Source organism: Chanodichthys erythropterus, chromosome 17, assembly GCF_024489055.1.
Source record: "Chanodichthys erythropterus isolate Z2021 chromosome 17, ASM2448905v1, whole genome shotgun sequence".
NCBI classification, from domain to species: Eukaryota; Metazoa; Chordata; class Actinopteri; order Cypriniformes; family Xenocyprididae; genus Chanodichthys; species Chanodichthys erythropterus.
In genome coordinates, this window is record NC_090237.1 from 36,257,474 (window position 1) to 36,401,652 (window position 144,179).

Sequence of the window (144,179 nt, forward strand, 5' to 3'; positions counted from 1 at the left end):
GTTCACAAACTATGGCTATTTTATTTCTCAAAGGTGCCCTAGAATCAAAAATTTAATTTACCTTGGCATAGTTGAATAACAAGAGTTCAGTACATGGAAATGATATACAGTGAGTTCAAGGCATTACACAAGGGAAGAACGTCTGGATCTGCACAGCTGAATCATCAGACTAGGTAAGCAAGCAAGTACAATAGTAATATGCAGTGATAATAACTGACATGATTCATGATATCATGATATTTTTAGTGATATTTGTAAATTGTCTTTCTAAATGTTTCGTTAGCATGTTGCTAATGTACTGTTAAATGTGGTTAAAGTTACCATTGTTTCTTACTGTATTCACGGAGACAAGACTGTCATTATTTTCATTATTAAACACTTGCAGTCTGTATAATTCATAAACAAAACTTAATTCTTTATAAATCTCTCCAACAGTGTGTAATGTTAGCTTTAGCCACGGAGCACTATCAAACTCATTCAGAATCAAATGTAAACATCTAAATAAATACTTTACTCACATAATTCGAAGCATGCATGCAGCATGCATGACGAACATCTTGTAAAGATCCATTTGAGGGTTATATTAGCTGTGTGAACTTTGTAAATGCACTGTATTATAGTCGAGAGCTCGGGGGGCATGGAGCGCGCGATTTAAAGGGGCCGCAGCCTGAATCGGCGCATAGTTAATGATGCCCCAAAATAGGCAGTTAAAAAAATTAATTAAAAAAAAAATCTATGGGGTATTTTGAGCTGAAACTTCACAGACACATTCAGGGGACACCTTAGACTTATCTTACATCTTGTAAAAACTGGTTCTAGGGCACCTTCAAGGTAAAGGTTGGGTATACTTACAGTAGTTGTATAATTAGTTAATTATTAATACGTTAATTAATTTGAGTTATTAATTTGTTATGTGGTGATAATAAGAATCATGAAACCGATAAAGTTTTCTGTAATTTATAACAATTTGTGACCAGTCACGGAAAGTAGGGACACAAGTCGGTTCTGGGGTATTTTTATTCTAAAAGTGTAGCATTCCAACGATGTGTAACACATGGAAATCTGATAATATTTGGAGAAGTTGTGGCCATTTGAAGGTAGGCACTCAAAAAAGCTCAAAGGGCAGAAAATGACCTAAAGATTTTGCAGTTCTCACCTGTTCTCACCTGCTGGGAGTGACAATAGGGCTCATTTACATCTCATTTAGATAAGCCATACGCCCTGTAAAACTGCATGGTTGCATAGCAACGACAGACGCAACGGGAAAATCGGACCGTATACTATTAATAATAAAGGATAATGTGCATTGTAAGTGTCAGTAATTTAACTTTTTTGACATTAGAACTTTTTGAACAGGATTCTGTGATAACTGTATAGTACTGGTTTAGACCTCAGTTAGTGGTTAGACCTGGTTTGAGTCAAAGGATTAAAAAAACCCTGTGCATTAAACTCTTCAATACTTTTACTTTTGACTTATAACGCACATTTTACGGCTACAGATACTTTATACTTTTACTTACGTAGGAATTTAATCTGATACAGGAATTTAATCTTTGTTAAGAAGTAGTAACTGGCTAAAATTATTAGCGTCACATTCATTTCAAGAATAGTAAGGTTTACTAGCCTGGGTGCCAGCCCGAACCCCGCCCACAACATTTTTTGGACGGGAAGTTCGGTCTGGACTCGATCCATTGTGGAGTAATTATGCTCGGCTCCCAGAAGGCCGAGCCAATCAAATTGCCAGGGCGGGCTTTAATCGATGATGGACAGGCTATCTGCGGTTACGTAACCACCCACGTCATCAAAGAGCGCTTGGGTTGAATTGGTTTTCACCAACAATGACTGCAGCTGGAGAAGTAAGATGTTTAGATTCCGCTATCACGTCTGTAATAAAAGAAATCGACAGCGCATTAATTTTAAAAGATGAACAAAGAACCGCAATCAAGGCATTTGTCGATGGGAAAGATGTGTTTGCCGTCCTTCCAACGGGATTCGGCAAAAGTTTAAGTACAAGTTCAACATTTGTCACTTATTGCGTTGCTCTGATTGGTTGTAGGTCTATCCAATTGAGTGCAGAGTTTTTTTTTTTTTACTGGTTCGGTTAAGAAACGCGCCATAATTCAAGTGCAATGGAGCAGTATCAGACTCACATTCTGCCTAGAATATGAGTATGACGAAGTCAGGCTAAAGGTTTACATGAGCTAAGTCATTCACACCAGTCAATTCAAGCAGTTGAAGCGTTATTCAAATTAACATGCTAACATTACCATCTAAAAGCCCATTATAGTAATGGGGGTTTTTGGCAAGTGATACAATGCTAACGATTACAATTAAAACGACAGTCCTGAGCTAGCTAATAGCAATAGACACATGAGATAACGTGTAGCCTACGTGTTCTTAGAATGAACACAAAACAACAAACTTTGATGTTTATGGAAACTCACCCCATAAGAAACAGAAAAGATCTTGTTGCCTCCAATGAAATAAGTTGTTCGGGCACACTTTCTCTTTGTCGGGGTCTTCTTTGTGGATGTAACCATCTCCGAAGTTTGCACTATGCCTCTGTTTGCCTCTAAATGTCCAATAATTCACATGTCCTGCCACTCTTTTTCCGCAGCTAAAGAATCCAGCCGTATGTTGTACTACACAACATTTTCGGTCTAACGGCCACGGTTCAGCTCGTCTGCGATATTCTTTGCGGCGTCCATCTTCATTAAATTTTGATATCAGCTAGAGCCGGCCAGAGCGCTGCATAAATAAGTAGCCACGCTTCCCTTGGAGGGTGGCGGCAATAACAAAAGAAACAAAAGCCGGCGTATCCGATTCCAGTATGGAAATACAAATGACGCGCCCCTACTGCGAGACAGAATCTCTGAAAAACAAGCCGATTTCAACCTCAAAATGTACGCTTTTAAATAAACCAATACTGCTATCTAAAACACGGAGATGCTTCTTCATGATTTCAACTAACAGATTCTGCAAAAAAAAAAAAAAAATCACCAACTTTGAAAAAAAAAAAACGCTTCTTTCTCAGTTTGCTCAATAGTTGTGCTGCCTGCCGACTTGTGTCCCTGGTTTCTGTGACGGGTCACTTTTGGTCTAGAAACAAGGCTAATTAATATTTGGTTGGTCAAACAAAGGAAAATAAATAGACTGCTCTATTTAAAAACACAAATGACAAATGTTTGCGCTTGGTTTGAAAAGTCAACAGGAATCTCTAAGGCTTAATATCTACCCCTACAATGAAAAATAAATTATTTGACCAAAAATGTTCAAGTCCCCAACCACAGCCCTAGACCATAACCTTGAAATTTGATTGGTTAATTGTTCGAGCACAGGCATGGATTTTGATCCCGGAAATCATGGCAAGCAATATTAGCAAGCAGCTTCCTCCCAACAGTTTGTTATAAGACTCTGAGAAGATGCCCCTCAGAGATGAAAGGCCGTACTGCAGTTGACCTTCTCTTGTCTCTCTCTCTGATCAAGATTACGACGCCATCCAGAAGGTGGAGGGGACCCTCACAGATTCATCTCCACCCACTGCTTTCCCTGGTCCAGCTCACGCCGTGCCTGAGGAAGCCTTTAATCACCAGAGGGCACATACCGCAGGGCCGGGCCAAAAGTGACAGCAGAGGGCTAAACAACAGTTGTTGTTGCAGGAGCGATGAAAGCGAGAGGCCTAAATAAATTAACGGAAGAGGAGAGGGTTGTTGAAGCGATTCGTGGTCTGTAATAAACCATGCAGGCTAGAGGGCTGAGGGTTGGCTGTAGATCTGCGAGGTAAGTGGATGCGCCTCAGATTTACAGGACGGGGAAGTTCATTGCACATGCAGCGCGTGTAGTGGTGCAGTGAACGGTGGAGGGGAGAGAAGCATAAATCAGAGGCAAGGCGTGGAGGCCGAGGACGGAGGAGAGTGCAGTCACCTATCTTACATAAACACCACACTACCCTCTCAGAACACACAGAGAGAAGACAATATACTGGGGGTTCTCAACCTGTTTTGGTGTACAGCACATTAATTTCTTATGGCCCAGCAAGCATTACAGAATTCAAGGAATATTCTGGGTTCAATGCAAGTAAAGCTTAATCATCGGCTTCTGGGACTAACGTTGATTACAGACCATGAGTCACTTCAACAACCCTCTCCTCTTCCATTAATTTATTTAGGCCTCTCGCTTTCATCGCCCCTGCAACAAAAACTGTTGTTTCGCCCTCTGTTGTCACTTCTGGCCCGGCCCTGCGGCATGTGCCCTCTAGTGATTAAAGCCTTCCTCAGCCACAGCGTGAGCTCGACCAGGGAAAGCAGTGGGTGGAGATGAATCTTTAAGGGTCCCCTCCACCTTCTGGATGCTGTCATATTTCCACTCTTCCCTACTTTTTTGAGTAGGGAAAATTTTTGAGTGTATAAAGCGCTATATAATAAAGGTGACTTGATTTGAATGACTTGGGGCCTCTGATCCATACAATGAATTTAAATATGGACGGATGCTACTGTTTCTGCCAAAAACAAAAACAAAGGCATCATAAAAGCAGCTCATATTTGTGTGTTACATTCCACATATTCTGAAGCCATACACTTAACTTTGTGTGTTATTAGCAGAAAATCCACAGCTCTCAAATCTCATTTGCAATTGACATATACAAACATGAAGATGCATGGCGACAGGTTTGATGTCGATGGCAAATTCGATTTTTTTAGATCTTCTTTGAATGATGACTTTTTGGTCGTATAGGTTCCTCACAAAGCTATTGTATGATTTCAGAAAACTTGGAATAAAGCAACTTCTTATGGATAGACCACAACTATTACAACTAATGTTTGTTTTTATAAGTTAGTCAAGTAGCCAACTCTTGATTCTGCTTTGTTTTCAACATTTTATGAATTATATAAATAATTAAAAAGCACCTTTTATACTGAAAGTGAATATTGGATTTCTGTCTGATGCATGGTTGACGATTCCTCTCAGCTCATAATGAAATTTTTCAGAGCGATATTGTGTGATTTGATCAGTAGCACTGAGTGACACTTGACAGCACAGCAAAATTGATGAAACCAAATTAAGCAAACTAATAAAAAATTAAGGCCAAAAGTAACAACAAAAATGACACTTGAACAAAGTAGTTAAACTCTGTAACTCTATATTTCACGTGACAAATTAATTTTATGTGTGTCAAATGAATCTTTAATAATACAAATATTTCATGCTGTCTCAATTAATATGAGGCCATAAAAAATGAATTATAATACAATTTGAAAACGCCGATTTATGAGGTTGAGCATGTCACACCACAAGACATTTCCAGACATTTTCATTTGCTAATTACACTGTTTTCAACAATTAGACTCTCATATGCCATCATTCAAACAAATAAATAAAGTTTTAACTTATTTTATGCTTATTAATGCTGAAAATGTCTCTTAATAAGCAGGAGTAGGATGTTTAATTTCCATTAATTAATTCCATTAATGAATTATGTGAGTCACTCCACAGGCCTATTTCTAACCACACTGTTCAGTCTGATACGTTACTATACATGAACTCACTTTAGTTTTTGGCCTGTTTGACAGAAGTGGAAATGACATGAGTCTCATTCAAACTCATTCGCCTGCAGTATGTTAACCACTATGCCACAGCTCTATATTTGTCTTTTCAAAATGTCACCCAGCATCCATATCATTATTCATTGCAGAGGTTAATGAATTTCGGGCCAGAAACAGCTCTTTTTATACCTTGGAATAGCAGTGAATTGCAGTGATGGAACCAAACACAAAAGCTGATACTCGATATGAAAAAACAAACAAACAAAAAAACACCAGCATCTCTATGTATCATTTGAAGCATCTGCTAAGATGAATAGCACTGTGATTTGACGTGCTCCCCATTTCTGGTAACTTATCGTGGTATAAAATGACCATAAATCTCTTCTGATAAGTGAGCGTTAAAGAGAGAGAGACTGATAAATGGGAACAATGGCTTTGCTAAGAGCCTCTCAGAATGTCTCTGATATTATCAGCTATTTAAAACTCATCTGCCCAACAATTCCATGTTTATCCAAGGTCACACCAGCAGGGACTTCCACTGTGGATTTGCCAAAGTTTGCCTAGATTGGAAACCAGATATGAATGAACAAAACTGTATTCTGATTTGTTTTTTTGAGCTACGTCAGTGAAATTATGCTACTATTCAAAAGGTTGGCTCTGCAAAAAACAGTCAGAAAACAGTCCTTCGCGACTTCTATGAAGTAGACAGGTGCATGTTGTCATTTCTTTTTAAGAAAGTATGACTTAACAAATGTTTTCCAGACAGTCTCTGATTAGAAGAGTCTTTAGTCAGTCTGTAGCCGCAAAGTTAAACGTTAGCCTTGATGAACAATTGCAGAAGGTTGCCGTCATCAAGACGAACAGTTTTAATTAGAAAACCCAGCTGTCTATAACAGCTGTTTCTCTGGGAATGCTTTATACCAGTTCTCAAACTTTTTATGACTCAGCATGACTGTTCAAAATAATAAAATGAGATATTTTATTCAATGTTTATGTTATTCAAATTATTAATGCCCATGTTTAATTTGCTGCCTCACTGCTTAGTAGTTTGCAATTGCAGCTCTGTGTAGCTTTGTTTTGAATCTCTATCTTGCTATCGCTACTCTTTGTTGCTTGAATTCTAAATAAAACTTAACACAATATATCCAATATTATCTATCATGTTAATCTGACACCTCTAGCTTTTAATGTAAATTGGTATTGCTAGCACAACATGATAGCATTTCGCTAACCTGTTAGCTTGTCATTCGTGCTTACCACTTCTTTTCTCTCTTGTGCTTCAGCTTTTACGAGCCCATCAAACAACTGTTGTAAGTCGGAAACATTCAACAAACGAGGTGGGCCATGGTGTCTCCTCCTGTTATTGTCATTTGCACGGTCTACCTGACTGCTACATGTTTAGCGTAGCCTTCTCTGTCAGCAGTGAGGGTTTCTCGTGTGATAAATGCAGGGAAATAGTAAGGCTGACAGAGAAGATTTCAAAATTAAAGACACACATCCCAACTTTAATCAAGGATAGTAATTATGCAAGGTTCAGTATTCAGTTCTGGTTGCAGAGCCCCCGCAGCAGGGCGACATTAAAATCAAAATAAAACATTAAAAAGTAGGGGAGAGCGGGGCACAACCTAACAATTTTTGACTTTCTCAGTTTGTGTAAATGTACTTCAGGTTCAGAGAATTTCTTTTGTTCCACATTAATTTCACACATGTCTGGTACAAATATGTGGCTTTGTTTCATTAATACAGTGTATACTTTTTTCTTTATTTACCCCGAAAGAAGGGAAGGGAAATGTGACAACATGCCCCATAGGTGGGGCACGTTGTAACATGGCCATATGACAACTAAATATGTTATCTGATTTAATTAAACAAATATACAAACTTAAATATTTTGTCAATAAAAGACAATTTTCATTTTTTTCATATAAAATAATGTCTTTTTTTAGAAATTCAAATTTCAATAATTTTGTGGTTTGACAGTGAACACTCTCACAGAACACGAGATAAATAGATGAGCCAGTACAAATTCTGTAAATTTCTTGAAATAATATTTTCTGAATGTTCATGTTCTTCCTCTCAGTCTTTATTCACATTTTTTCCATGGTTTCTCAACAGACATTCATAAAAGTTGAGTATGCTATAGTTGTATCGTAACTGTATAGAATAGTTCTAATAGTGGGGCACATTGTAACGCAGTGTTACAACGAACCGTATCTGCGCAACTGGAATTTAAACCTGGTTAATGTCTTCTGATAGTTAGTGAAGCATTAAAGACCTACCCAAACAAAATAGTTTAATTCAGGGGAATCATAAGGCCAATCCTGACTGAAGAGAGGAGGAGCTGGGGATGGAGGAGGGTAATTAGCTCCTGAGAATGCAATAGCTGCTGATAATGCTGAAGAGCTTATATATGGGTGCTGTAATTGGCGTCGTATTCCTATAGGTAGGCGTGAGTCACCTGGGAGTCAGCTGATGCGAGCTTGACTGACGTGACCTGCCAGAACTGACGCTAACGCTGGATTTCAATGATATCTTTTAAATATTTCCGAATTTTTTTCTCTATTTATTGTTGATATGACAACTAGTAAATATGCTACGTTTCTTCATGCTAGCGTGTGTGAAAGTATTTAAACCATGCATGTTACAACTAACCCCACCTTAGTTTGTGCCCTGCACTCCCCTACATCAAGTGAGTTTAAACATCACTACATTATAATTAATGTGCAATAAGAAAAAAATGGATATTCAATTTCATATTTGCTGAAGATTACCTTCACAGATCAAGTAAGTAGGTGATGATGGTCACCGTTCTTAATCTCATACTCAGAGATTTCAGTTAACTCAATGCTAATAAAAAATAACATTATTCTGAATAGATTGTACTTGGATGTTTTGATTTCATTAAAAGTTGTACTTGGCTCAAAAAACTCTAAGTCCAAAGGTAAATGGTTCTGTGCCATGCAAAGCTACAACCATTCAATTCTTTGGCAGTGAAAACACGAAGGATGTTTCCTTTTAACTTCAAGATGCCACTGTAAACAAGCATTGATTTAAAAAAATCCTTAAAATTGAACTTTGAAATTGAAATTCTCTACCTGAAATGTACCTAAGGGCTCGGGAAAGCTTAGAGCAAACAGACACAGTCCAAAACACAAATCTCTGCCAGTTTGACAGTTTTCAGCCTGTTTTAAAGACTGATACAGACCGAGAAACCAGATAAAATCCTAAAAGACAATTTGTTAAACTGTAAATATGCTTCTGTCCTCACATATTGACGAGATAAAATTAGCTTTGTGCTAATGGATAGATTCACTCTGGGTTTTAGTACGTGCTCTAAATTAATTATAGCCTCCAAAATCACTTACAACTCATACCTCCAGCAAGCCTCTGGGAATAACTAACCTAACAAAGACTTTGTTTCAGTTTCTAAATTGCCTAAGCATAAATTGAGGAGAAAAAATAGAACTTTCTTTGTCCTGATTAGGTGAGCGTCATTCTGAAATTTAGGACGGGGCCATTGAGCTACTAAGATTGACCTATATCAGGTGTTCTCGTGTGCATCATGACAAAATACACTTTTAGTACGTACATGCTGAGACTGTGAAATGTTTTAACCTTCCTGGAATACTAACTAGTAGTCTGAACATGCATTATTAGTGGTATCTCCTAAGCATCACAATGATTAATAATTTTGGGCCATAATATAATATTGTTTCGAAAAATTGCTCAGAGACTTTAGGGTTGAAGATTAAAATGCACCTTTATTGGTACAATCCAGAACCGTAATCCAAAATGAAGGCAATTGGTCAAACACAGGCAATCAGTCCAAATAAGCGAACACACAAACAAGCCAGTGAACAAGGGCAAAAGAGTAATACAAAAACAGGCAAGAAATCCAAAAAACCAAGAGATATGAAACCAGGGAGAGCACTCAGAATTGCAGTGTAACTACTAACAAAACCTTGCAGTGAATGACCAGTGATGCCAATTGCTTTCAGTTGAAAGTAGCTAAAACTAGTTGCTAAATGTTGCTGATAATGTCATACTGGCAGGTCCACTGATCTGTATTAATATAAATATAGATCAATGGGCGAGTCACGGAACCTAGGTTTGTCCAAGTAGTTGCTAGATTTGTTGCTAGGCTTTTGAAAAAAAAGTCTCAAAAGGGGTTGGGGAAGTCTCTAAGGGTGCGTTCACACTTGTAATGTTTGGTTCGATTAAAACCAACCCTGGTGCGATTGCTCAGTTAGTGCGTTTTTTTTTTAAATATGTGAACGCTGCCATCCAAACCCTGGTGCGCACCAAACAAGTGGACCAAGACCGCTGAAAAGATGGGTCTTGGTCCGCTTCCAAACGAACTCTGGTGCAGTTTGAATGATATATGAACGCAAAACGGACCAAAAACAGGAAGACAAGACCCTAAAAAGGACCGAATCCTCACACATGTCAGTTTTTCAGACGCGCGTCTTCATGCAGCAGATCGTTTGTGTGTGTGACGGATGATATATAAATAATCCACAGCAAAATAAGCAATACGTCATAAGATCTGACCAATCACGTTGTGAATGTATCCCTATGCCTTAAGGTTCAGTGATAAAATTGCCAATCTGAACACTAATCGGACCAGGACTAAATGACAGAGTGAACAGGGTTTATATTAGGCTTGTTCACGATGCATCGGCACTGCTCAGACTGGTCAGCATATGACATCAAAGTACTGCGAGAACGTTTGGAGAGGATACGATTCGTTATGCTTTTGAATCGTTCTCACAGTGCATTGATGGCATACACCAATCGGTCTGCGCAGCGCCGATGCATCTCGAACAAGCCTATAGAGGGTATGCACGTGACATCACCGTTGACCGTTATGACTGCGGTCAAGCCCGCTAAATGGCAAAAGACTCCACGAACCTCGACTCAGTCAACAGTTCCCCTCTCTCTCACACACTCCTGCTTCTCACGGCGTTTTGTCCTGTCTCCGCGCCAATCACTGGAATGAGAAACAGGTGTTCGTGATTTGTATTCAACCCACTCACTTACCACGCGTCTCCCGCTATTCTCTCCGGTTGCAGACCTCGCTGAACCACGCCCCCCTCGCCACAAAGTGATTACGTGGATTTAAACCTACCTATATTGTAGTTATATAAAATATTCACAGGCACATATAAATGTCAGGAAACACGACTCCTGGCTGCATTTCAATATCCATGGATTAGGTTTATTTGACAAGTTGTAAGGAACACTTTCGAGTCCAACCTTTAGTGTAATTCATTAGTTTTACTCGCGTTTTCGCAGTTTCCCCTATTAAATCCAGTCATGCAGCAGGTTCTTTTGCCACTCAGTCCAGCTGAGGGAGCGCGTTTTCGGCAGGAAAGTGACGTCGATGCATACCCTCTATAGGCTGGGCTAAACAAGTCAATGAGGAACAGCTGAAGACAATCATGGTTGATTAGTCTGGGCAGTGGGTTATGGGTAATGTAGTCCGAGATGGTGTGGCAATAATCCGGGTTGGAATACCCTTTGGTGGAAATCAAGGGCACTCCAGCTGGTGATCGTGACACATATAATATCTAAAAATTATATTGTTAATACATACTTCCTGACAGGCTGGAAACCTGGGTTGGGCTTTCTGGGATGGTCTTTAAATGGTTCAGGTCATACTTAGAAGGGAGAGGCTATTATGTTAGTATCGGTGACCATAAGTCTGAGTGGACATCCATGACATGCGGAGTCCCTCAAGGTTCAATACTCGCACCCCTCCTGTTCAACCTATATATGCTGCCACTGAGCCAAATAATGAGAAAGAACCAAATTGCATATCACAGCTATGCAGATGACACCCAGATTTACCTAGCCCTATCACCCAACGACTACAGCCCCATTGACTCCCTGTGCCATTGCATTGATGAACTTAAAAATTGGATGTGCCTAAACTTCCTTCAGTAAAACAAAGACATGTAGACATGAACATGTACCTTCACTCTAGGGGTCAAACAACTAAAAATCAAGTCAGGAATCTTGGTGTGATTTTGGAGTCAGACCTGAGTTTCAGTAGCCATGTAAAGACAATAACTAAATCAGCATATTATCATCTCAAAAAAATTGCAAGAATTAGATGCTTTGTCTCCAGTCAAGACTTAGAGAAACTTGTTCATGCTTTCATCACCTGCAGGGTGGATTATTGTAATGGGCTCCTCACTGGTCTTCCCCAAAAGACCATAAGACAGCTGCAGCTCGTACAGAACGCTGCTGCCAGGATTCTGAGCAGAACCCGAAAACATGAACACATCACACCAGTCCTCAGGTCCTTGCACTGGCTTCCAGTTGCATTTAGAATTGATTTTAAAGTACTGTTACTTGTTTATAAATCACCCAATGGCCTAGGACCTCAATACATTGCAGATATGCTCATAGAATATAAACCTAGCAGATCACTCAGATCATCAGGATCAACTCACTTAGAAATACCAAGGGTTCACTCAAAGCAAGGAGAGTTTGCTTTTAGCTGTTACGCCAGCCGCAGCTGGAACCAGCTTCCAGAAGAGATCAGGTGTGCTCCAACAGTAGCCACATTCAAATCCAGACTCAAAACACATCTTTTTACCTATGCATTTGCTGATTGAGCACTGTGCTATGTCCGAACTGTTTGCATTTTATTTTATATGTATTATCTTTTTATTCTTTTAATTCTTTTTTCCTGTTTTTATTTCATTTTTAGTGTATTTTATATCTTTTATGTATCATCTTGTTATTTCTGACTTTTAATGCATTTTAAATATTGCTGTCTGGTTGAAAGAGCTGGGAGAATTAGGAAGAAAGCATTTGTGATTAGGTTAAAATTTGGTAAATTTCGATAAGGGGGACAAACTATGGGGAAATTTGAGCTGTGGTGCATGGTTAAGATATCTCTGGATTACACTCAGGACACTTTCCAAAGGGGAAATTTGAACTGCGTTGCATAGATAAGATATCTCCGGAAGGGGGATTAGGGCTGTGTGGCTCAGTTTGAGGTGTCTTGGCAAAAGGGCAGATTGAAACTTTGTTTATCAGTTTGAAGTGCCTTAACAGGTAGCAGTCCTGTCGTGTGAGGAAGATCCATTTAGATCTGCTCTGATGGATAGATCCGTTTAGATCCACTCTGATGGACAACAACAACAACAACAACAAACTCCCTAAGACTTCCTAGCTCTTCCATCCATATAGCAAAATTCTCTGTTTTACTCTTATTTCTATTCCTTATGTTCTATTTTTATTATTCTTTTTTATGTAAAGCACTTTGAATTACCATTGTGTATGAAATGTGCTATACAAATAAAATTGCTTTGCCTTGCCTAAAGGAGTGAAATGCATTTTCAGATCTTTATATTATGCTTCTTGAGATTAGCTAATGAATTTACCTTGAGATGACATTTTTGTAAAAGGATATTTGTCCATCCGCAATTCACTCAGTGTCAAAAACAAGTTGTCTATTGCCAGTAGTATAGAGATGTTGGAAACAGCTCACACAGCAATCACTTTCAAACCAAGTAAAAATTTTGTTGTTCAACACAGAGAATTCGCATGACCAACTTGAACATGAGCCAATTCTGTGTAGGGAATTTTTTCACCCCCGTTTGTTTTAGATTTTCTCCCACAAAACTTCACGAGCAACAATAAATGTGTCCGCATCTTAGGGTAGCCTTTTTTTATTTATAATTTATTATTATATAAAATACCTAAGTTATCTCACCCTAACTGGCCATATAGCTCAACAGACTTAATGCCAAATCACTGTCTCCCAACCGCCTTCACTTACACCCACACATATAAACTCTAGACAAATTCTAATGTGTCACTATTCAGCAGTCATACGGCTGTGAGGAAACTGCCGTGATCAATCTAGATGGGTAATTACAGTCCAATGTTGAGGGACCACTGTCAGAGAATGAGCAGGGTGCCTCTGTTTACTCTGTCAGAACACTGGCATTTACTGTAATTACAGCTTGCCCTTAGAAAACACTATGCAAAACATTACACTTCAAGCTCACAGTTTGTAGGAGGAAGACTGAGCTAAGTTTTGTGGATATCTCATAATTAATTAGTTAAAATTGGCCTTCTGATCTACCTTGTAGGCCACTGCTGTGGATTATTTATATATTTTGCATTACATTATAAACCGCATTACCTAGCACCAAAGCTGTAACTTTAGAAACTTTAGTGTACCTAAGTGTACTTTAGTTTACCTGAAACTTTAGCTGTACTTTAGTTTACCTGAAAACTTTAGCTGTAACTTTAGACTTGAGAAAGTGCTCTCATTTTCACTCAAAGAACAAGAGTAGAATTTAATTACTTCCACATGCACAACATTTGTGCTTCTGAAGCCACTTGCCAAAACAATATCTTTTAAAAGGTCAAAATCCAAATTGGCTGTCTCAAGAGCAGTGCTTAATGTGAGCTGGATCCTGTTCTGGAAAATGACAGATTTTGGATTTTTTGCGTTCCGGTGTAGTGCCGAATTCTGTGAGCCATGAATTATGTGACCCTGGTAGGCACTGTATTGAGGACAGGGTTAGGATTGGGTTTAGGAGTAGGACAGATTAGCTCAATACAGCACCTACTAGAGTCACAGAATTCGGCACAACCCTGGTATTTGTTTTTAAATGATCCGGCATTGACAAATGCTTTACATGGTGACAGTGCGTGTGCATGTGTGAGATACAGCGTGTGCGGGTTTATGAAGATGTATTTGGAGGTTATGCTCTGCTATTGGCCCTCAACATATATTTTTTTTTACCAATCAGCTTTCTTAAATTCAAAATCACTTATTGTTTTGTGTGCGGAAAGTTTGGAGAGTGACAAATATTCTATTAAAAATAAGTTTATATTACCAAAAATGTGAAAAAGACAGTCAAGCATATTTTCATTTTTCATATCCATGAGTAAAGCTGATGGTGTTTGTGATCAAAAGAGTGTATTTCCCAAAGCCAACTATGGTGGAAAGTTCCATTGTTACAAACACGATTCAACGTAATTAGCAGCCATATTTGGTTAATGATGCTTTTAGCAGGAGACACGAGCAATGTGAGTTAGATGCAAAACAATGTGATGGAAGTGGCAAAAACGTATATCACTGATCATCTGAATAATATTTGGTCTCAGCATAGCTATATACGTGTCAGAATAATAAAATAGGCTGTAGTGCAGAAGCTTGTGAATGATGCTCTCATTTAGTTGTGCTACCACTGTTTAGTGACGTCATTGTACTGTATGTTCCGGGAAAACTGAAGTTGTGTGGTCAGTGTCGGTCACAGAACCTTTTAATTGTTATTTTGGGTCTGATTATTCATTTACAAATTAAGCACTTTTCAAGAGTTATTGAGGGATAAACATGTTTTTGAGCCCCCCACTGATATTGAAATTCTAAGGGTTGAGAGAGATGTTGTCTGCGACAGTTTGCTCCATGGCACATTATAGACTGCTGACAGCAGGGGGTTTTGGCACTGAGAAACAAGATTTTCTGAAGTGTGGCTGAAGCCCTTATGGAGGAAGCTGCACAGAGTCTGACACATTAACTTGACACTGAAATACCAAACAACTAAGTAGGTCAAACTAAAAAAAGAAAAAGAAAATCACAGCACATTTAGTCCAAGTAAAAAAAACATGTAGAATTGACCTAGCAGTTACTCATAATAGAAGACACAAGTGTAAATTTAGGTAGTGTCATGTCACAATCCCATCTCCCCTCTGTTTCACCATACCTTCTTCTCATATTTCAATAAAAAATAAAAAAAAAACTGCAAAAAATAAAATAAATAAATAAATAAACACCACAAAAAAAAGGTTGCAAATATATTTATTATTTATTTACAGCTTAATAAATACATTAAATATAAATTATTTAAATAATAATACAGTAATAATAATAATGTCCAATTAATCTACTTTTGTCACTCTCATGTCTGTTAAGTTTCTAGTCATGTCTCTGTTTTGCCGGTGTTCTAGTTCATTATTAGGGTATGTTTACACAACAACTGTCACAGTTATATTCAGTTTGACTATTGACTTTTAGTTTGCATTCACTAGTTTCTGGCCTAGTCCACACACACACTGGTATTTTTATAAACATATTCTTTCCTTCTTTGTTTAAAAAAAAATTAAAAAATCACGTCCACATGAAAACTAAAAAAAAATGAAGCACTGTCAAGAACATGCTAAACCAACAGGTGGCAATAAAACCCTAACCGTTTCAGTGACTGGATACTGCGTTTGAGTGTGGACGAACGGCCTAACCGTATACAAAAAGCTGCGGTTTTGAAAATACCCGTGTTCATGTGGCCTCTGTCTCCTTATGTTCATTTTCACACCACACCTTGGTTGTCATGGTTTCTGTCATTATGAGTTTGTTTGTATCAGCTGCGTGTCATTAATTACCTTGTTTGAGTTCCTATTTAAGTTGTACCCTCACGTTCATTCTCCGTCTGGTCACATTAACGTTTATGTGTGTTGCCACCATCTGTTTGCCTTTTGGATATTTATTATTAAACTCGTGTTGGAACTTTATTATTCTGTTTTCATCTGCCTGTGACAGCCATGACAACAACGATGTACTAAATACGGAAGAGTTTTTCCTTTGCGTTTTAGAAAATGATCCCCGTTCACACGGATTTGTGAAAACGACTAAAAATGCTATATTATGCATGCCAGGCCAGTAGTTGACTATGTCACTTTGTAAAGAAACACTTCACGCCTATAAACTGAACACATGTGCATGATGTCACCCTTTTCACAAATTCAAGTTTATTTTTTAATTTTTTTGTAAATTTTTTTTTTTTTTTTTACACTGAGACAATAATGGTATCATTTTCAAAAACTTGGTCTTTCAAACCCATTTTCAAAAGTTTGCCTTTTCAGGCCCCCAAAACACCATTGTCATGTAAATGAACTACCAAAACCCAAGTTTTATGTTTTTAGTTGAAAACATTAGTGTGTAAACGGCCCCTCAGTTGTCATTGTTTCTAATTGGTGTTCGTCTGTTCCCTGTTCCGTTAATGATCTTCTTCTGTGTATTTAAGCCCTCTGTTCCTTCTGTTTATTGTCTTGTGTTGAAGTTAACATTATGTTAGTAGTCTTATGTATCTTTGTTTGTCATTCTGCATCACACATCTCATCTTTCAGACTATACACACAGCCATCCGTGGCCATGATTGGATTATTAGAGTAAAAGGTATTTTAACAATGGATATACCTGCTGGTCTCCTGCTAGAGCAGGGGGATCGCTCCCTCGAGGATCACATGAGAGACTTTCTGGATCTTCTAGACTTGGAAAAACAGCACAACAATGTGAGTGTCATATTGCTTTTATACACCAATTCAGTATGAAGTATGTGAATTAACTTACATTTTAGTTACAGTGTTGCCAGTTACTTTGTTTTTGCTTTGCTAAAATATATTCTAATTCTGTACAAAGCCATTGCAGAACCGTTGCAACACAGTGGTGTTTTGTTGAATGAATGATTCAATGACTCACTCATAAAAACAAGAAGAGTGATCCAAACAGTGAAAAGTCCCACTGCTGTTGGGGTCCTTTATCAGCACTCTTGGAACATCTCAGATTTGAAGACCAGTACTGTTGTATAAAGTGCATAACTTCATGGGCAATTAAATATTACATCAAATTGAACCACATAGAAAGCAAGGTTTTATCAGAAAGTTATAAAACAGTTAAAAAACTTTTTATATATCACATCTCCCTCCAACCAAGTTCTAAGAAAAGCTTTTTGGTACACCATATATTACTTTTTTTATTCTGTTTTTTATAATTCCACTCCAACTTGTACCACAGCTGGAAGTACTTTATCCTGTGCTGCTGATATCAAAGCACTTTGAGAGCATCAATGCCTTGCACTTAACAAGACACCTCTAAGCCTCTAATGTACCTAGCATAGCTGCTACTGTATATACCAGGAGGAGAAGGACTTCGTAAGAGGCCTCAGTTCCAGCAGCTTGTAAGAGTCGCTGTGTGACGCCTCACTTAACTGGTTCACTGGGGGGATTTTCCCTATGGTTCATAGATGGCATGGAGGGAAGTTTATTACACTGCCATGAAAATGCAGCTGGGCTTCTAGAGTTAGCCACAGGATTTTTCACACAGAGCCCACAAACACGATGAGAGTCATTTACGGTGTGGCATGTGCCCATTATTTTTTTTTGCCACGGACGATTTTGTCCATATCACTTTATGAAATAGCTCACAGCAGGGATTTATCTAATACAGAGGAAGCATCTCATGTTGTTGGGCAGAAGTTTTCATTTCATTCATGATGAGCGGCAATAATGAGTGGCAATGCAGAGCCGATTTCTTAAATCTTTTTTTTTTATCTTTAATGTTTTGTTGTTCTGGAAAACAATCTCTCACACACACTTTGTCAAACATTGTGACTTTAATTGCAATCTTGTTTTATGTAATTGTGATTTATATCTCACAATGTGCCTTTGTTTCTTTTAATTGCAAATTTTTTTCTCATTATTATGAGTATATTTCTCGTAGTTTGCCTACTTCCCCACTATAGGTCAAAACAGTTTGTTAAATGAGTAGTGTTCACAGTATTCATAAAACGGTAGGAAAAAAGTACCCTGAGGACATACTACTTCATGAAATTTCAAAGTCCGCAACTTATAGACAGTTTAGTATCCAATGAGGCCATGGGAGAGGAGTTGTGAATGGCAGTGAAGCATTAAAATTACACCATAGGTTAAATGACAATGCCCAGATTTCATTCATACTACGTGGAACATATGTTTTGTTACTTTTCATATGAACGTAACATGATTTCTTATTTTGAACTTATAAAACCATACAGAGATGGAAGAAAAAAAAAGATTTCAATGCTTTTGAGTTCCCTTTCAAAAACTTCGTTCCCTAAGAAACTTTGCTTCACTCGCAAAGAACTCCAAAAGGTTTGCAAGCGCACACAGAGTTTCTAGGGTCAGTCAGTGGCCCACTAGAAGCGGAGTTTGACACGTGCTTTAGGAGCTCCGTAGAAGCAGGATTCAAGAGAATCAGTCTTCTAAAAATAATCTTTCATAACAGGCCTGTTGTGCTTTCTTACAGCTCCACAACTTTGCTGTCAGATTCTATGACTAGAAGTTTTGGGCCTTCAAACAACATATTATATAATTCTGAACTTTATAGAAGGTTTAAAGCACAATTTACTGCCGTGTGGAAGCTCATAAATAAGTGACTTTACCCTGAATTTATATTTATTATTTGCAATTATCTTTTTATTTAACTACTGACCCGTTTGTCATATTGCTCAGCACTGTGAAAAAATATCACATTGCTGATCACATATTTTGTTAAATTATATATTTCAGGCACAGTTGGCTAATAAACTGCTTTGCTATTCATTGGACTATTGCAAACCATTCCACATGGTTTCCCACCACTGATCCGTTGTCACTTTAGTTCATGTTTGAACCCCAGTGCCAGGAAGTTGCAATATAGAAGTGTCTTTACAAGACTACCAGACTAATCTTTCAAAAGCATGAAAATCGATGCCCTCCTTGTCCCCTCTCTACATGAATTATGCACAGTCTCACACTTTGCTTGGCGAGGGCAGAGGACTGATCTAATATGCCTTGACCCGCTAATGTTAGAGCAGCGAAAGTTCAAGGCTTTGCCAACATGGCATTAAATATGTGTTTAGGAGAAATGGAGGCTCAAAGTAGTGCATTAACCTGTCGTATAGGTACGAAAACAGAGATTTTTTTTTTTTTTTTATGTTTTCACAATTTTGGACAGAACACATTCTGATTTTGATACATTGATCTCAGCCAAAGACAACCCACAACAAAAAAAAATGATTTTAATAGCATAAACAATAATCAACTGCTCTTATCCTACAATAAAATAATCACCATAGAAGAAATTCACTTTCAAAGTGCTCAACAGAAAGTTGTAAATGAAATAAGTTATTGAAGTGCAAGAAAATACAACCCCAATTCCAAAAAAGTTGGAACGATGTGTAAAATGTAAATAAAAACAAAATGCAATGATTTGCAAATCTCATAAACCCAAATATTATTCACAATAGAACATAGAAAACATGCCAAAGGTATAATCTGAATGGTGCTGAACTGGCCTGTTTGCAGACCGGACCTTTTCACCAATTAAAAACATTTGGCTAGAATTCAGTATCAGACATGAATGGGACAACATTCCTCTCCCAAAACTCCAACAACTGATCTCCTCAGTTCCCAGACGTATACGGACTGTTGTTACAAGAAAAGAAGGTGCTACACAGTGGTAAACATGATCTGTCTTGACTGACAATGTCCAAAGACTTGACTTGACACAGGACCATGAACTAAATATATATATATATATATATAAGATATGAAAACATAAATGTGATTCCAAACATGACATGCAAAAGATTGTTGAGCTTCACAAAATAGAAAGTGGCTGTAAGAAAATACCTAAAACATTGAAAATCCCCATTTCCACTATCAGGGCAATAATTAAGAAGCTCCAATCAACTAAAGATGTTACAAATCTGCTTGGAAGAGGACGTGTGTCTAAATCACCCTAATGTGAAGTGAGTTTGAGTGGACAAAGACTCTCCAAGGATCACAGCAGGAGAATTGCAGAGATTAGTTTAGTCTTGAGTCTCAGAAAGCCTAAAAATAATTATCAAACAGTACCTACATCCCCATGTCCCAAGATGTTCGGGAGGGTTTCAAGAAAAATCCTCTGCTCTCATCCAGAAACAATCTCCAGCATATTCAGTTGTCAGACAAGACTGGATCTTCAAACGGGACCAGCTACTATGGTCAGATAAAACTAAAAAAAAGAGCTTTTTGGCAGCAAACCCACCAGATGGGTTTGGTGCACACATGAATACAAAGTTCCCCATGTCCACGGTTAAATACTGCTGGATCTTTAATGTTGTAGGGCCTATTTTTCTGCTGGAGGTCCTGGACATCTTGTTCAGATACATGGCATCATAGATTCTATCAAATACCAACAGATAAAAATTCAAAACCTGACCGCTTCTGCTAGAAATCCAATAATGGTCCGTGGCTGGATCTTCCATCAGGACAATGATCCAAAACAAACATCAAAACCAACACAAAAATGGGTCACTGAGCACAAAATGAAGCTTCTGCCATGACCATCCCAGTTCCCTGACCTGAACCCTAAAGAAAATGAGTGGAGCGAACTGAAGAGAAGAAGCACCAACATGGAGCTGGAATCTGAAGGATCTGGAGAGATTCTGTGTGGGAGAATGGTCTCTGATCTCTTGTCAGGTGTTCTCCAAAGTCATCAGGCATTATAGAAGACTCAGAGCTGTTATCTTGGCAAAAGGAGGTTGCAAAAAGTTTTGAATAAAAGGGTGCCAATAATTGTGGCCAACATGTTTTGGAGAAAAACATTTATTTCATAATGTAAGTTTCCCCCACTTTTGGTTATTTTCCTTAAATGAAAGGTTATAATTTTGTGAATTTTTTGAATGAAAGATCCAAAGGATAAACAATGCAGATTTATTTTCACAGCTGCTTTTGCACATAATTACTAAGGGTGTCAATAATTGTGGAGGGCACTGTATGTGTGGGCGAGCACTTTTTTTTTTAAAATCCAAATTCATCAACACTCAGGCGACGGCTGGAACTCAAGAACTTGCTCACAAATCACCGGCCCCCAGATAGAGCAGAGGAGGCATCATGAAATGTTCAATTTTATGAACCTCTACTTTCAAGGAATACCACATTGACTGCATTTCCATTCATTTGTTTTTTCTAGTTACTTCTTTGTTTATAAAGGGGTGAAAGGCAAAGGGACCCATGAATGTGCTGGTCTGACAGAAATCATCCATGTAGAACCACCTCCAACACCCAACCATTAAAATTATACCTGCATCTTATCAAAAATGCATTTCTACATAAACTGCTGATTGCTAATTACAAGTCAAAGTGACCGAATATGTCACTGATTTGTCATATCAATGGTCTAATTAAAGAGGCATAATAAGGTGTCAAGTTTCCTCACAGGGCATAGCCAACCATTTGAAAATCAGACAAAAAAGAATCATGGTTAATGTAGTTTTTCCATCAGGAATTATGCTATTAAACATGATTATTAAAAAAAAAACAATGTTTTATGAAATAACGTGCTGATGGCTTCAACAGAAGCATATACCACAGATTAACAACCTCGCAGGTCAAAGTAAGTCTGTTTTTAAAAGTTTATAAGGTAAGTTATTATTAAAAATAAATTCCCTTATGGAGAATATTAATGGCATTTTTATTTCGGAATCCGACAGTTGCAATCTATGGCATCGACAGTAAAGACTAGCTTTTTGCAAGATAAAAATCTATTAAAACTGGGTGTTTTTGATTTGTTGTCGAAGATCTGTATTGAGAAACATCAGTAAATAATATTAAATTGTCTGGACCTCATATAGCACAGAGAAGTCATCTTTGTCATCTTTTCAGTGATATTTTAGTATCATTGATATACTATTATAGTTTATTCATATTTTGAATTGTTTTTTATTTTTTATATTTTACATGTTATTTTTGTTAAAGTAACTTTGTTATGTGTTTTTATACAGTTTTGATTAAGTTTTAGTTTTATTCATTGAATTCACATTGTGTAATGAATGACGATAAACTATAAATAAGGAATACAGCATTGTGAGATTCTTCCACTCCGATCATTCTAACCCAAATACTTGTTTTTAGGACATAACAAATTTGGGCCAGTGCATTGCCTGCAGCACAAGTCTTTCTTGCTTTACTCTGTTAAAAGCAGAACGTCCAGGACTTGTGCTTTTGAGTGTCCTTTATAAGATAAGCACATTACAGCACTCCAAAGAAAAGCAGAAGGTTATCAGTCTCAAAGACAAAGGGTTCATTTTAGTCCAAGTGGATGTTGGTGAATTAAGTAAGGTCACAAGGAACATGGCTGTTCCCAGTGGCTTCCTTCAAAATTTAATTAGTAAAAATCGGACATTCTTTTAGGCTTTAGGTTAGATTAATTCTACTTTATGAATTTTTCTTTTGTCTGCATTCAACCAGGAGATTAATGTGCATTAGCCTTTTGCTGAATACCCGCTGTTTACGTCTGAGCTCTAGCATACCTTAATCATTTTCTTTTGAAAGGAAGAGAAAAGCCAGTGAGTGGTTTTCTAAAAAAGGCACACCATAGCAGTGCACCACTAATGATAATGCTGGACTATCCTCAGGCTCAAGATAAAGGCAAAGTTTCTTGGATTTGTGTTGAGCTAAAACAGATTATTTCAAAAGCATGAGCTACTGCCAGCTTATCTCAACAGATCTGGGGTGTCAAAGGAACGGCCTATTTTTAAAGTTTGTACGTGTCTCTCAGGAAATAATTACATGGACAGATACAAGAACAAATATTTAATGTAAAAACTGATTTTTTCACATTTGTTTCTCAATAATAAGGTGACTTTTTCTCGCTTAAATGAATTCGACACCCTTGGTGTAGCTGTTAGATGATAATACAAACTGCTTCATGTTGATTCATCCAAGCTCATTCAAAAACATGAATATTGCCTTCAGCAGGTTCTGAACTAGATAACCTTCAATTGGGTTGAGGATTAGAATAATGCTCTGATAGAAGGTTTTGTTCTGTTTTTGTATGGACTAAACCCAGCTGATCTACTGATTGCCAAGATCCAAAATAGTGACGTTGTTGGTAAATGTGAGTTTTGACTGTTTGTTAGACACTGGTTAAAGTTGGCATGAAATGAAAGCTATCAGGCTGAAGGAAATGCATAGTTGTGTGGGGTGGGGGTAAATTAAGCACAATCTGCTGTGACATCACAATCATATTGCATTGTGTTCTATGGAATTGCCTGAAGTGTACATATTGAGTAGACTCGCTCCCTCAGTCAAAATCAAGGGGTCAAGGGTCTGTCCAAATAAACTTCCCTCACTTACTAGACGAAGTTGAACGCACTTTAAAATGAGGGCAGGGGAAGTGCTTAGGGAAGTTTGCGAGTGTATATTTAAAAATGGAGTTAAATGCAGCCTAGGATGCAGGAAAAGAAACACTCTCACTTCAGTTATACACTGCAGAAAAAACTCATAAAAATGGTCAAATGACTGGCAGCTATGGCTGCCAAACAAAAAACATAAAATTAAAGTAAAATATCTTAATTTAAACCAGGAAAAATCTGTAAAATAACACTGTTTTTCACTAAAACTTTTAATGAAGATGTCTTTTAATCTGTAAAATTATTTATAATTATTATTATTATTATTATTATTATTTTTTTTTAAAGATTTACAAAAATAGCCAGGGGATTATTAGGATAAATAGAAAAAAAAATAGTTAGGAAATGTAAAAATAAACATAAAAAGTGAAAAAAACAAAAACAACTTTTTACATGTATTAACAAATTTTACAACTTAATCTCTAATACTTAATTTCTAATTAAACTAATATTGTTTTCAGGTATTGTTGAACTTCTGCCATTAAAAAAATGGATGCTTATTTCCTCCACATTTATGTATAATAAATTTAGGTAGACACTTCAACAACATGTCAAGTCATATGCAAGAACCCATATTTGATGTTTTTTGACAAATGACCATTCTTGAGTTGGGCTACATATGTTAATATGTTAGTACATATGTTAATAAATGATTTGATTTCAAATATTAATAATAAATAAAATAACTTAGATTTAAGCTATTGGGCCCTATTTTACATTAGCCCCTCACTGCAGAACAATCGAGATCCAGGGGGCGGAGTTGGGTAGGTTAAAGAATATGTAAATTGGGAGGAGTTGGATCCAGATCAAGGGGGTTGAGATGGGTAGGTTTAGATCCAGGTGGCGAAGACGGGTAGAGCCTCGTTTACACTGCACGCGTCTGCAGTGCGTTACGGCTGCGATGCGGCTACCGGAGCTAATACGTAGCCACTCTAGTCAATGCTCGTGTTTACACCAGCCGCGCCGTAGTGCATTGTAGAAGCGGCTCAGAAGCGGCTCGCCGCTTCGCTAAAGATAAGCACCTCGTGTCCAAGATGCACAACTCAAATACAAAATAAAGTTAAAATAATCACCCTGTGTAAACTCCCGCTCATATTTCACATCTCTAGGATGCCAGAAACTGACAAGAGATTCGAAGTTGAAAAACTTGAAAACTTGTTTTTGTTGTCCATAACTGGACTTTTAAGTGTATTAACTTCATCTGCAGGCTACAGCAAAATAAAGTATGGCATATCAATAAACACAGTTAAACCCCACAAAATCTAACAATTTAGCCATTTAAACAGGGATGGGCAACTCCGGTCCTGGAGGGCCACTGCCCAGCAGAGTTTAGCTCCAACCCTAATCAAACACACCTGAACCAGCTAATCAAGGTCTTTAGGATTAGTAGAAAGTTATAGGCAAGTGAGTTTTTATCAGGGATCGAGATAAACTCTGCAGGACACTGGCCATCCAGGACCGGAGTTGCCCATCCCTGCATTAAAAACACGAAAAATCAACCAAAAACAACGGTGGATGAGCAAATCTAGTGGTCTTGCAAATCCAGCCACTTTGCTTCTGAAATGCTTCTGGTGTGAGTTGACACCGCGCAGAGGACTGAACAAAACCTTGCCGGAGCTGTAACATGCTGCAAACGCGTGCAGTGTAAACGAGGCTTAGGTTTAGGGATATGTAAAGTGGGAGGAGTTGGATATAGATCCAACCCCACCCCCTGGATCTTGTGTTCTGCAATGAGGACCATCTCCTAGTTTAAGGACAGGAAAAATGGTCGGCGAGCCTGGTGCATGGTCTAAAAGGGCTGTCTCTATTCTCTTAATGAGCAATAAACCAATCAGAGTCTCATCTCCCATTCCCTTTAAAAGCCAGTTGCACTCGCATCATGGCGGATTTGCTATTTGCTTAGAGGAATTTGCAAGCGCAAAAACTGAATGTTTTTCAAATGAGGAAATGGATCTGCTTGTGCGCGAGTTAAAACGCCAATAGGGCACATAGTGTTTATTTTAACATTTAAAAATGTGGCTAAAAACCTTAAATGTCAAAAATATTCCTTAATATGCCTTATATTCCTGAATCATTATTAATTTACAACAAGAAAGCAAATAGTTCATTATGTTACCAGCAGCATATTTTCACTCTTTACAGTGTGAGAACCACCATAAATAAAAGCTAGCTGACATGTTTCATGATTCAGCTCTACCCAATTCTCTCCCTCACCTGCTAAATCATAATGGGATTTGGACAGATGTACAGGAACAGGAAATGAGATTACCTGACCCAATTCTTCCCTCATGACTGCTGTTACATGACTGTGCTAACCACTGTGCTATTAATGCTGAACGTTTGATGCAAGTATATTCCCAGCACCCAGTCACAGGAACAGATAATAGGGCATGCAGAACAAACAATAAAGCTGTTCAGCAAAACTCCTTTTAAAAGGACCAACATGATTCATTGGTGAGCTGTGGAGATTCTGACAATGCCTTGAGCACTTTATGGAAGCTAGTGCAAGTCAGTTCAAGCAAGAGAAACAGTTAAACCTTCTGAAAGAGAACAATTGACTGAGATGGAGAAGAAGATGAGATCCCGGTGAAAAGACAGGCAATAAACAGAACAGGAAAAAGAAGTTAGAAGAGGAAATGGAAGCCATCCACAAAACAATAGAGAGAGCATAAAAAGGGTGGAAAGGGCTGATAATAATGGGTGATAAGAACAGGAGAACTAAAGAAGAGAGCTGGCTGAGATGAGATAGCAGGATGCATTCTGCCTGTCAGGTTACAGATGGATGCGAGAGGAAACTCTCAATGGTGGGGCTCACAGCTGCTAGCGTTTATTGATCTGCAGAGAGCTGCGAGCTGCCAAATCCATCCGATATGTTTGACAACTCTGACATATCACTGTCGTGTCGAATGCTACGTTCAGTGCAGAGGTGATTCTAGGATTTCAGTTTTAAAGGGCTCAGCTCCCTAACTGAGTTGATGGCTAATATCTTGGAATGGCTTATTAGGATGGCGTATTAAGGAATATTCTTGCCTTATGTGTGAGAGGTCCAGTTTTAAACTTGTCCACTGACAACCTTTTCAAATAAGTTGTCAAAAGCTGATGTTAAAGTGTTTGATTATGCCTTTTTAGGGCCCGAGCACCGATGGTGTGAGGACCCTATTGTAATTGCTCAGTCAATTCTTCTTCTTCTCCGAAATGAATCGCATTTTTGAGGGCCTAAACATGCTCAAACTCATGAAACTTTGCACACGCATCAGAAGTGGTGAAAGTTTACATCTGATATGGGTTTCAGAATTAGGTCTAGCAAAATTGCACGATAGCGCAATTAAGCACCCTTTGCACCACGTTTCACATACAAATATGAAATTTGGTAGACATTTTTAACAGCCCAATACCTACAAAAAAGTCCCGAGGTGCAAAAGCTGTAAACCCAACAGGAAGTGAGATACATTTTTTGCAGTTTCTGCCCTTTCCTGACATTGTACTTTAACAAACTCCTTCTAGAGATTTAATCCAATCAACGTCATATTTGTTCAGTCTAATCTAAAGGCCTTTGCGATGTTAAATTGTGAAGATCTAGAGTTATCGCTGAAGGGCGTGTCCGTGGCAGCCTGACAAACTTCGATGTTTCGCCATAAAACAGGAAGTTGTTGTAACTCAAGCATACAATGTCCGATCTGCCCCAAACTTCACATGTTTGATTAGAGCCCTGGTCTGAAGACATCTACATGGCAATATTCAGTTACTGTCATAGCGCCACCTCCGGCCAACAGGAAATGACCTGTTTTACATTGTGATTAACTCCTCATAGACATTTAACCAGAACCACATCATACATAGTCAGTCTAATCTTAAGGCCTTAGCGATGTTAAATCCCGAAGATCTTGAGTTTTCACTGAAGGGCGTGTCCGTGGCAGCCTGGCAAAATCTGATGTTTCACCATGAAACAGGAAGTTGTAACTCAGGCATACAATGTCTGATCTGCCCCAAACTTCACATGTGTGATGAGAGTCCTGGCCTAAAGACATCTATATGCTGGCAACAGGAAATGGCATGCTTTGCACTGTAATTCACACCCAGAAACACATTTCAGTATGCCACGAAGTACCAAACATGCTAGAAACATGATAAACTATGCAACACTTGGCTAAGTGCTGATGTATGCAATTAACGCCACGAAACAAGAAGTTGTTGTAACCCAGGCATACAATGTCCGATCTGCTCCAAACTTCATATGTTTGGTAATAGTCCTGGCCTGAAGACATCTACATGGCAATATTCAGTTACAGTCAAAGTGCAACCTGTTGGCAGCAGGAAGTGTGGCACTTTGAAATAACTTTGCCAAAATTCTCTTGTATTTACTCGCTTGCATGCATTTAGCCCACTGTTCACTGTTTTCCTACGGCCAACGGGTGGCGGTGAGCCTGGGTGCGAGGGCCCTTTCATCGCTGCTTGCAGCTTTAAATGGATATTACCTTTCATGTCGTGTACAATATAGCTTTTTGTGAATGTAAAAGGTCTCTAAAGTTTAAAGATTAAATTGCACAATAAATGGAGTTATTGTATCTTAAAAGAAGGAATGAACTTCCTGAAACTACCCGCGGACAATGAAAACAAAGACTGTAGTTGTAGCTGAGACTGAAAGAGTTTTTTTTTTTTTGTCGACATGTCGAGAAGACACTGTTTTCAGTGCTGCAAATCCACTTTGCATGCCCTTCCAAAGGATGAGGACTCTGTCTGGAATTGATGCAGCAAAACCCACACCATTGTTACTGTTTGTATCTGTCACAGTTCCCTCGTCTCCAGGACTCCATTTCCCATGATCCTCCTGTTCTCCACACCTGCACTCACTTCCCTCGTCATCTCCCCATCATCACAGATTATCGTCACCTGGACTCCCTCGTCAGCACTCCCCATATAATGGACTCACTCCCTTCACTCCCGGTCGGATTTTGATGTTGCTTATGCTATGTTATGTTGTGGTTTGAATACTCCTGTGTGTTATCTCCTACGTTTCTACATTAAATACCTTAACTTTGGATATCCGTTTACGTCGTGTCTCTACAACTACAGCATACCGTAACAGTATCACTGTTTATTCAAGTGCTGAAGAAGCTGACTGAATTTTAAAAGGATAGTTCACCCAAAAATGAAAATTTGATGTTTATCTGCTTACCCCCAGGGCATCCAAGATGTAAGTGACTTTGTTTATTCACTAGAACACAAATGATGTTTTTTAACTCCAACCGTTGCAGTCTGTCAGCCATATAATGTGGGTCAATGGGAATTTCTTTTATAAGAGTAAATAAAACTTGCTTAGACAAATCCAAATTAAACCCTGCGGCTCGTGACGACACATTGATGTCCTAAGACACGAAACGATCGGTTTGTGCAAGAAACCGAACAGTATTTCTATAATTTTTTTACCTCGAATACACCACTATTTCCAACTGCATTCAGCACTCGTTTAGTTAGGTCTGCTCGCGCTCTGACAACGGCAGTGATGTCTCGCGCTTATACTTCAATGAGTGCTAGACATTACTTCCGTCGTCAGAGCGCGATCAGACCTCACTAAACGTGTGCTAAATGCAGTTGGACATAGTGGTGTATTAGAGGTAAAAAATTATATACTGTTCGGTTTCTCACAGAAACCGATTGTTTCGTGTCTTAGGACATCAATGTGTCGTCACGAGCCGCAGGGTTTAATTTGGATTTGTCTGTGCATGTTTTATTTATTCTCATAAAAAAAGTTCCCATTGACCCACATTATACAGCTGACAGACGGCAACGGTTCCAGTTAAAAATCATCTTGTGTTCTACTGAAGAAACAAAGTACATACATCTTGGATGCACTGGGGGTAAGCAGATAAACATCAAATTTTCATTTTTGGGTGAACTATCCCTTTAATTCAGATATGCTAATGAGCTTTACGTTTCCCGCATATGCTGTAAGCAGTAGACCAATCACAACGGCCAATTGACAAGCCATTGAATAATTCCTTCAACAATTTCATACAAACCAATTAATTCTGTAATGTAACACGGCTGCATCTAAGTCACATTCTCTTTGAGTCAGTGCTTCTTTTTAATAAGTAATTGCTTCACAACCTTCACAAAAGTATGTTCTATACAGTATGAATGTAATCCGGACCTACTATATCCGTCATGTTTTCACTTAACCTACCAGTGTAAGTTGCATCGCTTCACTGCCATTCACAAATCCTCTCCTGTGGCCTCATGGGATAGTAAAGTGTCCATCAGATGTACACTCCAGAATTGCTGGAAGTAGTAAGCCACCTGGGTACTTTCTGCCTACTGTTTTATGAATACTGTAAATTCGAACATGTATTATTTTCGCCCATGATTATAGTGGGTGAAGTATGTGATTTTGGATGCAGCCCATGTCTTGATGAGTGAGTCAATCATTCATTCAAAGGATTGCTGTGGGTTGCTCAGAGATGTGCATGGATTAACTGGGATGTGGATTTGCTTGGAACTATTTTCATTGGCGGAGTAAAAATAGCAACTGGCAGTGCTGTATGTATAAGTCCTCAATTAAGTTTGTGTATTGAACTGCTGTATTAAAGCAATATCACATTTGCATTCGTGCTGCTGGTCTGAATATCAGCACGGCTGTAAATACCCACTGCACTTAGCCTTGCTTAAATATCAAGCTAAATTTTGCAGACAAAAAAGGTCTTTTGTCTTGTATGTATAATGGACAATTGTATGAAGCAAAGTATGAAGCTGTTGGTAAATGCGGCAAATCTGTGTGACCAACTTGAATGCATTGGAAAATCTTTCACCTTCACATAAAATGATTGTGTGAATTCCTATTGAAATGACTGGATTTCACTGCTGGAAATTTGCAGAATGCCTTACCTTAAGGGTGTTGTTTTAGTTGTATTTTATTTTGTGGTATTACCTGAAGTTAGAGAGTCTGTGTAAGTCATTTTGGAGAACACACATTTTTGCTGAACATTGCCTCTCCATGTCTCTATAAGTACGCCACTGACTAGAGGAAATGGTTTCTTAATGTAACTAACTTTAACATTGTTTAATGACTAGTAAAGGAAGAATTGAGACTGATGGCGTCCTGCAGCCACTGCAAATCTGAAAAGAGATTATGTCCTTACAGATCTTTGTGGGTGCAGACAACTGAGTATGGACAGTCAATGTTAAATAAAAGATTTTCTGAAAGGTAAAAGACCCAAGGTTGGAGGCACGATACAATGAGAAATGATTGTATAGCATGACGTCAGAGATGCTAAGAGTACCAGAGAGTCAAGAAGGTCAAGTGGCTTCATTTCTTCAAGGCCTTGATGTGGCTCTGTGTGACGAGCTTTTGTCATCCAGTCAGTGTCGGCTGATGAACTGGCCTTGGAGGAACTTTCAAGAATAAATTGCTCGTGCCACAGATCTTGTGACAGTCTTGGCAGTCTTCTTACCACATTGACCCACTAAATCCATCGTAATGAGTGATATCTATTTGTCGAAGGTCTGTTAAAAAAAAACAGCTGTTCACCAGCTTATGTTGAGTTTTGGATGCTAGTATGGATAATACTATATGGGGATAATACAGAAGGTGCAGGAGTGTCTGGAAATAGTACTTTTGCATTTCTAAATACAAAAAGAATGGGATATTTCACCTTTAACTTAATCAATCAGCAAGACTTGAATTACACAGCCTCACCAATACTCTCAAAAGAAGAGACAAGAATTGATGACAGAATTGTATGCCTTGTTTGAAATGTACAAAATCATGTGTACTACATTTTCTATATTGTGTTTTATGTTTATATAATATAATATAATATAATATAATATAATATACTGTGTATAATATATATATAGTTTTATTGTAGCACCAGCATGAGGAGTCAAATATGCTGGAATGGGCCTCACTCTGTAACTAAAGACTAAAGACTTTTCGGCGATAAGGAGGATGCTATACTACTCTATAGGTACTTAAAGGTGCTAAAGAGGATGTTTTGTTTTATACATTTTTGCAATATTACTTGAAACTGTCTTTTCTAACTGATAAAAGACTATTTATTAGGTGCACTGAAAGTAATAATATTAATATACATCATCTGTGCACGAGGTTGGGCCTTAAAAACATCAGCCAACCGTTTACGCGATCATCGCGTAAACGAATTGCTCTCTGGCTTGTCAATCACTGCCGTTACGTTCCTTGTGAAATACTTGCGCGGATTGGCTCTCTGGTTTGTCAATCACTGCCATGACGTTCATTGTGAGAGACGAGCGCAGCTGCGCGCTCCAGTAACTTTCCACACTCTACAGGCGCCGCATGCAATGTTTTTGTCCGGAGACAGGAGTAACAACTGCAGATTATGAGTTACCTGCGGTGAGTCCGACATAATAAATCCACTAACACGACACAGCGAATGCCGGTGGTAAACACTCGTGTTCCAATACTCGTGCATGAGTTTTGGGAGGCGTTCCTTTGAAATCAAAAACTCAGTAACAGTCTTTGGATTCTCAGTCGATGAAAAAAATCCTCTCTATCACCTTTAAGAGTAACAGGAGATTGGCAGAAACTGTGTATGCTCTATATTTAACAAATCATATACAAAAGATCTGTATTACAGAATAAAGAAGTTTATTGCACATAAATCATATAATACATCTTGTTTAAATGTCAGAGATATTTGAATGTAACTCTATCGCTCCCTTGAGTACGGAGGTTTGGTACCATCAGACCGACCCAAGAACATTCACCAAGTATGTTCAACTGGACTTCATGTTGGCAGTGCATTGGCCAAGCGCTTGCATCTGCATTCGCAATCTTGTGTAAAACATCTTTAAGCATTTATACTAGAAACAACATGGGTATGCCAGTCCAAAAGCTAGACCAGCACCAAACTCACACTAACCAGAAGTTCATGGTATAAGCTGAAACTTTCAGAAGAGGTGTTTTAGTGCAATGTCTCTGTACATGTGCAGATAAATAAGATAAAACATCTTCACTACATAAAACCACCAGTAAAAGAACTCTAAACTGCATTCACTCAGGTTTTGAAAGAGTCGCACTGAGAATATTTCAGCTGCTTTGTACTACAAAATGCTCACTGAAACTATTCATCCGGAATGGATCTCTGAATGGTGAAGACCAGCTACGCTCAAATACTTTCACGGCTGACTGAGAGTATTGCTTGAACCTGAAGGACAGACTTAAATGCTTGCATTTAATGAAGGATATTTCATTCAGTCTTTTTGATTTGATTCCATTTATTCAGTGTCACTTGTCAATAACATAAAATGAGTAGAAAAGAATCCATGAGTGCAAGTCAAGTGTGATTAGACTCTGATGAACGGATTTGATGAGACGGTAGACGACAGTTGTTCAGTTTCTCACAAGCTTAAACAAAAGCCATTTGAAATTGTGTGTGTCCATTTGTTATAAATAGTAAGATTTTTTAAAACTAATGTACAGCACAAGCTTTCCCCTCCCTTTCAAAAAGCCTTGCTAAGAGTTCACACAATACTCTGAGGACGACCTTAAGGAGAATTTCATGTTCCTAGCTCTGCACTTTTCAGCTCAAGTCAATAGCTCTCCTTGCTGTTTCCCATCCAGCCTAATTAAAATATAATCTTCTCTGCAGTGGGCTGCTACAAGGAATAGGCAAGGGACGGAGATGGTGGTTTCTATAAATAACAACTGAAATTAGCGTTATTGTAGGAGATTGCTCTTTCAGAGGACAATAAAAAAGACCTGGCTGACTGTAAGGCACGGGGGCCGTGGTGATAGAACTAAGCTAATTTACTTGTAAAATCACAGTTATGGGTAGAGTGAAACAGTTTCTGTCAAGTCGCTGCTGCTTCGCTCTCTTGGGCAGTGCACAACTTTTGGAATATTTATAGAGGACTGAGCAAAGAAGTTTAAGTGTCCAAGACAGGCAATTTTATGTGCTGGTGTTATAGTTTAGCCAAAGTAGTTTTAATACCTAAAACTAGAATTTATGATATAATAAAATGTATCATAGACTATATATACAGTACATTTCATATATTTTAATAATATTTTACAATAATAATGTTTTATTGTGAAATGGTTTATAAATGCAGCCTTGGTGAGCTAAGTGACTTCTTTCAAAAAACATTATACAAATTAAATCATTCCAAACTTTTGACTAGTAGTGTGTAGCCTTTTGTGAAAACGGTGCCGTATTCAGTCTATAGGCACATAGAGTTTCTTTACAAAGTGACACTGCCAACTACTGGCCTACAGCAGAATACAGCGTTTTTTTTTTTTGTCATTTTTGCAGATCTGTGTCATCTGGGATTGTTCTGACAACGTTGTCATGTGTACGCTAAAAAAGCAAAGGAAAAACTTTTCAGTTTTTAGTATATCGTTGTCGTGTAAACGTACCCTTAGTTTCCCTTTCAACTGAAGTAATAATTAAATAAAGAAAAAAAAGAGCCCAGATGAATAATATAACTGTGTTAAATGTACTTGCAACTGGTTATTGAAGTGAAGTGAAGTGATGTGACATGTGGCCAAGTATGGTGACCCATAGTCAGAATTTGTGCTCTGCATTTAACCCATCCAACACACACACGCCGTGAACACACACCTGGAGCAGTGGGCAGTGCGGCGCCCGGGGCGCAGTTGGGGGTACGGTGCCTTGCTCAAGGGTCTCACCTCAGTCGTGGTATTAAAGGTGGGGAGAGCGCTGGAAATTCACTCCCCTCACCAACAATCCCTGCCGGACCTGAGACTCGAACCCATGACCTTTGTGTTATAAGTCCCTATCCATTAGACTCTCTATCCATTAGGCCACGACTGCCCCCCAAGGGTATTAGGGTTAGTTCACCCAAAATCTAAATTTCTGTCATTTATTACTCACCCTCATGTTGTTCCACACCCGTAAGACCTTCGTTAATCTTCAGAATATAAATAAGATATTTTTGATGAAATCCGAGGGCAGTGGCATAGAAAGTCAGCCCCGGGCCCATATGCAAAAATGGTTTTACAGGCCCCCCTTGGTTTTGTGCGAGGGCTATGTAAAACATGGTAAAAAAAGTTCAAGGAATGACAATAACAGCACGACAGTACCCCATATGCGCTCCTCCATTATTATGATTTTGCAATGCAGATCTATTTAAAAAATGTCAAAAGAATGGCTTTTCAACACAGGCGAAGTTTGAATTTGACCGATTTGACTCTGGCTTTGAAATTTCTGAATGATCATTGCATAATTTCAGATGCGATGAATCCGAACATTATTACAGTTATGAATTGATTATTCTGTCACAGACTTTATGAATGCACATGTTTTATTCCTAATAAATTAACTAGGTTTCTTTTCTAAATATGTTTCCATCACGTTTTATGTGCATTTTATTTTGTATAAAAAGCATCCACCCCAGCGAGTGTATGAGTTACATGTATTCACATCTTGTGTAGTATCTTAAAATGTGCAGACGTAGCCTATTTTTTTTTTTTTAGAACACCAATATGACTCATTTAAAATTCTGTACTACTTACATTAATGCATGCATGAGTTTCAGAAACCCACTTTAAAAATGAAGGTCAGATACAATAGATCATTTTCTGGTCCATTTATTCAGCTTCTTAATGATTTTTAGTAGGCCTGCATTTAACATAGATAGGCTATAGCAAGTGTGGCGACCAGGGCGGGCGAGAGCCATGAGGAAACGGCGCGAGGCCGGTGGCGCGAGTGTTAATGAGCTTCACCTGGGAGGCGCACCGGCCTTGAGTCCCTCACGGAGGAGCTCCGGGAGCATAAAAGGAGGAGCGACTACCGTGGAGGACGAGAGAGGACCAGGCCTGGATATTATTTTATGTTTTATTGTGTTTGTGTGGCCGGCAGACGTCCGCGAGGGTCTGCCGGCATTACTTTCGTTTTTGTTCTTTGTTTATTTTGGATTAAAGTTACGTTGAATGTTCGCCGGTTCCCGCCTCCTTCTTCCCATATTTACGAACTGTGTTACATTGGTGCCGAAACCCGGGAGGAAGGAGGGACATGCTGTCGGAGAGCCCTCGCTGCTGAGGGGGATCGCGGTGCTGCGGAGTTCGGGCAGCGCGGGAGTGAAGACCGCGAGAGGCTGCCCGAGGCGGTGGTACTGGAGCCTAGTGAAAGGTGGGACGGAGAGCTCGAGGCCGTGCCCCTGGGACGAGGTGGGGTGGCTTCCGTCCAAGAGGGAGCGGAGGAGTCGCCGCCGTTCGCCGTGGGCCGGAGCCTGCTGCCGTCCGCCATAAAGGGGAGGAGCAGGGAACGGGGGACTCGCTGCCGGCTGCCCTCAGTCGGAGGAGCCATCGCCGGCCGCCAGGAGGCGGTCGAGGATCGGGCCGTCCACCGAGCGTCCAGTGCCACCGCATGGCACCGCGAAGAAGTGCCTCTCGGCAGGCTGAGGACCAAGCGGCAGTGTGTCGGGGAACCAGACCAAGATTTTTTTTTTTTCTTTTTCCTCTCTCCCCTCTCTCGTCCTGTCGCTCCCCTTGCTTCCGTCTCCTTTCTCTCGTCTCGTCTGTCCTTACCCCCAGGTGCTGCGGCCGCCGAGACAGGCCCCGGGGGGGAGTAGAGCGCAGACTCGGGAGTACCCCCCGGCCTGCGAGGGGCGATGGGGGTATGTGGCGACCAGGGCGGGCGAGAGCCGTGAGGGAACGGCGCGAGTGTTAATGAGCTTCACCTGGGAGGCGCACCGGCCTTGAGTCCCTCACGGAGGAGCTCCGGGAGCATAAAAGGAGGAGCGACTACCGTGGAGGACGAGAGAGGACCAGGCCTGGATATTATTTTATGTTTTATTGTGTTTGTGTGGCCGGCAGACGTCCGCGAGGGTCTGCCGGCATTACTTTCGTTTTTGTTCTTTGTTTATTTTGGATTAAAGTTACGTTGAATGTTCGCCGGTTCCCGCCTCCTTCTTCCCATATTTACGAACTGTGTTACAGCAAGTTATTGACAACATTATTTCAATTATACTAATTTTTCTGAACATATGTACACGGGTTCTGTCTCGCACACAGCCTTTGAAAGTATTTGGCTGTGGAAAGACTCGTTCGGCGTGTGCACTGCGAACTATCTAGTGGACTTTTGTTTTCAAGCACAAAAATGCACAAAAATTGTAGTAGAGTGCACACACAGTCTATGTCATTACAAAAATCGGGTTGTACGCGGACATGGAGTGCAGACGTCTATGAACCCTCCTTTTGGCGAAAGGCAATGCGGACGGTGCGCGGACGCCCAAAGTATACTTTGGGGTTAAAGCTGTAATTGCGGGCCCCCAATCCGCCTAGGCCCATACGCACGTGCCTACCCTGCACACCCAGACGCTATGCCACTGTCTGAGGGTATCTGATCCACACATAGGCAGCAACATCATTGCACCTTTTGACGCCCAGAAAGATAGTTAAAAACATGGTTAAAATAGTCAGCGTGACTACAGTTGTTCAACCTTAATGTTATGAAGTGACAAGAATACTATTTGTGTGCAAAAACAACACAAAAATGACGTAAACAAGGAAGCCTGCACTGAGTTCACTAGGTATGACAACGGTTCAAATTGTTATCTTTTTTGATTTTGCGTACAAAAAGTATTCTCATCACTTCATAACATTAAGGTTGACCCACTGCACGTACATTGACTATTTTGTTACTATTATGTTTTACCATGTTTTAACTATCTTTCTGGATGTCAAAAGGTGCAATGATGTTGCTGCCTATGTGTAGATCAGATAGCCTCAGATTTCATCAAAAATATCTTAATATGTATTCTGAAAATGAACAAAGTTCTTATGGGTGTGGAATGGCATGAGGGTGAATAATTGACTGTTAGCCGGGAGTTTGATTGACAAGCGATCTAACCAATCATAACTCCGAATCCACCATTTTATCCGACAAAGCAGTCAGGAGTTAGAAGATTAACCTTGGTGGACTTGAATTTGAAAAATGGTGTGTACTGACATCTTTCCGCGTTTGAAACAACATTCCCTCTTATATTCATTCATGTTTATTTGATGCTCTAAATGAACTAGTAGGAAGAGATGATCGGTTCACGAGTCACGAGGCGCTACAGTGATCTGTCACGACACATTGAAGAGCCACAAAACGGTTTTTATTGTTTGAATTTCTTAAAAAATTACACAATTTGAAAGCTGGGACTTTGTTTAATATCATAAGTTACTTGCTCTGTCTTGTCTGTCGACGTGTTGTCAGTTTCCTCTTTGCTCTGCGATGTATTTTTCACTGTGTGTGGCGTGACAGCGACATGGCTTGTCGGACAGAGCAACTGTAACAAAGGAGGGCGGGTCTTTGCGAAGGGTCAATTAATGACAGAATTTTCATTTTTGAGTGAACTTACCCTTTAAGTTCACTACATTAGGGAAACTTTTATGATTCAAGAATTTTCAAGTATAAGACATGTAATTCCAAGTCCACTTGAACAAATAAGCACATTTAATACAGAAGTTTTTAAAGCAGTTCCTTTGCATGCTTTTTTAAAGTAAGTTAATTCAACCAATAAGATTTTTACAGTGTGTTAAAATTTATTATCCTCTTAAAGCAGTTTCATGGGCACTTCTCACTTTGACAACATGAGAGTATTGTCCTCTAAAAGAGCCTCCAGAGTGCTGAGTCATGATCATGTCACAAGGACAGCGGCCCATTTTACTATTGACTTCACTCTCGTATCACAGATTACAAAAAATAAAATATATATATATATTTATTTTCATTTATTAGAGTTTCAGCTTCCCACTCCATTCATTGTTTTGGCTTGTATTTGTGCATATATTTAGCACTGTATTGGTTTTCTCACAAATTTGGATTGGGTTATGACCTTTTTATTGGTATTCTTAACCTGTTAGTTGATTTTTTTTTTTTTTTCCAATCAATAAATAATAATGATATCAAAGTATAACACCTCATGTTTTCATGCTATAATCGACACCATTCTTCAATCTAAAGTTGTTCAGACAACTCTGATAAACAAGACAACATTTAGGGAAATATTTTTTGGTTTAATACATGTTTTTATGTAAACTCAAGTATTTTATAAATCTTATATCTTCCAAAAGGCCTGATATGATGATATGCTGTAGAAAATGTAATTGCTTTCTCACAGTGAAACAGCATAAGATATTAAGCCATTGGCAAATAGTTAACTTTTGTTAGATTTAAGTTTAAAACAAGAAATAAAGCAATTTACCCAAGGGATAAATGAAAAATATATATTTGCTTGTCAAATAAATGCTGCTTGCTTCAAGAAAGTTTAAATAGTTTTACTGAAAAGGAAAAGGATTTTTGCAGTGAAGTATTGCTTCATAAAGTCTTAATTATATTATTAGCAGCCTACTCTTACCAGCTGAGCTCCAGTGATGTATCTGCCTTGAGTTATCATCAAGGGTATCGTGATAAGAGTGATTGTGGTATAATGGTTTGCATCATTACTTTAATATCATTTCATTATGGCATTATGCTTTATGATAGGATACAGAGTCCAGCTAATTCTGTTCTTTTCTAATAATGTGTCTGTATGTATCCCTTTTGCTGCATCTTTTCAGTCCAAATGAATAAAAAGCTATGAGAATATTCATGCACTCAGGCAGGTGTGCCTTATTTTTGTGGAGATGATTGACACATTATGTATTCAGAGTCAAAATGTCTCACAATATGTTCTCTTTAAAATGGATCCATCTAATTGACAGTGTTTTAATCGCTTGTTCCTGTAAAACATCCCACAATTCTTCAGAAATGAAGGTAAGCTCATTTTAGAAACGACCATATACTGAATATATGTACAGAACTTTCTGAGGAGATGGATGGAATAACATCACACTCTCACTGCTCTAAAAAACATTATTTTAAAAAAGTAATTTTCTCTTATTTTTCATAAAAAAAAGAAACATAATTTCCAAAGATAAAATAGATATGGATAGGGAAATGGAAATGCAAGTGAAAAAATATCCACAGTAGCATCATGACACATTTCGATTTTCAGACAGCAATTTTATGCTGATTATACTGAGCTTTTCCCCCCAAAATCACCTGCTTGCTGCAATCCTTCAGATTTATGAAGCTTTACTTTACACATTTGTTTCAAATGTGTATATAATCACACCGTAGGCGATGGTGGGGTAGCATGTAGCGGTAGTTAGTGTCTCTAAGAAACATGACTTTTCTCTGTGGCGAGAAGCAGGGCAGAGCTGTGGGAGCGGAGCGAGTGAAACCTGCTTGCCACACCGGTCTCGAGTCCCACAGACAAGCTGCGGAAGGATAACATTAGCAGCATCCCAATTCAGAGGCTGCATCCTTCAAAGGCTGTATTCAAAGGCTGAATACATCACAGCGTCACGACAAAGGCTGTCCCAGTTCGAAGGCTCCTTCAAATGCAACCTCTAAATGCGTCCTTTGTTTCCCAGGCAATAAAGGATACAACCAGAGATGGACTTATTATTGGGAGATACGAGGGTCCTTTGCTCTACCATTGGAGAGAGCGTAAAGCTAACTTGGATCATGTGTGCTTTGATAACCAATCACATTATAGCCTTGACGTCATTGAATTTCGTTCAGAGGTGTGTGACAGCAAAGTTCCTTTCAAGGAAAGTCTGTTAACTTGGTGGCCATATTTGTAACGCCTCCGGGCAGCTATTTCGTGCATCCAAGACCAAGTCCTATCTATTTGAATAGGGGAATCCTGAAAACGCAAAAAATGCTTGCCGAACTCACAATTTGACATGAACTGTCCTATAAATGTTGTTTCTTATGCTCAGATAGCGTTAAAACAATTATGCTAGATGAGCCAATGGGCATGTGCAGTCATAAGCGCGAATCTCAAGTTTCTGTGGGAACCGGAGCTTCCAACGGCAGCTGCAGTAACGCAATGACTTTATCAATCAGCGATTGGCTCTTTTACTCAGAACGGGTGGGACGTATTCTGCCATATTGTACGTTGCAGTTTCTCCCCTTCACAAGTAATAGGAGTGAACCATTTTTCTATATCTATAATCTTTGGCAGCAGTTAGTCACTGTTTGCGGATATTATAGAAATGAATGAGAACTGCTGTAAACGGAATCATACCTGTCACACAATTGTCCGTGTCTTCTCCTAAAACAGCTTTTTCTGGTGTAAACTCTAAAAATCAATCGATCCAAAACGAATGTTTAAGAGCAAATATGTTGAAGATTAACCGATGGGCTATAGATTCATTCAATGAAAAGCCATTTTCCCACAGTTTATTCAGCGTAGTGAAGCCTCTCCTCCATTGACATCCATTAAAAAAAGGCCTCTGTTTTTTTTTGTGTTTTTTTTGTGCTAGTGGCTTTGATACAACAGAGTTATCCTTCTTGGCCTAGCCTAGCCCAGAATTAATTGCACGCCGGTGACATTTTTTTTTTTTTCTTTTTTTGAGTGAAATTACCTGATTACATTTCTGGGTTTCAAATTACTTGAATATCTAATGATACAATTGTAAAAAATAAAAAGCTTTAAAGCAGTTCAAATGTTGACATATCTTACGAAGATGTGATTTTATATAGTTTATACTCTTTATTATGTATATAAATAGATTAAGGTGAACATATTTAGACAGGTTGTGAACCCTCTTTTGTTTTCAGACAGTTGAATATAATTTTCAAAAAAGTACAATGTAACACAGTTCGTATGTATGGGAAGGAGGAGGCGGGAACTGGAGAACGTTCAACAAAACTTTAATTCAAAATAAACAAATACAAAACGAAAGTAATACCAGCAGACTTCCGCGAGGGTCTGCCGGCATTACTTTCGTTTTGTATTTGTTCACACAAACATAATAAAACATAAAATAAAGTCCAGGCCTGGTCCTCTATCGTCCTTCACTGTCATTGCTCCTCCTTTTATGCTCCCAGGCTCCTCCGTGAAAGACTCAAGGCCGGTGCACCTCACAGGTGGAGCTCATTAAGTCTCACATTACCGGCCTCGCACCGTTCCCTCACGGCTCTCGCCCGCCCTGCTCGCTACATACCCCCATCGTCCCTCGCAGGCCGGGGGATACTCCCAAGACTGCGCTCTACTCCCCCCCGGAGCCTGTCTTGGCGGCCGCAGCACCGGAGGGTAAAGACAGACGAGAGAAAGGAGACGGAAGCAAGGGGAGCAACAGAACGAGAGAGGGGAGAGAGGAAAAAGAGAAAAAAAAAATTCTTGGTCCGGTTCCTGGACATATTGCCGCTCGGTCCTCAGCCAGCCGAGAGGCTCTTCCTCGCGGTGCCATGCAATGGCACTGGGCGCTCGGTGGACGGCCTGATCCTCGACCGCCTCCTGGTGGCCGGCAATGGCTCCTCCAGCTGAGAGCAGCTGGCAGCGAGTCCGCCGTCCCCTGCTCCTCCCCTTCATGGCGGACGGTAGCAGGCTCCGGCCCACGGCGGACAACGGCAACTCCTCCGTTCCCTCCTGGATGGCAGCCACCCCACCTCATCCCAGGAGCATGGCATCGGGGTCTCAGTCCCACCTGTCACAAGGCTCCAACACCACCACCTCGGCCAGCCTCTCGTGATCTTCACTCCCGCGCTGCCCGAACTCCGCAGCACCGCGATCCCCCTCAGCAGCGAGGGCTCTCCGACAGCATGTCCCTCCTTCCTCACGAGTTTCGGCACCAATGTAACACAGTTCGTAAGTATGGGAAGGAGGAGGCAGGAACCGGCAAACGTTCAACAAAACTTTAATTCAAAATAAACAAATACAAAATTAAAGTAATGCCGGCAGACCCTCGCGGACGTCTGACGGCCACACAAACATAATAAAACATAAAATAAAACACTGTCGTCGCTCCTCCTTTTATGCTCCCGGAGCACCTCCTTGAGAGACTCAAGGATCACGGCTCTCGCCCGCCCTGCTCCCCACATACAAACATTACTGCCACACGTCAGCAGCAGCTGTCACAGTTGCTAGGCGACAAGAGCAATCCTCCATAGGCTAAACCGTCCCATTTAACAACGCTCGGTCAGAACATTGTGGACTTTCGAAGGATGCAGCCTCTGAACTGGGACACCGCTATTGTTACATTCTCATCTGACTATATATTTAGAAAGAGTCCATATACAGTTGCCTATGAATGAGAGACGTACATAAGAAAAGAAATAAGCATTTTTAAGCTTATAATAAGCAAAAACACTTTTCTTTTGCATTTCAAATGAACATTTCTCTCTAGAATGGAATTGTACATTTTTATGTACTCATTTATGTTCATTTATATTTGAAATGTAAATCTTTCACATATTTCCCAAGGTTTTAACTTCAATGTGACACATTTTAGAAGATACATCACTTTTTTGAAACTTTCTTCTATTTTCAGCTAGTAGATCCTGTCATATTATAAGGCCCCCTATTTCTTCTCTTGGCTGTACTTACACAGGCACAGTTGCCTGGTAGAAATTGTCCCCCCTCCCCACTCCCCCGCTGCACTAAGCGTTCCGGGCCAGAGTACACTTAAGTCATTTATGATGCAACTTTTTGTATTGAAGAAAACAGGCCTTTCGCTAATAGACAGTCTAATAGATTTATCATTTATGTCGTGCAGTGATTTTTCACTTGATTGTGCCGCACTTATAAGAAGATTGTTATGGAGGCATCTGACGTTGATGACGAAACTTGCAGCTTTTCTCGTAAACTACATTGCTTTTCATCAATAAGGTGAGAACCAGACCCGTTAAGAACCTAAATATACTCAAATTAATTACAGTAATTGAAAAGTGTACTGTCCAAGTAGTAGTAGAAGATGTTTGCCGTCATAATGATGACAGTATCACGCACAAGAGTAGTAGATGTGACCGCGCCTGAGCCCAACTGAAACGAGCTCTGGCCCACCTCTTCCAAGCGGGGCAAGGGCGATTAAAGGAACCGCGCCCGTGCACGGCATGGAGTGATCACACTAGTCAAACGAACCAGATTTTGGAAGGTCAAATGTGCTCTGGCACGGTTCAGATCGCCTAGTGTGAGAACACCCTAATATCGACACCATCTTTGGAAAATTCTCAAAAAATAAATAAATAAATAAATAAAAATAAATAAATAAAAAAAATCACACTGAGCCATGCTTCTCATATTTATTGTTGGGTTGATGGATAACACTGTTCCTTAGACAAGCATTTGTTATGCCTATCTAACTTAACAGCCTCCATGGACTTCATTATAAAAAATTTACAGTGAAGAGAGAAGGTTGGATTTGAGTTCCAAACGATGCAATGATCTGTATTCAGTATTCAGCAACTTAAGGCATCATAGTCTCACTCCCAACTGTTCTGAAATGTAAGATATTCTCTAAGAAATGTTGCTAGTCAATAAAGTATTATGTTTTAGCTAGGTAACATGTTAATGTTATAAAATAAATAAATAAAAAATCAATTAGGTGTGACTTTTCTGTGCTCTTCACAATGAAGATAAGTATTTGGCACACAGATTTGCTACAACTACAACCCAATGTTTTGTATCTCTTTTATCTGACACACTTAGGGTATATTTACGACAACAATGTACTAAAAATGGAACTATTCAAGTAATTTTCCTTAGTTTTTTTGAGTACAGACAACAATGTTTTCACAAGGATTAAAAACACCGTATTATGCCAGTAATTGGCGATGTTGCTTTGTAAAAAAACACTATGCACCTATAAACTGAAGATCTAAAATGCATGCGCATGATATCATTGTTTTCAAAAAATTTTGTTTTTGTAGTTACAGTATCAGCACAGTATTGGTACGGAGATGATAACGGCATCATTTTTTTTTAAAGGTAACACTTTATTTTAGAATGTTTTAACTAGTTCCAAAGAAAAAAAAAACTTGCACTTGGAAACCTGTTTTCAAAAGTTTTGGTTTTAAAGCCCACAAAATGCTGTTGTTATGTAAAGATGAACAGCCAAAATGCATTAAAAGTTCATAGAGCATTCTCTTTACAAGTTGAGGGTCTGAATCATGTGTGTTAAATAAGGGAGACATACAGTATGTGCAGAGCTGTGGGTCCCCAGGACGAAGATTAAAACCACTGACTCACTGCGATTATTCATGAATATCATATGTATTTTACAGAGAACATACATCGATTTCGATATGTTTGGGAACCAAATACTTTTCATTAGATACAGCAGGGATGCTTTCTAAAAATGCATTTACTTTTGGACCTGAGGACCTTACACTACACTCCCTCTTACGTTTCTGGTGTCCAAATAACATACCCAAGGCTGTGAGGCTGTAAGGCTGTATGTCTTCCCACTCACCGCACACACACTCACCCACCAAGCTAACCTTAAAACCACACCACAAATTAATGAAAGAAAGCCTTCTTTATTTTGTGTATATCCTTATGGTGATTGTCACACTCCAGCTATTTCAGGCTTGGCGATCTCTCAAGGTACTGAAGATTAAAGCAGAGCGATGCGGTACAACAGAAGTTTCGCTCTTAGCTAAACACTAATGAGTCTTTTTCAAACTTTACTTTAGGTTAGGTCTCGGCTCAGTGCTGTTCCTGTACTTCTATTATAAACATCTACAGGCCAAGCTGGCACAGACTGACCTCGGGCAAGTGCAAGATGATGAAACTAGAAGATTTCAGACAACCTGAGCTGATGAGAAAACGAAACATTGTGCGTTTGTAACTACAGCAGTAACGAGGGAACACTGTCCTGCTGTTAAGGCTCTGAAACAAATTAGAGACACTAACAAGAACAAAATTCTGTGTTATTCTTTGTAATGAAGATCACTGATATATGGAGAGGTTAAATAGCCACAAACTAAACTAAACTCTTGTGTGAATGTGACAGAGAATTTAGAAGGAGCAGATGGCATCTTGGAAATACACACTGGAATCGTTTGAGAAACTGGGACACTTGCCATGGTCAAGTACTAACATTGCTCCTAAATTTAGGTGGATATTTTCAGACACACTACTGTACTATGCTTTAGACCACAGAGATCACCACTGGAAAACCTACTTTCAGAGCAAACTTTCAGAGCCACCATGCTAAGCAGCTGTGGGTGGTTGTCAGGGTATTCTTGCGGAAAAAGATCCCATCCTCAAGTCTCAGTAATATTGTGATCAATTTTGCATCTGTTTTATGTCCTGTCATGCAAAAATCACAGGTCTGATTTGAGTTATATCATTCAAATGTTTAGTTCAGTCATGAAAGTCTAGATGCTGCAGACTGATCGGTCTTTTACATTCAATTTGCTTGCAATCACATATTTTACTACATGGCACAAGATGATTAGTCTCTGCTGGTTTTGCAGCAAGTGAGATCGCTTAATCAACATTTAAATAGTCTGATTCAGTGTTCACTGTAAGCTAGTCCTGCAGCTTGCAATCAGATTTCCTCTGAACTCCTCCACCTCCCCCAGCTCCACCTGCCTAAATCTGCTACGGAATTCATGAATTTCTATTCACATAGCAGCAGCATACCTTACATGCTCACAACAGTATGTCTGTGTATAATGGCAGTAGCAATTCTATACTTGGGCTGCCAAGACCAAACATACATTAACAATGTCGTATCCATGAACATGCTAAAACTATTCCGAGAGTTGTCCAGACTGCTATATCCGTAGTGCAAATGGTGTGGGATAAGTTACAGTATGCAATGAGATTTAAGACTTAAGGTTAGAATATTTACATATGTATGAAGTATGTACACATGTCCTGGTGTAAGTAGTATATGACATGCAGCTGCTGACATTTATAGCTCAGTGTCTGTAAAATAGCAGAACAAACTGGCAATGGTTTAAATATTTGTTTTTGCAAGCTGTTTGTGAGTGACCAAATGTCAGTGAAAACCATGCCAACCAAAACACTATCCTAGCCAAATAACCAAAGCACATCTGTTTCCTGACTGTGATTTATGAATAATTCTGTATTCAGGATATTCAGAAAACATAAACTAATGTATGTGCCAATGAAATAACTTGAACATACTGTTATTAACCTGTGCAAAGTTGCAAACTGAGAATTTAAAGGGGACCTATTATGACCCATTTTACAAGATGTAAAATAAGTCTCTGATGTCCCCAGAGTGTCCTCCATGTTAAAAATGCCACTTTTTGGGGTTCAGCAAAAGTGTGCCATTTCAGTGTGGGCCCTTTAAATGCAAATGAGCTGCTGCGCTCTGCCAAAGAGGGCGGAGCTTCAAGAGCTAATTCTCCGGGTGTCAGGAGGAGTCAGTCAGGACGCACTATAATGTCAGAAACTGCAAATATATGCTGCATGGAGATAGGACAGGTATAGTTTAGTTCAATTACGGTTACAACTTATATTGTCTTCTTCCACTATATTAGTACAAGCCTGTTGTACCGGACCCCGTCCGAATGATGGCCAAAACTTTACAGATGAGTTTTATGATGTTTATTGTACTTCACACAAAAGATGAAGCGTCCGTTTTCACTCTAGAAAATCACTGTCACAGAGCTTAAAGGTGATAGAGACGATTTTTTTCGTCGACTGAGAATCCAAAGACTGTTACTGAGTTTTTGATTTCAAAGGAACGCCTCCCAAAACTCGTGCACGAGTATTGGAACACGAGTGTTTACCACCGGCATTCACTGTGTCGTGTTAGTGGATTCATTATGTCGGACTCACCACAGGTAACTCAAAATCTGCAGTTGTTACTCCTGTCTCCGGACAAAAACATCGCATGCGGCGCTTGTGGAGTGTGGAAAGTTACTGGAGCGCGCAGCTGCGCTCGTCTCTCACAAGGAACGTCATGGCAGTGATTAACAAGCCAGAGGGCGATCATTGCATAAACGATTGGCTGATGTTTTTAAGGCCCTACCTCGTGCACAGATGATGTATATTAATATTATTCCTTTCAGTGCACCTAATAAATAGTCTTTTATCAGTTAGTAAAGACAGTTTCAAGTAATATTGCAAAAATGTATAAAACAAAACATCCTCTTTAGCACCTTTAATAAAACACAGTGCAAGTGTGCAGTAACAACTTTTTAGCACAACCTCTGTTTTGTGTTGTCCCTTTGTATTGACATCCGTTCACAAAGTCCGGTGTGAAATGACTCACAGAGACATAAACAAATTTCGGTAGAGTTGATTTTTTTAGAAAACAAACTTAATCCACCCTATCTTCAGCAGCTCAGATTTAGGGAGTACATGGAGAGAGATATGCGGATTAATCCAGCTACAGAACACCTTAAATGCTTGGGAGACGTTCTCGTCAGTGCAGCAATGGCGGACTGTGTAAACTCACTGTAAACGCGCTCAGGGCGGTTCTATGTTAAAATGACAGTGTCTGTCAACATTCGTGGGAGGGGCCTGTGGCTAATGTGACATCACATTGCCAGGGATCTGGAAACGGCTTGTTCCGAGACACTGCTTATGATTTATGGGGATTAAAAAAAAGGAGTGGGTGGATTTTTATTATTATAGAGTGGTTGTGTACACACACTGCCAACACACATTTATAGCCAAACACCATGCAAAAGTGAATTTTGCATAATAAGCAAAAGGAGTCATTTACCTTACCTTGGAAATGACACATTGCAGTTTTAAGGTAATGGTGAAAGGATAAGACATGCATCACTAAACCAGCTTATCAATTAATGTATTAGCAGAATTTCAGAGTTTTTGACCAAATTTATGCGTATAAATACGTGTTGTTGTTGTTTGTTTTAAGATTTATTTTTGGTGTCTTTGCCTTTATCGGGATAGGACAGTATACACTAGACAGGAATCAAAGTGGGAGAGAGAGAGGGGAATGGGATCGGGAAAGGTCTGCGAGCCGGGACACAAACTCAGGTTGCCTGAAGCATAACCGCCACAGGTCTGAGCGCTGCCCAATTTTGTTAAGTAGTATTGTATTATATTTATTATTTATATTTTGTTCATATTTTATATATATATATATATATATATATATATATATATATATATAACAAAACATTTCCAACAGGTTCTGTCTAGTCTTGTCTAGTCTCAAGGAAACATGTTTTTTCTTTTTCTTTTTTTCCCCAAGTGCATTGTGCACCGGATAGACAAGGGCTTAAACATGGTGCATGAATTCAATGTAGCTTTTTTAAGAGTCAAATTAACAAACAGCAGATGGCAAGATGGGTAAGTTTGGTTAAAAGTCAGGAGGAACAATCCCATCTGTTTCTGTAACAGCAGAATGTAGTTGTGTGTAATGATGTGTGTCTGTTTGAGAACTGTGTGTGTCATTTAAAGTGAAGAAAGTGGGAATATGTCCCTATGGAGGGTCACAGCTAGCAATTTAACAAGTGGGCAGTGCTTAACCTTTAGAAATGTTGATCAGCCTCAGGAGGTCAAACTAAATATGAAATGAGCCATTTTATTTTCTATCCATTTTGATAATTGCAAATTTGGAAGTAAATACTGTTTAAATTCCTGGTTTTTGTATTTTTCAGATAAACATTAAATAAATATAAACAGTATATAAATACACATTTTCATGTGATACAGTGGCCATTGTCCATCCAAAAGACGATGCGTGACACAAAATGAATGATTAAAATACTTTTTAATGACACCAAGAACAATAAACACTACACACATTAAACATAAATGTTATCACAGGACACAGAACTAAGAAATCCGAAGGCTTAAATACACTGAGAATAATGACTAACAAAACAGGGAACAGGTGTGTAACTAACCAGAAACCAACAAACTACGAACCAGAAATAGTGAAAGGGAAAACCATGAATTAGAAACAAAACACGACAAGGAAACTATGAAACTAAAGACATGATCGTGATATTACATCCCTTCACTGGAATGCGCATCCTTGCGCCGCAAAGTCTAACAGAGGAGAGAGGGGGTTCCAGAGTAGGATGTGGAGCTGGAGAGAGATGTGACTGAGGAGGGGCTGGCAGAGGGAAACACCACGGTCGAGATGATGGAGGGAGAAGCCAAAAATAAGACAAAGGGAGGAGCCAGAGGATGACCCAGAGCAGAGCTAAGATGAAGGCCCACCACAGAACCAGTGGAGGGAGGAGCCGTGATGGAACTAGGAACCCGACCAACTGTGGTGGAGGTGTGAAAGGTAGAGACCCAGGTGGAACTGAGGAGATGAAGACCCAGGGTGACACAGAAATCCTGGAACAGTCCGAGGCGCAGCTGCAGATGCAGAAGTTTGAAGCAGAGCATGAGCGATGATAGACCCTGGTGGAGCCAGAGGGAGCACTGAACCAAGGCTGAGCTGATGGGTCGGAGGGCTGAGGTGGAGCTCAGATGCCCGAGGTGGAGCTAAAGGATCGACACTCCAGGGCGGAGCTCTAGACAAAGCAGTTGCTCGGAGACACTGAAGGAGGAGCCAAGGGAACAAAGGGATCCAGCGGAGGTAGGGCCAAGGAACAGAATGGCTTTGGCAGAGGAGGAAGGAGTGGGAAGCTGGGCGGGACCATTGGCGATGAAGGTGACTTAAGGCTGGGCGGGACCAGCTGCAACTGGAGACCTTGAAACATTTCATCATCCAGCTCATAACATAGTAGTAATTCAGCAGGAACCCAGCTCATAGCATGAAACTCAGCAATGGGAGTGTGGGCGGGGCTCCAATCCATCCCATTAAACTCCACTAAAATACCCTTTATGACACGCTGTTTGCCGGCTCACACACTCCGCGATGTGTTCGGGTTCCAGGAAGAAATGGGCCTCTGGAAAATGCTCTAGCTCTTGCTTCATGATGGGCTCTGGCTCTGTGGTGGAGTTGGGGCTGGTGATGTCCTCCTCCGCAAGGCACCCGGTGAGTGGGGATCCAAAATATGTAGAGTACCCACTCCACATATTGTTCAAAGCCCCCTCGATCACCTTTCCTGTGCAGGCGTGCCTCCGATCGCTCATTTTCTAGATTTTCTGTTCTTTTAGGGTAATGTGTGAGGCACGCCAGATCTAAAAAGTCCCTCGTATGGTCCTCGAGGGAGCGATCTACTTGCTTCGACAGGTGGAGGCGACAGCTGGTAAATCAATTTATTTATAATGCATTCTGTTATGGTTGCTGTGTTGTTTTAAATCCAAAAGAAGATGCGTAACACGGGGAAAACCATGAACTATAAACTAAACAGAACTTGAAATTAAACAAGACATAACCATGATAGCATAATGTTTAAAATATGAATAAAAATGGAAGTTTACAAGGCTGTAAAATTAGCCTAAATTCAGTTGTCACTCATGTTTTTCCTTCTAAAATCTTGGTTGAGCTTAATAAATTCAATAGAATTAAAAAAAAAAAAACAGATACATGTCACACTGAGTGGTAAGCAACACATACAAATAGGGAGGTACTAGAATAAGTCTTTAATATATATTACACAGGAGATTGCTAGACATACAAAACTCAGAAATGCAAGAGAATAAATACACCACACAGTTCATAAAAGCGAGAACCTGTAAGGAACAAATTAAACTCAGGGCAATACATACATTGGACAAACAAAGGCAACTAAACTACACACAGGTCATAAGTAACCATGGAAACAAACAGACACACAATCAGTGACCTAAGATACAGATAAGCTTGAATATAGGTAACAAAGGAAACAGGAACAGAACACAGGAAAACAATGTGATACAAACTAAAAGTCCATGGAAATAGAACATAAACCTGACAATAAACAGGATTATGATTATTTACTTTCTTGCTAAGCTGTAGTACAAAGTGTACAAATGATGTTAATTCTTGCTTGTAACTATTACAAGGGATAGTACTTTTTTGTAATGTGAAAATAATTAGTAATAGGTTTGCATTAGTTACTGCAAAATTGCTGTATGACTTTAATTTACATTTAAGACATGGTATCTGAACTGGTTTGAACAAGTGATGCCAAAAAACAGATGTGACAACCTGTAAATTGTGGTAAAGCACTGTTTGTCACCTACAGTACAACAGTATAGTCCCACTTCAGTAAGGATGAATTCGACAGTAAAGCTCAAATAATAACTGCTATAATAAAAAGCTTCACATTTCAGGTCTATCTTTTCCTTCCCAAGAAAAGAAAATCTGATTTGTAGTCTCATCATGTGCTATTCACAGCTAAAGTACCAAACACTCAGTGGTCTTAGTCATCCTCATCCCGAACTAACCTGTGCAGAGTCAACCAGCTCTTGTCTGCCAGAGGCCAGAAGCGTACAATTGCCCCCACCATGATTCTGATTATCTCTCATCTGAGCTTGGTGCAGATGTCAACTCTCATGAGAATACTAATGGCTACTGGAACATTTCAGAGTGGAAATCTGATTTATCTTCCTTGTCTAACAATGTAAGTCAACTTTAACTTTAACTTTAAGCAGTTGTCCATCAAAAAATGAAAGTTCTGCCATCATTTACTCAGTATGAGTTTTTATTTTTTTCTGTGGAACACAGTAGATGTTCAGCAGACTGGTGGACAGCACATTCCAGCACAGTTTATGGTCTCTGTCTGTAACAGAGACAAAGGGATAAAGGTACCCTTTCAACTGACACTTCTTGTTCTGAGTCTGTCCTGTAAAGGTATAGACAGAAACAGATCAAAAAAGTTCCAGCCTGCAAGGGTGAGACTGTAACTGATACAACCACATTTTGAGCCTCCAATCTGTGAGGAAAGAGACATTAAAAAACATGACTACAGAACGTCCCGAGTCTCCATGCCAGACAAATGCGTATTGACCGAGTTCTAAGTGTCAAGGTTCAACTTCAAGGTTCCTTCGTCTGAATGATCCAGATTGTTAAGGACCTTCTACACCTACATCATGGCCTCACCTGCATGTTCCAGATTGTAGGATCTCTTTTGGTGTTCCAGGAGATCAACATCACACAGAGTTTCTTGTTCAAGTCTCCGGTTTGCAGCACAACCAGTGGAAGACATCACCGTCATCAGACTCAACCACGTGGAACCTGTAAAACCCAAATATAGAAAAAAAAGAGAAAAACATTTTTTGAACACTCAGATATTGTTTTAGGAGGCCTCCCAAAGATTCTTCAATTCTTTTACTCTTTAGTAAGTTTTTAGGGAAACGTTGTAATATTGCAACGTTGGGCCTAGCTGGGAGCAGAATTTCTGTATTTGTGCTCACTTTGTCTGAACAGATATACAGAGCATTTAAGCATTCATTTGCAGGGTTGATTGCTTACATAGCCCCAAAACAGTATATATCATGAGTAATAATCACACAACAATCATATTTTTATGAATAAGCATTTATTAATAAAAATATTGGAAAAATGTGTATTTATAAAACTTTTTCTTCTATCAATTTCAATGTGATTTGAATGAAGTCTGTGTTTTGAATAATACATATAGGTCTTATATTGTAGTAGATAAACTGAAAGAATACAGGATGGTAGACTACGGTCAAGGGTAGAGATCTAAGTATATTATCCATCAAAGTATTATAATTTCAGTGCAAATGCTAATCAAAATTCCACTACTATATTCAAACAGTACTGTCTGGATGGCCTATTATGCTCTCTACTTATCATACTGAAGGAACACATGCATACCGCCAGAGCACTTACAGGTACATGTTCAAGACCATTCACACCTGTCCCTGAAAAATGCAACAGGTATCCCCCAAAAACATTCAGAGCTCCTAATGCTATAAACTGCTACTAAGGCAACACTCAAAAAAAAAAAAAAAAAAATGTCAGGATCAGTTAGAAGTTAAAAAACAAATAAACTACATAGATACAGGGAATTTCACTGCTCTGGATGATGGAGTTTTAAATCCCACATACAGTTTATTCCTGTGTTTAATTATGGTCTAAACTAAACTAAGTACAAATTTAACAGAAAAGCACATTTAGAACTTAGTTACAATGAATCTAACAGTTTAAATTTCAATTCGTGACCATGTGAGAAGTGCAGTGTCCTTATATAATGTGTAGGAGCACAGGCTATTTTGACCACTCTAGCCCAACGTTGTAGAATTACAACATGGACTTAACAATCTCTAAATCAAATTTGATTAATGTTTTCCAAAATAACTAAATATAAGATATAAAAAAATAAAAAGATAATAAAAAATATGTAATGAATTTTACTTACTTGAATCTTGACAAATCCAGTCATGTAAAAAAAGGAGATGAGCTTGATGCGAAGTTTGCAGGTAGAGTAACTTCATGGCCAGATGACCAGACCTATAAATACTTCTTATATCCAATAGCATTGTGAGGACAAACAATAGAACCCATTAACTATGTAAATGTGGTCTTGAGAGGAAAAAAAACTAACAAAAAAAACATTTGCAAGCCTTTTTTTTTTAATTGTTGAAAGTGATGTTGTAATTCTGCAACAGCGGGCTTTACAGGGTTAACCAAACCTCTTTCCAGAGACCTTGGCATTTTTGTATATTATCATCAGTATATGATTTTCTAATTTACATTAGAGGTAATATAGCTGATGCTAGCTATAATCTTCCATTTATTTTTAATGCATAATAATGTTCTTCACCTTATTACTTTCAGAGAAACAACAGTTTATCTTTCCATTAGATAACGTAACTCTGATGTACTTATAACCACACCTTAAGTGATGTGTGATCTAAAAATCACATTGTCAGCAGTCATGTGAGTACAAATCACTACATTACTTAGCCTCCTTGGATGGACGAACGTAAAATCACTTACAGCAGAAGGACCAAGCTATTATTTGGCATAAGCTTCAGGTTTCCCAAAGCCATACAATCCACTCAAAAACATTCCAGTTAGAACCAAAAATGTTTAAATAAAAAGTCCATTGAAGTAAAGCTTTGCCTGTTTGTATGTATAAAAGCTGATTTACCCTATTTCAAATTGATGAATGTATTCTAGCCCCTGAAAACTCTCAGCCGAACATCAAACGTCCACATTTGCATGAAACATATTCCAATTATGTCATTTCATTAAAAATGAAAGGACTGATCTAAAAAGTTAAACTTGCCATTGGGAATCATTCTAGTTCTGGGATTAGCCAAAGCCAGGATCGCTTTAGATCCAAAACTAGTTTACACAGCTACAAAACACTGGCTTATTTCCTTCACAGCAGCACTAAAAGACCCAGATAAACTGCCTGACTAGTGCAGTTTTCTTTCTTGTGTTTCCTATTGAGACTGGAAGAAAGGGTGGGTCAGTGGATCTTTTGAATGGGGTTTTGGTTAAATGCCTAAAATAAGGTCTGTGGATATTTTCACGTTTTTTTCTACGACATAAAATCCATTAGTGATATCACCTTGCAATGTTTAAAGCTTTTACTACGTTTTGAAAAAGGTGTCTCTAACAAGTGACTAAGTGGGACTACAGAGGCTGTTGAGGACATCATCACAATGAACAGGTAAACTCATCTACTGACTAGTCTGCTTTCACAACATTGTTGTTTTTATAATCGTGCCCTTGCAAACTATTTTAACTCAAACTTTACTGGAAAATGTTTTTAAATAAAGCCTGAAAGAGCTGTTGGAAGCTTAGTGATGTTGAAATCATGCGACCATGGTGTAGCTCATTTATAGCCTATGATTTACCTCTGGTGATTATATTTAGACTTCAAAATTCATAAAAGTTGAGTTCCTTTTCTGCAGATTATTTTGATGAACAAAAGAATCATAAACTTGTGTTGGTCACAGAGCTTGTATGTGCAGTAGTACAAAAGCCAATGGAAAAATCCTACTGGACTCAGGATGATGTGAACTTCCAGGTTGGCCTATTGCTACTTTGAAGCAGAAAGTATGACGATTTATGTTAAAGGATTAGTTCACTTTCAAATAAAATTTTCCTGATAATTTACTCACCCCCATGTAATTTTTCTACTTACGGAAAAAGAAAAAAAAAAAAAAAACTGGCAAATAGGGAAGGCGTAGGACATACAGTGTAAGCTTTTTGATGAATACGGAAAGCGGAAGCACGTGCAAGGTGATAATTTGTGTTTATAAAGCATATACAGTTACCGATCGTTTCTCTAGATAAGACCCTTTTTCCTCGTCTGGTATCGTTTAAAGCTCTTTGAAGCTGCATTGAAAGTATAATTTTGACCTTCAACTGTTTGGTGCCCATTGAAGTCCACTATAAGGAGAATAATCCTGGAATGTTTTCATCAAAAACCTTAATTTCTTTTCGACTGAAGAAAGAAAGACATGAACATCTTGGATGACATGGGGGTGAATAAATTATCAGGAAATTTTTATGTGAAAGTGAACTAATCCTTTAAAAAAATTATTTTTTTAAAAATAATAATATTGAAAAGTTCAAAATAGACTAGCAAATAAAACACATCAACTACCACATATTAATGAAAAAGATATTGGTAACACTTTACAATAACAGTACATGAATAACCATGAACTAATACCTAAATTAATAGTTACTTCAACATGAACTCAAGATTAGTTAAGATATGAACTAATGAAGAGTGATCCTTAACTACGACAGGAGTCATAAGGATTCATGCATGAAAACAGCAGCCTTAACTAAGCGTTAATACATGTTTGATAATTAATGCATTAATTAACATTTAGGGTAAACTAAATCAAACAGTCTCTATAAGAAGGAATAATACATATTTGGACTTTGAAATAAATTTAAACAATTTATTATTGTCAGAATTTAAACTACTGACATCAGCAGCTTCATTATAAACATCACTGAAAGGCACATGATTAGTTTGCCATTATTTTCACTTATCCTCCTTATCAAACATATAAAATACTAAATACACTATTTATCTTAAAAGGTCTTAATCTGTTTTGTGATATTCTTTCCTATCAAACTAAACTTACTGTGACTTACAACAGTTCCTGAGGAATCGGTTCCCAAAAAAATAACCAAACAGGAAACATGAACTAAGGTCAGGGAGCGTTTGCTGGGATCAGATTCAGAAGTTCACTCTCCATCCAGACGCAGGCCGTGATCATACTGTACCTCCATTCTCTGACTTTTTGAAAAGTCACACAACATCACTTAACTGGGCTGAATACTCATATAGTTGTGTTAGTACAAGTGTATTTGATAGTAAGTTAATGATAATCATGAGCTGAATTTGGTAAGTAGTTAACAGTGAATTAATTATGATTGTGCCCCGTCAAGTAAAGTCATGACATAAGTATACATTAACCAACCATTAGTTGATGTTAGTATATGCTTAGTTAATAATGAGTTAATTATGATTGTGCCCCCTCAAGTAAAGTCATGACATGATGCACATGTCACACATCATTAACAAATATATGAATAAACACTATAGAGTGCCATCCTTATTCCTTTACACCCCGGTACAAAAAAACTAAAATAAAAAGTATTTGTATTTTATTTTTATTTATATAATTAAACATACATGGACTTTAAAACAAGCCATAAACATACCTGTAAAGACACACATAAGGCACATTTACATGTAAAATCGCGCGCGTCCACAAGCTAATGCTAATCAAAGCATATACATTTAAATGACAAAAATACAAATAACGTACAGTTAATAACTGCACATAACCTCCTGAAAACCCCAATAAAACATACATGTAAATATGTCTTTAATTATTAATTCGGCTTACCAAAGCAGTCAACATTTATTAGTTTAAAATGCCAGCAACACAACAAACGCGCCAAGAGAAGAGAACACCTAGCATACGCCACTAATGAGTGTCCCGCCAGAAACAAACCCTACATACTTTAGTTCCGGGAATAAACTATGACTATTTAGCTATGACTAAATGTAAATGAACTATAAAAATCAGAAAACAGTTTAGATCAAATTAAATTTATTAGTGGTAGTTAGTCTATTTTCCACATTTGATTAGACAGATCTATGTAATTAATGGCTAAATAATCATGTGCCATTGCAATTATTTGTCACAAAGCTGCAGATGGCAGATTATGATATTACAGTGTAAATTATGACAGTATTAAATCACGTTTAATTCAAATTCAGAGTACTTCTTGTTTACTCTTATGGAGGCTGATTTATTTAGTTTACCCCTAAATGTTAATTAATGCATTAATTATCAAACATGTATTAATGCGTAGTTAAGGCTGCTGTTTTCATGCATGAATCCTTATGACTCCTGTCGTAGTTAAGGATCACTCTTCATTAGTTCATATCTTAACTAATCATGAGTTCATGTTGAAGTAACTATTAATTTAGGTATTAGTTCATGGTTATTCATGTACTGTTATTGTAAAGTGTTACCAAGATATTTTGTGTTTCAAGATTAAGTTAAAGGGTTTTATCCTCATAAGGGACAGTAAAGATGTGAAATCCTGTTAAAATTATTGTGTCCCCTCATCCTAAAGCCCAGAGTCTCACATCTCTATCAAATTGACAGACTTCAAAGCACTTTAAGTCCTGGGACTATAATCACATTGTGAAGCCTTTGTATAATTATGAGGGCCTGAAATAGAGGACGAAAGGAAATGAATAAAAGTGCTGGTACTGTAGAACGGACTTGAATCTGCTGCTGTGGTTACATGAGAGAAAATAATGAGGTTTCTCTGAGGGTGAGGATGGGGGGGGGGGGGGGACTACCAGAAAAGCTTGTTAACTTCCTTGTTTGTCGTAATGTACCAGTCAGAGGCTAGTGTTGAATGAAAAAGCACTGTAGATTGTAGTACCAGACGAAGTGGTCCGTGTTTTGTACTGACATGTTTTTTGTCCACTGTTGCCTTCTTGTATGCACAAGAACACACACATTTTGGGTTTGTACTGTACAAACTACTCTACAATTGCATTGCATCATTTAGTATGATTTATAAAATGTTTTTTGGGGATCAACAATTTCTGGTATTACTATCCTTGATACTATCCATTTAGTCTCCACAGGCCATTTTTAGATGTGCTCCACAGGAGAGAAATTCATACAGGTTTAGAACAACATGAGGATGAGTAGCCTACATGATGAAAGAATTTTCATTTTTGGGTGAACTATTACTTTAACACTCAAACAAATAAAATGCATAACAACAAAAGAAATGAAGAAGCTGCTCAACACCATATTAAACTCACCCCCACACTATTTTTCCACTTCACTTTGGTAATAACTCTCAAACTCCTCCGCTATTCATATTATATCAGACATGTTTTTCTTAATAGAAGGAGGAATCCAAGGATAGAGTGTGATAAGTTAAGCAAATTAGCATATATATTACACTATGAGTCAGCAAGTGACAGAGATGGCATTAAACACTGGTCAATTATATAATTTCAGCCCTTACCAGTGAGTAGAATCTCAATGTGTGTGTGTGTGTGTTTTTTTTAAGAATATTTTTCAAGTCCACCTGCATTTCAGTTCAAATTCACTCCCTGGTGCCATGACTGCCAGATGGTTCAGTTAGCAAAAGGTGCCCAATACTTTTAGTACTTCCTGTGTTGACAGCTGCTTCTGTGATTTGTCTGGGATGCTTTTTTTCTTTTCATTTTTTTGTCATATCATGCTGTCACTCTAATGAAATGTGTTTTTGGGGCTGCTAAGGCAGGCGTCATGTTGACACGCTGCTCAGACTAGCAGGTGCAGCCCTAGATGATTTATGGTGCATCAATCTACTGACAAACATGTGCTCAGAGTACTAAAGAAACAATTATCCAGCCTGAATATGGCTAATTTGCTGCAGAAGTGCAATTTTGCTCCTGTCAGTTTGACTAGGTGACATGGAAACACTTTTGTCCATTAATAGGGGTGATGGAGGTCATAACGCTGAACTGTTTCTGTATGTTTTACAACTACAGGTCCGATTACACCATGATTTATTTTGGGCTTAATCAGAATGTAATTCCAACGGCTGGATAGCAGATTTTTTATTTTTTGTGTTGATAATGTGTAAATGTGAGAATGTGTATATATCATGACAAATAGTAAACATCTCTTAAAGGTCACCTATTATGCTAAATCCACTTTTACAAGGTGTTTGGATATAAATGTGTGTTGGCAGTGTGTGAACACAACCACCCCATAATGATAAAAATCCACCCACTCCTTTATATATATATAAAAAAAAATCCCCATTAAAGGGATAGTTCACCCAAAAATGAAAATTTGATGTTTATCTGCTTACCCCCGGCGCATCCAAGATGTAGGTACTTTGTTTCTTCAGTAGAACACAAATGATGATTTTCAACTCCAACCGTTGCGGTCTGTCAGTCAAATAATGTGGGTCAATGGAAACACCATCTATAAGAGTAAATAAAACATGCACAGACAAATCCAAATGAAACTCTGCGGCTCGTGACGACACTTTGATGTCCTAAGACACGAAACGATCGGTTTGTGTGAGAGAAAACCTACGTCTTGGATGCCCTGGGGATAAGCAGATAAACATCAAATTTTCATTTTTGAACTATCCCTTCAATTGGGGATTTTTATTTTATTTTATTTTTTTAAAGAGTGGGTGGATTTTTTATCATTGTGGGGTGCAGATCTAGAAAATTATTTATAGGGTGGCAAAGGGGTGGCATGAGGTCTATGAGGGGTGGCAACACCAAAGCAAGCGCCCATGCATAGTTTTTGGAGATTTATGGCCTGACATACACAATTGTGTTCACAAACATTGCATTACCAAAATAAATAACAAGATTTCAATATCCATCATGGCACCAAGTAAAGGAACTATATGAAAAACATCAACAGATTTAAAATGAATCTGACCTTGTATCACTAAAGGAGATGAGCAGTTTTATTAATATTACACACATTACTTTGATGGCATAAATCACATGTTTTAGTGCAAGTTAAAGAACAACAAAAACTTGTTTTTTTGCAAACAATTTTTGAGTTTCTGTTATTAACAGAGGTGGGAATGTCTGTGTGTGTTCACCCAGAACAGCCTATCAACTTCATACTCTAGCAACACCCCAGCAATTGCAGCAAGAGCCCAGCAACCACCTAGCAACACTTTAGCAATCACCCAGAACATCTATATTCTGGCCTAACTGACCAAACTATTTATGTTTTTAAAGACTTTAAATTGGTTTTAAATTGTCTTTCAAACTTTTTAATCTAGTTGAAATGAAACAATTTAATATTTTCTCACAACTATAAACACAATCTCAAAACTATGCACCAACTTGTACAAACCTCAAACTTCCAGGGCAAAATAAAATGTTTTGGTCAAAAACTTATTCTTGTCTGACAAAATCAAACTTTGGCCTCAGATGACACACACAACTTAACAAATACACACTACTGCACTGCCCAGTGAACACTAGTGAGATCAATTCATGTAACACTGTAACAACAATACCGCTTACTGGGATTCAGGAATTATTTTGCAGCTCACTGTCTACTACACTATACAAAAATAAATTTACAGATACAGTAAAATACAGCAGTGATTTTTTTTCTTTCTTTTTTTCATTTTACTATTGTAAATTGATCTGGCAGTAGATATGTATGAACTTGGTATGCACCACAATATAGTATACTGTCAATTACAGTAAAACTAAACTCAGCATCCTCTGCACATTTGGACAAATTTTATTACAGTATATAAGGTACTATAGCAGTGTATTGGTCTTCTGACACAAGACATTCATTTCTCAGTTCTGCAAAATACAGTATAACAAATGGCTACAGAGAAAGGGTGTACAACGTGCTACAGTTTACTGTACATAGTGAAATTCCCCTCATCTAAAGTGCTGGTACTGTGTTAGTTTAAAACCCCTGTAAATGTTTCATTCAGCTCTCTCTCAGATTTTGACTGGTGTGTCATCAGTTTTGCTACCTAATGTAGACCTGCGTGAAGTTGGCCCCCCACCCAACGCAAAACATCGGCAAAATAGTCTCAATCGTTTGTGCTCTGTTTGTGCTGGTTTGTGCCGTAAAATTTTCTGTTTGTGCTGCTTTGGTTTTTTAGATATTAAAAGAATATTTATAGGTCATTCTGAGGTCACCCAGCCCCCCCACATGTTCCGAATTCACCCCAAAATAGTCTCAAATGTTGTGCTTCGTTTGTGCTGGTTTGTGCCGGTAAAAGTTTCGTTTGTGCTGCTTTCGATTTTAAAATATTAGACTTTGAATTATAGGCGATGACGTCACCAGCCCCCCAACAAGCTCCAAATTCACCCCAAATAGTTTCAATCATTTGTGCTTCGTTTGTGCTGGTGAAATTTTCGTTTGGACTGCTTCGGTTTTTAATATATTAAAAGAATTGGCTATTCATTCTCACTCAGCCCCCATATGCTCATATTTGCCCATAATAGTCTCAAACGTTTGTGCTTCGTTTGTGCTGCTTCCATTTTTTATTTTAGATATGTTTATTAAAATAATACTTATAAAATCTCAGGTCACTCAGCCCCCCACATGCTCCAAATTCACCACAAACAGTCGCAATCGTTTGTGCCGATAAGTTTCATTTGTGCTCCCTCGCTTTATAAATATTAGACATTGATTACATTGAATTGAATGACACTGAACGGCTGCAAATGCAAATCGCATAAGAGCATATTATAGTGACTATTAGGCTATATACCAAAGCATATAAATAGGAGCAATGTGATTTCAAATTAAGTCTCTGTTTGCTTTCTTTCTTTTCAGTGACAAGCGCGTGTCAGAAACGGAAAGTTAAATGGCGTTTCAGGGCGCCACTCATGCGAAACAAATATTAAAGAATAATCATATTTTTACCCATGAATAAAATTATTAAAAACCTAGCTTTATTTTTCAGTTTTCAGTTTTTTACACACACAAACACAAACACACAAACACAAAATCAAACTCTTTCTTATTTCTTTTTAAGTAAAAAATCAAATCAGCATATACCATGGCGCACGTATGACGGACCCTGACCCCAATTAAACATCCAATATTGTTATTTCATTATTTCTTTACAAAACCAAAACGAAAAAAACAAAAAAAACAAATATAGAATAATCATCAATTAATTATGTAATCATGATCAATTATCCTTCAGGAAACACAATATTATATAAACCTTTCAACAACGTTGTAGGCCTACTTGTATTTGTATTTGTATTTATTATTAAAGCACGTTTCAATACAACCGAAGTTGTCCAAAGGGCATTAAAATCATTAAAATGGAGAAAATACAAGGCACAATTAATATAAAGCATACAAAACATAAAACACATACACATCTAGGAATCAATCACTCATCAGAGAGCACAATACTTCTCTTGTCCGCGGAGGCGCCTGCGCAATCCCTTCCATTGTTTTCTGATATTTTAGATTTTACTAATGAAACACAAATTATGTTATTATTTAACAAAACAAAAAAACTGCTTGTAATAACGAGTGAAACATCATAACGAGTTGCATCATTAGGTTTTACTTAGGCCTTTTAAGAATAAAATAAATACAAATAAATAAAAATTTCCTCAATGTTGTTTTAGACCACATAAAGCCAAAATGAGTATTTTAGGGGCCACCCACACATTCGAAACGAATTTTAAAGCATAAACTAATTTGTTTAACCCATAAACCAAAAATACAACAACAAAAAAACTCTTAAAGCTCATTTTCTTTGTGTTATTGGCCTATAGGCTTAATTATTATTATTATTATTATTATTATTATTATTATTTTGTCTTTGTTTATTTCCTAGTAAAATCAAATTAAACGAATGTCTTTATTTGTTTTTTCGATTTGGTTTAGTTAGACAGTTAAATAAGTCGTTTTTTCTCGACATAGGGTAATTAATTGAAGGAATTACACGGACTGATGCAGCTTTTTTGATGCAACAACTTTCCGTTTCTGACACGCGCTTGTCACTGAAAAGAAAGAAAGCAAACAGAGACTTAATTTGAAATCACATTGCTCCTATTTATATGCTTTGGTATATACCCTAATAGTCACTATAATATGCTCTTATGCGATTTGCATTTGCAGCCGTTCAGTGTCATTCAATTCAATGCAATCAATGTCTAATATTTATAAAGCGAGGGAGCACAAATGAAACTTTTATCGGCACAAACGATTGCGACTGTTTGTGGTGAATTTGGAGCATGTGGGGGGCTGAGTGACCTGAGATTTTATAAGTATTATTTTAATAAACATATCTAAAATAAAAAATGGAAGCAGCACAAACGAACGTTTGAGACTATTTTGGGGTGAATTTGGAGCATGTGGGGGGCTGAGTGACCTCAGAATGACCTATAAATATTCTTTTAATATCTAAAAAACCAAAGCAGCACAAACAAAATTTTTTACGGCACAAACCAGCACAAACAGAGCACAAACGATTGAGACTATTTTGCCGATGTTTTGCGTTGGGTGGGGGGGCAACTTCACGCAGGTCTTATAATGTGTTAGCAATCGAGAAAAGTTAAAATACATTTAGATTCTTACCTAACTAGTTTCTGTGATCGGGATCATCTTATTGATTTCATGTTACCGTTTCGTCGGATGGCAAAAAGACCTTTATCCATGATGAAAGTGGAGCGGGCAGTCGGTGAATCAGCTCGCAAAAAATTACGAAAATTCGAGGACTTCTGAGTTAGCCGAGAAGCAGTCATTTTCCGATTCACGAACAAATGGAAAACAATTCGTAAGCGAACTTGACTGCGCTGTGTTTTTGACTCCCAAAGAACCGGTTCATAAGAGTCATTTGTTAATGAAGCTGACTACACGGGGCGCGCTGAGTGCGCGTGCAACCGTCATGCAGCTTATTGAAAGACGTGTTTTCTTGCCATTATTTTGCAATACGCTGTCTTTTTTATGTCATCACATTGAAGCGCCGCTGCTGAAAAGCAGTAGTACTTGAAACACTGCTAACATTTATATTTTATTCTCTGATAATTTTGGGGTAGCAAAGCTTTTTCTTAGGGTGGCAGTTGCCACCCAGTGCCACCCCGGTAGATCCGCCCCTGGTGGGGTGGTTGTGTTGGAGCTATCCCTTTAAACCAAAGCAGTCTCATTAGACAAGCTGTCTTGATTCTCTGAGTAAAGTGATGTCACATTCCTCATGCCCCGCCCACGGCTACTGACTGACAGTCCTGTATTACCTGTCCACAATTTCCTCCGCGAGCAGCCGTAGTGACAACAATGGTAAATAATTAAGATGTTTTGTTGTTGGATGTAAGAGTAAACATAACAGTCTTCATTTACTCCTGACATCTGAGCCGCTGAATGCAGTGGATTAGTTGTATTTTTGAAGGGAATGAGCCACATATCTAATATACACATACGATTTCTGTAACGTTGCCTGCTATTTACGTTCACAGACATAAGAGTGTTTATGTGAACTGTGTGTGTTTGACAGAACCTTGTATGACACAAACAAAAACAAAAAATGTGACTCACGAGACTTGACGTCTGACAGCTGTCAAAGTGTGTGTGCTTCAGATGAGTGCGCTCAGAAAACGATCCATTAGAAGTTTAAACTGATATAGCTTCAAAACACGTGGAAATAATAAACTTTAACGATGAAAGAAAAACTATACTATCCGGGAGAATGATCGCAATATAGATGATAATCAAAACCAAGCAGATGTCTTGTTTGTATTTGGCAGAGAATCCGGTAGAGGCAGGAACTGTGATTGTAGAGAGTTGGCGGGGCACAGCAGCTCATTTGCATTTAAAGGCACATGCATGAAAACAGCCTGTTCTTGACTGTAGTCAGAAACAACATGGATTTATAAATCTGTGAGGTATTTTAAGCTGAAACTTCACCGACACATTCTTGGGACACCTGAGACTTGAATTACATCTTGTAAAATTGGCATAATACGTGACACAGTGACATGAGATGAGAGTTTTACATGTTAATGAATATGACAGTGTTAATGTTTTTCATTTTGGTGGACTAGATCAGCTGCTGCAGCAGAGTATAGACTTGCTACTGCTAATAGATTCACAAACACGTTGCTGTGAGCATGTAAGATATGCTGCAGCATCATGAATAGAATCAGAAACATGAATCCCACAGCAGAAACAGACAGGTGGAGCTGGGGGAGGTGGAGGGGTTCAGAGGAAATACAGGGCCAGCTTACAGCATTACTAATATACACAAGATTTTGTATTTTAACACTCAAGAAAGACCTTGAAATGATTTAGCGCATTTTAAATACAGTTGTAAAGGAAGTGAAACACAGGTGAACCAGATAAACAGACTGAAATTTTGTTAAGGGATATTTGATGGATTACAGTTGGTCTTTATAAGGTTTGTCCAGATATCTGAAGTGTTGACACAAGTGATCAGCACTAAATACAGGTGGAAACAGGTCTAAATGTTTTGTAATTGGATAACTGAAACCACACACAGAGGTAGTGAGAAGAACCTGGCTACAGTCTACACAATACTTGCAGTCTTGAGAGGAGTTGAAAATAGAGCCGTCAAGACAGACAAAAGACTATAAAAGATGACAAGCCAATAAGAGTTGTAATGGACTGGAGTAGCCACACCCCATAACAACTCTTATTGGCTCATCATCTTTCCTCTGAGTTGACAGCTCTGTTTTCAACTGCAAGTAACAAATGAGGCACAGTCAAAGCTGAATAGTCACAATCACAATCACAGACGACCACATTGCATTTGTAGCAGAAATGTTATCTATCATGTACCAAAGTGAAGCACCATCTATCACCACCCACTCACCTAAATGTGAAGTCAATGGACCTTTTTAATGAAACTTTCGTAAACATACGAGCAAATTCAGAGTAATTTGCATGTAAAATTGACCTTTACGGAAACTCTCCTCCGGATTCACAAACACTTCGTATACAACTGATTTGGTAGTTAAACGTGTATTAATGAATTTAAAACACTGGTAAATAGGGCGCATGTGCGCGCTCATTCATAATTAGCATAAACCCCGCCCATGAGTTACAACTATGCAAATTGCATGTCCAGAAATGCTGTGAAATCTTCCGGACTTCCTTCTCAGGTTTGGCACAAGTATATTGCGTAAATTCGAAAGAGACTAATTGACCATATGCTTAGCAATAAATATTCAATTATTGTGTGTCCACAAAGGCATTTTTAGCTAAAAAAAGTTTGGTGCTCTTCTGAAAACAGCCAGCTGGTGGTGCTTGAAAGCACTTTGCAAGAGCAGTGTTTTTCAAGCAGAGATATTTTGGTTGTTATGATACAGAATATCCATGGCAGTAAGTAGTAGAACTAGTATCTCATTTTGAAGAATATTACTGAATATAAAATGCAGTAACCAGCAATATTAACTTCTCCATTATTATTCAGTGGTTGTACAAGTAGGATGATTGGTCAATATAGTATTTGTCCCGTCCCTCCTTCACTGTGATTGGACGGCTGGGTAAAAAGTGACAGTGACGAGCCCTGTTTTCAAAAGTTGAACGTTCAAATGTTTTATGCACCATTTACTCGTGGTAGGGAGCAGGTGTAAATTTCTTTCTTAACAACTAACGTTTTGAAAATACAAACATTTTTGGATTCGCAAACGGCTTAACGAATGATTTACATGAAAATTCTTTCTTCTTGTGTTTCACAAATGAGGCCCATTGCTTAGCGAAATCCAGTCCTTCCAATAGGAATCCATGCAATCTGGAATTTTGTGTAAGGGCAAAAGGCAAATTTTGCTCATGTTCAAGTTGGTCACACGATTCACAATCTGACATGTGATGCAGCCTGGAATCATAATCACACCATGTTCATTCATTTTTGGCCAGAGGAGAACTGGCCTGCTGACTTTTTTTTCTCTCCATTACTGTCACAGGTGGAGTTTTGGTTCCTTGCCACTGTCGCCTCTGGCTTGCTTAGTTGCGGACACTTAATTATTGATTTGACTGCACTGAGACTACTGGACGAGATCTGCACCAAGCTGGGTGAGTACATCACTGTTTTCTGCAGACCCTGCTTGTAGCTGAATTGAACTCATTTCATAGTTGATGAACTCTACACAGTTTTTTTTTTTTTTTTTTTAAATTAAGTGAATCAACACTGAACTGACTTCAGCTGAATAATGAGACTATTGTATTTTTAGAGCTGCTTTACAGCAGAATGGAATTCGTTTTACATTTATTGTTCATTACTATAAAGCTGCTGTGAAACAATATTCATTCTATAAAGCAGTATATATATATATATATAAGGTGACTTTACCAACAGAAAGCTGCTTGGTTTCAAAGTGTCTTCTTTGTGAGCTTTATCTCTACACAGTATTGACAATGGATCGGTTTTTCCCTATGTGACTGCACCTTAACACGTGATGACGTGTGTTGGGATGAAGTGCACTTTAAAAAAAAAAGTAACTTTGTGTTAATCTAACAAATCTACGGAAGAGGATTAGGGCCAAGCAATAATAAAAAAATGAAACCATCTCGAGATTAAAGTTGTTAAATTTCGAGAAAAATCTCGTTAAATTTCGAGAAAAAAGTCGAGATAAAATGTTGAGAATAAACTAATTAAACTACGAGAAAAGTCAAGATAAAATGTTGAGAATAAAGTCATTAAATTACGAGAAAAAGTTGTTAAATTACGAGAAAAAAGTCGAGATAAAATGTTGAATAAACTCATTAAATTATGAGAATAAAGTCATTAAATTATGAGAAAAAAGTTGTTAAATTATGAGAACAAATTCGTAATTTAGCGAAATTTGTTCCCGTAATTTAACAACTTTATTCTCAACATTTTATCTCAACTTTTTTCTTGAAATGTAACGACATTTTTCTCATAATTTAACAAATATTTTCTCGTAATTTAATGACTTTATTCTCAACATTTTATCTCAACTTTTTTCTTGAAATGTAACGACATTTTTCTCATAATTTAACAAATATTTTCTCGTAATTTAATGACTTTATTCTCAACATTTTATCTCCACTTTTTTCTCGAAATTTAACAACTTTAATCTCGAGATGTTTTTTTTTTTTATTATTGCTTGGCCCTAATCCTCTTCCGTACAAATCACAGTCACCATCCGTATAGTTTTTATTCGCCTTTTCAATTTCCTTAACTTAGGTTCATGTCCAATCGCATTTGTGTGCACATTTTTTCACTCCAGAAAAAAGTGACGAAATAACGTTGGGTAACATAGGACATTTTATGTTACAAACAAAACTCACACAATGAGAGGAGGGTCAAGATGAAATCCTAACACAAGTGGTCACAGAAGAAACATTTGACCACTTGTGATTAGATCACCAAAAACGCACGAGTCATTTCAGGTCTCTCGATTTAATTTGCTTCTAGAAGTGTATGCTTTAAGTTCTGAGCTCTTTTACTTTGTAGAAAGTGTCTAAATTGATTGGTCTCTCTCTTTTCTGCTCACAGGCTCTGCAGATGTTTGCTGACACAGATGATTTGATTACAGTATGTTATAACATGTAGTGACAGGCATCCAAAATCCATATGCAGCCTGAGCATCAAATACGCCACTCTGTCATGCATTGGCTTTCTAGGTTCTTAACTTTGTGTCATAGCCACCTGGCTCTTGACAGATTTTCATAGTCAAATTTAGATATTCCTGCAAAATCTCTCAATACAGCACATCAGAGCTGGAAAGACAGTAGGATAACTAAACAGAAGTGTGTTCAGGTAATAAATTGCTTGATGCATTTAGTTAAATTAGATTACATTTCACCAGGCTGCATAAGACTTGACAGTCATGACCGTTATAGATATGCAGTTTTACCTTATCCACCTAGTTTTCCTTTTCCAAAAAGTATTATGTTAAAGTCAGCATGAATGGGAAGATGCCACCAACTTTATTCCAATATTGTGACGTGTGTAACATTTGGAGAAAGCAGACCGAGGTGAGGATCTAAGCGCAGTCAGAATGTTTAAAGGTGCCCTAAAACCCCTTTTCACAAGATTTAATATAAGTCTAAGGTGTCCCCTGAATGTGTCTGTGAAGTTTCAGCTCAAAATACCCCATAGATTTTTTATTATTAAATTTTTTAACTGCATATTTTGGGGCATCATTAAAAATGTGCCGATTCAGTGCGTGCCCCCTTTAAATGCTCATTCTCCCCGCCCCCGAGCTCGCGACTCTATAATACATTGTATAAACAAAGTTCACACAGCTAATATGACCCTCAAAATGGATCTTTGAAAAGTGTTCGTCATGCAGCCTATCATATCATGTAAGTATGGTATTTATTTGGATGTTTACATTTGATTCTGAATGAGTTTGATAGTGCTCCGTGGCTAAAGCTAACATTACACACTGTTTGAGAGATTTATAAAGAATGAAGTTGTTTATGAATTATACAGACTGCACATGTTTAAAAATGAAAATAGCGACAGCTCTCGTCTCCGTGAATACAGTAAGAAACGATGGTAACTTTAACCACATTTAACAGTACATTAGCAATATGCTAAAGAAAAATTTAGAAAGACAATTTACAAATATCACTTACATAATATCACTTACATCACTTACATAAGAAGTAGGAAACAATGGTGTTTGAGACTCACTGTATGTCTTTTCCATGTACTGAACTCTTGTTATTTAACTATGCCAAGATAAATTAAATTTTCCATTTTAGGGCACCTTTAATAAACAAACAGAAACCTATTCGAAATACCAGAAGCATGTAAATACTAGTAACACCAACTGACAAAGCACAAAAGAAACACAAGGGTTATATACATAGGGGGTAAAAAGCTAAAAAAAGATAACAATTTAATGAGAACCTGGGGAGTCCAATCAACAGGGGAGACTACAAAGGACTACAAACATGGCACACAAGACAGGAAATATAACAAAAGTCCCAAAACAAGCACAGGGATGTGACAATGTTTCAAAGTGAAAAAAGCCTAGGGTGAAACTTGATTTTATCCATTTGTTGTTAAGTGGATTGTAAAAAGTGAGCGTTGTATAAGGAGAAGAATAAAAGCAGATGTCAACACGATTAGCCTATAGGTCAGAGCTAGTTACTACATTTCAATTAAAGATTGAAGTAAAAAAAACCTCCAGTTGCATTACCCATTAATATTACTCGTTCTCAACTACATAATGAACATATTTGAAAGAATTTGAATGGTTTGGACTGAACATGGACTGTATGTACCAGAATTTCCACTCAGCTAAAATAATGTTAGCAGCTTATGTGACTTCAGCAGGATTTTAGAATGTTTCTTCCGTTAATTGTGATATTTTCTTTGTTCTCTACCCAGCCTTGATGGTTTCCTGCTGTACCTTGTTAGTGAGACTGGGGATGTTGTAACCCTTTTTGCTTTAACATCTGTAACTCTCTCTCTCTTTCTTGCACTATTCATCTCAAAAGACTTTTGAATCTGCTACAAAAAGTTGTTTAAAAACTACAGAGTATATTAATGTCAAGTACAAAAGCTCTCACTCCTTGGGTAACTTTTTATTAAATGCTGTACAATCATAAGTCATTCATAAGTATTTATTTTTGGCTCTATAAAGTTGAAGCTCCTTTGAGTGAATGTGAAGTATCTTGAGGCGAACAATTAGTTATTCTCACACTGCTGCTAGTTTGTTTTCATCTAATGAGACTTCAATAGATGACGGCCCTGGTTGGGGGATGGGTCATGTAAGAAACCAAGTACAAATTCAACTGTTTTATCTAAACAGTTATAGTAATCCTGACTGAGATGGCACCTGTTATATGCTTCATTTAATCCTGCCCTGGTCAATGGCAGTTCTAGAAATTCAGATTTCCATTTTCCATAATCAATTCCATTTACTACACTGAATCACAATGTGCTTGCATTAGTATTCATAAGCACACATATATTTCATACATTTATATAGAATGTAGAGTAACATTTTATATTAACTTTCATTAATAAATCATTAACAAACATTGTTTAACAAATCATTAGTTATATTCTCATATCCTTATTATTAAACATTATTAAACATTACACAATGATTAACAGATCATTATTTAATGTAAGTTGAAATGCTTACAAATATCATTAAACTTAGATTCATATATTTCCTAATGCACTTTTTTACATTTACAAATGTAACATAGTTTAATTAGTAATTTTAAGCACTTCACACTTCATGTTACCATATTATTCATTAACTCAGTTAATGACAGTCTGTAAAGGGCATACATTTGGTCTTTGTTTGTTGTGTACCTTTCAGTTTGATTATACTTCTCCACCCTCAAACCTACTCATACCACCAAACCTGTCCCTTACCTTACCCGTATCACACTTCAGTTCTGTCAGGACCACTATTGTCAAATATGATTGATAACTGCATAGAGTTTGTATTGGCAGTATGGTTCTGTTCTGGGCAAGAACTCCCTGTGCATCCATGCAGCCTAGCATGGATAAGAGCAGGGAGAGCAGCAATTCATTCCTAAATATGTAAGATCGCTGTGGAAATACAAACCGGAAGACAAAAGACAAGGAGTGCAGCGCTGAAAAGGGGCGGAGTCTATATATGGATGCTGTGATAGGCGTCGTATTCCTATAGGTAGACGTGTCACCTGGGAGTCAGCTGATGCAAGCTTGACTGATGTGACCTTCCAGAACTGATGCTATGCTTGATCAGCAGCAAAAGTGTTTTGCAGTAGAACAGGAACAAATAAGTACACAATAAGCACAATTATTAGTAATAGTTAAAGACACCTAATATAAAGCAGGATCAGTCATTCTTATATTGTTCAATTTTCTGTTGAACATCCAGACCACTCATAGCTACCAAACACCTTTTTGCATTTGTACAATTGTAAATGAAACTTGCATGATCAAATTCATTTAAATTTTAATGCCATTTGTAAGCATTTTAATTTACATGAAATAATGATTAGTTAATCAGTCAACATGTAATGTTTAATAAGTTCATTTGTAAGCATTAAAAAGCACATTATCTATGTGAATACATATATAAACTAATGGTCTGTTAAGCATTATATAATGTTTGTTAATCATTTATTAATAAAAGTTAATATAAAGTGTTACCATCTGAGGGTTGTCCCCCCTAATCCACCCTCCCACACACACACTTAAAAATATCATTAAAAATCACACTGTGCATTGTAAATAATATAATGCTATATACTTAAAATAATTGTGTTAGTAGTAAAACAATACAAATGCAAACAGGACAAAAAAAAAAAAAAAAAAGCATTTTAAGTTTAGAAACATTTTGAGTCCCCTTCTCTTGCCTCACAGTGCTTTGGTCCACTGCCTGCTATCCCCCTTTACCTCCCTTACACACAACTCTGGTGGGAGAGAAGTTCTTTAGTAGTTGTGGAGCTCCAGTATGTAGATCCAAGTCACTGAGCTTTCAGATCAGTTTGAAATAATTTGAGGTTTCGGCCCAGATCAGCCATCACTGAACCTCAAGTTAACAATCCTCCTGCTTATGCTGGTGAGCCTACCAGCTGTCGCTCCTTAATCATTCAATGTTTTCTCTTCAGCATATATCGTTTCACTGCTGTCTGGTTGAGCTCGTGACTGGGGTGCTGCTGTTTGGGAGTCCCAATCCCGGAGCTGCTTTGATTTACAACTCTTCAAAGCTGAAATTATCAAAGTTTTTGATCAGTCTGTGTTTGGAAAAGAGGCTTCAAGGCTGCTGGCAGCTTTTCGACAAGGCAAAAGATGGATGGCAGATTATGCTATTGAATTTAGAAAACTCACAGCCACCAGTCAGAGGAATCCCGAGACGCTGGCAGCACGGTTCCAGGACGGGCTCATTGATGACATCAAAGATGTTTAATTTGAACATCTGGATGATCTCATTGACATTCGTCTCAATTCCAGAATGGAGACATGTCGGTTCCAGATCAGTTTTCCAGGCATCGGGCAGAACTTTTCGATTCTTTCGCTCCCCAGGTACCTGAACCATCTGACGGTGTAGAGCCCATGCAGGTTGGCAGAACGTATCTTTCTGCTAAGGAAAAACAACAACGCTTGTCTGAGGGTCTTTATTGTGGTGGCCTTAATCATCTGGCTGCATCCTTTTCAGTAAAAGCCAGCACTCATCAGCACTTGGAAGGTGATCATTTGTTTATATGAAGCATATACATTTACATTTTTTTTCGAAAATGACCGATCATTCCGCTAAATAAGACCCTTATTCCTCGTCTGGTATCGTTTAAAGCCCTTTGAAGCTGCACTGAAATAATCATTTTGACCTTCAACCATTATAAGCTTTAGCAGTAATTATAAACAAAACCTTATACATATTTTCCAACATCTTGTGCTTTTATTTATTCCATTCTCTTTTGCTGAATAATGCTTTATATTCTTAGAATTTCATTACGTTTTTCATGAATATTATTTAAATTGCAAATGTAGACAGTTAAAAACAAATATAATACTGTTTATCATGTATCATTAAACATTGACATAAAACCAAAAACATTGCAGTTCATGAAAATTCAACATTACGCAATCTTATGAGAGGAAGGTTATAACATGAACCCCCATAATCCTTGAAACTCCACCTTTTTCTGTACAAAACTTCTAAAAGCAGTTTTTTTTTAGTGGTGAGGCACAGGTACACATCACATTTGGTGCTCTTCACCCTAGCAATACACTTAAGGTGCTTTCACACCTGCCTCATTTAGTTCGGTTGAATCGTACCAGAGTTTGTTTGCCCCTTTGGTGCGGTTCGTTTGGGCAGGTGGGAAAGCAGCAATCGCACTTGGGTGCGCATCAAAAGCGGACCAAACAAGCGTACCGAGACCTGCTTGAAGAGGTGGTCTCGGTACGCTTTCAAACGAACTCTGGAGCGGTTCGCTTGAGATGTGAAAGCAATCGACCCAGTTAACGGACCAACGAACCAAATTATATCATTTCATAACGGAAAATATGATATAAAAATCAGTAATGTCTGATTCTGTGAGTGAGCACATTATTTACAATATCTGAAAGCCAACGATCGCCTCTAGTGTGTAATAAGACTTCTCCGTGCGAGAATGCTGTCCCGACGAAGTCTCAATTCCCGCTCTGCTTCATTATAAAATTCAGATGGTCTCTCTCGACAGACACACGGACAACAGGAAAGAGCGCGGGTTTGAATTTGCCGCAGCAAATATGAATTAACTGCGGGAGAGAGCTACATTTATAAAGTGTTTGTGTGGGTCTCGACAGTTACAAATAAAGCCACAATAAACTCATGGAGCCAACTTGTCAATCATTATTTTGATGGATGACGCAGAAAAAATTCTGACCAATAAGAGGACAGTTTTACTCCCATGTGACTTACCTTAACGCATTTTGGTACGCTTTGAAATTTTGCCATGTGAAAGCGAACCGAACCAAGAAAAAAAAGCAACATTGTAACAAATTTAGTCCCTGTTTCGGAACAAAACAAGCGATCCATAGGTGTGAAAACACCCTTACAGCCACTTGCACTTGCCTTTTTGAGACACTATGGTAGGCCAGTGGTTGGTCTGGGCCAGTAGTACTGGCTGTGGTTGCAGGTCTCTGATGTTGATTTAATCCATAATATAAATGCCATGGCAGTCCTTAACATACGACTAATCAACATTATATCACTAGCTTTAATGTTTTTATTGTTACAGCTTAACACACTGCAGCTGGCCTTTGCTAGCTAGCTAACCTTACAATAAAATTACAAAATTACAATAATGTCATTCTATTATTGCACAGTGTTGCCATATGGCAACACTACAGAAGAGGATTAGGGCCAAGTGATAATAAAAAAAAATAAAACCATCTCGAGATTAAAGTTGTTAAATTTAGAGAAAAAAAACTCATTAAATTTCGAGAAAAATGTTGAAATAAAATGTTGAGAATAAACTTGTTAAATTACGAGAAAAAGCTTGTTAAATTTCAAGAAAAAAAGTCTAGATAAAATGTTGAGAATAAAGTCATTAAATTACGAGAAAAAAATTTAGATTACGAGAACAAATTCGTTAAATTATGAGAAAAAAGTCGTTAAATTTTGAGAAAAAAAGTTGTTCGTAATTTAACGAATTTGTTCTCGTAATTTAATGACTTTTTTCTCATAATTTAGTTTGTTCTAAACATTTTATCTCAACTTTTTTCTCGAAATTTAACGAGGTTTTTCTCTAAATGTAACAACTTTAATCTCGAGATGGGTTTATTTTTTTATTATTGCTTGGCCCTAATCCTCTTCTGTACAACACAGACCAGTGTTGTAGTCGAGTCACCAACTGTCGAGTCCGAGTCGAGTCTCGAGTCCCAGTGTTCGAGTCCGAGTCCAAGTCCGAGTCACCAAAGAAGAGTCCGAGTCGAGTCCAAGTCGAGTCACCATTACCAGAGTTCGAGTCCAAGTCGAGTCTCGAGTCCCGTATTCGAGTCTGAGTCGAGTCTCGAGCTCCCAGTGCCTACATGTCTCCACTCTGGGACCTTCAAAGAACTGATCAAATGTATTAAAGAGGTTCTACATTAAACAAAAATGACAGAAATGTGCATTTTACAGGGCACTGTATTTTAAAAATACTTAAAACGTAAAAATCAATACGATATGCCGGGAGAGAGGAGTGTGAGTGAGTGAGTGAGTGAGTGAGTGTGTGTGTGTGTGTGTGTGTGAGTGAGAGAGAGAGAGAGAGAGAGAGAGTGTGAGTGAGGGAGTGAGTGACCGAGTGATTTAGTGTGAGTGCGTTTGTATGTGTTCAAGTGAATGTGTGTGTGTGACGGCATGCGACTGGTCAGAAAGCAACATGTAACGTTAGTCTGACATGTTTCTTGTCCACGACACCACAGGATTTTAGGAGTCAAAATTGCGTCATCCATCTGACACAGTGACTATCGCAACAGACAAAAAAAAAAAAATAATGTAATCTGATCTGACACAGTGACTAGTAAGTTATCAACAGACAAAAAAATTGTGTAATCTGAACCAGACATTAAACATTGTCGACGTCTGATGCCAAATTGTCAAACATCGCCCAACCCTAGCTTCTTCTGTTTATTATCATATATGCATTAGTCAATAATAGTTTTTTTAAAAGCTAACGTTAGCCAATGGAAAGCATTTTACTTACTTTTCTGGGTACATCCGTGACAGGTGTCTGTTAAAGTTTGAAGTTGTCCCAGTCTTTTCCTCAATTGTGCGATTACACACACAACATTTAGCGCTGCTCTTTCCAGCATTAGATGCAAAATTCGTGTAGGCGAATTTCACGATCCGGGGCACATCTTTCTGCATTTTCCAAATTTGAACATTTAGCCCGCAAATCATGCACGAGCGTAAAGTGAGTGACGTCAGTGAGTGTGTTGTCAAGAGAGTGAGCGATAGCAGTGTCTGTGAGGGGAAAAAAATAGATCCCGGGCGGTCTTGGGCATGAAAACTTATATAATATTATATATAAACTTATATAATTTTTTATAACATATTTAGTCAAAAACAACGTTGTGAATGCTCAAGTCCGAGTCCAAGTACGAGTCATCAGTCCGCGAGTCCAAGTCGAGTCACGAGTCCAAAGAATAGTGACTCGAGTCGGACTCGAGTACTCCATCACTGACACAGACATTTTATTGATCATTGATATTAACTTTTTTGATTGGTGAATATGTCATCATAACTTACCTGAGATGATTTTTTTGTGAATGTGACATGGGCGGGTCCTTGTTTGTTACTGACGTTTTAGTTTGCTTTCAGCAGCTACTGACAAGACATGTTATGTGACTTAACCAAAGCACGTCATTGGCTAAACTAAGGTCTTCTCTTACCAACAAAAAACGAGAATGTTCTTTGAGTGTATTGTCAGGAGGGACAGAGGACCCAAAAGCGATGGCAGGTAACAGAAACAGTTTATTAGTAATTATAAGAGAACACAGCCAGTCTGCCGAGCACCGGCTTTCAGTGTGAACGCAGCTGGAGATAACTTAAATAGTTCACATCAAACAGAATGAAGAAACGGGTCCCAGGCCTGACAGGGGGCACACGGCAAAGAAGTTCCACAGTCCCGAGCCAGTAGACACAGCACCACCGACAGCAGATGGCAAGGCGACCTCAGGCAGCAGAAAGACTGGGCAGAGAACAGAGAAAGAGAAACGGGGAGAAAATCAAACCTGACTCATGACATATATTTTATCTATTTGTTACATTTTGTAAAATGGACTGATGCATTAAGATGACAGAGATTAAGATCCCTGTGGTAACTGATTTTGGAGCAAGTCACATTGGAAACTTCAATAAATGATCTTTTTGGACTGAGGAAAGAGATTTGAGTTCTGAAAAATACAGCATTTTACACAATTTGACCTCTTTAATAAAGCTCCATTTGTCCAAATTTGTGAGCATCCCACACATGCAGTCATTTTAAAAGCTCAGTTAGGATTTTCTGCTATGAAGGTCTTCATTAAACTGTGGGTGTGTTAATGCACAGTTCTTACCATTTGTGTGCACGTAGCCAATTATAGGTTATATTAACTATGAAAGCAATAATCTGAACAGATGGAATGGGCATGAGCATAAATCATTTCAGCACCTACTGTGCTGTTTACCAAACACGACATGTAATGTCAGTGGCTTTTGAATCTCAGGTCACGTTACATGCAGTTTGATGTACATGGTGATGTTTATCAACACTACTGTATGTAATTTTTATGGATCTTGGGTGGATTTTACAGAGCCAGACGCAACCTAAAGTGCAGACAAACATTCCTCTTGATGTTTAAAGAACCGTTTCATTATCCTTTACAGGACCTAAATGTCAGCATTCCAAGTAATATAATTTATATTACATTTATGCATTTAGCACATGCTTTAATCCAAAGTGGCTTGCATTGCATTAAAGGTATACATTTGATCACCTCTTGCAAGAGGTGCTGAAGTGCCCCGACTGATGGCTCTGGATTGGGTTTGGTGGATGGGACAATAGTAGAGCATCCATTCATTAACTCCCTGTAGATACTTCATGAACCCTGAACCAATGGGCTTCTTTTTCCAGACACCTCAGGCTGGGAGCTAATTAAAAACCTGGCTGATAGTATCTTCTGCATTTTTAAAGATTGCTGTAGATGTATGATACCCACCTGCTGCTCAGTCCCCCCTCCTGTACTGGTAATTAGGGCCAAAGCCAAAGGCTGAAGGCCCTATTGTTTTCCTTTAGGAAAATTATTATTTTTTGACTATTCAGGCATTTTTAGGACCCTTAACGTGCTCAAAAACTCTTGAAACTTTGCACACACATCAGAATCGTCGGTCATCAGGGCTGGACAGTGGCTGGTACCCGGGTGTGGCAGGGGGCTCAACAGCGCCCCCTTGAATTGTGTCTAAAAACTTGGTCCATATATCAAACACGCTTGCACGTATTTGTATGAAACTCGGTACACGTATAGACCTCATCAGGCCTTACAACTTTCATGCTCTAAGTTGTACGCCAGCTCAACAGAAAGTCAGTTATTATGGGTTGTTTGGAAAATGCATGTTCTGGAATTTGATATACTCCTCCTAGGCGATTAATCCGATCACCACCAAACTCGGTCAGCATGAAGTCAAGACATTGATGATGAAAAATTGTGAGCAGATTTTTGATATCGCGAAAGGTTTGGCCGTGGCGAGGCAACAAATTTATGGTGAGAAAAGGCGAGTGAGTGAGTGAGTGTGTGTGTATGTGTGTGTGTGTGTGAGAGAGAGAGAGAGAGAGAGAGAGAGAGAGAGAGAGAGAGAGAGAGAGTTTTACAGCCTTGATCAGTTATTTAACGCTTTTATTGCAGAGTTTAATCCCCACCCTAATCAAACAAGTGTATTTTTAGGCCACTGACAACATAGTATTATACTATTAGTTTGATAATTAGGTTAATTAAAATATAAAAACACACTGCAAATGATAACTTCACACTCATTTGAAATTGAACTATGACACTATATCACTAATAGTACAGGACTAGTTTTCTAATTAAAATTATTTTAAAATTAATTATTTATTGATATAATTCAAATTTATTAAAATAAAATCTTTAAGTAAATTTCACATGATTATAAAAGTGTCTGTTTAAAATAAACTTGCATTAGTCAGCAGAAAAATCTAGACCTTACTATTACCTGAGACTGACATTAAAATTGTCTTTGCAGGTTCTGTGATTTAGCTCTATTTATTAATTTTTGAATTTTATATTTTCATCTTATAACACACATATTAAAATGAAATGAAAGCATGCTTTTGGTGCATAAGATTGGTGCACAAACAACAGCTTAGAGAGGTCAAAAACACATGAAGAGAAGTGTTAGGATTATACGACACCAGCAATCACAAACACGCACATTAAGGCTGGATTAGATTTCTCAGAGCACTGTGGAGTTTGCACAAATAACAGTATATAATTTGCTCTAGTATTTTTATAGGAGTCAGATTAGGATGATATTCTGCACTCATTTGAAATTGACTTATGACATTCTATGACATAAAAGTCATCTCAATTTAAATTATCTCATGGATGTGGCTGTTGTGGTTTGTGATCATAGGAGCATCAGCTGCTGCAGTAAATGTGGTTTGAAATTGACATAGTCCTTTTATATTTAACCAATTTAAATGCCCATTGCCCACCATGCACAGTTGCTCTGAAGCCACCGGGGTGGTGGTGCCACCAGGCTTTGGCCCGTCTTTGCTGCTTGCAGCTATATTATTAGCTTGTTCTTTTAAGGCAGAAAGAATCACCAAACATAATGCAAACTGAATGCAATGTTTCCAGACACTTGACTGCATGATATTTGCAATTAAAAGAAAATGTATTATAGTTTAAATTTAAATTAAATGAAATTAGTTGAACTGACAAAGAGTACTTAAAATGCATATCTATATAATTTCATAATTCTATTACTACGTCTGTAATATGGTTAAAGATTATGGCTGAATGTACTGACAAGCATTTATAGTAAACTAACATATATTTTAATGTCATTTCTATTGAAACATATGTTGTGTATTTAAATATATTTGTTATTACATATTTGGACATTTAGTACATTTAAATAGTACATTTAAATACATATCAACTTTAAATCTAATATGAGATAACACACTACAGTTAAAATTATAATCAAGCACTTTACACATGCTTTAGTATGTTAGTCAACACCTATCAAAATAGGTGTACTTATGTAAAGCATGACAAAATTATTAAACCATAATGATTTAAAATATGCTTTAAAGTAATAATAAATTTGGCAATTCAAAAGTGCACATTTAAAAGTGTGTTAAGAAAGTGCGTTTCATTAATATTAATTTATATGCGATTTCAGTTTATTTTAAATCTATATATTTTCAAGATTTTAATGTACACTTCAAATGCACATTACAATTAAGCATCAATATAAGCACACTTCTTTATCACAAGGGTAGTTCAATCAAAAATCCTGCCATTATTTACTCTCCCTCATGTCGTTGTATGGCTTTCTTGTATGTATAAACATTAAGGTCCCTAACACACACGTGGCACAATGTGGCGTCAGGTGCGACACAAGTGTTTTTTTGCTAGTTTCAGTCCGACGCAGTTATCATTTTCACGTACTGCGCCACATTGTTTAAATAGTAAATGCATTTGTGCCCGTTTGTGCTGTTCTGAAAACGAGGTGTGTTCAGGCGCATTGTTGGCGTGTTGCTACTTTGAGGCAACTGAAATGACTGCGCCATTGACTTTAGACCAGGTTTCAATTGGTCAATGGTGCATTTATTCATTTTATTTTAATTAGGATAAAAATGCTTTCGTGGAATCCGGCTTTCCCCGTAGATGATCCGTTTCCTCACTAGAGAAGCGTTCAGTTTGCTTGCAAATTCTGCCATGTACATAGCGAATTCGGCATGGCGCGAGTGCAACTGGCTTTTAAAGGGAGTCGGAGATGAGACTCTGATGTTATGCCCAAAACACACCCATTACTTATTAAGAGAATAGAGAAAACCCTTTTAGTCCTTAAACTAGCAAAAGTCGATTCGGACATGCCGAAAATGCAATTTCAAATGCAATTTACACCAAGTGCACTTGCGCGTGTACTTTAGACCATGTGCTTAGATCATTAAAATAGGGCCCTAAAACATTTTTAACATTGAGCAGAGGTTATATTAGAATGTATGACAGTTAACATTGATTTCCAGAGAGATCCTGGACAGGATTTTGCCTTCTGAAATGCCGCCTCTGCAAGTTTTCTACCCTGCCTTACTTTTCCCATACCTCATAAGAAGCCTGTTGTTTATTTCCCACACATTCATTTTACAGCTCACTCTGACACATCACCTGGAGGGGAATAAAGTGATAACCTGAGTTACATTCCCAAAGTTTAAATGCAAAACAGTGAATATTCACACACAAGTACTTGTTTTCTAACATATACATGTATGTATATAATATTTAATTACAGAAAAATTCATGAAGCATGCTCACGCTGTCTTAGGGCGCTATCATACCTGGTGCAATGTGACGCCAGGCACAAATGTTTTTTGCCTGACGCAGTTATCATTTCAGCGCCCACCTTGTTTAAACAGCAAATGCACTTGTGCCCATCTGTTCGCAGGTGCATTGCTGGCGTATTGCTATTTTGAGGCAACTGAAAACGACTGCACCATTGACCAACAAAAATCTGGTCTAAAGTCAATGGTGCAGTATTTATTTATTTTATTTATTTTTCATTATTTAAAGGGGGTGATAGTAATTTGCGCCTATATGCAGGTGCACAACGTGCGTACATACACTCTGCTTGTTACACACACAGGGATGCGCAGCAGCACACAAACATGCCAAATATTAAAAATAAAAAAGATTACAATGTAAAACATTATTATTGTGTACATGAAGATAAAAATGGAGCTTTGGTGGAATCCAGCTTGTCCTGTAGATGGTCTGCTCACACACAACCGGATTCGTTTCCTCTCTGGAAAAGAGTTTAGTCTTTCCACTTGCAAATTCCACCATGTAAATAGCAATCCGCCATGGTACAAGTGCACCTGGCTTTTAAAGGGAATGGGAGATGACACTCTGATTGGTTTATTGCATGTTACACCCAAAACACACCCATGACTCATTAAGAGACTATATACAACCCTTTTTGACCACCGACCATTTTTTACCATCGTTAAACTAGCAAAAGTGGATTCGGACACGTCCAAACTTCACCTGCGCCATGTGCTTCAGACCATGCGCTTAGATCGTTAAAATAGTCTCTCAGTCTCTGGCTCACTGATTTTCATACACACAAACACCCTCAGATGAGCTTTTCTCTGATGCAGTGCTTTGTGGACAGCTAATATTAATGGCCTTTTAAGTGAAAATGTAATTCAACATTATGTTATTCACCAATTCATATTCAAAAGACAACTTCGATTCAATCCTGGCAGGAAACACGTAAAATTTGCACCATAAGCAAAGCAGTGATAAATAAGAATACAATTAGAGTTCCAGAGTTTCTGCCTAAATTAATGTGTCTTACTGATGTATGTGATATAAACAAGGTCAAATGTGTGGATATATCCTTGTGAAAAAGAAGTAAATTTAGCATAGTTTTAAAAAGAGTGCAGTAGCCTACTTATTTACTTTAAAAGAATATACTTCATTGTGAACTGATATATAATATATATACATTATATATATATATATATATATATATATATATATATATATATATATATATATATATATATATATATATATATATATATATAAAAAATATTTTGTAGATACATAACATATTTCTCTTAAATATATACATTAATTTGTGTGTATTTATATATACATAATAATTACACACAGTACACCCACATTGGAATTTATATATATATATATATATATATATATATATATATATATATATATATATATATATATATATATATATATATATATATATATAAAAATAGAAATAAATACATATACTTGTAAATATTTCTCAAAGGCAAACTCAAACTTTTATTTTGTATGCGATTAATCGCGTAAATGCATTTGTCATTAACAAACATCTTTATAAACCCTTTACAAAGGGAACCTTGATGTAAAGTGTTACTAAATGATTAATGAAATAAATTATCAGACAGTTGTTTTCTTGTTCACAAAAGCTTGCATGTTAGGTGAGTAAGTATTCCTTCACCATTGCCTGGGACACATCAGGATGCATTAGTGTTTACACTACAGTTGCAAGGTCCCTAGCATTTCCAAAAGCAAGGTACAACATTCTTAATCCCCATCATTTCAGCTCAACATCACAGCAGAATCATATATGGTTGAAACTCAGAAAGAGCATGATCATATTTCACTCTAAAATCAAGAGAGAAAAAAATACCATATTTAGAAACTTTTGGTATGCTGGAAGGATGCCGTTGTCCAGGATGCATTAGTGTTTCAAATGCAATTTACACAAACACTACAATTCAAAAGTAGGGTCAGTGCTTTTTTTTTTTTTTTTTTTTTTAAGAAATTAATACTTTTATTCAGCAAGGATGCATTAAATTGATCAAAAGTGACAGCAAACACATTTATAATGCAAAAAAAAAAAAAGTTTCCACACAAGCAGCACATTCAAATACAAAACAGCTAGTTTAAATTTTAATAATATTTCATAATTTTACTGTTTTTAATGTATTGTTTTGATCAAATAAATGCAGCCTTGGTGACTTGGTGAGCAAAGATGGCCATTGTCATGGTTTTGTGACCAAATTTTCTTACATCATGTCATGTGTTTGCTGCTATGACCAACGTAAAATGCATCATGAAATGGTGTTTTGATCAACGCGACATGGCGCTAAAACTTAACACTACTTACCTCAAGCTCCATTTTGCTGGCCTCTTTTCCCTAGCCATGACCATGTCCATATTCTCCTCTTTCGCTTCCTCCTCTTTTTTTCACATTTGTTTTCATTAAAACCACAACTGCCAAAGCGTGCTTCATCTTGCTCTATTTGTTTACCAGTAGCGCATACTGACGATGTTTCATTCTTCTGTACTAACTTGCGTCGTAGCCTACGATCCAATAGGTTTCATCATTGTACAGTCTACTGTACATGTCGTACCCAAGTTTGTTCGTATACATGTCGTACAGTGTGATTTGTAATGATCTGATTGGATTGCTGAAATCGCACAGTCTGTAACCCTTCCTGTTCAGGTTTGTCAGTTCCATTCAAATCATAAATAATAATAATAATATTTTAGTTTATATTTTCTGATGCAGTTTTTATTAAATTTAAGTATCTTGTTTTAATTATGTTTAGATATTTTACTGGAAAATCTTTCTTTTTTTTTTTTTTTTTTCTTTTTTTTTTAAATGTGGTTAAATGTGATTTTGTGAGGGGTTTATGTGTTTTTGTTGATTTAAGTTTACTAAAGTGTTTGTGAGTAGGTGTTCTTCAGTGAGGTAAAGAGCAGGCCACTGGTGACTAATGGGAAGTGGGTGCCAGAACTTCCTCTTATGTCAGTCCACACATACAAGAGCCCCATCAGTATGATGACTAAGATCGGACCCCTCCAGCTGAGGAGCTTCAAGCACCTCCTCAGAATCCTCTCTTGCTGTGTTCTAATCAACAGTGGTCTCCGCATTTCAAAGTGGAAAAAAAGCCTGCCTTGGTAAAAATATGTGCAGGTTTCATCTGAATGAGTCACTCTGTCAACCGCCGCAACCCCTGTGAACAAAAACAATATTTACAGATTTAATTTCTTTCAAATTCTTAAAGTCGAGAACTGCACGTTTTAACAGTGCACTGGAGGTGAAGACTATCAGTGAATATACAGTAGTGACTTGTATAAGAGAAAAAAAGAACGCTTAGTTGTATTGAACATATATTTATAAATATATTTGTTTATAAATGTGCCTTAGAAAAAAAAAACATTACTGGTGTGCATCTTGAGACAAAACAATGGCACTGATATGTCAGTACAAGTTGCTTTCAGTTAAAACAGCTTAAACGTGCATTTTAGTCTGGGTCTAGTCTTAAGAGTTGTCTGTGAAGCAAGGGGTTAAAGTTACTTAAAGTTATCTTTTAAATGTACTAAATTGCATCTTTATCATTACAAATGTATAAATACATATGTAACTCTGGACCACAAAACCAGTCATAAATGGTATATTTGTAGCAATAGCCAACAATGCATTTTATGGGTCAAAGTTATTGATTTTTCTTTTATGCCAAAAAAATCATTAGGATATAAAGTAAAGATCATGTTCCATGAAGATATTTAATTTCCTACTGGAAATATATCAATATATTTTTTGTGAGTGGATATGCATTGTTAAGGACTTCATTTGAGCAACTTTAAAGGAGATTTTCTCTGTATTTTGATATTTTTGCACCCTCAGATTCCAGATTTTCAAATAGTTGTATTTCAATGGTACATCAATGGTAGGTTTATTTATTCAGATAATGTGTAAATCTCAATTTCAAAAATGGACCCTTATGACTGGCTTTGTGTTCCAGGGTCACAAAGATTTTTGGATTAAAATATCCGAAAAACACTAAAATATATTTTTTTGACTTGTGTAGGCTACATACATTATCTGAAATATTTCAAATAATGTTTAAATCCAGAGAAATCAGTTTTAACCAGTGTATCAGCCTGTCATTGGGTCTTTTGTGTTACCATTTAAGAACAAAAGTCATCCAGCTTATATTTGTCACAGTTCCCTCGTCTCCAGGACACCATTTCCCATGATCCTCCTGTTTCTTCACCTGCACTCACTTCCCTCGTCATCTCCCCATCATCACGGATCACCTGCACCTGGACTCTAGTATCTGCACTCCCTTTATAATGCACTCACTCCCTGCACTCCTTGTCCGTTCTATGTTGTGTAAAGTGTATGTGTGGTACTCCTTGCCTGTTGTTCATTAAATATATTGTATGATTGTGGAAATCCGGATCTGCCTCATCTCTATACCAGCAGCACGTAACAGAAGAACGGACCAATACCGACTGGATTTCCACAAATTAATAATGGGGTTATTTCTGGTTCCCGTGGCTCCTGCTCCCCCTCAGCCTCTTACAACTCCATCTGCGGCCGACCGGCTCATCAGGCTCTTCCAGGTTGGTCGTTCACACTGCAAAAAATGCTGTTCTTACTTAGAATTTTTGTCTTGTTTCTAGTCAAAATATCTTAAAGTTCTTAAATCAAGAAGCATTTTCTTGACAAGTACAAATTATTTTCTTGTATTCAGGAAAAATCAAAATTAAGTACTTTTTTCCTTAAAACAAGCAAAATAATCTGCCAATGGGGTAAGAAAAATAATCTTAGTCCAAACTGAAAACAAGATTATATAGCTTATTCTTGGTCTGAAATAAGATTATTTTTCTTACCCCATTGGCAGATTATTTTGCTTGTTTTAAGGAAAAACTTACTTAATTTTGACTTATTTTCCCTGAAAACAAGAAAATAATTTTTACTTGTCAAGAAAATGATTCTTGATTTAAGAACATTAAGATATTTTGACTAGAAACAAGACAAAAACTCTAAGTAAGAACAGCATTTTTTGCAGTGCACTGGAGAGGTATGTGGAGGAGTTTGTAGAGCTTGCTTTCCTGACTAACTGGTCAGATGCACTTTTGAACGCCCTGTTTCTGGACGGACTGGACGATGACACTATCCGTTTTGATGAACCTGAAAATTATTTCTCCTTGAGCGAAACCATTAATCTAATTTTGTATTTAAATGGATCTAATTTCTGTGTCGATGAGGTTCAGGATGTGTCAATCCCGTCCAGTCCCTCCAAAAACAGAGGTGGCCGGGCCAGTTGGTCAGACTCCTTCTTCCTCCACATATCCCTCCAGTGAACTGATTTCCTGGTCTACGCTGGACCCACAATCCTCCGTTGGGCCCAGAAGGCGTAGGAGGAGGAAGAAGCCCGCTCCAGCCCTCTCCGAGCCCGCTCCAGCCTTCTCCAGCGAGCCCACTCCCGTTCCAACGGGCATTTTAATTGTTTGAGGGGATGGACTGGCCCTCTGCTCCAGCCTCAGCCGCCGAGCCAACCGCTCCATGCTCCGCTGCCCACGAGCCCACTCCTGCCCACAAACCCATGCCATTTCTCAGGCTCCTGAAGTCCCTCCTTAACCTCCCCAAGTATTTTTTTTGGGCGGGGTACATGTGGGCGCCACACATGGGGGTGGGCTCTGAACACTGCCGTGGCAGCCCTCTGCACCTGACCCGCCGTGGCAGCCCTCCCTTTATAATTCACTCACTCCCTGCACTCCTTGTCCGTTCTATGTTGTGTAAAGTGTATGTGTGGTACTCCTTGCCTGTTGTTCGTTAAATATATTGTATGATTGTGGAAATCCGGATCTGCCTCATCTCTCTACCAGCAGCACGTAGCAATATTATAATTATTTTATCTACTAATTAGAGATGCACTGATACTAAAGTTCTCTGCCGATACCGATAGCCGATTATTCAGAATGATATTGGCCGATACTGATACCAATAGTTTGGTTTTTCTTAAGGAAAAAAATGTCTCCCAAATAATGTTGCAAACTATACAGGGAACCCTATCATTTGGCACACTCAATATTATATATGTATATATAACTAAGGAAATGTGAACATTGGAAAACATTCCTGAGGTAAAAGTGACATGATGTGACAAATTGTTCACAAGCTGTTTTACTAACGTCTTTCCGCGGTTGAAACACAAATAAAGTGATTAGATCAGACATGTTACATTCTGTTAAGTTGTACAATATATTTCAACATACCTTTGATGTTCATTCATGTTTTTCGAGATATAACTTGTATTGAAGATGAAGAAAAGACTCGCTGCCGCCTGAACTGAGGCGTTACAGCGATCTGACACGTCACATTTAAGAGTCCTGAATTTCATGACAGAATTTGAAAACTGAAACTTTAATTCTTATAAGTAATAAAGCACAAATCTTTTTGCGATTATTGGACGGGAGGAGCTACAAATAATATTTGATGTTGGGAAAAAAACGCAGACCTGGCAACCCTGGCTTGAACTACAGGTGATTCATAGGGTCAAAAAGAGCCTGCTTTAACGTCACTATTTTTAAACTGTTCGTTAAAATTCAACACAAGAGTGATTTTCATCACACACAGTACAGTATGTATGAGTTGCAGTCTAAACTCGTCTTTCCGCACCCTTTTGATTGACAGGATATAATCTGCCCTGATCATCGGCAGTTTTTAAACAATCAGTGATAATAATAGCTTTTATTGGCCAACACTGATTGTTAGCTGATGCATCGGTGCATCTCTTATACTAGTATTGATCTCTGCAAGATGTGCATCCAGCCACCAAGCGAACGCACAGTTATAACATTATATATATATATATATATATATATATATATATATATATATATATATATATATATATCGTTATAACATAACTTTCAACACACTCAAATGTATTTTTAGTATAATTGTTTTAACCAAGTAAAACAGTGCTGCGTTACCCCACAGTAATTCCGCATTTTTGTTAAAATGAAATAAAATCACGTGAATTTAAGTGATCAAATGTAACTTCAAGTTCAGGGAAGAAGGAGGCAGAGGTTAAACGTAACTAATCGTAAAATAAACATAAATATAAAGCAAAAGAAGCGGCAGTGGCCGACTGCAGCATATAAGCAAAATACAAACAGCAAGGTAAAATGTCCCTGTCCCCGTCCTGCTTCATACCACAGTGATGTTAATAAAACTTTAATACATTAGCTCATCCAAGAACATGATTTCTGAGTCCCGTAGGATTGCTTTCCATCAGCTGTGGAGGTGAAGACACCAACTCTCATTCCACAAACATTCATCAAGCTACGCCTTTGTTATTGTTTTGTATTGTTTACCTCTAGCAGCTAAACTTATATACTTTAAAGTATATTTTAGTTTACCATAAAGCAAATCTTAAGTCAATCCTTTAAAGCATATTGTTTTTGTAATAGGCACTCATTTTAAACATAACAGATTGTATGACATTAGAATACTTTTCATATGAGCTAGATATTATTATGATTTTACTTACAGCACATTAACATTCTCTTGACGGCACAAAGAAAAACAATGAAAAAGGAAACTCATAAAGTATGGCTTCAGAATCACATTAAGGTGAGTAAATAATCATGAAATTTGCATTTTGGGATAAACTATGTCTTCAAGTCATTATACATTGCTTTTTCAGGTATAAGCAAAAAATAATTATGATGATTCGTAAACAACTTGTCAAAACACAAGCTGTGGCCAATTATCTTTAGGTGATTAAAGGTTTATGCTTAATTGTCACGTTTCAGCACAACCCCATTGTGACAAACAGATCAGAATCGGAAACAGAATCAAATGAGAGATATATTGACATTCATGAACAATATTTCAGGGGCAGACAGTTCTGCTTGACTAGAGATAAAAGAGGCTTTGATCTCCCTAAAATTGCCACATGCTTTGATAACACCTGTGGGGGGAAAAAATGGAAAACAACATGTAAAAATATGTTTTGTGAGTACATGAGGTATGCACTAAAAGTGTTTTATTTATATATTTTATGTTGCTTTTTGTGGAGTGATTAATTCAAAAGCAGGAAAACCCTATAGGGAAAGCCACGCACATATACAATATTTTCTGATGGCGAGAGCTATCTGAAGATGAATGATCTTTCACCTCGACTCCATCAATTATGTAAACCCTGAAATTAACATTGAGTCAGACTTTCACATTCTCTGCAAATGCTCCTGACAGTTTAGTTCATGCATTTTTCAGGCCACTTGAAAAACTCAACCATTATGAACAATTTACTCAGAGAAACTGGATGAATAAATGTGGGAGTTTGTGGGAACTTAACCACTGATTGTGTCTCCTCGCTCTCTTTTCAGAACTGTTTAGGATTATGTGCGCATCCCTTAGTGACCCATAAATCCGAGCAAGGCACTTTATATAATGCAGACTGCATCCAAACAATCCATATTTCATGTCGTTGTCATGGTGCTATGGATTGGTAAGGCAGAGTCTGTGCAAGATAACGGCAGATGTGTCATATACAGTGCTCAGTGTAAATGAGTGAAGTAACATTTTAAACATTATCTCAATGAACACAAAAACAATTTCCAAAATGTTGACAATACTAAGTTTTATATAACATCTTTTTAACTTATAACATGAAAGTAAGGTTAATAATATAACTTAGAGAACAAAATTTTAAGTTTTACTCAAATTAGGGTGATGCAAAAATGAGTACACCCCACTGAAAGCTACATTTTAGACTACAAATGTCTAATTTAACAAGAATTCAACGACAGGTGAGTCTAGTTATTCATTACACAGGTGTCCAGCAGACAGTTGACTATAAAATGGTGTTAAAACCCCTTCCCATTTCATGCTGTCAGCAATGGCACCACATGGAAGAGAAATGTCAAAAGACCTGAGAAAGAAGATAATTTCTTTACACCAGAAAGGTGCTTTACTTATAAGTCAGAATAAAAGTGGTACAAAAATAAAAAAGAAAGAAAGATGGAACTGAAACCATCTCACAGAGACGTCCAGGTCGCCCCTGAAAGTTAACACCTCGACAGGAGCGTCTTCTGATGAGAAGGGTTGAAGAAAATCGGCATGCAAGTTCACTGCAGTTATCTAAAGAAGTAGAAAGCCAAACTGAGGTGACTATTTCCCGTGACACTATACGGCGTACACTGTAGAGGAATGGCATGCATGGGTGCCGTCCACGAAAGAAGCCTCTCCTAAAAAAGCCCGTCTAGGCTTTGCCAGGGCCCATGCTGACAAAGATGAAGACTACTAGGACTCTATACTCTGGAGTGATGAGACCAAGATAAATGTTTTTGGAACTGATGGCTTCAAAACTGTATGGCGTCGCAAAGGTGAGGAATACAAAGAAAAATGCATGGTGCCTACAGTGAAACGTGGTGGTGTCAGTGTCCTTATGTGGGGCTGCAGGAGTGCTGCTGCTGTCGGGAGCTGCATTTCATTGATGGCATCATGAATTCACAGATGTACTGCTCTATACTGAAAGAGAAGATGCTACCATCACTCCGTGCCCTTGGTCGTCATGCACTTTTTCCAACATGACAGTGATCCTAAACACACATCTAAGGCCATTGTTGGATTTCTGAAGAAGAACAAGGTGAAAGTGATTCAGTGGCTCCTGATCTGAACCCAGTCGAACACCTGTGGGGAATTCTGAAGAGACCAGCTGACCATCACTCTCCATCCAGCATCCAGTCTTTAAAAGAGGTAAATGATAGATTTAGACATTGCAAAATGTCACCAACTTGTTCATTCCATGCCTAGAAGACTTGGTGCTGTCATTAAAAAACATGGAGGCCATACAAAGTACTAGATGTAGTAGGGTAACACTTTACTTGAAGGGCTGTGCATAAGACTGACTTGACCCCTTCATATTCATGTCATGACACATGTATAACACTTCAGTATAGGGAACACATATAAACTATTAACTATGACTTTTCCCTCAATAAACTCCTTGCTTGCTTAGTTAGGGACTCTTGACATTTGATATTCAACAGTGTTTTGATCTGCCTGCATTGACACCGTTGTATGTGAACTGAACTGAGCTGAATGATGACTGTTTACTCCAGTGCTGATATAGATAAATTAACTAAATTAATAACTATTGATTCTTACAACCGAATGAATCAATACTGAATTTACTTAAGATGGATACTGACACCATTTTCTTTAAGAGCTCCTGTGCAGCCAAAATTATATACCAGTTATCAATGTAAAGCTGCTTTGACACAATCTGCATTGTGAAAAATGCTACATAAATAAAAGGTGACTTGACTTGACTAATTTACAGCTTATTAATAGTTAATTGTTAAGTTTATGTATTGGGTAGGATTAAGAATGTAGAATAAGGTCATGCAGAATAAAGCATTAATATGTGCTTAATAAGTACTAATAAATAGTCAATATTCTAGTATGGTAATAGTAATAAGCAACTAGTTAAAAGACTCTAAAATAAGGTGTGAACATTATTTTATAACAGTGTCAACTTTTTAAGAAATTTTGGTAACACTTTAGAATAGGGAACATGTATTCACTATTAACTATGACTTTTCCCTCATTAAACTCCTAATTTACTGCTTATCAATAGTTGGTTAGATAGTTGTTAAGTTTAGGTATTGGGTAAGATTAAGAATCTAGAATAAGGTCATGCAGAATAAGGCATTAATATGTGCTTATAAACAGCCAATAAACAGCCAATATTCTAGTAATATGCATGCTAATAAGCAACTAGTTAAAAGACCCTAAAATAAAGTGTTACCGAAATGTTATATTGTCTATTATCTGATTAGGAAACTTTAAAAAAAAAAAAAAAATTAAATGAAATGATTTTATTGATGAGTATTAGCACTTAGTGACATTTTAATGACAAGTTTGATTTGTACCATTGAAAAAAGTGGTCAGAAAAATATTCATGACACTATTATAATGGCCTCATGACAGCCAATCTCAAAACCAACCACATGACAGTTTAATATAAATAATGTCAAGTTGTCATGACAAAGACATCTCAAACAATGTCATATTTGCATTAAAAATGACATAATTAGCAAATGACATTTAATGAATAAACATGCATAAAACCTCCGTCATATTCATGACGTGTGCCATGTCATGATTATGAAGGCGTCATGTCAGTCTTATGCACGCTCCTTTAAGTAAAGTGTTTGTTTAAAATGTTACTTTTCAAAGGGGTGTACTCATTTATGTTGAGCACTGTACTGTGGGGTTCGAAAGTTGAGACCACTTTGGAAATGTGGATGCAAAATTGAATTTAAACTTGGAAAATAAACAGAAAGACATTCTGAAATTGATGATAATTTGTTATGCTTGCCATATAATTTGTAATGAAAAGAAAAACTTGTCTTTAATTAGAAAATTGCAAAAGCATTTTCACGAGTGGTCCATTTATTATAATTTCCAAGGGCTTTCTAAAGTTTCGCTGCCAGCAAATCACTTCAGTGAAAACTTGGTCTCGCACAGCTGCAGAGAGATTTTTGTGTGCATGTGTGTGTATGTGAATATTTAATACAGATCCACTGTTGTAGGTCAGCTCAATGTGCAAATGCACGTCGCTAATTGAGTTCTGGGGCCGGTGAGACCGCAAAACGCAAAGTGTATTAAAAAAGATGTTGTGCTTTCATTTTCCATGCATGTAATCACATCATTCTGCCTGCAGTCTGTGCGCAAAGAATGCAAATTAGATGATATAGGACTCATGCTGTGTCTGTCTATAATATAGAATGATCATTGCAGCAAATAAAACAATAATAACAATATTTTCACCATCATTGAGTCAGTAAGGGTCCTTACGACATATCCCTATGATTTGAGCTGTAACGTTGCTTGAATCACCCTTTTTATTGTGGCATTACTTTTCTTAGTAGATGAACTTCTGGCTATGAGTTATTGGTTCTTTACAAATGATCACATCAATTTGCGGCATTGTTGTGCATATTGCATGAAAGTTATCAACTTTACTGGTGTTGTCTTATACAGTCATGGTCTGAAAATGATTGTGTCAGATTAGACTCATGCTAAGTTAAAGGGGCATTCTTTAGCTAGCATTAGCATTGCTAGTTTTACAGAGTGTTCTACACAATAATTAACTCCCTTACCTCTCCATGTCAGCAAACGGTTGCAATAAAGGTGAGACAAATGGCTATGTATCACTATTATTTAGTTTTTCCTTTTTTATTGAAAATATTCACAAACTCGCTTACCACTTAGCAACTATCTGATATTCAGATTCTTAAATATGTGCAAGTGAGTGTGTTTTATCATTTGAAAACCTTTATCAATGATCTTTATCTTGATCAATAACGCAAGATGGGCACCATCATCTTAGTTTGCATCACATTTCAGAGTCCTGTCAGTCGGATTTATTTAGCATGTGAATTCATCAGTTTCTCCCGAAATACATGCAAATAAGTGGCTGGTGAACTGGAAGAATAATAGAGTAAACTTTATAGTAACTTAGGCCCACTATGTGTGTCTGATATGAATAAATGTCAGCAAATTATATTTGAATGGATTGTTATTGCTGCTTCCACTGAAGTCTGATGTTACATTGCGTATTTTACAAACTGTAAATCCCTGGTGCTTATATATTTAAATATCTGAAACCTTAAAAAAAAAAGTGTCCATCTCAAATCCAAAGTGCGAAAGCACAGTTTGAATCTGGCAGTTATGTGGGACTGTACTCTCAGGGGCACAAAATTAAAATCCCATATGTGGGACCGTACCGCTCAAAAGGTTAAACAGAACTCAAAAACAATCAGAACAACTGCTACAAGGAGAACTGGCAATCAACTGGAAAAAACAAAAACACAGCTAAAATACACAGACCAACTAATCAAATCAAATGCATTTCGAAAAGAACAGCAGGTGCAAAGGATAATCAAACAATGAGAAACCACTGACTGAAACACAGGAAACTGAACTAAACACAACCCACCCAAAGGAATGATGGTCCAAGGTGGAGCCGAAGGAGCGAGGAACCAAGGTCAACAGGGCGAGGTGGAGTAATGGGCACGGAGGTTCTAGGTGGAGCTAGTGGGTTGACACATTTAAGCCAGCGGCGGAGGGCTGAGGAGAGGCAGTGCAGGCGGTGAGAGTGGGAGGCAGACACAGACATTAACAACTCAGTGCTGGGTGACAAATCAGGCAGGATCCATTCACTCTCCCAATCGATCAGTGCACCTTCCTCTACCACAGTAGAGTGGGTAGGGGTCCACTTCATCCCCTCAAACGCCACCAGTATTCCCTCAGAGACTGGCGTTGTTGATGGCTCAAGCACCAATTCTTCACGCTCAGGGACAATCTTCAGCTCAGTTTTTGTTACCGGCACTGCACTGTGGTGGGCTCCAGCTCCGCAACTGCGGTGGGCTCAGGCTGGTCTGTCGCTGCAGTTGTACCCGTGGCTGGCACGCTGTTTTCCTCCTCACTCTAGCTGATAGTGAAGGGGGATGGAAAAATATGTATAAGTATTAAATAATAATAGGTATTAAATTCAATACCTCTGCGTATGGACCTCGAGGGACAGTTCCAGTAGTATTTGTACTGCCGCTAGATCCACGTTGATGGCCAGTTCTTCTGTCAGCAAACGGTTGCAATAAAGGTGAGAAAACAGATGTATTTGCATCAGTGAGCACGTTTACATGCACAAGAGTAAGCTGACAACTCAAAATAGTTTTCTCCATTTACATGCAAACCAGTAAACTGACAACGCAAGTAAACCACGTTTACATGACTTTATTAATAAATCAGGTTATTTCCCTGTAGTGACGTCAAAAAATAATAATTTCTGTATCTGACTCTGAGTATTTCATATGTTTTGGCAGTTGTGATGTTAAATAAAGCTTGCAACATGTCAGCGAGAAACTTACGGCTCATATATTCTCTCATGCAGTTACAGATGCAACATTTTGACTGAACCACTTCTACTTCTGCTTTTTGGGGTCTTGAAAGAGTCTGCATTTGCAATATATTTGCTTCTTCCTTTCCTGCAAAACGTTCGCTCTGTCTGGATGCATTTAAATCTGCAATAAGGATGCGTTTCTGTTACGTATCACATGCACTTCAATAAGCCGACAGAAAGCAGGTTAATGTGTTTACATGCAGTGCGAAATCGAGGTGAGAGGGAAAAAAAACTACCTGATCCAACCAGTTTATGGTTAAGCCATTTATGACCTTACTCCAATAAAAGAAAACAGATTACCGTGTTTACATGACCACGTTTGTTGTCAGCTTATTAAGCGGAATCGGCTTAAGAACGTCCATGTAAATGCACTCAGTGTAAATATTTATTAAACAGAACTAAAACAAAACACTCAGAACAAGAACAGAACAACCACTATATAACAAGAACTGACAATCATCTGAAAGAAGCTTAAATACGCAGACCAAACTAATCAATGAAATAAACAACAGGTGCAAATAATAATCAAACAATGAGAAAACCATAGTACCTAACTGAAACACAGCAAATTGAACTATGTGAAAACCCACCCAAACAAATAAAGAACACAGAAACACAGACTATCCCTTACAGTCCAACAATACCAGAAGCAACTTGTGCATCAGGATTGAGGATTTTCATCATCATCAAATCTTTCAGCTTTACAACAGAGTTGAAGGCGTATTGGGTAAAAAGAACATTAGATTTTTTTTTTCTCCTCCAAAACACACACAAACTTACCACAACACTTTCCTAAACATAAATTTGGCTAATACTTGACATGATCACGGGCAGCAATGCAAAGTTGATTCTGTGCTAATTTGATCTAGTATTTAAATTAGATTTGCTTAGATTTGTGTAACAAATGAGAATGTAATACAATTACCAAATATAGTTTGAGACAAAAGTCAAAGGTTAATGATTTTTAGTTAGGTAATTAATTAAGGTAATTAAATCAACAGTTTTCAATAACCATAAAAGTATGGTATTTAGGGCAAAAAGCACCCCTACTGTTGCTAAATATGCAAGAATTGACATGATAATCAAGAGATGACTGACTTTTCCATTTGTTGACATGACATGGCTACACTATCATGGGCTCACCTTGAACCCTCCTAGTGCATTCAGGTCCATTTTTACCCAGAAGAAGTAAATATTTCTAAAAACTCTGGTATAAAAATTAAACTGGGGGAATTTTCAGACTTCCAAAATACACTGTTTTCAGATTAAAAAACAAAACAAAACAAAAACATTTAAGAGGTATAACCATTTAAACTTAATTGTTACACATTCCATGTTTGGGTCCATTTTGACCCGGAAGCTGATTCCATGATTTTACGTTCTTGTAAATGAATGTAATTGTTGTAAAATTTGAAATTTCTCAGTTGTTTAAAGGTGCCCTAGAACCAGTTTTAACAAGATGTAAAGGTGTCCCCTGAACGTGTCTGTGAAGTTTCAACTCAAAATACCCCATAGATTTTTTTTTAATAAATTTTTTTAACTGCCAATTTTGAGCCATAATTATATATGCACCGATTCAGTGCATGGCCCCTTTAAATCTTGCGATCCCCGCCCCCCGAGCTCTCGACTGCCTTAACCAGCTTAAACAAAGTTCACACAGCTAATATAACCCTCAAATGGATCTTTACAAAGTGTTCGTCATGCATACTGCATGCATGCATCGATTCCTGTAAGTACAGTATTTATTTGGATGTTTAAATTTGATTCTGAATGAGTTTGAGGCTAATGGGCTAAAGCTAACATTACACACTGTTGGAGAGATTTATAAAGAATGAAGTTGTGTTTATGAATTATACAGACTGCAAGTGTTTAATAATGAAAATAACGACGGCTATCTCCGTGAATACAGTAAGAAACGATGGTAACTTTAACCACATTTAACAGTACATTAGCAACATGCTAACGAAACATTTAGAAAGACAATTTACAAATATCACTAAAAATATCATGATATCATGGATCATGTCAGTTATTATCGCTCCATCTGACATTTTTTACCTATTGTCCTTGCTTGCTTACCTAGTCTGATGATTCAGCTGTGCACATCCAGACGTTTTGCCCTTGAATAAAGGCTGGCATATGCAAATATTGGGGTCATACATATTAATGATCCAGACTGTTGCGTAACAGTCGGTGTTATGTTGAGATTCGCCTGTTCTTCGGAGGTCTTTTAAACAAGTGAGATTTACATAAGAAGGAGGAAACAATGGAGTTTCTATTGGTGAACTCTTGTTATTCATCTATACCAAGGTAAATTCAATTTTTAATTCGATGGCACCTTTAAATTATTATTATTTTAATTCTGCATTTTCAAAATGAACATTTTAATGACAGTGTATTTACTGAACAAAAATAAATTATTTATCAAAATAAACAGAAAATAGTACAAACTTTGCTTGAGTGAACAAGTATTGACCAAGTATTACATCCTGGGTGCCTTTTGCCCCATGTGGCATGTTACCGCCCTCGTCACCTCACACATTTATATGATTTTTAAACTAAACAAACTACTTTTATGATTTATTTTACAACAAAATGTGCTCCATCAATGTTCTTTTTTTTTTTTTTTTTGTAACCATACGTATTGAAAGCACATTCTTTAAGGTGTTTCTTTAGCCCTATTGTATTCCTTACTGTGACGTGCAAGCAGACTCAGAAATCAAGGAGAGATGGATGGAAAAGCAGGTTGACTTTATGATATAAATGATGAAGGAAACAACAAAGGAATGCAGAGAAACACAGAGATCAAACCGATAACTGCCACACATGACATACATGGAAGGAGAACAACTGACAATGAACAAAGGAAACACTGGGGTATACACAGAGGGTAACAAGCTTAACAAGGTAAAAAGGGGAAATCAATTGCTGGGGGAAGGAAAACCACTTAGAAACCACTAAACACCATTTTCCTTTGTCAGCAAAAGCCTCTAAGTCCACAGAAGAACCAACTGGAAGACTGATATTGAATCATATGATTTCATACGTCTTAGTTAGCCTCTGTTTTGTTTGACAACACTTCGAACATCAACAGAAAGTTACTCCACCCAGGATCGCTTAGAGCACCTTTAAATTATAGCAAATATAGCAAATATTATATTAAAAAGATTCACTTTGTTTACGACATAACAACTGAATCATCCAGCGTTCATTTGCTGGGGCCGTAAAAAGCTCTTGTAGCGGATATGAATATCCAACTATCATGAAAGATCCTTAGACATGTTTGCAAAGGTTGTTTTGTTTACTCCCTCAGACTGTAAGCGAAGCTCGGGCGCACCAGATAACATGTCAGCAGCGTCACTGCGGAGTCGTGAACGTGGATGGACAACAGACCCAGAAGAGAAGACAATGCTGAATAAAGTCTGAGTTTTTGTTATTTTTGGACCAAAATGTTTTTTCGATGCTTCAACGAATTCTAACTAACCCACTGATGTCACATGGACTACTTTGATGATGTTTTTATTACCTTTCTGGACATGGACAGTATACCGTACATACATTTTCAATGGAGGGACAGAAAGCTCTCGGACTAAATCTAAAATATCTTAAACTGTGTTCTGAAGAAGAACGGAGGTCTTACGGGTTTGGAGCGACATGAGGGTGAGTCATTAATGACAGAATTTTCATTTTTTGGTGAACTAACCCTTTAAATTTGACACCTCTCTTCCAGGACGTAAGCATGGCCATAAAAGTACTTAGCAGGGGGGTGTTTTGAAGCCTAATTGGAGCAGAAAAATGAGTGTTGAGATGAGTTTGTATGGAGTTATGGTTTGAAAGAATTATCTGAAAGATTAATTTGTCTGATTCGTCCTTGATTTCTGCATAACACCATTCATTATTCTGATGGCTGAAAATGTGTTAGATATAAATGCAAATTAAATAATTATATGGCATTACCAATCAATCAATCAATCAATCAATCAATATATAAATACATAAAACAGTCATTACACACACAATATTTTCAGTTTTACATTAAGTAATATATTAACATAATAAAAACTTTTTTTTTTTTTTTGCACTGATTCGATGGTTATTGGAAAGAAAATAGAGAAATAGGTAATGACTGGAACCCCAAATAATGCAAACTGTATATAAATGTGGTTTTGACAACCCAACCGGCCCACCGGGACAAGTCCTGGTCCTCCATATGCATCCAAGTCCACACCTTAACATGACTTTCTGTTCACTCATTTGTAAAGCAATAAAATGTGACCCAAAAAAAAAAATGTGACTTTGCATTTATTTATGCTACACCAGTATTCGTTGGATAAAATAGTCTGATACTAGAAAAGAAGCACTGTTATGAAAACAGCTAAAGAAAAAAGTAGCACCACTACTTTGTTTACTATTATATTAAGCAGCTCACTAGGGTTTGAAACAGAGCCTCTATCTATCTATCATTTCATGTATGTATAATCCAAACAGCATTTATACTTTGAGCAACGGTTTATGGATTAATAGAGGATTAGGCCTATTAGTCCCTCACCTTGCCTCCAGAGACAGGAGATTTGTAGTCTTTTGCATCAGTGGAGCACACCACTCTTATTCCCCTCTCTATTCTAGGTCAACATCACAAAAGAAATATAAATACAAAAGGAATATATAATATTGAACTCACTCACAAAAAAAATGTCTGGGTCACTGAAAAAAATAAATTCTACCATGATATATACGGTTAAATAGTTTCAGGTCAGTAAGTTATTTCTATTGCAAATAAATGCTGTTTTAATTTAAAAAATGCTGTATTTTGAACCTAATTCATCAAAGAATACCGAAAAAAAAGTTTCACGGTTTTCAACACATATAAAATAATAATAATGATAAATTAGTTGTGCATAAGTTGTAACTGTGTGCCCATTTACAGCAAAACTAGGCTTGGTTTTAACTTATGCACTTTTTTTTTTTTTTTTCTCTAATTACATCAAATCATAATTGAGAGGACATTATTTATATATATATATATATATATATATATATATATATATATATATATATATATATATATATATATATATATGACAGTACTGCTTTTAAAATTACTACTCTTGATTGTTGTTTTCTTTATGTGAAATATGACCCAAACATATTCTTGACAGGTGAATTCTCCTTTAAGTCTTAAAGGTGCAATATGTAATATTTTCTGTCCTCTAGAGGTCGCTAGAGGCCTATTCGAAACAAAGGCGTAGCTTGATGACGGCAAGTTTGAGCGTGGAATCTTGGGACATGTGGTCTTCACCTCAATGGCCGGTGGAAAAAGAACTGGGATTGGACTCGGGCAGAAATCATGTTCATGGATGTGATTATTAACGTTACTGTAGTATGAAGCAGAGCAGGAGCGAGTGTTGTGGAGCTGAACGAGGAGCTGGAGCGATTGATCAACACACGCCTCACAAGCAGCGGGACTTTTATTATGCCACAGTCGTTTTATTAAGCTGACGCTTTTCCAGTCATGAGTATGAGGTAACACAACTCTGTTTATCATATTAGATACATTTGAGAGTGTTGAAAATGATGTTATAACGTTACTCTGTGCGTTCACTCGGCGGCTGCTGTGAGACACTGTTACACACTGTAGTAAGATAGATCAATTTTACAATATCATATTAAATGCTGGATGGCTTGTGTTGATAAATGGCATGCAAATAATTTTAAAACGTATTGTATGATGGAGAAAATGCTGTATTACTGTTACTAAAAATAAAGCTGCATCTGATTATGCTATGTTAGCTACTTCACAAAATAGTGTTTTTCTCTGAGGCGTGGTAAAGCGTGAGACTCGCAAAAAATCAAGAAAACTAGATTTAAACAATAAGACTAAACGTGTTGAGCTATATAACAATAATTAGTTTTCTGTCTATAAATATATCAAAACAGTTGTTCCATAGTCTACTAAAACATGTAAATATTAAAGTGTCTTTGGTGTTTCCATGGTTTCTACAAAATAAAACCAGAAACCGAGGGTAACGCGGGTATGACGCCATTGACAGGCGACTCCTCACACGTCCCGGAGCCTTGGTTAAAATTGCAATTTTCTCACCATTTAAAAATAGTTGGAAACATTTGGGATATTATAAGTACTCAAGTGAACAAAATCTGTAACACTGGCCTAGTGATTTTTGGATATTTTACTGCAAAATTCTTACGTATTGCACCTTTAAGGAAGCTTCTCTTGAATCACAGGCACAGATAATTTGAAAAGAGACGAGGGCTGAAGGTTTAGTAAAAGACGCCATAACTCACTGTATGCTTGCATGAAATCCCCTAGAGAAGAATCTGCAAATCAGCAGATTTAAACCCAATTAAATCCACATTAGAAATTCTATTTTGTTACAGCACTGAGCCTTGGCTCTTCCCCATCACTCTCCCTGAATGTGTTAAGTTTGGTTGCACGGAGCCTACAGCTCATGGGCCACTTTAAAACTTAATTCACTCAGCGGCAGCCTTCCATCATCCTCTTCTAATAATCACGACTATCGCAGACAATCTGATATATTCCCAGACAGACGGAGAGATAATATTCCTTCCCCAGCCTTGAGGGGGAAGTCAGAGGTTGAGATTGAGTCGAATGCTCTCCTGTTGGCAGGCCATAGCTCATGAAAAAACTGGCACACTGGCATAGGTGAGGCATGAGAGGACCTTGAGCCAAAAGTGGAGCAGACCGAGTCCCAGACAGCTGCGACGTCAAGGGGAATGAAGCTTCCTGAGACAGCGGTGATAAAGGCTTCAAAACTCCTGCAAGGATTTTACTGTTGGGTAACAAGTCTGAGGGGTGACCTGCTTTCAGAGGCTTAAAACAGGATTAGATGGATGACAGACTTTGAGGCGAGATTTTACTCTGTGTTTTTATTTGAAAAGGAGTTCCATTGTGTCCATCCAGATAAGCTCTTGTTATTCTTTGACAGGGAAAAAAAAAAGAAATCTTGGGGATAATATTTTTCTCACAAAATAACTTAATTTATCAGTCTTTGTTGTTACATACGTTTGTTTTTTACGTGGGACACAAAAGGAGATGCTCATGCTGCTCAGATCTGCAGTCATTTTTGTTGGTAAGGAGCGAGTGCACACTTTATGATTTATAATAGTCCTTTATGACTGTTTCTTGTCTGACTGTAAGCCATGTCACACTGTATCTCAGGTGTCATTTATGTCAGATTGTGTGGCAGTCAAGGCGCGTTAAAGTTGGACTCGCCCGGAGATTTACATAATCAATCCGTGACACGTTTGGTGACTAGGAGCTGCATTACATGTGGGAATAAAATGGTGGCTAGCAAACAAAATCAAAATCAAACAATCTTTAGCGTTAATTTTGATCATACCCACTGCGCAATCCGCAATGTGACGTCAGAGTGACGTCTTTTTCATGTAATATTTGGACGTCCAAATTCAGTCCATTGAAGGGGTTGTTTTGGAACGCCAGGCGATGTCTTTTTTCGACATCTTCCGCACGTCTAACGTTGACGTACGTGGGACCTCCGTGTAAGGGCTATTTATAGTCGAAATATGGTCGTTTGTGGAGGTCTTTTCAACATCAAATTTAGACGTCATTTTTATAACTTCTATAACTGTGGTCCCATGTTTCCAGAGGGTGGAGGACATGTTTTCTGTGCTAGTTAATTTTCCTGTAGCTTTGTTTGGCTCAACTTCTAGTTTCAACAGGAAATGCATTACACCTTCGTATGCATCTCCAGTTATCACCTGCTGCTGAGACAATCAAATTGAGTTTTTGCAAAATGATCTGGAACAGTATGCCACCTTCTGAAATGGGACTAGATCATTTTCCAAAAACTCAATTTGATTGTCTCAGCAGCAGGTGATAACTGGAGATGCATACGAAGGTGTAATGCATTTCCTGTTGAAGCTAGCTGTTATACAAATACAAATAAATCACAATTCAATATCACCATTTTCATCTTTATTCAAAAATAAATGCAGCAATGTCAGCGATGCATGCTGAAAAGCTGTGCCGTCATTTTGCAATGGTTGAACACTCGTGAAAAATGCCTGTCATGTTGCCTCGGCCAATCAGAGTGGCGTTTACTAGTTGGGTTATGATGATGTGCTGCCTCGACGAATCAAAGTGATGTTGACTATTTTTTGTGTCTTTGGTTGAAATCCAAAGCCCTTGATAGAGAGTTGTCCTCACCTGTCCTTTAGCTGCTGTTGGTTCTTTTTAAATTAGAAATAAGGAGGATAGGCCTAATACCATGACATTATTTTCTGAACTATAATTTCCCACAAATTGCATTTACAAATAAATTAACAGATACATGCAAAAATACATGTATGCATAAAGAAATAACTTGATTAGGCTACTTTAAATAAACCAGTTAAAGAAAAACAGGAAAATGTAAGAAAAAAAAAAAAAAAAACATGGCCTGAATAAATAAATAAATAGGCATTCACATAATAAATCGTGTTTGTTTCTAAATAATCTGTATGTGAAGAGTTCAGATGCAAAAGCCTCTAAGTGCCATCTGAAATTCTTCTAGAATGATCATTTTTATAAAGCCTACGTATAGTTAAGTAGTTTCACTTAAATGACAATTAATAGGTAATTTGCATTGCCATTTAAGTGAAATTATTGAACTTAAATAAACAAGCTTGATAAAAATGATTATTCTAGAAGAAAATTTCAGATGGCACTTAGAGGCTTTTGAATCTGAACTCTTCATGTTGATAGGCCCTATAAAACAAATATTACATATTAATCATGTCAATTTCCTGCACCTGCTATAGACATCCAAATGACGTCCAAAAAATTACCCAGTTCAAAGGTCAAATGTTGAACGTCAAGATGACGTCCAAGTTGGGTCATGGTTGGACCAACGCTATCTCACGACCAATTCGTACTTATTCTACGAGGGGGCTATTTCATATAAATTCATACGACCTCACTCGTGCGAATTCGTACGATTTGTCTAAACCCCAGTGACGGCTAGGTTTAGGGGCGGGGTTTGGGGTTTAGGTCATTCGTCAACTCGTAAAATACATACGATTTAGCAAAAAACGTATGAATTAGTACGAGTGAGGTCGTATGAATTCATACGATTTAGCCACCTCGTAAAATACGTACGAATTGCCGTGAGATCGGGTTGGGTTGGACGCACAATTAGTGGACCTATAGTTTGGACGGCGAATAGATGTTCAGAAATGGTCATGGACCGACGGACCCAATATAGACATGATCTGCACGTCTATCCGACATCCAGTGTTTAGTGGGTAGCTTCTCTTAAGAAAAGTGGAAAAAATGAAGACAGTGTGTATGGAGCAAGTGGTTGTTTGTTGGTGTCTTGCTAATTGCATCATTAGGTTCTCCACTCCTATTGGTTTTTGATTTGACGGTTGTCATAGGAGAAGCCACAATGCAGGACTATGTGTCAGATCTTCTGACACTGCCATAATTTTGTCAGAGGTAACAACGGTCATTTTTCGGCTGCAAGGGAACATGTCAAACTAGCAGATTTTGAGGAATATTTTAGGATTCTCAACCTTTGTCTCAGACGGCCAAATCATGACCAAAATTGTACAGTGCACTGTAAAAAAAATGAATGTGATTTTAATGGTAAAATATTGTAAAAACACAACGGAAAAATTGTAAATAGGTTAACAGTAAGTTCCCGTACTATATACAGGGAAAAACTGTAAAAGCTCTTACCAGATATTTTATGTAATTTCACAGTAAAACTTTACAATAGAGGTAAAAAAGAACAAATCAATGTATAATTTACAGTCAAAAACTGTAAACTGATATTCCCACAATTCCCTGTGACACTCCACATTTGAAAGTATTTTGTTAAAATAACCATGCAATAGTTTTTGTTATCAGTTATGTACATTAGGGTTTTATGTTACATCTTCTGTTGTTTAATGAATGTTTATTGTAGTAAGTGTTGTGGGTCACCATGATGGTGTTTTGCATGTGATTCGTCATGTGGCTTTCTCTTTTACCACCTGCATTATAATGTGGTTGTCAGTATATGTTAAAGGTACAAAACAGATTTTAGTAGTAGTGCATTGATGAATTTACTGGTTTACTTTAAAATGTTATTGTTTGTAAATTAGAGTTTTTGTTCTGTAAATGTGTTTACAGTTTTTCTGTATTTTTTACAACAACATCTGCCAAAATGTTTTTGTAAAAACTACAGATTTTTACAGTGTGTGAACCCAGTTTTAGGTGGACATGCTTGATTTGACATTTGGGGGACAGAAATACATTTTAAACTACATATTTTCCAGTTTACAGGACCATTTGAGTTACACACTGAATTTAACATGAAAGTTAAATTCAAAATTAAAATTAAATTCCTGAATTTAACATGAAGCGTCTGCCAAATGAATAAATGTAAAATGTTAAAGTAGAAAGACTGAAATAGCATTTCCTTTAAACTTTGTTTTATTTACAACCTTGAAAAATAAAGTGAAAACTTGAAACTACACAGCAGTCTGATCAATACTGCTGAAATGTTAAGACAGGGATCGGCAACCTTATGGAACAGGGAGGGACAATCAAAGAAAGGGGAAAACCTCCGGTCATGCGAATGGTTTGTCGGATCTGCACACTAATGTAGGTTAAAATCTCACACTTTAATACTATTTATAGCTCCTAACTTAATAACACAAGCTGTGTGACTATGAGGAATGATTATCTAAAAATGTGCATTCATATGTTCGAAGGACTTTATTTTAATTAAATATGGCATTAAAATGCATTCTTTTATTCCTACTGCTGAACAATTTTATAATAGTAAGGTGTCTGAATGGTGTGTTTGCTTTCTGTGTAATTATTTTTTATTGTGTTTTGTACAACATTATTTTGATGAGTTAAAGTAAAAACATTTTGACTTATTGATCATATCATTTTTACAGTGTACTGTGTATATATATATCTATAACTATCATCATTTGTCTTTCAATGATGGGTCTAATGGGTTTGAAACAACATGAGGTTGAGTAAATGAATGAACTATCCATTAAGTCAACACATATGCTGTCAAACTCCCAACATTACTAGTGCTAGTCTTCATTATTATATTAACAAAGCTGTCTACGATGCAATGCAAAAATGTAATTAGAAGATTTTCATGCAACAAGAGACAAATATGGTATGCTGTGATTGACACTTGTAATTTCAATTATTTTTTGATTAATTGTGCAGCCTTAATATGAACTTAATATAAAAAGAGTGGGTTACAGTTTGTACATCTAAATGAGTGCCTGGCAGACCATCGGATTACACAGAGCAATGGTGGATGTGTTTACAGTGTGGTGGTTTTGACAAATGACACTGCATCTCCAGCCTGCTGTACTGCACCAATCAAATTAGCTCAAGGTCACATGCTGAAATGCTAATATCTCCATGTTCATCACTGCAGAAGGTTTTTTGGAAGTAAATATTGAAAATGTATCAATTTTCTGTGCACTTCAGGATTCAGTCCAACTCTGAAATGTCCTAAACAATGCATTTAGTCCCCACCTGTCTTTTAGTTTAATTTTAGTTTAGTTTTCAGTGAAAAAGGTATACTCAACTTTCAAATTTTCTGTGTGATAATATCACTCAAAAGCATTACATATTTATTTTGACACCCATATTTATAAAGTATTTAAACTGCATGCATGAGCAATGTGGTGCTGCAAAGTGCAGCTAAAAGTAGATCTATAAACATGATCTATAAACCTATTTATCAAAACAATCCTATTTATCAGGATTTTATGAAGCAACACAAAAAACTGGAGTGAACTACTCAAACATTCAGTAACACTTTAGAATAATGGTCCGTCATTAATAAGTAACTACGCAGGAAGTAAAGCAGGACTAATGAGTAGTACTTCACTTCAGCTACTTCTATTAACTAATATAGAAACAATATTAACTAATCAGTAATTAATATCAAATTTAGAAGATAATTACCTAATGAGATTACCATCATTAATAACTATTTCCTAAAAGGACAAATCTCTTTCTGCACAGATCCTCTGAATAAACTCATCATCTCATCAGTTGGAAACCAGTAGCTGCAATTTAATAACTCGGTTATGCCGGCCGGCTTTTGCTAGCTAGCAGGTGGGCTATATCAATGGCTAAAATCATGCAAAGCATTTTACAACTAACCAGATTGTCCGATTTCTTCGCTTATCCTCGATAAAAATATGATGAAACATCATAGCGCTCAGGGTGGCCACACACAGCGACTATCTTTGTTCTGGTCTCCACTGCTGATCACGTCATAAACACGTTACTACCAAAGCAGAGTTCCTGATTGGTCAACGCGCCGTGAATTTTTGCCAAAGTTCAGATTTTTCAATTCGGGCGTCTACGGCGTCGTATATCAATAATGTCAATAATAGCACATATAAACAGTGTGAGATACAGATATGGCGTGACAGCTGATAATGCATAGGTACTGTAGATTCACTTGAAAAACTATCAAGTGTTCATAATTACATAATTCTGTGGGTTACGCTGATGCAATTAGTTATATTGCACTTTGTTTGTACTTCAGTAACACTTTTTATCAAGTCTGACCAGACTATGGCTGTGAAATTAAATACAGTGTGTTGCTCAAAAAAATATTTAGCCATTACTTGCAAATACTGTGGGTTTATTCAAATTTTCTTTTAGTATGATTGTTTTAAAAACGTAAAACCGCACAGCATTAACCCACCAAATCATTTGACAAATAGTCACATATCAGTAACAGACTAATATAGCATTAAATTTCACGTTCCTTGCAGCGAATTCATTACGATGACATAAAATAAATTGTGTGATCAAACTTACAGATAATACAAAAACTAATTAATTTCCTGAAACATGAAAATGTCATCTCCCATCGTTCCACTCTCCTTCATAGCGTCATCAAGCTTCGCCTTTGTTATTGTTATGAAAATGCGACCTCTGGTGGAGAAAACGTACATATTGTGCTTTTAAGCTTAAAAGCAAAGTTAACATTTAGGAGAAGTTAACATTGCATGATTAGACCATGAAAATACACTTCATTAATTACAGAATTTAATAATCTATTATCATTACTATAATAATATCTAATACCATTGCTATAATAACAGGTTACAGCTGACATGCTTGTTCTCACAACAGACACAAAGAAAAAAAAAACTTTACATAACTTTACATAACGAAATTTCATCTAGGCAAGTTTGGCTTTCTTTATCATTAATCATATAATTGTGTCCTTTTTTGTCTTAAATATGTGTTATCATCATTTCACCTTGGATAAATCTAAAAGTGTCTGATAAATGAAATATAACTAAATAATACTGATTACTGAAGACAAAAAAAGTAACAGTTTATATATTGTGCAGATGTTAGAAATAAGTAGAAAGAGCATGTCTTTATGATTCACTACTTTATGTTTTCAGTACACTGCTGTATATAAAGTAATATATCTACTACTTAAGCAGACTAGCATATGTATTTTCCTCAAATGCAAGTGGCTAAGTGTCTCTGGCAAGCCTGAGGATGATGGCCCTGGCCTGCACTTATTGTAGAGGTGCACACCCTGAGGGTGTTAATAAAACACCTCAACATTGGTAAAGTAAAGCACCAGGATTAGCTGAATCAGCACACTGTCAGGCTCATAAACAACAGATTCCAGCCCATAAAGATGCCATCACAGACTGCAAAAGTCACCCATGGCTGCAGCATCTTTCTACTCCTTTCCCTTATTTATTTAATGGAGGCAACCAAGCAAAAATGCAATGAGTTACGTTAAAGACGCTTATCCATATTTTGTAGCTTGAACCTATAATGAGAATATTGACCTGTAAAAGATTGCATCTGTAAAACTCCCTTCTTGCAATAATTTGTGTAATGATTGTCACTAAAATAAGATTTTCTTTTTCCACTGAGAGAATCACATCCTTTCTTCATCATTTCCTCATTCCAGTTCTGTATGATTTTCTTTTCTTTTCTTTTTTTCTCTGTGAAACACAAAAAGAAACATTTTGAAGAATGTTCATGCTGCTCTCTTCCATACAATGAAATTGTAGGGTGCTGTCAAGTTCTTAAAAGACAAAAAGCACCCTAAAAGTTTCATAAAATATGACTTTTATTGTATGACTAAGTCATACAATAATTTTGGAAATGGACTAACGTAAGCTTGGATATTCAGATACAAAGAGCTAATTTTAAATTCTAAAGTCTAGGAGGATATGAGAGACCATTTTCATTTTTGCATTTAATATAAATGTAAACTCTAATATTGTAATTCAATTGTAAATTACATGCATTTAAGTGTCCAAAAACATTACATTGAGTCCTCACTTATTCCTTTAAACTATATTATTTTCATTTACGTAAGTACTTACGTAAGTATACTTATATAAGTATACTATTTTTTTAAAGTATGCTTAAGCACAAGTCTTTTTCACAAGGGAAATAACAGTTTCATAAGATATGATTCATGTGCTATATTCCAAGTCCTCTTAAGCCACATGGCAACTGTTGTTTGAGGAACAGCTCATTTTGAAAAGGTTCCACAGAAGAAGAAAAAAGTCAGGTTCTGAGGGACATAAGCAGTAAATTATCTTTTTTTTTTTTTTTTTTTTTTTTTGTCAACTATGCCTTTAAAGCATTAAAATATTTAGTCATTTTTCTCACTCTGATTTAGAGACAAAATCAAAGACTCGTTTGCAAAAGGTCGAGAGATTAAATTTTGGCATCAGCACTTTTCACTGTGATTCTCTATTTGCTTTGTATCTGCAGAATATTTTCCTGAATGCAATTTGATTAACAACTCAACTGTGACCTAACCTAAATGGCCTATTGTATAAAAATCAGCTCTTATGCTGATGCAAAAATGAAACTCAGCCGAATAAGTGGGTAAACTAATTATCTCTCACAAGATGCAATCCAGAGGTTACTGTCGATGCAAAACTAGAGTAAAGGATTAGGCTAATTAATGTTTTTCCTATTGTGAAGTCTGACTCACTTCGAGCTGTTAAAGCACCTTTTATATTAAGAATGTCAGGAAAGTTAGTGCCAGCCTTTGCCTGAACCGAAAACATTAAGTGGTCGACAAACCAAGTATCTGAATGCTCCTCAGAGAGAATTTTTGCAAAAGAAAACCAATTATTTAGCATAGCGTCTGTGTGTAGTGTGTTCTTATATCACCCTCTCCAGCCATAAATGATATCCCAGAAGCAATCATCGGACTAGGGCTTTATAAGAAATATTCCTGTGGTTGTGATGTTTTCCTGCCTTGGAGGTCAATAGCGTTACTAAACCCTACTTTTCCACTACGTTTTAGATTCATTCATGCATCATTTCTTCGGGTAAATTATTCATGCTCCTTTCCCCCCTCTCCTTGGTCTTGCACGAGGAAAAGTGTGCTACCTGAATTGAAATCTCTCTCACAGAAGGAAACAGTGGTTCATAGGGTTATATATGTGTTGAGGATTTGTTTAACTGACTGTTGGCTTCATTTCTCAAAAAATGAGGACAGGTGCATTACATTAATGATACAGAAAAGCAGTAGTGCAGGAATACTTGACAAAAGCAATAGCAATGTTTCCATCCACCTATTTTTATGTGCATTTTGGGATATTACAACCCGAATTCCAGAAAAGTTGGGGCATTTTTTAAATTTGAATAAAATGAAAACTAAAAGACTTTCAGATGTTACTTTAGTGCAATATAACTTTATCACATGAGCCAAAATTTTATTCACAAAAGAACATGGATAACATAACAAATGTTTAAACAGGGAAATTTTACACTTTTATCCACTAAATGAGCTCATTTCAAATTTGATGCCTGCTACAGGTCTCAAAAAAGTTGGCACAGGAGCAACAAATGGCTGAAAAAGCAAGACATTTTGAAAATATTTAGCTGGGAGAACATCTAGCAACTAATCAAGTTAATTGATATCAGGTCTGTAACATGATTAGCTATAAAAGGATGTCTTAGAGAGGCACAGTCTCTCAGAAGTAAAGATGGGCGTGAAAAGATTGTGGAATACTTTAACATTGTTCCTCAACGTCAAATTCCAAAGGCTTTGCAAATCTCATCATCTACAGTGTATAACATGATCAAAAGATTCAGAGAAACTGGAGAAATCTCTGAGCGTAAGAGACAAGGCCGAAGACCTTTATTGGTTGCCCATGGTCTTTGGGCCCTCAGGCGACACTGCATCACTCATCAGCATGACTGTGTCAATGACATTACTAAATGGACGCAGGAATATTTCCAGAAAGCACTGTCAGTAAACACAATCCGCCGTGCCATCTGCAGATGCCAACTAAAGCTCTGTCATGAACAAAAGGAAGCCATATGTGAACATGGTCCAGAAGCGCCATTGTGTCCTGTGGGCCAAGGCTAAAAATGTCATCTAAAATGGACTGTTTCAAAGTGTTCTATGATCAGACGAGTCCAAATTTGACATTCTTGTTGGAAATTGGCGTGTCTTCCGGGCTAAAGAGGAGGGAGACCTTCCAGCATGTTATCAGCGTTCGGTTCAAAAGCCAGCATCTCTGATGGTATGGGGGTGCATAAGTGTATATGGTATGGGCAGCTTGCATGTTTTGGAAGGCACTATGAATGCTGAAAGGTATCTAAAGACAAAGACAACCACAAACTCTTCAGCATCTGGAAACCTATATCAGGCAAGAATGGGACCAAATTCCAACAAAAAAACCTCCAGAAACCCATAACCTCGACTCATAACTGTTATGAAAAGAAGAGGAGATGCTACACCATGGTAAACATGCCCCTGTCCCAACTATTTTGAGACCTGTAGCAGACATCAAATTTGAAATGAGCTCATTTTGTGCATAAAATTGTAAAATTTCTCTGTTTAAACATTTGTTATGTTATAACAAATTTCTATTGTGAATAAAATATTGGCTCATGTGATTTGAAAGTCTTTTAGTTTTCATTTTATTCAAATTTAAAAAACGTCCCAACTTTTTTGGAATTTGGGTAAAAAAATGTGCATAAACACTTTTACCTAATAAATGCCTTGATGTGCCTCAAAAAACATTGTGACTGCGATGGGACAGCATAACTGGATAACTGGATTGCACAGCATCTGAAATGATGTTTTGGTCATTCTGTAATGCCTGAGCAAAGTCTATAATTGGTTCGGTATATAATTTCCTCCTAGAAGCACCTCACATGATTGCGTTCACAAACACCAGACATCTGAAGATAACATCTGACATCTGCAAGATAACATGACAGTGTTTATTGTGTTTCGTCTCCATGTTCTGAGATGCAAATAATTTATTATATACTAAAATTATTATTTACAGTGGCTTCAACTGCAGCAACTTCTATTTTTCTTAGTGATATTTAGTGCCAGTTTATCAGAAAGTGACTATTTTGTTCTCTTCGACTCACTGGATGGAAACACTGCTTTATTCGCAAATGTTTTACAAATTTGCACACAAGTTAAATTCGTTAAAGGTGCCATAGAACGTCTTTTTAAAATGTATTTAATATAAGTCTAATGCCGAGTTCAGACTGCACGATTTTAGCCCCGATTTTGGCTCGCCGATAGGTTTTGAGAAATCGCCGACAAATGCCCGAAATCACAGGCGAAGTCGCCGACACCCGTGAGATATTTGGCATGCTAAATATCTGAACCTGTCTGCGATTCAAACTCCTGCTGTGTGAAAAGTGTTCTGACTGAAAACTACATCGGCGATGACCGACAGCCAATGAGAGAGCAAGATACAGAGCAGCGGGGAGTTCGGGGAGGAGTTATAGACCACAACATCAGCAAGCATGACTTCGTTTCAGATAAACATTACAATTATTTAAAACAGAAACAAAGTACAAACATTTGCTTGACCATTCGCAACAGCAGCACATTGAAAAGTTATTTATTTACCTCCAACTCTCGTTGCAGAACGCACAATCCACCATTTCCTCCTCCATATTTTTCTTTTCTTTTTCTTATATACGCTGCAAATCAGCGCACAGGCAACTCGTATTGCAAGCTTCTTGCGGGCTACAGTTTTTAATAATAATAATAACTCCGGTCCTGCAAGCGTGATATTGCGTTGTTTCCTTGTCACATCTCGCGTGTGTTTGGTTGTGAAACGTAGTTTGCGTGCCAGACAGAGTTGTCGGCGATTCTTCCTATTGTAAAGTCATGCAGTGTGAAACCTTCTGTTGCCGATCCATCGTGCAGTTTGAACACAGCAGTGACTGAATGCTGGCCGAGATAGTCATGCAGTGTGAAAAGAACAGTGACCCGATCGTGAAAATCGTGCAGTCTGAACTCGACTTAAGGTGTCCCCTGAATGTGTTTGTGAACTTTTAGCTCAAAATACCCCATAGATTTTTTTTTTTTAATTAATTTTTTTAACTGCATATTTTGGGGCATCATTAAATATAAGCCGATTTAGGCTGCGGCCCCTTTAATTGCTCGTGCTCCCCGCCAACGGAGCTCGCGCTTGCCTTAAACAGCATAAACAAAGTTCACACGGCTAATATAACCCTCAAAATGGATCTTTACAAAGTGTTCGTCATGCAGCATGTCTAATCGCGAAAGTATGGTATTTATATGGATGTTTACATTTGATTCTGAATGAGTTTGATAGTGCTCCGTGGCTAAAGCTAACATTACACACTGTTGGAGAGATTTAGAAAGAATGAAGTTGTTTATGAATTATACAGACTGCAAGTGTTTAAAAAATGAAATTATCGACAGTCTTGTCTCCGTGAATACAGTAAGAAACGATGGTAACTTTAACCACATTTAACAGTACATTAGTAACATGCTATTTATAAATATCACTAAAAATATCATGTTATCATGGATCATGTCAGTTATTATCGCTCCATCTGACATTTTTCGCTATTGTTCTTGCTTGCTTACCTAGTCTGATGATTCAGCTGTGCACAGATCCAGATGTTAATACTGGCTGCCCTTGTCTAATGCCTTGAACATGAGCTGGCATATGCAAATATTGGGGGCGTACATATTAATGATCCCGACTGTTACGTAACAGTCTGTGTTATGTTGAGTTTCGCCTGTTCTTCAGAGGTCTTTTGCAAAAATCTAATTTACATAAGAAGTAGGAAACAATGGTGTTTGAGACTCACTGTATGTCATTTCCATGTACTGAACTCGTTATTTAACTATGCCAATATCATTTTTAATTTTAGGGCACCTTTAATAAAGTTTGGATGGAAACATAGCTAATGTCTTGAGCAGAATTTTGTCACTTATGATTGATGTATTTGATAGAATGTGATAGAATGTTTTTTTTTTTTTTTCAGGAATAATGAATTACAGTATTACAGACTAATGGTGTTGGTGATTTGCATTAAAATGTACATGTGACAATAAATGAAAACTCCAGATTGTTCACAGTTTTGTTAATTTACGAATTTTGTTAATAATAATCATAATAATTGAATCAGATAGGACCAGATGAGAATCCATGGGTCTGAAGCTAAATGTGTTCCCTTCATGGTTTTTATGAAGAGACAGGTACCTTCTCAACCAGAGGCAAGCATTGTTGTCCTAGGTGGTCCAGATCTGTCACAGTCCTGTTTGTGAAAAGATACAGCACATGTGCAACCCATCAACCCTGTTACAGACTTTCACGGAAGCTTAGATAAGAATGTATGGCCAGAGTGATGGGATGCAATGGGCAGCAGGTGCAGCTTTCCCACGCTGTCATCAGCGCTCCATCATGGCGCTGCTCTCCTGGTGCATGCCTATTGTCTTGCAGCCGCGATTATTGGAGGGTGGAGCTAAATAAATCTGGTAGATGAATGTGGGTTCGCTCACTGGCATGCTATCTAGCCACACCAAACTGTGTGCTTTATATCTTCCACTACATCGATCCTCAATTTGGCCCGGAGTTCAATCCAATTACCCTCAATTGGACACAGGCAAATTACCCAAGCTTTCTGCTGTCCCTAAACTGATTGATAGAGTGGCCAAGAATACTGAGCGCATAAGTTATTAACGCCACTTTCAGCCAAATCCACACTGTCCAGATGAGCTATAACCAGCTTGGCATTGAAGAGGCTAGAGGGGGTTCTGAGGGATGGTCTTGGCATCACTGCTAAATAATCTGAAGCTTTGGGTGGGCTAGGATTGGAACTTAGCAGTGACAGTAGCTAAAGTAACAAACTACTTTTGTAACAAGCAACGATGTAGTGCAATAAAACACTACATCTGGATTTTAGTGGATTGGTTCGGTCAGACAGATCATGGAAATGATCTGGTTTTGTAAGGCTCCCTCACATGGCCCAGCGACGGTTTCCAATAGAGCGGGTGAAGGTTTTCTGCACGTTCTGTCTTTTCAGTGTGGCAAAGTACAAACCCGATTCCAAAAAAAATTCAACTGTCTTAGGTCTTCTTTGTCGCATCCTCCTCTTTATGATGCGCCAAATGTTTTCTGTGGGTGAAAGATCTGGACTGCAGGCTGGCCATTTCAGTATCCGGATCCTTCTTCTACGCAGCCATGATGTTGTAATTGATGCAGTATGTGGTCTGGCATTGTCATGTTGGAAAATGCAAAGTCTTCCCTGAAAGAGACGACATCTGGATGGGAGGATATGTTGTTCTAGAACTTGGATATACCTTTCAGCATTGATGGTGCCTTTCCAGATGTGTAAGCTGCCCATGCCACACGCACTCATGCAACCCCATACCATCAGAGATGCAGGCTTCTGAACTGAGCGCTGATAACAACTTGGGTTGTCCTTGTCCTCTTTAGTCCGGATGACATGGCGTCCCAGTTTTCCAAAAAGAACTTCAAATTTTGATTCGTCTGACCACAGAACAGTTTTCCACTTTGCCACAGTCCATTTTAAATGAGCTTTGGCCCAGAGAAAACGCCTGCGCTTCTGGATCATGTTCAGATATGGCTTCTTTTTTGACCTATAGAGTTTTATCCGGCAACAGCGAATGGCACGGTGGATTGTGTTCACCGACAATGTTTTCTGGAAGTATTCCTGAGCCCATGTCGTGATTTCCATTACAGTAGCATTCCTGTATGTGATGCAGTGCCGTCTAAGGGCCCGAAGATCACGGGCATCCAGTATGGTTTTCTGGCCTTGACCCTTACGCACAGAGATTGTTCCTGATTCTCTGAATCTTTGGATGATATTATTCACTGTAGATGATGATAACTTCAAACTCTTTCCAATTTTTCTCTGAGAAACTCCTTTCTGATGTTGCTCCACTATTTTTTACCACAGCATCGGGGGAATTGGTGATCCTCTGCCCATCTTGACTTCTGAGAGACACTGCCACTCTGAGAGGCTCTTTTTATACTCAATCATGTTTGTCAATTGACCTAATAAGTTGCAAATTGGTCCTCCAGCTGTTCCTTATATGTACATTTAACTTTTCCGGCCTCTTATTGCTACCTGTCCCAACTTTTTTGGAATGTGTAGCTCTCATGAAATCCAAAATGAGCAAATATTTGGCATGACATTTCAAAATGTTTCACTTTCAACATTTGATATGTTATCTATATTCTGTTGTGAATAAAATATAAGTTTATGATATTTGTAAATTATTGCATTCCTTTCACTGCAAAAAATGCTGTTCTTACTTAGAATTTTTGTCATGTTTCCAGTCCAAATATCTAAAAATTCTTAGATCAAGAAACATTTTCTTGACAAGTAAAATTTATTTTATTGTTTTTTAGGAAAAATAAGTCAAAATTAAGTGAGTTTTTCCCTAAAACAAGCAAAATAATCTGCCAATGTGGTAAGCAAAATAAGTTTAATCCAAACCGAAAACAAGATTATACAGCTTATTCTTGGTTTGAAATAAGATTATTTTGCTTGTTTTAAGGAAAAACTTAATTTTGACTTTTTTTTTCCTGAAAACAAGAAAAATATTTTTACTTGTCAATAAAATGCTTCTTGATTTAAGAACGTTAAGATATTTTGACTAGAAACAAGACAAAAACTCTAAGTAAGAACAGCATTTTTTGCAGTGTTTTTATTCACAATTTGTACAGTGTCCCAACTTTTTTGGAACTGGGTTTGTAGTTTAATTCAAATTTACTTTTATCTGACTCACATTTGATTATTCTTTTTAACTCTTTATTGAAATTACACTTGTTCATCTGGATTCCTATAACACGTCGAGTCTCTCACTGGGCAGGTATACAATCTCATAATCACAAACTCTTCAGTTTTGGTCATTAGACAGAGACAATTGACTAATATTCTAGAGGCTGTACCCACTTTGCTCATTCTAGAAAACATTATTTAGTCCCCATAGATCTGAACACACTGAAGGTAACCAGAGGTCATGAGCATTACCACAGAGCCAAGCCGACCAACTTAGCTTCCTCTAATGGTAACTTTATATAGTCATGCCATGGTTTTCCACAGACACTTAGTTAGAACACTTTATTTTAGGGTCTTTTAACTAGTTGCTTATTAGCTTGCATATTACCAGAATATTGTTTGTTTATTAGTACTTATTCAGCACATATTAATGCCTTATTCATTCATTCATTCATAATAGTACAACGTGGTAATGATTTAATGAAAACAGCAACAAATTCTTAATTCGTGTCCACAATATTGTTTATTTCACCCCACCCCCCATGCACACATCCAGGCAGGCCCTGGAGCCAGAGGAACCCCACCCTGGAACGTGATTCCAATCGTGGAAGACTTTGGTACTTCCTGGAAAGCGATTTCAACCCTCTCCCCCCCAATTCGCGTGTCCTGGCCCGGGGGTCCATGTACACTTTTCACCAGAAAGGTTCACATTCTGTAGCCAGAGCCTGTTCTTGGCCAGACAAACTGGAGCCTGTCACACATTGTCCGTGTGTTTCTACAGACTTGAGCAACGAACGGTGATGTAATGCCACTCTGTGTTGTTTACCTGCCTATAATCAGTCAAAAAAAAAAATCATTGCACGTTCCTGTGTTTGCTCAGACAGTTCAGTGTTTATGTTTGTGCACCCTAGATATTCTGGTCAGTGGCACCCTTTTTACTCTTTCTGCAGTTACATTATTTCATTAGTAGGTAGCAGACAAATGTCTGTCTTTACTCATCTGAATCTTTACTCATCTGATTTGTTTAAAGGTGCCCTTGATTCCATAATTGAATTTATTTTGGCATAGTTAAATAACAAGAGTTCTTATATATAAATCTATATATAAATCTCTCCAACAGTGTAGCATTAGCCATTAGCCACGGAGGACAGCCTCAAATTCACTCAGAATAAAACTTTAACATCCAAAAAAATACTTTACTCACATAATTCGAAGCATGCATGCAGCATGCATGACGAACATCTTGTAAAGATCCATTTCAGGGTTATATTAGCTGTGTGAACTTTGTAAATGCGCTGTAATATACTCGACAGCTGGTGTGGCAGGGAGCACGCCATTTAAGGGGGCGGCGCCAAGTGTAAATCAGTGCATTGTTAATGATGCCCCAAAATAGGCAGTTAAAAAAATTAATTTAAAAAAAATCCTTGGGGTATTTTGAGCTGAAACTTCACAGACACATTCAGGAGACACCTTAGACTTATATTACATCTTGTGAAAGAACGTTCTTGGGCACCTTTAAAACAATGATTCATTCAAGAGCAAAATACCACTACAGTGTTTTGTTCGGAGATGCCACGGTGATGGTAAAGCTGAATTTTCAGCATCTGTAGAAGCCATATCGTTACTAATGTTGTTAATCAATTTATCCATTATTTTATTTTGTATTTCCACTTTAAGGAGCCATTTTGGGATCTGCCAGGGGTTAGCCATTTTAAAACAGGAAGTGATGTGGCAACGGCAGGGGGAAGGGAGACAGTTTTTTGACCTATACTATACTGCTTTACACTTTTTTGGATTCACAGTTCTGTTTTTATCTTTACACTTTTTTGTTACAATTAAAAGGATTGATCAAATGATATGTAGCCTCAAAGGTACTTTCCCCACTGGAAGTGGCTATGAACCAAAAGGAAGCCATTACAGCATCATTACTCCAGTCGTGTCACATGATCCTTCAAAAGTCATTTAATATGTTTAAATATGGTGCTCAAATTACTGTCAAAATTTGAAAACAGTCCTGCTGCATATTGTTTTTGTGGAAACGATGATGTTTTTTTTGTTTGTTTGTTTGTTTTTCAGGATTAGTGTTGTTGTTGTTGATGAACATAAAAAGCATTTATTGGAAATGGAAATATTGAGAAGTCATAGTCATAAATGCCTTTGCAGTCACTTTTGAAACAATTAATGTATACTTGCTGAATAAAAGTATTTATTTCTTAAAAAAACAACTTTTGAACAGTGGTGTATATGCAAAGACTGTGAAATGATGGATAAAGCTTAAGGTTATCATAAAATCTTACTCATTGTCTATGACTCATATGGATAATATCAGTATTATTTATGCATGAGGTTAAAAAGCTAAAGAACAGAATTGAAAAGAGATTGAATTGGTAAGATGGTGAAGAAAATGAATGCTATTAAAAGATAATAAATGAGCGACTGACATTTTGGCACCATCTTTGATGTTTATCTTAAAGCTGCATTTATTCAAGTTTTTTTGGTGTAATTTTCTTAACATGTGAAAAAACAACGGTTTGGTATTTATTCATTATATATCCCCATTTGACACATAATTGCATAATTACAATAATTCTCCAATAGCGACAGAGTGACACTGAAAATTGGTTGCCCCGGGGAAGATGATTCATCATTTCTTATGAGCGCGAGTCTCATCAACATTTGTGTGTGAGTGAATATTTTACTTCCATTTAAAATCATTCTCCAGGACACAAAGAAAATTAATTTCATTATTTTGAGGGTTTTCAAATGAGTGTCCACAGACCTGGGGCTCCATGATGTTATCCATGACATTATGTGCATTGGGATATATTATATATTTATATATATATATATATATATATATATATATATATATATATATATATATATATATATATATATATATATATATGCAATGAACTCTCTTATGTGTTGTATAGCTTTTTTGTTTATGATAGATGGACAAGATCATATAGGCATGATTTTTGTCTGGACATTTCACTCTTTTCATGCAGGGTACTTTCCAGAAGCCAATTAAGAGAGGTTTCTATATTTGAGTGAAGGTTTAAACTAGAATGAATGCTAATTAAGTTTAAAAAATTACAAAATTAAAACTCAATCACATCAACATCTGTCATGGTGTTCCAGTGTGTCAGATCAGGAAGTTTCACTGATGACAGATAACTCTATCTACCACAGACAAAACACAGGGGACGTCGGTTTGTGATTGTCACATCAGTTGATGATCCAAAGAGTCTGTCATATGATTAAGTAGCTATTCCAATCAATCATTATTCAGATCAGCTGGAATGTATTGTAGCATTCAAGTACAACTGACTTCGTTATGATAGTTTTGAGTCTAAAATCAGGGCCAACTTCATGGCTTGGAAAAAAATTCCAAGCCTTATTCAACTGAAGGCAAAAATATGAGTTTGTAAGCACATGACAGTGAGTAAATCAAGTTAGTTGTTATATAATGAAAGTACTGTATCATGGATCAATTTCATTTGATGTGCCTATGTGATTGCCTGTGTCTATAATTGCTTTAATTGTACCATGCCAAAGCTGTATTCATCTACTTTCCTTATATCACACATCACCCTGTTCGATAATGACATAAATTAGTTTAGGGTTCCAAACCATCAAGACAGCCGTTACATTTAATCCATTATAACATCTGCATTTAGCCGACAACACAAAACAAGCCAGTTGCCATGGTCACCAGAAATAGCTGGGCTGAAATGGAATTCATGAAAATCACTAGGAGAGAAAATAACAGTGAGTGTCTGACCTAATAGCAGCAATACAAAAGCACTTTTTAAATATAGACAAGCGTATTCAGTCTTCGAAAGTGTCATTAAATCTGGAGGTGTTGAACTTGTGTATAATCGGATGATGTACTAGGAGAGAACATTATTTTCTTTCATTTGCTCGCTACTCTTTTTTTTTCTATTAAAAAAAAATGTAGGGAAGAAGATGAAAGAGGCATTCTTTAGCATGCATTATCCAATATATTAATGGAAGTACATTTACTCACTCATAACATCTTTTGAGACTTTTGATACACTTTCAATCATCTTCGAAGCACAAATTATATTTTTTAAACCTGAGAGATTTCTGTCCCTCCATTTAAAGTCCATTTCAAGTTTGATGCTTCAAAAAGTTTATAAAAACATTGTAAAAGTAATCCATATGCACTGTAAAAAATCTAAAGTTGATAAAACTTAAAAGTTTAAGGCAAGATTCAGCAGATTTTTGAGTTTTCTCAACTTGTATTCAGTTTATACAAAAACAAGTTGAGAAAACTCAAAAATCTGCTGAAGTTTGTTGCCTTAAACTTATGTTTTCTCAACTTTTGATTTTTTACAGTGTGTGTTGAGCTGTTGAATTCAGGTCTTCTGAAGAGACATGATCACTTTATATGCTAAATAGATTTAATTTAGGCTGTTATTCACATATAAACATTTATCAGTGCACACAGAGCACATCAAACATGGTAAATAGCATCGTAAGATATCGTAAGAACAAATCAAATCAAAACTGTTCTAATAAATCAAGTCTCACAAATGTTTATACTTAGATCAGAAATCAGCATTAAGGAGAGAATAAACATTCAGTGATTGTACCTTGTAGGGTCGATAGGAAACTTATAAAGAGGTGCTGAGTCCCATCTTACCCATCTTTTACAATCACGTTTCAGGTATAGTGTCATTTCCCGGCATTCATAATTATTGTTCTGTACTCTGTGCCTTATGGGAAGACCTTGATGAAATCACATTGTTTTGCTTGCTATACACGAGACAAATCAAGCACATTATCCCACCACAGTGGCAGTTACACTCTAATAATCACAATGCAATTACGGGTCGCCTTCTAGAATTAATCTGGAAACTGAACTCCCTTGCAAGATCCAAGAAGGATCATTTGCAGTAAAATGCAATGAGAGGAATGATTCCTGAGCTAATTAAGACATGATCCGTGTGTCATCTGATCTATGAATGTGATTTCACCAAGTACAGTACAATATGTTCCTGGATCAGCATCTTTGTTGATCCTGGAACAACATTCTCTGGACAGGATTAGAGTTTATTTGAGGTTTAGGCTTACAACCAGGGTTAGGTTGTAACAATCGGCCCTATTGGTTGAGTTTATATTAATTAAAATGAGGTCAGATTTAACTGTTTCCCCCGGTTTCACAAGGCTTAAGCTAGTCCTAGACTAAAATGCATGTTTGAGCAGAAACTAACTGAAAGTAACTTGTACTGATATATCTTAAAATATATCAGTGCCATTGTCTCAAGATAAACACCAGTAATGTTTTTTTTTTTTTTGTAAGGTTTATAAAAGCTACTTAAATGCCCTTATTGAACTAAGACTCACTCAAAAAAATAAAACATTGGTTCAACAACAACAAAAAAAAAAAAAAAAAAAAATTATATATATATATATATATATATATATATATATATATATATATATATATATATATATATATATATATGTTAACGTTTTCCACTAGAATTTTTAACTTAAGCCAATTGGGAGAATTACATTAATTCAAAGCAATATTTTGAGTTGATCCAACATAATGTTTTAAGTAAGGTGAAGACGTTTTTTTTTTTTGCCACAATAAAAACACATTTCTAAGTAACACGAACTTAATAATTGTCAACGTGAATGCAACTATTTAAGTTGATCCAACATAATGTTTTAAGTCAGGTGAAGATGCTTTTTGGACACAATAAAACACATTTCTAAGTAACATGAACTTACCAAGCACCGCTTGTCACCATGATGGTAAATCTCCAAAAAACCACATTAACAGAAACTCTTCTAAATTAGCATAACAAAACACTAATTACTGCTAAATCTCCCTTACCATTAATCTTGTGCAAAAAAAACATTATATAACACTTAATTTTAGCATTTACTCTCCCTTTTAAGTGCCATGGGCAAAGCATGATGGGAAATATAAATCCCAGTTTCACTTAACTTAAGTTAGTTTAAATTAAAAGAAGTGTTAATACAACTCAAAACAATGAAACACGTTTACACATCATCAGATTGTATTTTACATTAACAGAACTTAAAATTAAATACATTTTTGATTAACTGAAAATGTTAAACTATGACAAGTCATGATAGTATATCGAATCAATAGGCATAATTTGTGTGTTATCCAAGCTCAATAAAATAACAATTACAAGTAAAAAGTCTAACAGCATTTCAGAACTTGATTTTTTTATTTCACAACAATATATATTTAAGTAATGACTAAAAGTCCCCTGAATTAGTTTTTAGAGTGCTTAATCCTGACTTAGGCTAAGCCCTGTCTGTGAAAACAGGGCCTGTAAGAGGTTAGGAGTGCTAAAAAATGAAACAGACAACAGTTAAGTGAAAACCAATGGTGTATTTACAATGATTACAAGGAACTGTATGACTCACTACTCTCTACTTTTCCACTGCTCTGTGTGCAGGTAATTATTTGTAATATAACTTTTAAGAGTTTACTGTGTTGTTTAGCAAATGTTTATTGTAAACTTCCATTGTTTTGTAGAACACTTAATTTGTTGTTTTACTAAAAATGTTATTTCCATTAATTTTATACTGCATTTAACAAAGTGGATGATTATCTTATATTCAATATATTATACTGTCTGTGTCTATTCATGTCATTCTTAATTGATGTTGAAAATGCATTATATGATCACAAAGAATTAAATTTAAGAGAGAAAAAAGAAAAGAAAAGCCATGTTGTACTGTTATAAAAAGTCTGTATAATTTCCTTGTAGAAGTTATTACATTTCAGAATTTGTTTTATTTTGTTTAAAGGAACACTCCACTTTTTTTTTTTTTTGAAAATAGGCTCATTTTCCAACACCCCCAGAGTTAAACAGTTGAGTTTTACCATTTTCGAATCCATTCTGGCGGTTCCACTTTTAGTATAGCTTAGCATAGTTCATTGAATCTGATTAGACCGTTAGCATCTCGCTCAAAAATGGCCAAAGAGTTTTGATATTTTTCCTATTTAAAACTTGACTCTTCTGTAGTTACATCGTGTACTAAGACCGACAGAAAATGAAAAGTTGTGATTTTCTAGGCCAATATAGGAACTATACTCTCATTCCGGCATAGTAATCAAGAAAATTTGCTGCCGTAACATGAGTGCAGCAGTGCAATGATATTACGCAGCGCCTCTCACAAACGTCTCCATGGTTGCAAGGCACGCTCCCTGTGCAAACAGGGGGTCACAGCCGCTGCGTAATATCATTGCGCCTGCTGCACTCATGGTACAGCAGTAAAGTTCTTTTATTATGCCGGAATGAGAGTATAGTTCCTATATCACAAAAATCACAACTTTTCATTTTCTGTCAGTCTTAGTACACGATGTAACTACAGAAGAGTCAAGTTTTAAATAGGTAAAATATCAAAACTCTTTGGTCATTTTTTTTGAGTGAGATGCTATTGGTCTCATCAGATTTAATGAACTATGCTAAGCTATGCTAAAAGTGGTACCGCCAGACCCGGAGATCGGCTGAATGGATTTGAAAACGGTAAAACTCAACTGTTTAACTCTAGGAGAGTTGGAAAATGTTTTCAAAGTGGAGTGTTCCTTTAAGTACAACGTGTTTATTGTTATATTGAGAGAAGAAGAGCTGGAGAAAACAGCCGTGGATGGAGCTGTATTATAACTACATATGACTCGCTACTCTCTCCATTTCCACTGCTCTGTGTGCAGGAAAATAAATTTGAATATCATCCACATTCTGAGTGTCTGTGCTGTTGATGAGAGGGGCAACCCAGGCCAGATAAGCCAAAAGTTACATATATTGAGCGGTAAAACATGTCCTGTATAACAGTGTCACAAGTTCTTCTACATCAGTGTTATTCACCTATTGTTTCCCTCTGATTTTAGAGAAAACTTATGGGTAGGTTTAGGTTTAGGAGTAGGGATAGGGTTACATTTTTGGACAGAAATGTTGTTCCAGAATATGTTTATCCAGGAACATGTCATACTTGGCAAAATCACAGTGACCCTATATGATCTATTTTAGAGTTTGTCTTGTAAAAATATTCTGCTGTCTTATTGTACAAGGTAATAAGACAGATATAATTATTCCTCTTACTGTTTATTGCACCCTTGGATGACTGTTCAGCTAATGAAGGAAGCTTCTGTGATTAAAATTGTAATGATTTCTTCTCTAAAGCTGTGAGTTTGTAGAGAAAATGCCATTTGAATGTAAATGAGGAAATGCCATACAGCATCAGCCTCAGATGGCATCCACACCCACGGTGCATTTACTGACCTTCTGATGCATATGGCACACAAAAAATGGCAATTGTTGGTTGAAATTATCAATTATAATCTGATTGGCTGGTTTTATGAAACATCTGGATGGAACTAATCACTGTATTTGCCAAAGTTAGCAAGATTAGGGTCATTAGATATTAGACAAGAGTCACTTTTTAGTACACTGAAAAAAAAAAATACTTTGGGTCAACTTAAAAAAAAAAATCGTTACAGCCAAATTTATTAGTTTTTCTCATTATGTTTATGGTTTGCTTCAAATCTTAATTTTTTTATTTAATATTAATGAAAATAGTTATTTTCCCTGAGACAAAAATATTCTGTCACATTCTGTTGTTGTTTCAGTTTCATGCTCAAGGACTTTTAGTTTGTCTTCATTATTTCCTGTATTTTTGTCACGCTTGTCATGTTAGTTAGTAGAATCATGACTAAGAATATCAAAGAGAGAACACAGAGAGAATACACAGGAGTCTGCACAGGGAAATATGACAAGAAAGAAAAGAACCGAATGATACAGGGAGTATAAATACACAGGGAAACAATGATAGACAGCTGAACATAATCAGTTACCAAGGAGACTAACTAGGATCAAGACTATCGCAATCAAGACTAAACTGAACTGAAGCACAAGAAACAAACACACAGGAATGAAATTACAACTAAACAAAACATAATCCTGTCAGCACACCCCCTCCTGGAAGGTGTGACGTGTCATGCCATAAAATACAGTACATCTGCAGAGGGTAGGAGGGGGCTCTGGAGGTGGACGGCGATGACGAGGAGTAACAGGAGAAGCTTGGAAGATGGCAGTGGGAGGAGCCAAGGTGGAGTCCTGATGGATTTTCTAGAAGAAGCCTTGGGACCAACCAACAGAGGTGGAGCCAGCTGAGATGGAGACCTCAATAGAGCCGCAAGGATGACGGCCCATGATGGCATTGCAGGTCTGGAGGTTCAAGGCAATGCCACCGGCTTAAGGGACCGAGGTGAAAATGGGGGACTGGAAGAATTGGGCGACGGTGGGGCCTTAGTGATGATGGACCACGGTGGAGCTTACGCGCTGACAGGCCGAGGTGGAGTCAAGGGCCTGGAGTCCCAGGGGATCCGTCTCTCAAAACTTTGCTGTTGGAGAGGAGACCCGGAGCAGAACTGAGGAGCTGGAGAGAGACAGATGTTTCCTTTTAATATATAACCGTTTATTCTCATAATCTCCTCTATATCACTTTAAAATACAGCATTCTGTGCAGAATTTAAATGGGTCCGATACCTTTCGTGGTCTGAGCCGACTCATAGATATGATTCTCTCTGTGCTCTCGTGTCTCTGAACCAGAGCAGACTGTGCTCGCGCTGCGGAGGTTCATGTTATACTAATGCAAAAACTGACTTCATTTGCATCAATGGAAAGCATATTTACTCTGTCTGAATCGTTCCCTATTCTCTACATAGTGCACTATGTGCTATTCACCATGTAGAAACTAGTAAATATATGAACAAATGACCGATTTCAACCTCAGCTTCAGTATCTGTTTATAGTGTAGGAAGGGGTGGGACTTTAGATTCTAGAGAGCATTTGATTGGACCGAAGATTTGATGAGAAGCTGAAGTGCGATGTGATGTCATGAAAATCCTTGATCCATTTTAGCGGAAGTGTGAGACTGTAAGTTTTGAATGCTTACAGTGGGTACGGAAAGTATTCAGACCCCCTTAAATTTTTAATTCTTTGTTATATTGCAGCCATTTGCTAAAATCATTTAAGTTTAAAATTTTTTTCCTCATTAATGTACACACAGCACCCCATATTGACAGAAAAACACAGAATTGTTGACATTTTTGCAGATTTATTAAAAAAGAAAATCTGAAATATCACATGTTCTTAAGTATTCAGACCCTTTGCTCAGTATTTAGTAAAAGCACCCTTTTGATCTAATACAGCCATGAGTCTTTTTGGGAAACATGCAACAAGTTTTTCACACTTGGATTTGGGGATCCTCTGCGATTCCTTCTTGCAGATCCTCTCCAGTTCTGTCAGGTTGGATGGTAAACATTGGTGGACAGCCATTTTTAGGTCTCTCCAGAGATGCTCAATTGGGTTTAAGTCAGGGCTCTGGCTGGGCCATTCAAGAACAGTCACGGAGTTGTTGTGAAGCCACTCCTTCGTTATTTTAGCTGTGTGCTTAGGGTCATTGTCTTATTGGAAGGTAAACCTTCGGCCCAGTCTGAGGTTCTGAGCACTCTGGAGAAGGTTTTCGTCCAGGATATCCCTGTACTTGGCCGCATTCATCTTTCCCTCGATTGCAACCAGTCGTCCTGTCCCTGCAGCTGAAAAACACCCCCACAGCATGATGCTGCCACCACCATGCTTCACTGTTGGGACTGTATTGGACAGGTGATGAGCAGTGCCCGGTTTTCTCCACACATACTGCTTAGAATTAAGGCCAAAAAGTTCTATCTTGGTCTCATCAGACCAGAGAATCTTATTTCTCACCATCTTGGAGTCCTTTAGGTGTTTTTTAGCAAACTCCATGTGGGCTTTCATGTGTCTTGCACTGAGGAGAGGCTTCCGTCGGGACACTCTGCCATAAAGCCCCGACTGGTGGAGGGCTGCAGTGATGGTTGACTTTCTACAACTTTCTCCCATCTCCCGACTGCATCTCTGGAGCTCAGCCACAGTGATCTTTGGGTTCTTCTTTACCTCTCTCACCAAGGCTCTTCTCCCCCGGTATCTCAGTTTGGCCGGACGGCCAGCTCTAGGAAGGGTTCTGGTCATCCCAAATGTCTTCTATTTAAGGATTATGGAGGCCACTGTGCTCTTAGGAACCTTAAGTGCAGCAGAAATTTTTTTGTAACCTTGGCCAGATCCTTGCCACAATTCTGTCTCTGAGCTCTTCAGGCAGTTCCTTTGACCTCATGAATCTCATTTGCTCTGACATGCACTGTAAGCTGTAAGGTCTTATATAGACAGGTGTGTGGCTTTCCTAATCAAGTCCGAATCAGTATAATCAAACACAGCTGGACTCAAATGAAGGTGTAGAACCATCTCAAGGATGATCAGAAGAAATGGACAGCACCTGAGTTAAATATATGGGAGTCAGCAAAGGGTCTGAATACTTAGGACCATGTGATATTTCAGTTTTTCTTTTTTAATAAATCTGCAAAAATGTCAACAATTCTGTGTTTTTCTGTCAATATGGGGTGCTGTGTGTTTAGCAAATGGCTGCAATATAACAAAGAGTGAAACATTTAAGGGGGTCTGAATACTTTCCGTACCCACTGTATATCTCCAAAATGCGAAAAAACTTATATTTTGATTTCAGAGGGACTTTAATGGGGTGGGTAGGTGACTGGGTGGGACCGGGATGTCAAGGAGGTTACCTGGTGTGCTTTCAGGGGTGGGAACTAGTTCTGACCAAAGGTCAATGAGCCAGCTTGTTCTTGAGAGGATTGACTCCCAGGTGTAGACTCCGAGATGGGCTCTGGCCTCGGGACAGAAGTGGCATCTGGCTCTAGCTCAGGTCCGTGTCGGAAGATACATACCCACAAGTTGTAATCAACGAACTCAGCCAAAGGACGGTGATCCTCCCCCAACAGCAGCATCTGGCTGAAGGTGTCATCCATCCAACTCCAGAAAAGTTCTTTCAGGGTCTCATCATCCCAGCGTGCCTCATTGTAGAGGTGTCGATAGCCCTCCACATATTCCTCCAGTGAAAACACCAGAACGACGAGAACCGACAATGAACTGAATGAAACAGGGATTATAAATACACAGGGAAACGTAATAATAGAACCATCAAGACTAAAATGAACTGAAACACAAGAAACCTGAAAACCTGAAACACAAGAAATTCTGACAGTTTCCTATGTTGTTATGAGTATTTTTTCATTGATTGTCATGGTAATTCATTGGTTTATTGATTATCTCAGCTGTTTTGTATTCAGTTCATTATCTTGTGTATATATTGCCCATTCTTTCAGTTATTGGTCTATTGTATGTGCCTTAGCTCACAGTTTTATTTATTTTCTTGTCATGGATTACTCGCTTTTTTATTTATTTATTTATTTATTTATTTTTTATTAAAGTTTATGCTGCAATTTGATCCACTACGCATACCTTGTCTTCTTTTCTTCTTCATAACGTGACACATTCATACAAAGTAAAAATATTATTCATAATAAAGACCATTAATCTATTTTCTATAGACATAAGCCAAACTGTTACTTAATGTAGGTCAATATAATAATTTCTTGTTTTTTTACGTCTTCATTTTTACCATAATCAAAAGCTAAACTAGCTATTAAATGAAATTAGAATTTTAACTTAAGATAAATTACTTACTATAAATAACAACAACTTCATAAATTATTATTGTAATGTAATATTAAAATATGCATGGCTGTTTACATTTTTTTATGTATGGTATATTGATTCTCATTTTATAAGTTATGTATGCACTTTTTTATTTTCATATCATTTCCATAGCCTACAGTTCCAATAAAATAATATGAGCTTGAAACAACATGGGGTTTAGCAAATGATGATAGACATTTCATTTTTGGGTGAACTACTTTCTAATTTTTTGAAAAAGATCATAAAATATCTAAATGTCTAATGCTCTCACATCTTAATTAGCCAGAAGGAGAATTTGCAGTCATAATCCTCGGAAGGTTGGCATTTGCCATTAATGTTCTATTCAGCCAGATGACTGCAATAGAATAGGAGTTCAGTCAGAGATGAAATGGTCTGGAGGGCCAGTTATTAATGTGTTATGTGAATACTCAGTGATTTATGATGTTATTCACTGCCTTGTTTGAGACTTCATACATCAAGCAAACAGTAATAGTACACTCTGTACAGATGCCTTTTTATATGTTTATTTGTTAATGTGAGATACAAATAAATCTGGGATTTTGATCAGCATAAAATTGTAGAGCCAACGAATCCAGTTACCCTTTAAACATAGGTCCATGATTCTGGTTTGAAATATTGTGTTAAAGTGTTATGATGCAACGTATGTATTCTTAGATGTTCCTTCATAAACTTGAGATCTAAAAAATGTAAATTGTTTGAGTTCGCAAATAGATACAGATACATAATATCAACATATGGACAACTTTAAAGAATTTCAGGTTGACTCAAGTGTTTGTTTTATTGTATTTATTATTTTCAAAAAGAGATCATTATTTATATGGTAACACTTTACAATAAGGTTCATTAGCTAAACATTAGTTGATGTATTAACAAACATGAACTAACCATGAGCAAAACATTTGTTACTGTATTTACTAATGTTTATTAACATTAATTAATGAAAATACAGTTGTTCATTGTTTGTTCATGTTAGTTCACAGAGCATTAACTAATGTTAACAAGATTTTAATTAATTGTAGTACAATTAACATGAACTCTTCTGTTGAAATGTGTATTGTTTGAGCTGTAAAGCTGTTTAAATAATTTTAAGGTGAAAATTCTGGCTAAATTTCTGCAAAATTTTACGGGAAATAAGAAAACTATTGGTAAACGTGACTAATTTGTGTGTTCAAATTTGTTAAATACAATGCAAAATCTGCATGGGTGAATTTTTTTAACATTTGTAAATAACTAAGCAACTTTTTCCTCACTAAAACCAAGTTAACATTCTGGAACCCATAAAAGTTTTGATGAAAATGATCAAAAATGCTTGCGCTTTAAAACTTTAACAATTAAATTGTTATATAACAAGTGAAAATGGCTTTGCTGTTATTAGTCCCTGTGAATGTCATAAATACATTTTCCTAAATGTTTTTGAACAAAGTTTCTCCATCTACCATGTCTGATTATAGCTCAGTCAGCCCCATCGCAAAGGTACTTCCAAATTTTACATGTGAATATCTAGGACTATAATAACCCTAGAAGAGGTTCAGATGTAATTTACCTCACCGGAGACATATTTAAACCACCATCACCTGAAATGTTGTAAATCCATCTCAAATTTTGAATGCATTCAATCGCAAGCAAGTTCAGGTCCAAATCTCAGGATGCTGCTCATGGCACGTGGTTTTCTAGTGCAATATGTGTGCAATGCTCAATATTCTGTCCTATTCTGCAAGGTAGTTGCTGTGGGAAAGTGAGATAAACTCTGGGGTTATTCTACCTTTTCCTCAGGCTCTGTTGATTTAATCAAAGTTTATGTATAATTTATCTTTACTTGAATTCCTGAATGTTCAGTGCTAACGCCTGGGGAGGCATGCTGTCATGGGACTTCTATATTTGCACTTTTGTAAACAGTCTACCAAACTCAGTTTTTCTAAAGGCAATAGTTTGGGGGTTAGTGTCTCTTTGGATGTATTGCCTAATGCATGTATTAGCAAGGGACAGTGCCGTTTCAAATACTCGCTATCATCTTTTTGTTGCAAGACCAGCACTTTATCATTGCTATAAGTATATCATCAGAAATCAGCATTTATATAGGATTCAAACAGTTATATATGAGGATTCTTTCAACTGTTCTTGCTCTGTAGGAATTACATGGTGTACTTGTCATGCAATACTGTTGGCTCCTGTTATTCAGTGTTTTCATATCTAAAATCAGTTATGCTTAACAAGTTGACGTGTCAAGTCATGTTAACATCTAAAACAATTTTTTTCTCTCTCTGCAAAGGGCATAAGCAACTCTCATAAGTGGTTAAATCAAGCCTGGCTGATTTACCTACAACAGTTTTTCGTCATGGTTACCATTCTTGTTTGCCTGCGTGATTGTCAGTTAACTAAATCCTGATAACTATTAAACAATCTGCTCATTATAATACAGACTATGCAGGACTAATGTATTTACATGGTCTTGATGTCAAAATGTAAGCAGACAAACATGCATATATTGAATAATCTGACAGACATTTACATAAAAAAGTGAAATAGGGGCAATGAGCCAAAACCTAGTTGTGTTGTGTTTTGCTTGAGAAAAGAATGTTGTTTATGTCATTTATGACCTTATACAACATGCATATACATAACTATCAGCTCATTAATACACATACTGCTAGTCCAAAACAAAAAAAATAAAAAAATAAATAAAAATAGTCGCTGTTTGTATTTAAATAGGTAAATGCCTAAAAGTCTATGATTGGATCATTATTGCAGTGATTTTTATGTTTCTGGCATATTATATGTTTGGCAACAGTTCAAAAAAGCGAGAGTGTGTAGCTTTTAAACAACTATATAGTAAGACATGGCCATTTTCCAGGATGACATTGGGTCTCATTCATGAAACATTCGTAAATATACGAGTAAATATGTGAGTGATTTGCGCGTAAAGAGACCTTCCCGAAAACTCTTCTCCAGATTCACAAATACTTCGTAAACGTCAGAAGTGATAGTGAAATGTGTGTGTGTGTTAATGAATTCCAATCAGTCGTAAATGGGACGCGTGTGCACGCTCATTCTCAAATACCATAAACCCCGCCCATTAAATCCGACTGACAACTATATATGGGCATCATATTATGACACCAAACGAAGGATTTTGGCCATTTTATAGGAAACAAGTTCCATAACAATTAAGGGGCCATTAGTTTGCCCAGCCCTGTTGAAATCAATTAATTATTTGATTAAAGTGCTCCGTTTGCAGACGCTATTACTGGATCTCACAATAAAAGTAAAAAGAAAAAACATATGTAATTACTATATAAAATGTTTTTTGTTTTTTTTTTTCAAAATGCTGTGTAATGTACCATATTAAGGTGAATTAAAATGCAGCCTTATTAATGAGCAAAACGTTCGGATGTTAAACGCACTATTTACGCGTGGCTGGGAGCAGGTGTGGATTTCTTTCGTACCAACTAACATTTTGAAAATACAAACATTTTAATGAATCCGAAAATTTATGCCTGAACCACTTTACACACGATTTACACAAAAAATAGTTTCATAAATGAGACCCAATGTCAATATTATATATGTCAAGACCTATATATTGGTGCATGACCTCTAGCTTAAAGAAGAGAAGATCAGCCAAATATAGGTCACATGTTAAGAGAGTGTTAGCTCTACTGACTACAGAGAGGAAAACAAACACTAAGATATAATCCAGTGACTTTCAACTCTGAGAGCAGCATTTTACCCATCAGCAAGCAAAAGCTGTAGGAGGACAGCTGTGGGCTGGTAGAACAAACATTAAAAATCAATGCAATAAGACACTGCTGCAAATATTTTTGTTTGATTCGGTTCAGTTTTTATTTCAAGACCATTACAGACTGTCTGGCTGTCTCTGTGATCTTGTGATATAAAAACTGAATACTAAAAATTCTGTTTTACAGGATTTGGAACAACAGGAGGTTGAGTAAACTATAACAGAATTTTCATTTGTAAGTAAACTCTTTTAATGAATTACATTTACACTAACATTTTATGAAGATGATCTAAAACACATTAATTGAATGTGTGTGTGAGTGTGTGTGTGTGTGTGTGTGTATATGTGTGTGTGTGTGTGTGTGTGTGTGTGTGTGTGTGTATATGTGTTGTTCAGGTAAACCCTACGTTCCCTTTTGAGGGAACTTGCGCTGCTACATAGTGTTGATGCTTTGGGAACACTTCTGCGTGATTGAGTCTGAAGCACATGTGTGAAATCAGTCCAATGGCGGGTGATGCATGGCCAGGAAGCATAAAGCGCATCCAGTTAGTTTCTGTGCCTCAGCAAGTGCCCTGTGTTGATATTGTCTGTCTTATTTATTGTTGTCTGTCCAGAGATAGTGCAGTACCCAAAAAGACATAATATGGCGAGCAAACAGTCATTTATATCGGGTAGTTATACACACGATTTATGTATTGTCTGTTTGGGAGTGGAACATGCTCAGTGAGCTCTCGAGGGGGCTGATTGGAGACGGGCTCTGCCTTTTCTCTACCTTCACCTGAGGGATTCAATGCTCTCTCGCTGGGATTCACCTGCCTAGCTCTGAGGAGGTGGATCTGCTGAGCTTCAAGGCAGTGAATATTGAAAACTCGCCACTTCTGTCCTCTGCGTACAAGGACCTGGTGGAGGTGATAACTTGTGTTATGTTAAACATTGACTGGCCTGCCAAGAAGCAAACTGGACGAGTGCTTTCTTTCCCCAAAATCATCACCTCCACCCTGGGGCCTTCCATTTCTTCCTGACCTCCATAAAGAAGTTTTGAGGTTGTGGAATAAACTTCCTCTTCCTGTCTCTTCAACCCTCAAGTCCACATCTATTCTGATACCAGGGGGTTGAAATAGTATGATTATGGGCAATGCCTATGGTGGAACAGATGCTTGTGAGCTGTCTGTCCCCTAGCATGGCACTGTCAAGGCCAGTACATGTCTGCACATGATGTCCATTCTGCAGGTGTACAAGGCTGACCTGTTGAGAGACCTCAGTGAAGGTGGGGCCCGATTCTGTTCAAGAGCTGTGTTGGGCCACAGATTTGTCCCTCTGGGCCACTACAGAGACCTTCCGTTCCTTTCCTCAAAAATCATGGGGGTCAGGGCAGCACTCTCAGTTGAAACCTCCTAAACAGAAGATGAATATGAGGACTGTTCTTCTAGTGAAGAAGGCTTAGGCTAAAAAGAAGTCATGACACCAGTGCCGTCAGCCTTCTGAGGGCAGGTGCCTCTGGTGTGCAGTGGTGTACACCTCATTATATGGTGCCCATTCTTCCTCTGTGCCCTCAGGAGGCTGTTCTGTCAACCCCACCACCCTCCATGCCTTGGGGCGCAGCGGTTTCCAGCGAGCATATTTCTCAGTGTACCTTTTGGACTGCTGTACATGTGATCCTTGCAGTGGTGGCTCAAGACCAAGGGGTTTTCCCTGAGGGGCAACCCACTCCTCACGATCAAGGTTACGCGCAGGTGTCTTCGCACACTGGAGGAAGCCTTGGTTCTTGTCCAAAGTTCCCCTGTTAGGAGATCATTGTCATCGCGTCACGCTCATGCCAGATGCTTCCCTCATAGGCTGGGGAGCAGTTATGGAAGGCCACTTAGCTCAGGGCCTCTGGAGGAGTCATCATCTCTTGTGGAACATAAATTGGAATGATGGCTGTCTTCCTAGCATTGAAGCATTTCATCCCAGATGTAAGAGGTCATTATGTACTTGTCTGCACAGAAAACACATTGGTGGTCTCTTATGTAAATCATCAGGGGGGGTCTGCGTTCATGTCCACTGTTCAAGCTGACATGCCAGGTCCCAAGGAAAGCTGTTATACATTCAGCGGTACCAAAATGTAGGAGCATACATCCTGTCGAGGCAGGGGCTGAGGCCCGGGGAATAGAGACTTATTTGGGGAGTGTTTGGCCAAGCGGAAGTGGATCTGTTTGCATCTCATTGAGAGAACTGGATGCTTATGTCCACAGAGCTGCCCTCCGGAGGAAAACTGATCAGCTGTATGCATGCTTTGGATTGCCTAAGAAAGGACTTCCTGCATACGAGCAAGTGGTAAGCATGTGCATAGTCAAGGCTATTTCTCTTGCTTAAGAGGCCTCTTGCCAGCCTTCAATCTTGGCTGTCAGAGCTCATTCTATAAGGAGTATGGTGGCCAAGGCCTTACTATCGGGAATGTCCCTTCAACATGTTATCCCTTCCAATTTGGACTTGGGCACTGCCCCGGGTTCACAGGTGCTAATGTCTTAATTGTGCTTGCAGTATTCACATAGACAGGCACTTGTAAGTATAGCGGTTTGGGAAATGTCATTCCCAGAGCTTCAACACTATGAGGCAGCAAGAGTTCCCTCGTAGGGGAACGTCTTGGGTTTCAACTGTAACCCTTTTTCCCTAAGAAAAAAGATGCTTTGCCCTGCGATACGTCCTGTGATCAACTTGCTTCAGCTGGTCATTCCAGATGTGCTTTTATGCTTCCTGTGACATACCATTTTGCCATCGGAATGTTTTCACACACGTGCTTCAGAGGTGATTACGCAGAAGCATTCCCTAAGCATCAACACTATGATGCAGCGTCTCATTCCCTTCTCAGGGAACAAGGTTTACAGCCGTATCCAGAGACATTATGGGGACAAAATTTTCCCACAGATGGCAATATCTGAAATCCTTGTCCTTGTGGGGAAATTTTTTGGTCTCTGTGAGAAAAACAACTTATACATTATAACTTATATTATATAGTAATATTTTTGAAAATCTAAAAATACAGAAAGTTATTCTGTTATGGTTAGGTTTAGGGGTAGGTTTTTTTGCAGAATTAGCAATGCCTTCCACTAGGCAGACCTCAAAATGGCGCACAGTTTTGTTTAAGAAGTACAAAATTGTACGTCATTGTTTCTGTCAATTTTTTTCTTTCGTACTCCATTCTGGGTACAAATGACAAACCATATTCCAATTTCTTCACTTCATCTTTATTTAAATTCACTAATTTTGAGAGGTTCATCCGTGCTCCTGATGTCCCTCCCATCTTAGTTTAAATGACTGTACCAGTGTTCAAGCATTGCCTCTCCTATTCTCTTCACCCAGTGTATCAAATCCTCCTCTGTCTCAAACCTCCTATATGTCAAATAATCCATTCCCTTTCCCAACGCATTGATCATTTCATTTAATTCTCTCAAAACGCCCCGGGTTACTTTGCTGTAACCCTGTTCCCTGAAAAGGCGGGAACGAGAAGCTGCGCTTTATTCAGCGCTGTGGGAACGTCTTTAGCCGTGACCAGCTGTGAATATATGTGTAAAACAACGTCAATGAAATTGACCTATATTTATAGCCTTGCAAGACGTCATCGGAATGCGCCATGAGCGAGGCTATAATTAGATGTGCCACCTGTACATCAGCAGATATTTTGTCTGAAGAGCAGTCCAGGGACATCTCAGTGCGGCAAAGAAGCGCAGCTTCTCGTTCCCGCCTTTTCAGGGAACAGGGTTACAGCAAAGTAACCCGGGGCGTTCCCTTTCAAAGGCTACACTCTAAGCTGCGCTTTATTCAGCGCTGTGGGAACGAGAATACCCACGCCGCCGCACTGTGTGTCCGGACCACCTGGCTGTGAAGTGTGTCACAAAGCGCAGAGAGTCTCAGACACTAGCTTGTGATGTCGACTCAAGGACATGAGAGCCCGGAGTAACATGAACATCCAAACTATAAAACCTTATGAATGTGTGCGGAGAGGACCAACCTGCCGCATCACAAACATTTTGTAAGGGGGCGCCCCCCGCCAAAGCTCTAGAAGAGGCAACCCCCCTGGTGGAATGAGCCCTGATGCCCGTTGGCGAAGTGTGACCACGCGCCTCATAGGCAAGGGCAATAGCATCTCTCACCCAATGTGACATGGTCTGTTTCGTGGCGGCCGCACCCCTGTTATGGCCGCCATGACAAACAAACAGTTGCTCTGACTTACGCCACTGGCTGGTGCGGTGGACATAAGTCTGAAGAGCACGGACTGGACACAGTCTGTGAAGTCTCTCCTGCTCCGGCGTTGTGAATGGCGGAGGGCAGAAGGCTTCAAGTGTGACCGGATGCAAGTTCGAGAAAGGAACCTTAGGCAGATAGTCAGGATGAGGATGCAAAATTGCTTTCACCATTCCTGGGGCAAAGTCTAAGCAGGATGGCACAATGGACAGGGCCTGCAAATCCCCAATTCTTTTCAGAGAAGTTATAGCCATAAGAAAAAACATTTTCAGAGTTAACAGCTTGTCAGAAACTGACTCTAACGGTTCAAAGGGGGTCTCAACCAGGCCCTCTAGGACTATAGCTAGGTCCCATGAAGGGATTTCCATTCCCCACTCGGTAGTTTCTGTCTGGACAGTAAATCTGCTCCCACATTCTGGTCCCCAGGAATATACACTGCCCTCAGTGACAGGAATTTGTCCTGGGCCCAGAGAAAGATCTGTCGTGCTATCCTGTTGAGATGGCGCGAACGCAGACCTCCCTGGCGATTTACATAAGAGACTGCTGTTGTGTTGTCCATCCGCACTAGGACATGACAGCCTCTCAGCTGCTGGAGGAAGTATTTCAGGGCCAGAAATACAGCCATCAATTCTAGGCAGTTGATGTGCCAGACAAGCTGATGGCCCTCCCATTCCCCTTGGGCTGGACGACCACTTAAGACCGCTCCCCAGCCCGTCAGGGAGGCGTCCGTCGTTAGCAACCTGCGACGACACGGCGCCCCTAGAGTGGGACCCAAGGTGAGAAACCGGGGTCTGAGCCACACAGACAGGGTACGAAGCCCGCGGCGCGTAACCCTTATTTGCCTCAGGGGTTTGGCCCTTGGATGAAACCCCCTGGCTTTGAGCCACAACTGAAACGGTCTCATATGCAGCAGGCCCATAGGAATTACCGAGGACGCTGATGCCATGAGACCTAACATTCTCTGAAATTGTAGAATAGTACAATTCTGGCCTAGCCTGACATTTTTCAGGGTGTGAAGAATGGTCTCGACTCGAGCGGGAGACAATTGTGCCCGCATCGTGGTCGAATCCCAGATGACCCCTAAATATGTCGTTCTCTGGGTTGGACAGAGAACGCTTTTCTTCTCGTTGAGTCTCAACCCTAGAGAAACTAGATGAGCTAAAACGACATCTCTGTGTTTTAACGCCATCTCTCGTGACTGCGCCAATATTAGCCAGTCGTCTATATAATTCAAAATGCGAATGCCCTGGAGTCGCAACGGAGCCAGTGCTGCATCCATGCATTTTGTGTATGTGCGGGGTGATAGGGCTAGGCCGAATGGAAGAACCCGATACTGGTAAGCTTCGCCCCCGAAAGCGAACCTCAGGAATCTCCTGTGTTGTGGCAATATTTCGATATGAAAATATGCGTCCTTGAGATCGATCTTGACGAACCAATCGCACTGTTGGATTTGCGACACGATCATCTTTACTGTTAACATTTTGAACTTGAGAGCTTTGACTGAACGGTTCAGGCCTCGAAGATCTAAAATTGGACGCAGCCCCCCATCCTTTTTGTGAACTAGGAAGTATCGGCTGTAATAACCCGACTCTCTCTGTGAAGGGGAAACACGTTCTATGGCCCCTTTCTCCAGAAGAGTTTGCAGCTCTTGTGACAGTAACGTCGCTTGCCCCGGCTTCACGGTAGTGGAGACCACGCCGTTGAAACGCGGAGGACGACGGAAAAATTGGATTCTGTAACCGAATTCTACTGTCTTTAGAACCCACGCGGAAACCCCTGGCAGTAGTTTCCACGCTGCCAGGCTCTCTGAAATGGGCACTAATTTTGACACTTCCTTTTGAGGGGATACTAGGTGTTCCGTGTCCTGATGTGTTACAGGAGCTAACGGAACACCTAACATTTCGCTGGAAACCGCTGCCCCCCGAAGCACCAGAGGTGGCGGGGAAGGAGGGTTTCTGTGGAGATGTCGAGAAGGGGCGAGTTCTAGATATAATACGCGCCCCGTCCCGAGGGGGGCCATCCCCACAGGGCTGGGCGCAAGACCATCAGGATTTCTTCTTCTTTTGGAGAATAGTCCTGAGGTCTTGCCTGGGAGGTTGTGCAGGGCGGCGAGACGGTCCCCAGTCCTTACGAGGGGGAGCTCGGCTCGCCACACTCTGCTTATGAACCTCTCTCTTAGAAGGACCGGGTTGGGGCTGGGTGGCTGACGGCCCCTCCCCCTGAGTGCGGCGAGGAAGGAACTTCACAAATGCTTCCTCCGATTTTTTCACCTCCTGAAACCTGCTCACGACTGTGTTGACCGAGTCTCCAAACAGGCCAGAAGGTGATACTGGGGCATCAAGAAGGAATACTCGGTCTTTGTCTTTGATGCCCGTGAGGTTTAGCCACAGGTGCCTCTCCGTGCCAACCATAGCAGCCATGGAACGGCCGATGGCACGAGCCGTTTGCTTGGTGGCACGGAGAGACAGATCTGTGGCTCGACGAAGCTCAGTGAACGCTTCCTCTGTGATGGTAGTGCCGGCACTCAGATCTTTCAGCAGGTCAGCTTGGTACGCCTGTAACACTGCCATAGTGTGCAGCGCAGCACCAGCCTGACCTGCAGCTTGGAAAGCTTTTCCCACAAGCGCTGAGGTGGTTCTACAGGGCTTTGTGGGGAGGGTAGGCTTTTTTAACGATGATGCTGACACAGGCGAGAGATAGCTCGCCAGCGTCTCTTCAACCTGTGGTATCATCGTATACCCCCGTGCTTCAGCACCCACGATAGTCGAATAAATCGACGTCGAGGGCACAAAAACACGGGAAGTATATGGCTTTTTCCATGACTTAGATAACTCGTCATGGAGGTCCTCAAAGAAGGGGAGAGACTGACGTTGTGGCCCCTCCCCCTTGCCACCGGACAAAAACCTATCCTCAAGCTTAGATGGTTTGGGGGTCTCTTTTTCCTGTGGCCAGTCTAGCTGTAATCTAGCCACAGCTCGAGTTATTACCTCGAGTAATTCCTCAACGGCTTTATCATCACGTGAGGAACGCTCAGAGGCAGCAAACTCGAGAAGAGAATCATCGTCTCCCGCGTGAGCTGAAGAAGCACCGGAGTGCGCTTCAGGATCGCGCGGATCAGGTGACAAATCGGGCGAAAGGGCAGGACCCGTCTCCCGTTCGTCAGCGAGATCCATTTGCGAGCCCCACGATTGTAATGCGGGTGCTGATCCCTGGAAGAAAGAGAGACGAGCACGCAGCATCTTAACTGTGAACATTTCACAATGCTGGCACTCACCGCCTTCCAACGCACGGACAGCGTGCTCTTCCCCCAAACAAACAAAACAGTACGGATGTGTGTCCGTTTCGGCGATCGGACGCGAACACGGAGGAACACACCGTCTGCCTTGTTCACTCATACTTCTCTCAATATATATATATTATGATATAATAAAATATATGGGATGTTCACATTCACTTGGGCTGCAGAGTGAAAGGAGGAACAAATGAGAGAAAGTTTTTCTGCGCTCTGCCTATCAAATCTAACTCCTGACAAGAGGGAAAGAGAGAAATGATAGATGCTTATGACAAAAATTCACACACAACTTCACAGAATGGCCTCTGAAGACAAAAGACCTGCTGATGTACAGGTGGCACATCTAATTATAGCCTCGCTCATGGCGCATTCCGATGACGTCTCGCAAGGCTATAAATATAGGTCAATTTCATTGACGTTGTTTTACACATATATTCACAGCTGGTCACGACTAAAGACGTTCCCACAGCGCTGAATAAAGCGCAGCTTAGAGTGTAGCCTTTGAAAGGGAACTCATTTCTCCCTTTCTGGTAGCTCCTTCTTATAATTAATCTCTGGTATCTTAATTACAACATTGGGAAAAGTACTTTCTGCTGCCCCAGCACCCTTCCCAGTAATCTGCAACTGTTGTTTAATCCAAGAGATAGGATCACTTTTAAGACCTGCAGACTCACTGGTGTCTTATGTTTCAGGATTCTCCTTAGGGCTTAAAAATCATGTCTATGGAAAGTCCAACATGAAAACCCAACTTGTAATTACCTGTTCCCCTCATGTGAGCCTGTCATGTGCTTCCACTGTTCATGTGTTTAGTTTTCATTGATTCCTTTGTTTTATGACTCATGGTAACAGTGGTTCTTGTTTCATTAGTTCCATCTGTTCATTGGTTGTTCCTGTCACGTGTTTCCCCATGTCCATGTGTTTAAGCCCTCATGTATGCCATGTTTCCTTTTCCTGTATTGTTTGTGTTTCATTTGCTGTTGGTGAGTCTTATGTTCATGCTTGTGGTTAAGTCAAGTTCATGTGTGTTCAAACCAAGTTCATGTCTGTCCAGTCATCATCTTGTTGTGTTAGTTTCATATCTGTTTTGTTCAATAAACTGCATTTGAGTTAAGACTACTCGTAGTCAGTGGATCATTTGTGATAGAATACAAAACCGTAACAAGGATCCCAGCAGTTGCTCTCCTGTAAGCTAGGGTAATCATACCATAAAGGAGTATGTCGAGGAGTTTGGTGTGGTTTTGTTGTGTGATGTTGCATTAAAAGGTATCTTTTGGAATGTACTCAGTGACTAACTAACAACTAACTGATGCCTGAGAGTGATGTTGTGGGGAATTCAGCAGAATATATTAAGTATGCCTTGTTGCTGAGCAGTTCTTCTTTCACTGTGGGAATTGCGGAACACTGTGCCAGAGCTAACGTGGCCAGAGTCTTCTCACACCTTAACTTCCTGCCCTGTCTCACAAATATATGTATATATATATATATACAAACAATATATATATATATATATATATATATATATATATATATATATATATATATATATATATATACATATATATATATATACATATATATATATATACATATATATATATATACAAACAATATATATATATATTTTTTTTTTTTTTGTGGTCTCAGAGCTTAGTGGTCCCAAGTTCAGTGATCCCAGAGGTCATTCTGCTCTCCATGGTGCTTCTGGTAATTGCCATTGCTATCCTGTTTTTGTGGGCTGCACACAATTCTCCAGAGGCAGCAGCATCCATGAAAACTTTTGCTTGTGCTCCCTGTCACAGCCACAACACTGATCTGTTGAGGTGATCACTTCCTCCGCCAGCTCCCCCTGGTTTCCACCTTGTCCTCCATGGTCTCATCTACTGCTCTACGGTCCATAGTCTCATTCACTGCTCTACATACCAGGTCCAACTGATCCTTCATGGTCTCGTCCACTGCTCTACTGTCTAGGCTCACCGAAATGCAACTGATTTACCAAAGAATCCACAGTGAAATGTACCGAATACAAATAAATAAAGATAAACTGAGACATTAACATTGTTGAAAGTAAATAACCATATTCCTAGCATTAGGATCCATTGAAATGTTATTTTTAGTCCTGTATCGCTCTTCTCTCCTCCCCATCTCACTAACATACCAGTGGGCGGGGCTAACGTTGCAATGATGAAGTAGGCAAGGATTTCTTCTGCGGTGGTGGCGTTTCGCTTATCTATGATAGGCAGATTCTGGAACAAGTCATTCGCTGGGCCTAGTGTCAATAAAAGCTTTTATTGGACTAACAAGGAAGTTTTCAGTTCTGAAACTTACAGGATATTCTTATAGTACGATGATCTCTTATATATCAAACGCTCAAGGAAAAGTTGATTTCTCAATTCATGACCCCTTTAATGGTTGTAATTCAAGAATGCTTTGGAATACAGGCCTATATTAGTATGGTTTAAAAGAAGACACTCTGTAGATAAAAACCCTTGAATCTGACTTGATTTCAGAGTGCTCTTTTTAAAAGCGTACTTCAGAGTGTTAAGAAACAGAGTCATAAAAACTGTTCTATTTTAAGC